The sequence below is a fragment of the Gobius niger genome, assembly GCF_951799975.1.
Source record: "Gobius niger genome assembly, chromosome: 10".
Taxonomy (NCBI): Eukaryota; Metazoa; Chordata; class Actinopteri; order Gobiiformes; family Gobiidae; genus Gobius; species Gobius niger.
In genome coordinates, this window is record NC_136861.1 from 18,660,986 (window position 1) to 18,795,025 (window position 134,040).

The window sequence follows — 134,040 nt, forward strand, 5'->3', positions numbered from 1 at the left end:
CAGGGGCCAATACAACTCTATGGGAGAAATACAGTTTTTGAAAGAAATCTCTACAATGAAAATTAAAGGAACAGGCCACCATTTTTCCATACTGTGATATGTTCTTACCTGAGCTTAGACGAGTTGATAAGCACCTGTCTGGTCTATGTGCGTGCCCGTGGAAGAGCGTGGTAGCTTCCAACTTCACCCCCGTTTGGAGCTATAGGAATACATTGGGAGAGGCCCAATGCTAACAACATCTTTGGTCTTTTTGCGTGACTGAGGGCACGCACAAAGACCAGACAGGTACGTATCAACTCGTCTAACCTCAGGTACAAACATATCTCAGTATGGAAAAATGGTGGCCTGTTCCTTTAACAAATGATTTTCCTCATCAGTATTTAACAGTGATTGGATTCACATCCTGACATATTATTTTTATGCCTGAAAGTCCTTTCTATTGGCGAAAAATCACGCTCATGTTTTCAAATACTGTCACCACTTTTGGACACCTTTCAGAGAAAATAATTGGACATTAGTTCATATGTGCTGATAGGAGACAATGAACTTTGAAACAGTTTTTGTTTCACATGGATTCTTCCAGTAATGATTGAAATGTTAGTTACCACAGTTACCATAGTTACCGTCAAATTTTCTGTTGTCCTCCGTCTCAATTTTAAACTATGGGCTAAAATGTGATGTCACGTGAACATTAACCTATTGCTGGGTTGCAGGTGACATCACAGCCTTCTAAAAGCCAATACTATTGTATGGAGGAAAGATGATTTTGTTTTTGAGGACATTTTTGGTCTTGTACAGAGAGATCATGGACCCAGCGAATGATAATATTGATCATTTTTGTAATTCGTACATTTTCTTATGAGCTATGACTTGTGAAAGTGTAGTGCTGTTAATAATAGGAAAAACTGCCTCCTGCCCCCCGCTGGGCCCGATTACATCATCACTTTCTAGAACCTACAACCCAGCAATTGTTATAGTCTGACAAAACAAACCTAAAAAGTGATAATTGTCTATAGTATTTCAACCAGATACATAAGGTTTTGGCAGGCTCAGCTCACCGATCCTTACATTTTTACAAAATGGGCACACCTTTAGGAATAAAATATACCACCGAACATTTAATTATTGCATGTATTGTTAAGTTGCATAATTCTGTATGGGAAATTAAAGCTTTTCAAACTTGTCAGACCTTGCCAATCCCTTCACTTTGCATGCTCTTGTCGACTGTATCTGAGCTCCCATAAAAACAACAGAAAAGTGCCCTAAATTGCCATGATAATTTTGTAAAACATTCTCATAATATTATTCAAGCCACACACTGATGTACTTTTCATTCTGCCTGCTTCCCGTTATTCCCATTGGTAAACAGCTGGAGTCTTGGGACCTTGATAGAACACCCTCTTGCTTATAATTTGTGCATGGTGGAAGCTTTTTCAAAACATGTCATGAGACGGCAGAAAGTTGGCCCTCAGACACTATTCGTCACTGTAGAATTTGGAAACATCTCACCCAAAGGTAAGGAATATGAAGTAGTCTTTTAGATTCGGGTTGCACATTAACAAAGATGTTTCAAGGATGCAGCCAAACTCCACAACAGAATACAAAAGCAGCTTATCCTCACTCGGGAGGCAATTTGCTCGTGTTTTTGTCCGTGAAAAAATATACAAAGAGGCTTTTAGCTACCCCTTTAGACACTGAATATTGCAGCAGTATGTCTGAAGAAAAAAGGCCATGGAACATACAGTATACAAGAGCTTTTATATCCACATGAATGTTTATAAGCACAAGCAGGTTGCATTGACATTCCTGAATTGGATGACTCACTTCGCTCCTGTGGTTTGTCTCCTCTCCATTGGTGCATGAGACTTACCACTGCTGTGTCGCCCACAAACTTGATGAAGAGAGTGAGTGAGCTATGCATTGGTGCGCAATCCGGAGGGAGCAGAGTGAACAGGAGGGGGCTTTGTACATGTCCTTGGGGGACCCCGTGTTTTGTGGGATGGCTCTTGAGGTGGTGCTGCTCACCTGTGCTTTTTATGTCTCCCAGTGTTTTTAAGTGTCTCAATAAGTTTAGGTTTAGGCAATACAATTGATCAACCGTATGAGCTATTAACAAATGACAACATATTCAACATATGGAGGTCACTCAGCTTGAAGTGTCTTGCCAGTATGTACAGTAGTTGTCTGTGGTGAGATACAACTGCTAATTGGTGAGGTAATAATGTACGCTGATGATACAGTGAACTTCACTTTTGGGGAAAACAAGTTGGGGGTTGCTGACAAATTGTCAAGATTTATGCAGAATGGTTACAGACATCCTGCCTGACCTTAAAGGGCCTATACAGAGTTTAAAAATGTCAAAATGATGTATTTTCCTCCCCCTACATTTTCCAACAATGTCCTAAGGTGTAGAATAAGCCCAGACCTGTTCACCACAACTGCCTCTAAAATCCTGCACTGTGACTCAAAAAGTTGTTAATTCGGGTCCGAAGTGAAGTCATACACGAGCTTAATATAGAAGGTGCAGTTATACGTATGGCCTGAGGTGGCAGTAGTGAGTATAAAATGGCTAACTTGCATCTAGCCCCCTTAAAGGGACTATACAGAGTTTAAAACATTTTAAATTATATATTTTCCTCCCCCTACCTGTTCCAGCAATGTCCTAATTTGTAGAATGAGCTCAGACCTGTTCACCACAACTGCCTCTAAACTCCTGCACTGTTGCTTGCCGTCATGCACAGGCTTAATATAGAACCTGCAGTTACGCGCAAGACCTGAGTTGGCAGTAGTGAGTATAAAAATGACCAACTTGCATCTAGTCCCTTTAAACGCTGATAAAACTGTCTCAATTATTTTTTTTTTTAAATAAACGGAAGGTTTCAACAAACTTAAGAAATTCAAGTAAATGGACAAATGTAAATTAAACTAAATATTTAGGTCTAATACTTGATTGACCTTGTTTTTAAAAGTCACATAAAAAACCTGAAATTGAAATTTAACTTGATGAACTATAAACATATCAGAAATGTATTGACTAGCCTCAAATACTTTCCTAAATACTAGGATTGTTCCCCATCTTCTGTATTACAAGTCTAGTTGGTCTCAGGTGTGTAAAAAAGCGTCGCCAGTACCGTCACTGTATGGTACAAAGTACATATAACTTTTTGAGTTTCAAAAACCTCATTAAGTATACTCAAATGTATGCTCTATTTAAAATAATCCATAATATTGCTGCTCCCCTGAGTAAACATGCCACACTGAATTCGGAGAGAATTTTTAGGGCTACGCTGTCGACAGTGGAGGGTGCAGCGTTCCAAGACAGAGCTGCATATGGTCAATAATCCTTATCTTATAAACTTTGGACACTCCTCCAAATGAAATTATTTTATGCACAAACTATAGTACATTTACACGCCTGACCAAACAGTGGTTATTATCAAAGCAAACCTGTCCCCACTGAATGACAGTGATATGAACGGTATGATGTGAGTGAAGTAATGCTTCAATGTATTATTCTGTATATATTTTATGAACTTCTGTAAGTATAACATTAACCTGTCCGGGTACTGCGGGTGGAAATTAGCATTCTCTTCTTTTTTAGACCAATGTTTTTTGTTCTCCAACAAGTCCTCCAAATCCATACGACGCAAGTGGTCGTTTGTGTTTTCCCTGAATTACGACCATATAAGACGTTTGCTAAAACAGCGCCCCCAAGCTCCCATTGACGGTATGTACATTACATTTAACCCAATTCAGAAACTACTTTATTTTATGTAGTATATCTGACCAACTTTGATGACAATTCCAAAAGTCACACGCAAAGAAATGAATCACAAACTTGCAAAATTAGCCCCAATTGTAATATATGTTCGGGCAAATAGCAGTCCCAGGTCTTCAGCCCTGCCGCACCTGTGGAGGAACTGAACGTCCAGCGGTGCCAAAGGCTCTCCAAGCGCGCACTGCGCCATTGCCCATCAGATCCCCAACTGCAGCAGCAGCCACAATTCACCGCTATATATGTGTGGGCTATAGGTTATCACCATTTTACTCACGACAACAGCAATACCAAAGCACAACTCACCATTGATGTCTTCGTGAGGCCTTCTTCTCCTCCATATGTGTCACTGCCAACTCCATATCTCTCCTGTCCACTTCCATCTCTGTCCTCAAACGTCCTCGTGTCTCAGACTCCGTGTCTCAAGTACGTCCGGTTGTTCGGTGACCGCGGCGAGCCTCGGATCCTGCGCCGGGTTCCAGAGTGTATGATGCGGGGAAACACCTCTCGTCATCCCGGCAAAGTCGGGCCTCGGCTCGCTGCTGTTCTCCACAAAGTCCTGCGTCTCTTTCAGAGTTCCTCTTGAGAACGCGGTGCCAAATGTCAGAGATTTCTATATTTTATTAAAACACACTTGACAGTATACAGTATATGATTTACATGATGGACGGCACATGTGACTGAGTGGTTAGTGCTCTGGCCTCACAGCAAGAGGGTCCAGGGTTTAATTCCCACCCCAACATAAGATAAGATAAACGCTATTTGCCCCAGAGGGGATTATTCTTGTGTTACAGTGCCGCTCATCTACACACACAGTACACACAATCAGACATGACAAAACATTCACACTGAACACAAAGTGCCACATCTGCAGTGTCTCTATTACATTTGTGTAAAACATAAAACATGTCCTCCTGCTGAATCCTCCAGCAGGTGATTCTGACCATCAGCCTGGCTCCACATCTGGAGATGGGTCCCCTACTACACGCTCCTGCCCACTGCTCTTGACGGGTCGCCCCATCGAAGGAGGGGCCAAATGCAGAGGACACATCTTGTAATGACACATAAATGATCTTAACCTTTAATCTGCACTTATGTGTTTAGCCCATTATGTCATGTATAAAAACACATATCGGTAGAATGATTATTATGACCAAGATATTTATTTTTAATAGAAAAATTATAAAATGTGTAACATTGTCCATATAAATCACAGGCATCAGAGGAAATGCTTTACAGCAGTTTATTTCAGTTTATTTATGATATAATGATGATAAGAAATACTACTGGATATGACATTATGACGTAGCTGACCCTTCAGCCAATCAGAGGCGCAGGCTCACCTGCCCAAACGCCCTCGAGCTGATTCACGTGTTTTCATTGGACGGAGCGAGTTTCCTAGTTAAAAAAAAAAAACGCGAGCTAAACACAGCTGTAATGTTTGATATGTTTTATCCTTAAATGACGAAACTGCGGAGAAATGAAATGAATGACATCAGTTTCATCAGGACATTTGGCACCATGTTCTCCAGAGGAACTCTGAAAGAGACGCAGGACTTTGTGGAGAACAGCAGCGGAGCTGAAGCCCGACTTTGCCGGGGTGACGAGAGGAGTTTACCCGCATCATACGCAATGGAACCCGGCGCGGATCCGAGACTCGCCGCGGTCACCGGACACCCGGACGTACGGGTGACACGGAGTCTGACAACACGAGGACGTTTGAGGACAGAGATGGAAGTGGACAGGAGAGATATGGAGTTGGCAGTGACGCATATGGAGGAGAAGAAGGCCTCACGAAGACATCAATGGTGAGTTGTGCTTTGGTATCGCTGTTGTTGTGAGTAAAATGGTGATAACCTATAGCCTACACATATAATACAACATAACATGAGAGCGGTAAATTGTGGCCGCTGCTGCGGTTGGGGAGGTGTGATGTGCAATGGCGCAGTGCGCGCTTGGAGAGCCTTTGGCACCGCTGGACGTTCAGTTCCTCCACAGGTGAGGCAGGGCTGAAGACCTGGGCCTGCTATTTGCCCGAACATATATAGCAATTGGGGCTAATTTTGCAAGTTTGTGATTCATTTCTTTGCGTTTCACTTTTGGAATTGTGTCAAAGTTGGTCAGATACGCTACGTAAAATAAAGTCGTTTCTGAATTGGGTTAAATGTAATGTAAATACCCTCAATGGGAGCTTGGGGGCGCTGTTTTGGTAGACGTCTTATATGGTCGTAATTCAGGGATAAGACAAACGACCACTTGTGTCGTTTTCTATTGGAGGACAGTCTCTTTTTTTTGCATTGTCCCTGATCAAATAAATTCAAAATTCATATTGAAGGGTATATTTGAGCCACTACTGCTTTGTGCTGTTTATTTATGAAAACAAGTGCAACAATCTCGAAACTACATAGATTCAGTTCTGGGTTGTTTTAATAGAATAAATGAACCAATGAAGAGCTGCTGTGCAGCTTTTCCCCATAACTTCTGCCAATCATAGTAGACACTCATGATTAGACAAAGTTTTACTCCTTTTAAATTTTGCTGAAGCGAAGCCCTTTCGGCTGGAGCCCTGAGGGACGCTTTATTATAGCATCAACTTTACATAAAACAGGCTTTTTGTCATTTTTCCTCTCCAACATCAATTAGAACAACAGCTTAATTTCCACCACAAGAAAACCTACGATGTCGAATTTAAACCTGAATATATTGTGTTTGTTGCAGTTATAAGGAAAAGTAATGTGCCACTGACATGCAGACTAATATGTTTAGACATATTTTATCTCCTTGATTTGACAGGTGACAGTAAAGTAAATGGACGCGCTGTAAATGTGTTGGGACAATAATGAGCAAAATGTCATTATACCCCAGGCATCGTTTTATACCTCAACAACCGGGGAAATTTACATTTAAATGCCTTTGGGCTGCAGCTATGACAGGAGAGTGAGTTAGTGATAGGCGGTTGTATGGACTGCTACTTGCATACTGATCGATATAGGCTTTGTTATTTTGGCCTATAGGGGGCACTAAATAATATTCAATGTAGCCGTCACATACAAAAGTATGTTTTTCCAGAGACATGATTGAGGTCTTTTTTTGAGGTACATTTTTCGACTCATTCAATATCCAATACACTGATCCAATGGCTGATACCATGGTAACAGATAGAAGTGACCTCTGTGAGAAATCACTCCGGTAGAACAACTTAGACACGAGCATTATGGAAACTTTTCTCATAACTCATAAAAATCCAACCTCAAAAGAACCACTTTAGAACTTCGATCACCAAGAAAGCACTCCACTGATATGAGCTTTTTAAGACATTGTCAAATATCGTTTTACACAGTGTGCCGGGTGAACGGGTGTGTGCAATGGATCTCTGTGAGCTGCCATCCATGTATGTTGGAATCTATATTAAAATCGACTCACCGCTCGGATAGCTTTGATCGGAATCTGGGAGAATGACAATTGTCTGGTGTGTTAATCTTGGTGTGTTTGCTTTGTCTGACGGCCTTAGATAAAAACGGGGGAAATGGCGAAGTAGAATCATGAAAGGAATTATGAAGTTAATAAGACCAGAATCTGAGAAAATACTTTGGTTGAATGATCATGAAGAGGAATAAGTGTGTTATTCTGCATTTGAACCATATCCTTCAACATCGGGACAGGGCAGGAGCTGTCGACAACCACAGTGCAGCAGTCGAGGATATGTTTTGTTTAAAAAGAAACAGGCCACCGTTTTTCCATACTGAGATATGTTCTTACCTGAGCTTAGACGAGTTGATGCAAATCTGTCTGGTCTTTGTGCGTGTGCTCAGTCACGCACAAAGACCAAAGATGGTGTTAGAATTTAGCCTCTAGACGCATTGAGTTGCCTTGTGTACGAAATGTGCGGTATAAATAAAGTTGCCTTGCCTTGCCTCTCATATTCCTATGGACCCAAAGCGACCAAGCTCTTCCACATTTTCCCTATTTAAATACAGAATAATTACACGATCCAAGTTACACAATTACAGAATTCTTTATGAGTGAAGATATTACTGCACAGATGTCGAAGTGCTCCTAAAGTGTTATTACGCCTGACAATAGTACCCCTTTTTATCCGCTTAGAAAATCGACATGTTGATTGGAGGGTCTTTCATTTCCCCCTGGTGTCTCTGGCCAGAAAACCATGTTTGCAACTTGACTGCCACCGGACCGGAGCAACTAATACACACTAATGGAATCACGAAGAAGAAGCTAACATGCTAAGGGGCAAAGCTAACTGCGGGCTAACGTCACTTTAAACAGTATTTACAGCTAAGTTTGAGTGAAAAAACTTATTTCCATTGTATAATTGGATGTACAATATCCCTCTCTCCATTCGCCTTTCCTGTCAGCGTAGTATTTACTCTCCAAGACAATTAAACAGTTAAGGGGCAAGAGAAACCTTGGAAGAGCTTTGTCGCTTTGGGTCCATAGGAATATGCTGAGAGAGGCTAAATGCTAACAACATCTTTGGTCTTTTTGCGTGACTGAGTGCAAGCACAAAGACCGGACAGGTAAGCGTCAACTCGTCTAAGCTCAGGTAAGAACATATCTCAGTATGGAAAAACGGGAATGGGGGAAACAAACACCCGGTCACAGAGAGATCATGCAAACACAGTCAGGGAATGTAACCAGCCTAACCAGCCACCATGATGTCACATATTGCTGTAAAAATTTTACATCACTTAAAGGTGCATTATGCTACTTTTATTTAAAAAAAAAAAAGTTGATATTAGTGCATTTTTGACCTTTAAGCCACCCATTGTCTGCTTGGATAGCATAGCGCCTTTACTTACTATCTCAGTGGTCCCTAAGACGCTCTAATCTAGGATCAATTGTTTTTTTAGGGTTCCACTGCTGATTGAACCGTCTCCATGGTTACGCATCATTATATCCAGGAAACCTACCAGAAACCCAAAAAAAAACTTAAATAAAATTGATCCGGAAGCGTCAAAGAGGCCACCGAGATGGAAAGGAAAGGCGCCAAGCTAACCACCCATATAAATAAACACACTTATATCAACTGCAGTAAAATGTTATATACGGCTTTCTTTTGATTTCGATACTAAGTCACATAGGTTTGGTTTGGTGTGAAAAGTTCCAGGCTCATATCACTTGGGAATATCTGCTCTTCCACTCGCCTTGGATCACTGGTCTTGTTGTTCGACACGGTTCAGCCCGGGAACCATCCCTTGCTCAGACTGTGAGCTGTCAGCCGCACTGACCCCAGCCGGACCCCGGACAATCCTGCTGTAGAAATCAAACGCCTCTTTCTGCTCTCTGTGGGGATCTGCCACTGCAGGCTTGCCCCGTCGCTTTGAACATTAGTCTGTGAAGCTTGACTGAGGGAGCGTTCTCGGGCCAAAAAAAAAAAGAAAAAAAGAGAAGCAGCAACAAACAGGCAAGCGCAAAAGTGAATGTGAGAGTACAGTGTGAGGAAAGCAGGAGCATTCAAAAATAGTGCACAACATTTCACATCATAAATATAATCAAATACATTTTATAGGTGTTTTCATTGGAGTGGCTCGTCTCTCCTCTGACCTGATTTGACTTTGCTGGGAGCGGGACAACACCAGCTTGTTTCCATGGAGATGTATCTGCTTTGCTTTGACTTCGCAGCCAGAAATGAGGTTAAGATACCATCCAAACCCTTTATTTTGATAAAAAAAAATAATAATAATAATAATAATGGTTGGTGTAGCAAAGCATTAGTAGCAGGTTTATGTTTCACAGTTTTATTTAGTTGCTCTTGTGACCAAGCAACATGTAACCTGGGATGTCCAGCAGTCTGGCTTTAAATATAATTTGTAAGCTTCCTTGTTACTGCAGCTTTCATCGCAAATTCAATCACATATCAAATCCAAATTGGCAATGACAGTGTGCTACAGTGAAGGATGAAACGTGCACCTCATGGACAATCATTCATTTCAACCAACGGAGCTGATTTAGTGTGTAGCCAGTTACAAATGACTTAAACTTTACTTTAAAGGGACTATACAGAGTTTAAAAAATGTTTAAAATCATGTATTTCCCTCCCCCTACATGTTCCAACCATGCCCAAATGTGTAGAATGAGCCCAGACCTGGTCTCTAAAATCCGGCACTGTCACTAAAAAAGTTGTTGCTTCTGGTATGAATTGCCGTCACTGCACGAGCTTTATATAGAAGGTGCAGTTACACGTATGACCTGAGGTGGCAGTAGTGAGTATGAAATGGCCAACTTGCATCTAGTCCCTTTAATCGAATAGGCCACCATTTGTAAATACTGAGATATGTTCTTCTTACCTTAGCTTGGACGAGTTGATGCGCCTATACTACTATATTGCAAGGTGTAGTAATATTACTACGCCTTGCAATATAGTTCCCCTTTTTATCCGCTTAGAAATTCAACATGTTTAATTTTGCATAACAGTACTTGGATCGTTTAAAGGCTCATATGACCATATTTAAATAGGGAAAACGTGGAAGAGCTTGGTCGCTTCTAACTTCACCTCCGTTTGGATCCATAGATAAGAAGAGGAGAGGCTAAATGCTAACACCATGTTAGCATTTAGCCTCTGTTTACGTGACTGAGCGCACACATAAAGACCAGACAGCTACGCATCAACTTGTCTAAGCTCAGGTAAAAACATTTCTCAGTTTTTAAAAACGGTGGCCTATTCCTTTAAGTGTATTCACATCTCGCTGCTACAGACCAGTTCATGTTGTTGACCTTTCGCAGCGGAGCACATACATATTCACTCTTTAGGCCTATCCAGATGCTCTAGCTCTTTGTCTCTGTCTTCGCTTCGCTCTTTTCCTTGAATCCTGACCCCCTTTCCTGCCTCCAAAATCAATGCGTATCGATTTGTCAGCTCAGTCTGGGGTGGATTCAAAAGGCCTTGAGTAACTGTACAGCATCACCAGAAACGGATACTTCTGCCACACAAGTAAAATCAATGAAGAGGAGAGACTGACACTTACAGTAAAGGAGAGCAGTGTTTCTCATGCTACGGTTCGTGGACGTATTGGTGGTACATCTGCTGTTCTCCTCAGTTCTAGAGCATTTCAAATTTCTATTCTGACAATTCAATGCAAAAACATACGTAGTCATTTAGTTTTGTTTTGAGTTCTACATCAGTTTACTTGCTGTTATATTACACATCATAACACATACATGGAGTGTTTCTCAGTGCGGATTTAATTAGTATAAATTTACATGCAGTCAAACCCCGAAAGCTTTCTTAGGTGGAAGCCAAGTTGGGGTGAGAATATTATAACCAAATATAGCCTATAGACTTTCATAAATTGAAATGGACATGAATTTGATGGAACCTATGCTATGATGAGAGGATAAAGACATTCATCTCACAAATGAAAGCCAGAATCAGCGGTAGGCCCACTTTTATACTGACATGCCTCCCATGTCTGGTTTTTTTTTACTGAACACTTGTGCATCACAGCAAGAAGGTCCCGAGTTCGATTCCCATCTGGACGGGGCCTTTCTGTGTGGAGTTTGTATGTTCCCCCCATGCCTGTTTCCTCCAGGTACTCTGGTTTCCCCTTGAAAAGAGATTCCTAATCTCAGAGGTACTTTCCTGGTTAAATAAAGGCCAAATAAACCATTTAAGATGAGCAGATCCGGGGGTGGCAGTGGCACAGATAGTAGAGCGGGTCGTCTAGTGCCTAGAGCCGGCGGTTTTAGATCCTATATGTGCATATTGTCAGTGTGTTCTTGGACAAGTCACTTCACCCACATTGGTGTATGAATGAGTGTGAATGGGTGAGTGGTTCTTTGATGTAAAGTGATTTAAGTGCCTAATTAAGGTGGAAAAGCTCTAAATAAATTGAGACCATTTTCCAAATCTCAATCAAATGTTAATATGTTAATATTCTTAAATCAAAGAATACAAATCCCATAAGGCTGCTATATAATACGGTGCCTATTAGATAAAAGCCTGTTTTTACATTAAATGAATTTGCTAATCTAAATTATGTGCATAGTTAAATGCTAGAATTTTATCCGATGGTCAAATAATGACACTATACATTCTGAAACCATTCCTATAATCTGTGATCTTAGAATTAAGGTACTATTTAAAAATAGTTTGAAGCGCCATGTATGTGTGTAGACTCAGATAAATGAGTTTGTAAGCTTCTAGAAGTGTTTTGAATTTGTACCATGACAATTAATAATGTACATTTTAAGACAAATATATACTTTTTTTTTAAGTCACATATATTCTGTATGAATTTGTAACTGGCTGTGTAGTTTTCAGCTTATTGGATCCATATACATAACCAAATATCGTATTATATTGTATTGTGTTACATTGTCTCATGAAGCTCGCTCATTTCAACGCAAAGACAAAGTAGAACGTATGTTGTACTACAGCTCCCTCTAGTGTTTATGAATGTTAACAACACACGCTGTATTTTCAACATTTTTAATAATGCTTTTCAATTTGCCTGGGTATTCCAACAAAGTACATTGTACACATTTGTTCTTTAGGAAACAAAAACTTTAAAAGTGCGTACATGACAAAGACAAAAAAAATAAATTAACATAAAAGCCCAGCGGTCTGATGTGTCCAAGCACAAATCAATAATTAAAAAAGAAATATAAAAAAGGCATGAAATTACACGATATAAAACTTTTAACAAACTTATAAACATAATGATTGCAAAACGAGTCCAAATAGGATCGGTGGCATTTGCAGTAAACGGTTTCAGCGTAAATGTCGCTCAAACGGCTGGAATGACATTCAAAGTAACAAAAAAAACAAACTGAAAGTGGTCCAGCTTTGAACATTATCATCATTGGAACTTGTTTTAACTTTATTCGATGCAACAACAGCAGTATCGTGTTCTTTCAGTGGTTCATTCTCACACAACGGTAACGCCGCCAATGATTAATAAACAAACAGGGTCAGCGAATAACCTCCTCCTAATCTTAATTAACTTTTGTCCTGGATTTGCACAACTTGTTTGGACATCAACGCTAATCCTCTGATAAACAGCATAAAATGAAGTTAATTATGAAGCAATGTCAAAGTTGTACAGTCATTTTCCCCACAGAGAATTAAAAAATATCTCGTTATTGCCATCGTTAAAACATTGAACTGCGGAGTAAACTAGAGACACGTATTTAAAACAGATGCAACATTGTTTGATTTGCTGTTTTTTTGTTTTTTTTTGTTTCACAGTACACACAAGAATGAGTAATGACACAGGATTATTGAGAGGAAGTTGACTTTGCTGGTGGACATAACTGTGGAAATAGCCTACCAGTTTGGCAGGAGCACCCAGAATGCACACTGAACGGCAATACAGGAAGAAAAGTCATTTAATATAGATTTCTGATAAAGGAGCTAGGAATAGTAGAAAGTTCAGTTTTTCGCTGTACAATTTCTTTTGCAATGGTGTGCAAATTAGGCATATAAGACTACACCTGTCATGCGGGCGTTAACTCTGTACATAGCTACGGGCTCTTGCATAGTTAATGAAAGACATGCATTAGCGTTTACATGCAACACTGCATCCCTCCAACGTTCTCCTCTGTACAATGGACACGTCGTCACAGAAACTAAGGGGTTTTATCTCACGTTTCTCTTTGCCCGTTTGACCTGGAACTTAAACCGATGTGGAAGATTTCATTCAGTGACATGAAAACATAAACTTTGAGATGAGAATGAAATTATTGCTAAATGCATTTTTACATTTTGTGGTTAAAGGCTCTGTACCTGATTTTTTTTTTTTTTTTTTTTTACTAGCACTAGACAGTCTTATAGAAGTTTCCCATCACAGTACTTGAAGAGAATTACCTTGTCCTAGATAAGTATATTGCAAAAGTCTGTACATCAGAATTTAGGCAGTTTTATCGATCATTAACTAACAGTTATTACGGTAAGTTATTGTTAGCATTGCTGTTGCTCAATGACAGTTAAAACTACGGGTGGGAACCTCTCGGTATCACACGATTCGACACGATACACGGCTTACGATAACCATTATCTCAAGAAACGGCGATACTGCGATTATCGATATATTGCACAAAAAAACCCTACATTACGATTTAAAAAAAACATGTAACTTTTAACCTTTATGTTAACTTACTACATAATATTCATCATTTACATTTCTTTTCATGAGCTTTGTACCCTTATTTTTTGTGTCTATAAATGATCTCTGACTTACAGACTGAAAATGGGTCATTGATCTGTCAGTGACTTCAGTTACATTTAAATAAACAAGAAACCAGTGTCCTATTTAGAAAGGAATAAATCAACCCCAATCTTATTTATAATTATTAAAACTATCACTAAAAGTAAGTTATTTGCGTGACAGTGTTTGGACCAATGGGCGAGGAACGCTCTTCTCTGCGGTCCTTATGTCGGGGAGCTGACATTGCTGTAATACCACCCTCTTGTGGCCAGGGGCGACTCCAAAAGACGCTTGGGAGCATTGATTCTAATGAGACTTCAAACGTCCCAAAAAAACGGCTTAAAAGCCTGGCTCCAAAGAGTTTTTCTTTCCCTAAAAATTTCTATGACCCATTTGACCACGCTAGGATGGGTGACATATTTTTAACCACGTTTTTGTTAATTAGCCTGAAATTCAGAAGCATTTTTAGCGTAGGTGGAGATAGAGCAGCCATTAAGGTTCACACACGACTCAGGACCCTATACAATGAATAGGGCTGAATGAAACCCTCTCATCTTTATTATATCTATACGAGCGACCGTTGTTATTGTTTACTTCCGCAATTTTCGCCGGATGTTTTGGTGAATGGTAGGCAACAGCTGATGCATCCAGGTCTCTAACTCAGTTTTATAAAATGATAGATCTGTTACAGCGCAAGAGAAGCAATGCCCTGTTTATGGACATTGTTTTTGCTGAACATAGGATTTTAATACATTTTTTATCAAATATGAAAACGTAAAGTGCCTACCACGGCCAACGGAAGTGACGACATTGCTATCGCTCGTATGGTTTGGACAAAGTACTTAAAACTGTAGTGCTGCCCCCTACTGTTATGGCTGACTTCTTGATCATTATTGGCCTCTATTGGCTGCGAAAACAGTGCAGCACTGCTGCCTCATTAATATGCATGACGTCGTCGAAAGTATCGATATCGAATTCAAAATATCAGTATCGTCTCGCAAAATATCGCGATATATCAGAAAATCAATATAGTGTCACACTCTTAGTTAAAACGTGCTTTTAAACATCTCTGTGAAGAATTTGAGTATGCGTTTGGAAAGTTAGGAATGAGCTTGGATCGCAACCAACACTTTAAACTTTACTCACTCCCTTTCATTATACTTATATATATATATTAAAAAAAGAATAAATCAGGTTCAGGGCCTTTAACTACAGAGAGGTAACGCTGTTCAGTTACAGCTCCTGGAGTGTAAACTGCAGCAGCGAGAAGCTATGATTGAGCACCATTATGACTGCTCTTTACAATACTAGGACAAAGAATACTGGTTCTATAGGCAATGTGGTGAATACCAACTTTTGGAAGTCCACTACAGGAAGTCTAACAAACTTTCACAGAAAAAGCCTGAATATATTTAGTCTGCTACATTTCATGACATGGGGACTATAATCTATTTCCTGGGCAGGGATAACAATCACTTGTGAGGGGCGGGGGAAGTGCATCATCATAAGATAAAGCACCGAATATGGCTAAAAGTCTGGATTAACAACCAAATATTATGTTTAATAGGTGGTGCATCAGAGGTCAATCACAAATGAGGTACCGGCAAAATGGCTGAAAGAAAGCAGGAATGCAGAATAGTGTTTTTTTTTTCCAAAGTGCCATGCTCTGATAAAGTCTGAAAACAGCAGCTACGGGACCTCGCCACACGCGTCATTCTGAGAAACTGCCACACTACGCCGACGACGTAAAGAGTGCGAGGTCCAAACCATCTGAGAGGAACGTAAACCTGGGAGCTACAATGATTCATAGATTGCAAAGACACTGCAATTGAAACATTCACTTGATGCTGGCATGTGATATACATGTATGGGTATTGCGTTCCATATACCGTATTTTCCAGACTATAAGTTGCGCCGGTTGTATAGTTGCACCAGCCAAAAAATGCATAATGAAGAAAAAAAATACATATATAAGTCGCTCCAGCCTTGTCAACTACCTGGGCCTGAAGGCGTAACTGCGCCGTTGACAAACAGTACGTTGTTCAAGCTCAGCCCGCGATTATCTTTTTTGTTTTCTTCATTCATTTCCTCTTTTAGTGGTACAGTAAGTACGTTTATTTGTCATTATACTACTGTACAGGAGTAGCAGATACTGGTACACAAGCCTAGAGTGCCCTCTAGCGGCCATCAATGTGAAAATAAAACTTTTGATATATAAGTCGCACCTGAGTACAAGTCTGCCAAACTATGAAAAAAAGTGTGACTTATAGTCTGGAAAATACGGTACTGTAATGAAAAAGCTAAGTTTTCTCAATGCATTGTCGAGCTGTGACAATGCATTCATGGTATAAAACGGCCTGTACATTAAATTACAAGCTTGATACAGGTCGGTAATGGAGATTGCATTGACTCGTGTGCAGCTGATGGGAAACAGAAGATAACATTAGGTCAAACTGTGAGATCTCTGTACTGGAATACATCTTTAGGCTCGACACTCTACTCCAAAGTGCAGAGAAAACCCTCTTAATACCGTAACATTACATCTGTATATCATTTTACCTGCTTGGTGAAAAACTACTATCACTACGAAAGTGCAAATAACATTTCTACTCATGATGCATACAGTCGTACTACTCTGTTTCCATGTTCGTACTTAAAGGCGCTTCGATAAGACGTGTATTTGACAGGAATTGATTATGTTACGTATATACTTTATATGTACACTTAAATATAGAATCACTGTCTGACATTTCAAAAGTGTCTCGTTCCAAAACCCAGCATCTTTTTGAGGAAAAAAGCTCATCCTTTAACAGGAGTTTAAGAAAAATACATTTCTATTGAAAATCTACATCTTAAAACAAAAAATAAAATAGTAAAATATCTTTCAAACCCTCAAATAGCAATCCTTTTCAGTTTTGTTTTGCTTGTTCTTGAACAGTTAGTGTATTGCTCCTCAGATATGAATAATCTATACTCTGATAAAATCCTCAGGCCACAGTGCACGACAAAGCTTTACAACACCTCTGTTATTGGACCATTTCACTAAACTGTAAAACTATTAGGTGTATGGATAAACGTTTGAAAACACCACTGTAAAACTATACTCAAAAGAACGTATCACTTTCAGAATAAAAGTCTTTGTGATTCTCAGAAAGCAACAGGGATTTGTTTGAGACATGTTTTGGAAAATACATTTGAAATTATTGAGGATATAGCACCATTATTTGCTCATACTTATTTTAGGAATTAACATTGGCACAAATATACTCCAAGGCTAATTTGCACTATGCATCAACGATATTAAGCTTTAAGTGTCCTGTCTGTTTTCTCCAGGAGTAAATTACAAATGGGGTAAAGCTGTGATTATCACCCGACACTGTGAAAGTACTTTGTCAATATCAAAGTCAGAGTTGACAAGGATTAAAGTTCAAAACATGTTTTAAATCCCTGTTGCTCTCGGTGAAACTTAGGCACAAAGAAAATAGCTGCTTTATGTTATTACCATGGGCTCATGTCGCGTCATTGAGGCTTTTGTGTTGTGCGAGCAGGAGATTGTACAGTTGATGCCAGCTTTCTGGAAGACGCCCTTTTCTCCAAAGGCTTCTTTCCGTTTGTGGGAGACTTGAGGCTGATTTCAGAAGTGGAAGACTTGGAGCGGCCCACATGCAGCAGGCTGCGGCTGAGGGAGCTCGTGGCTTTGGAAGACTCCTTTGTGTCAGATTTAGTGTCGGACTTCGTCTCTGCTGAGTGACTCTCAACAGATGTCTGTGAGGACAGCGTCTCTGCACTCTTCACATCCGAGCTCACTTCTTTGACTTGTCCGTTCTGCTTGCACGTCCTCTCAGAGGCCTTTTTAGCAAGAACGCTGCTTTTGCCCAAATCTGCCGACCGGCGGCTTTCCCTTTGCCTCAGGGCACTCTTAAAGAAGGACAGGCCCTTCTCCTCAGACTTGCTGCTGCGCGGCAGGTCCCTGGTGGACACACAGGGCGAGCGCAGGCTGGTGACGGAGGAGCTGCTGCTGGAGCTCCTCACAAACCTCCTCTCAGGACGACCGTCTGCCGTCTTCGAAGGGGATGCTCGCGCTGATGGGCTGTTGCGCACATTGTCCACCAAGGGGCTGGTGTGCATGGAGTCCCTGCTGTAGCTCCTCTCCACTAGCCTGTTGCGTGCGCTGGTGGTGGTCTTGTCATTGATGTTGGTGCTCTTCTTCGCAGTGGGAGATGGAGAGGCTGAGGACTGGAGTGGGGAGCGCAGGCAGGTCCTGTGCTGGGGTGTCAGCTCTGTGTTCTTAGCCACAGACTCTTTAGTCTTCACAGGGGTCCCGCTAGGGGTCGAGGTGCTTTTTTTAGAAGTGACACTCTTCTCTTTCGTACTGTTCACCTTCTTACCTTTGACTGGAGTGGCAGGAGGAGTCTCGGTAACACTTTTGTAAGTGGCACACAAGCGTTTTTTGGAAGTTTTCTCTGGTTCAGTCTTGGCATCTTTATTGCCTTTCGAGGAGCCTGAGCCTTCGGCCTTTGAGATGAAGCCTCCGAGGCTGCTCTTGCGTTTCTGCTCTTTAGCAGGAGGCGGCGGGGCAGGGAGGTGGTTTTGGTCTACAGCTGAAATCTGGTTGTTGTTTTCCACAGACTCATTTTTGGGCCCTTTCTTGTCCACGGGGGTTGGAGCTCTGCAATGCTTCAGGTCAAGAAACCGTTTGTTGTCCTGCTCACTGAAGTTGCTCTCTATCATAGACAGAGGACTCCTGTTGCCAAAGTAACGCTCGTGTCGACTGTAGCTGCCAAAACAGGAAGTGGACACTTTGTCGTCATAGGCCTCGCCGATCCTCTCCAGAGGAGGAGAGCAGCGCGAGTCGAGTGAGAAGCGCGAAGGGGAGTTAGACCTCATGTGGAGTTTGGCAGAAAGGGACCACGATGGTTTCACCCCACTGTCACTGAAGGCCAACGGGCTGGCAATGGACGAGCGCGACGACAGGCTCTGACGCTGGATACTCCGCACAAACGGCCGCACAGAGAAGCCCCCTGGACAAAGGAAATATCAATGTAAAATATGCCTCCAATATAGGAATAGTCTTGCTATAATTCTGTTTTACATCTAGTGGTACTAAAAAACTTCATATCTGGTGCTGGTGCTGTGAAAGCTAATCTGAGTACTGCGGTGTTTGTTTTACTGTGTGGCTGTGGGTCTCACCATCATCTTCATTCCTCTCTGCTGGAAACTCGACCGACTCCGCGAGCGAGGCCAGAGAGGTGCGTCTGGACGAGGCCCCGGAGGCGAGGCTGGCTGGTCGGCTCCCGGGCAGTCTGTTGATCCAGTGATCACACAGAGAGGAGCTGGTGGAGCCTTAACATAATCCATGAAAAAACAGGTCAGCATTCATCACTAAATTAAGTGCATTATAAGCTTAAACTGACGGACAGCATGAGGTCAATAATCAAGGCTGTCTAGATGATGTAAAAAATATTGTTCATGGCTCAAAGCACAAGCTAATAAAAAAAAAAAAAAAAAGGGGGAAGTGAGGCCCCTCCTGGAACCGCCACCTTAACGTGGTGGAGGGGTTTGAGTGCCCGAATGATCCTGGGAGCTCTGTTGTCGGGGGCTTTGTGCCCGTGGTAGGGTCTCCCATGGCAAACTAGTCCTCGGTGACGGGTCAGACACAGAGCGGTTCAGAAGCCCCTCATGAGAGACCAACAGGCCTGGCTAGACCCATGAGGCCATCCTTCTGTGGACCCACCACCTGCAGGAGGAGCCATAAGGGGCTGGTGCAATGTGATTTGGGCAACTCGATCGGTTGCCCCCATGACCCGGCAACGGACAAGTGGAAGAAAATGGATGGATGGATGGATGGAAGGGAAGGGGAGGGTGGGCAAGGCTTAACAGCAAGTACTGCCTCTACGCTCACACTTTTCCTTCTCCCATTAATATCATACAAAAAAGCCCCATTGACCGACCTGCCACAGAGCTGTTGGCCGACCAGGACGGGATGGCGGTCCGGCGCTGGTAAAACAGTATGTAGGCCGTCTGCTGACACACGTCATCGTCCGCCACAGGGGAAACCTCACTGTCATCAAAGCAGTACCACTGGCCGTCCACAGAGTTCTTACAATAAGCTGGAAAACAACACAAAACGAGGAAAAATCTCAGTCAGAAATCAGTCATTTTGAGATGCATTAAGTAGCTTCTCGCGATATAGATATTGCGTTGATGCGAATTGGGAAATATCCTGTGTAGCTTTAACAGGAAATGTATTTGGTTTCCTCACCAAACTGTGTCAAATAAACTTTAAGATCAAAACAATGTAAAATATGGATTAAATTAAAAAACAGACTGGATTCGGTCATTCATTTAAGACACTATGCAGCTTTGTTTAACCTCTTAACCCCCGCCTTCACCAAGTGCGCTTTCTCCAGTGCAGCTTTACCCAAATCCATAAGGTCACAGCCTGTTGGCCAGAGTAATGCCTTTTTCGAAAGCTAAGACCTACAAAAGTCATCTAAAACTGATCTTTTTCCTTGTGTTGTCACGTTTTTGACATTTTTTCTGTTACACTTTAGTGGCTTTTGTGGTCACTTTTTGGGCACATTTTTTCAGTTGTTTGGTCACGCTTTTGACATTCTTTTGTTGCTATTTTAAAGGAATAGGCCACCGTTTTTACATACTGAGATATGTTCTTACCTCACTTTAGCCGAGTTAATATATCCCTGTCTGGTCTTTGTCCGTGCGCTCTGCCAGGCAAACGGAGCACATACGCAGCCTCTCCCACATGTCACATAGCTCCAAAAAAGCTCACGATAGAAGCTACCAAGCTCTTCCACGTGTTCCCTATTTGAATAAAGTTACGTGAAGTGTTTCATGCAAAGTATATTTACACAGAAATGTAGCATGTCGATTTTATAAGCAGATAAAAAGGGGGACTATATTTTGAGGCGTAATGATACGAGGAGCAAAACGTCCGCGCAGTAACTCCTAAAGGTTATTGACGGAAGTGAGCGGGGGAAGTCTTTAGGAGTTACTGAGCTTCTATCGTGAGCTTTTTTGGAGCTATATGACATGTGGGAGAGGCTGCGTATGTGCTCCGTTTGCGTGACAGAGCGCACGGACAAAGACCAGACGGGGATATATTAACTCGGCTAAAGTGAGGTAAGAACATATCTCGGTATGTAAAAACGGTGGCCTATTCCTTTAATACTTTTTAGGTTTTAGATTTGGGTAATGACGAACTGGAGAAAATGTGCTTGGTTCAGGTGGGGGTAAAGAGGTTAAGACTCAAATCAAATGAAAGACGTGAGTGATACTGCAGTATTTTCTGGCCACTTGTGACATGACCAGTACTGTGCTGACCATAATTTAATAATAATACATCTCTGTGATTACCAGTGTAGTGGCCTCCGTGCATGCTCCCATGGTGATTGCACACAGCGTACAGGTCGTACAGGTAGTCGTCAGGGTTCCTCCCTAGGCCGTAGGGTCGTCTCCATGGTGACCAGTGAGACGGTAAACTCCAGCTGCTCTGACTCCTCTTCACCACATGGGGCGCCATGTCCATGCCGATGAGTGGGAACCGAACCATGTTCTGCATCTTCACCCTCCGGTCACCCTCCTGCATGAAATAACACATCTTAGATGAAATAGAGATTAATGTAAGAGGAAGTTAATGCACTGACACATCACATTACAGTATAAACGTCATTATTGTTTTAAGAGTTAAATTTAATGCTTTTTAATGCTTACATAGAAAAAAAGGATTTGAAAACATTAAATCTAACAAAGGGAAGAATTTTAGCAAAAGAAATTCAGCCAAAACTACAACTTTATATGTTTTAGACCAGGGGTCACCAACGTGGTGCCCGCGGGCACCCAGGGGCCCTTTGGGGCATGTCCAGTAGCCCTTGGGACTTTTTCTAAAGTGTAAAACACTTCATTTTCTTGAATCTAATTCTTAAAATTACAGTTATTTCGGTTCTTGTGACTCAGTATGAGTTTAATATAAAGCTATTTTAATATAATATGGGGTCAATATCCTATAAGTGAACAGTGTACGTTTAAGTCTTTGGGATTTGTTTTTAACTGGTAGCCCTCGAACAACTTAATGCTCTTAAAGTAGCCCTCAGCTGAAATAAGGTTGGTGACCCCTGTTTTAGACCATGATCTTGATATTGTAGATGAACATGTAGAGTAAAAATTGTTCGGAAACATAATTTTTCAATAAATTTCGATTTAATGGCAGTTTGAATCTAACTGAATGTTTTAACATGACATTTAAGGCCTGCATTTTGGCGCAGTTAATTTAATGACTTTTAATGCCCCACGGAAACCCCGTTCTAATACCAAAACATAACCCCATACCTGTCTGAACCTCTTGAGATGCAGGATGAGCACATCAGGTAGAGTCCAGAGACTGAGCTTGATGCGTCCCTGCTGCAGCTGTTTACAGTGGGGACAGCGCCAGGCGTCATCCGGGGCCAACTGAAACAGAGCAGGCCTCACTCAAACCGACCACACTCATTATGAAACCTCACGGGGAAAGTTCCTCCCATCCCACTCCACAGTAACGCAGAGCCAGGCCAACACAACCACACCATACTCGCCTGGCTTTTCTCAGAATTTATACGATTTCCAAACACAGAACCAGGAGAAAAATATACTCTAAAGCCACACAGATTGAGACGCACTTTTAATTAAACAGAATAATAAAACAACGGGCCCAAGTGAAAAGTGAAAATAAACATGTGTGGTCTGATTTACAAGAACACCTGCAGACAGATCTATAGATAAACATGTTGTCTATAAAACACGCTGATGGCGCCACAACAAAGTAATGAAGTGAAGTTTGCAGTAGAATCTCTCTGGTGTCACATTGCAGAGAAGATGCAGTGCTCAAGTCGCAAACTTGTGACTCGACTTCCCAAGTCATATCTGTGAGTGACTGAACTCAAACATGAGGATCCCAGACTTGCACGTGTCTGTGGGAAACTTGTCAGATTTCAGGACTTGGACTTGAATGAAATTTCAGAAAGATCTCAAGTCCTTGTCACTGAAAATCTATGTCGGCTTATATAAAAAGGGGTCTTAAATTATGGTTTTAATTTCAAATGTACTTTAAAGCAGTGAATGTTCACAGGAGGTTCTCCTGAGAGGACAAAGTTAGGAATGAATAAGAAAACTCTTCTTACATCTTGTGTGATTTGATTTTGGTACTTGCACATTGAGGACTTGAAGTGGACATATGATGCATATGGTGCTTAAAAATACACATGCAAACATTGCTTTGAGGGCCTCAGCATTGATGTTATTATGTTTTATAATTTGAAATTAAGTCTATGTAAGAATTAAATAGCAAAAATGAAATGCAGATGCTGGAACTGGTGAAGACTTTGACTGGGGCTCCTCCTGCTGCAGGATTACAAAAACAAAACTAAGTGTCTATTTAAATGTTGCAGCCTCATCTCACTCTTGCAGCGCAGAGCGGCTCCGAAACGAAACATTGTTGGATTACGGGCTTTAATCTTATGGAGGACAGTTTTCGATTTTAAAAATGATGCAATTGTATCCAGGAAGAACAGAACGAAGCGCTGACACCGTAGAAGAAACTGAAGAGCTTTGCCCCAGGATTACTCAAAGCTGCGTAAATGCAGTAAAATATAACAACAGATAACTCTTTGACGAGGGAACGTCATGACATGGTTTAAAGCAAAAAAAAAGATCAACTTTGCATGATACGTTTCACAGCCAAAAAAAAAACATTTAGCTATTTCAGGTATTGCAATCAGCTAAAGTATTAATTTCTTTGCTTTACTGAATTAACATGTCTGGGGGAAGTAGGTGTGGATTTCAAATGACTAACCACCACTTCATAGTAAATCTTTGGTCAGACTGTGATTACCTGCTCCTCTTTGGTGTAAAGCTGGAAGCACTGAGCGAGGCTGCAGGCCTGTGGCTGGTGGTGCTGCTCGCGGTGCAGATACACGCTCTCTGCATCGGGGATATACTCCTCCTCTGTGTGGCCAAACAAACTGTGGGAACATCAAGCACAAGCCTTCATTCAGAGCGAGTCATGTGACCGCCACAAGACCTGCCTGAACGTCTGTGCTGTGTCAGTGCAAGTCCAAGGGCATCTCTGTCTCAGTGATTACTTCTGCATGACGAGAAAAAACCCATCAGGAAAGAACATTTAGGCATGCTTCCCAAATGAAGGAAAAACAAACTCAGAAACCACAGCTTTTGTGTACAAGCATTCAGAGGCAACAGTAAAACACAAGTGTGGCTTGTGGCTTTTAAAATCTGCACAATCTCAGTTGATTTAAAGCAGTACAAAGTAACTCTTCCCCCTAGAGGCCATAAGCGCAACTGCAGGTGTAGTAGCAAGTTACGATTTTTTAATTTATTAATTGTCTTGGAGAGTAAATACTACGCTGACAGGAAAGGCGAAGGGAGAGAGGGTTACTGTGCATCCAATTATAAAATGGAAACATTTTTTTTCACTCAAACTTGGCTGTAAATACTGTTTAAAGTGACGTTAGCCCGCAGTTAGCTTTGCCCGTTAGCATGTTAGCTTCTTCTTCGTGATTACATTAGTGTGTATTGCTTTCTCCGCACCAGGGGCAGTCAAGTTGCAAACATGGTTTTCTGGCCAGAGACACCAGGGGGAGATGAAAGACCCTCCAATCATCCCATAAACACTTGTATTACCCCCACAGGGACTACGGAAAGGATTTATTAAGGTAAATAAGTTACTTAGTACTGCTTTAATTAATAGGAACTAACTTAAAAACCAAAATCCTCACCCCATCATCTCTATTCTCTTTCATTGAAACTCAGGATTTATTTGCCAGATTTAGTAGGTCCAGATTTGAGTTCAAGGGGCCGTGAAGTGAGTTTGGCTTGTCCCAATAAATATTTTATGTGCAATCATGTTACGACTTTTTGTCGTGTCTCTGCTCTTTGTTGTATATTTTATAAAAAAAAATTGGTACAAGCCTTTTTGTTAAGACTTTTTTTCTCTGGGCTCCCCAATGTTAACAAAGTCAAATCGGATGACAGAACAAGCATTTCTGAACATCTGATCTAGTTTCTCTTCATGCAAACTGACACAATAAGAGACTTGATAACAATAATCCCCACTCACTAGTCCTTGGTTTCTTTGTCCCACTCCACGACAATCTTCACATGTGGCGGTCCACCGTGCCCACAAGATTTATACGCTCTGCAAATCGAAGACAACAACAACAACATGAATTCACAGGACGTCACCATAAACAGATCTGTGGTTGGCTTTTTTATTGTTTTGGAAAGTAAAAGCCACAGCAGAAGTGTCGAGACTCGTTTTGGAGAACCAGAGTTGAGCCAGAGCATGTTAAACTGGCATTTCAACCAACAGCTCTGGTCACGTTTGGACACGTTTCCTTTTGACTGAGTAAAGAACAAAAGTGCGGCTGTTTAAAGGGAAGATTAAAGACGATGGTGATGTCATGAAGACCTCTCCTATGATGACGCAACAGACCTGCCTTTTACTGTATCCGACTTTACCTGCTCAACTTTCACTGTCGGACAACTGTCTACAGATATAACAAAAATACCCATAAGGCCACTGTAAATCCTACTCACACACTTACAATTTGACTATCTAATTTCAGCCTCAAGGATCAAATGCAACAAAAGAACTGCCTAGTGAGATATAAGATAGATCTACACCCAGTGTGTGCTCTTGTAACATAAAAAGGACGATTGTACAGAACAAATACTCGCAATTAGCAAAGTAAAGGTTGCAATTATATAGAAAATACAGCATAATGTATAATAGGGGTAATAGGGGTTTTACATGTATAAAACTTAACATCCTTGTAGTTACAGCACTGCAAACGTGTTCTGAAACACTGGTGATTCTTGCATTGGTTTAGCTATTCATATTTCTGTCTTTTCTTAAGTGTTAATGCTTCTGAACTAAAATGTGCACATAAGAGAAACTTGATTTGAATCGAATCGCTATGAGGAAGATGTAATTTAGGGTTAGGCTTTCTTAATCAGACAGCCCAAAAATTGGATAACCGTATTTTCCAGACTATAAGTCTCTTTTTTTCAGTTTGGCTGGGGGTGCGACGCATACTCAGGTGCGACTTATATATCAAAATATATAATTTCACATTTTTGTTGTTTTCACACTGGCAGCTGCTAGAGGGCGCTCTAGGCTTGTGTATCAGTATCTGCTACTCCTGTACCACTGAGAAAGTAGAGAACGGTAATGGAGCAGCTGGAAAAAAGTGTGGAGTGTGCGAGAAACTTTTAGTTCTAGTTTATTTTACTGCAATGAAGAAAACAAAAAAAAGCTAGAAGCTAAAAGCTAGATGACCAACGTACTGCCGGGAGAGGCTTGTCAATGGTGCAGGCCCTTCATGCTCTGCTAAAAAGGCTGTTTTTTTCCTTCTTCATTTTGCATTTTTTGGCTGGTGCGACTTATAGTCCAGAGTGACTTATAGTTTGGAAAATACGGTAAGTAAAATGATGTCACGTGTGAGTTCATATTATAATGTGCATTTTTAAGCAATACACATTTAGCGCTTGAACTTGCAAATCTTCTACATTTTGTGTATTTTGTTGTTGTTGCTACTGCCACCATGCAGCCGACATGGTTGATCATTATTTGTATATTTTTCAGAACTTTCTGGCAGAGACAGTGGAAACTTTTCAAACAGACCTATCCACAGTGGGGTGACACAGTGGCCGCTCGTCCTGAGGAAGGAGGTAGGTGATTCCGACAACGCCGACTACCCTGAGACTGAAAGGTCCCACCTGCAGCAGAAACACGTGCGATTTTAGGCCTGAAACCAGATCTTTTTTTTTTTTTTCACAGCCACAGATGAAGTGTTCCTCTTTCTACCTGAACATAAACCCCGGGTCTCAGAAGGTGTCGCATTTTCTCCAAGATCTCCTTCTGCAGAGTGTCCCAGGTCACAGTGCGCTCCAAGTACAGCACAAATGGCAAACCAAATCTGAAAGAAAATTAGACTTGTTTATATTACAGCCCGTACAAGTAAGCTGTTCTCCTAAATATGATAAAAAGCTGAATTTTTACAACAATAAAGCCATGCAATACCTTTTTCCTTGATGTCCACTGCAAGCTCGGTTACACACCAACAGGATCATTTTTTCTGGTGCCATGTTTTTGTTGGGCGATGCTGTCAGAGGGGTCAAGGTCCCCTGCATGAAAGATGGTGTCCTGGTCATTTCCGTCCCATACTTAAAGTTATTATGATTCAAGTTTGCCAGAAGACTTCCTGACAAAAAAAGTTCAGAAAAGAAGTTATTTGCAGATAAATTAAAGCACTTTTGCATTTCGGTGGGGACATGTTATTACCTCTTTTGTGACGTATATTTTCCAATTTGAATGTCTCTGGCGTTTCGAAAGCGAAGATGGAGTCACTTTCTTGAATGATGTTGAGGTCGTGTTCGTCGTCACAAAACGAGCGGTGGAAGCCATCATAGTACATCTCGGTTAAAACGAACTGGAAAACAGATTTAGGCAACGGGACAAGGACAAGTCAGCATTTCTAGGCAGCAGAGTGGCATCTACAAATAGTATTCATAGTCCTCCATTTAACCTCATGTCATTATGTTGATATCTGATACTAAAAGGAATTATTCCTAAACCTAGTAGTTGGAATAAAGGACAAATGAGGACTGCAGCTGGCCTGACCCGAGTGTGGGACAAAATCTACAGTAATGAGAGACGGGAATAGCACCTGGTCCAGGGGGATCTTGGTCTCACGTGACACGGCCTCTCGGAGCCGATAGACAGTGCTGTTGAGAGGAACGGCCACTCCGATCCTCATGCAGTGGGAGTACTTCCCCTGGTACACCACAGTCACATAGAGGGGGCTGAGAGAGAGGGGGGGAAAGGCATTTTAACATTCACCTTTATCTGAACAAAATCAATTAATTAATGTAAAAAGGTCATTTGAGATGGAAAGAATTTGTGCCATAATATAATTCAGTTCTCACATATGACAGTGCAGTAAAACTATGCAAAAAAACACAGAAGTGTGAATTAAAAGCGAGCAGTTAATAAATAAATAGGTGTTCATGCTATGGATAATAACATCTTCAGGAATTTGTTTACCAACACCTCGCACTACTGGTAATGGTTAAGTCTTGGGCATGTTCCAACCCGTGGGGAACTCATTGCGATCTCACGCCTGTAGAGCTGAGCAGAGCACTCACCGTGTGTGTGGCAGCGGGATGGGTAATGAGATGCACAGGAATGGGTCAAAGGTGTTGCTCTGCTTTTGACAGTGTGGGCACGTGAGAGAAGACCTGGTGGGAAAACAAATCCAAATCCAGGAATCAGATGTTGTTTTGCTAATGACAAGGCACAGAAGTCATAAAACGGGAGTCGTCTTACTTGTACTGGGCCTGAAACAGCTCCTGCACAAACGAGCCGGCAGAAAGGGGAGGGGACGGCCCCTCGACACTCGGGTCGTCCTCTTCTATGGGCGGCTGAAGAGGCAGAGGAAGAGTTTGAAAAATGCAAAAACAACCAGTTAGTCAGGCTTTAAAGACACCGTGCAACTAGTCACTTGTCTATCATTCTACCAAGGAAAGGAGAATCTCAAATGGAGGGTACAGAGGGCAAGGACTGTATATAGTGTAAATGGGATGTAAAAGAAAGAAATGTTTAACTGATCATTATTGTTAGTTAGATCCACAAAGTTGCCAAGTTAATTTCATGAGTCAAACATTGCCGGTATAAGATTCAACAGAAAACACCGCTTAACCTCTTAATATCCACCTGAACCGAGCACATTTTCTCCAGTTTGGCTTTTGAAAAGAGCGACAAAACAGTGACCAAACCAAGAAGAAAAGCAACAAAAATGTGGCAGAAAAGCAACACAAAAAAAAAGCAATGAAAAAGTAAGAAAAGCCACAAAAAAGCAACAAAAGTGACAATAAACAAAAGAGTTACAAACCGGTGACAAACGTGACAAAAGCAAAGGAGAAAAAAAAGCAATGGAAAAAAATATCAAAAACAGACAGAAAAACTATGAAATCACAACAAAAATGTGGCGACTAAAAAGCTACGATCAGTTCTGTAGGTCTTAGCTTTCAAATTAGGCTGTTGCTCTCCAGTCAAGAAGCTTTTAGATTTGGGTAAAGCCGAACTTGAGAAAATGCACTCGGTTAAGGCGGGGGATAAGAGGTTAATACTATTGTGAGAAAACAATTAAATCTCAGTTCCTTTATGCTGACAGAGAAGACAATAAGCTTTGTGTCAGTTTTCGACCACCATGAACGAGGTCTAAACCATCTATAATGTAACTGATAAAATACATAGACGTTTGAGGCGCTCTTTGCCTAAATATATCTCTATTGGCCTTTAACGTTGTTAGGATGTCCCAGCTTTTTTAGATCATTTCATTGCTCAAGTTGCTAGAATTTTTTTCTTCATATGATTTTTTTTTTTTTAAAGTGGCTAGATGCAATTTTATACTCATTACTGCCACCTCGGGTCATACATGTAACTGCACCTTCTATATTAAGCTCGTGCATGAAATTCGGACCGAAGTAATACCATTTGGATTTTAGCAGCAGTTGTGGTGAATAGATCTGGGCTCTACTATTCTACACATTAGGACATTGTTGGAACATGTAGGAGGAGGAAAATACATAATTTTAACATTTTTAAACTCCGTATAGTCCCTTTAAGTAGCTTTTGTTCCTAGCTTGTACCAAAAGTGTTCTTATAGTATTAACCAAGTCCAAACTTCAGCACGACTTTTTGTTAGTTTAAATGCTTTCCATCCTAAATCTAATCTAACCGGCCTGGGCTCTTCAGAAACTATGCTATCTGAGCAAAACCCATGTCACAAAGAGAAACAGGTTACCTTTATGGGCGGCCTGCATGTTGGGTTGGCAGGGTTGTTGAGGTCTTCGTGCACTCGGTCCAGCAGCCACAACAGAAACTCCTGGGCATCATGCTGTGCGTTACCTTTGAACTGAGTGGCGTTTTTTGACACCACGCTCTACAAAACACACAAAGTCACAGATTACGACAAATACACTAAAGACAAGCCGCACAATTTGTTGCAAAAATAAAAGAAATGTAAAATAATGGCATTGCACAACTTGAGCTACAGTTTCCTGATCATAATAGAGATTACTTATACAGGCTATGTACTAAATGGTAAAATGATGTAGATTCTCAGTCATCCAGGTTGATAATTGAAATAGCTAACATCAAAACTACACATTTGATTCAATTGTAAACAGGGCGGATATGATAATTACTATATCGACTCATCTAGGGCTGAAACAACTAATCGATTAATCGACAACTAATCGATTACTAAAATAGTTGTCAACTTTTCCAGTAGTCGATTAATCGTTTTCTAGTAAACACAGACTAAAATTGAGCAAAAAAGACATGACAATTATGTATTTTGGATGAAAACCTACTTTGTTTTTTAAAGTTAGGGTCTGCAGTGTTTTGTACATCGTAAATTTCATAAATATCTGTCTTTGTCTCATCCAATCAAAGCAGAATTAGCACAAAGAGCCTCCTACAAACGTTTACTTTAAGTTTACTCCATCCACGTGTCCTCAAGCGGCGCCAATTTAGCTTTATGTGATGTAAAAATTTAAAATAATACAATTTCCATGCACCTTTCACAGCCTAGCGATTAATCTATTAATCGTAAAAATAATCGGTCGATTAATCGATTACCAAAATAATCGTTAGTTGCAGCCCTAGACTCATCATTCAATAAACAACAGATAAACGATAAATTTTTGGGCTTGATATTCATCGTCGATATTTACTAGCCTTTCCCCCCCACAAAGAAAGTTTTTTTTCCTTTGTAAAACTTTGATTTCTAACTGAAGCAAATGTGATGATGCACTTTTTCTGCAATGCCTGAGAGTTGACAGTATCGTTAAGAGTCAATAACATCGTTTATCGCGATACTTTCCTGCCTCGATATATCGGACTTCAAATTTGTTAGGCCTGATTGTAAATATCACATTGCTCTCATTAAATGCAGCCTTGTTATTTGCCCGCGTCTACACAAAGTCCCCGGTGATGTAGAAAAGCACTGTGTAGACCATTCTGTGTATCTGCTAAATCAAATGACAGATCCGCCTGAATAATTAATGCCTCCACTTACCTTGAAGTCCCTGCTGTGCTGCGGGGTGTACTCAAACGTCCACAACGCCCTCACGAGCCCGGACAGCTGCTCGGTCACCTCCCCTTTAGCCAGCGGCCCCTTCCTCTGCAGAAGAACCCCGTTCGTCTTCGGTCTCTCCTCGCTTTGCCCCTCTTCTCCTTCTTCTTCTTCTTTGTAGTGCTCCAAAACCAAATACTCGGCGAAGAGATCCGTGTTGCTCAGGCACTGTAGTATTGCGTTCATGAAGCAGGTATTCCCGTGGTTTTTCAGCCCCGACACTCCCGGGATCTTGTCACCCGAAAAGAAAAGTTCCCCGTCCTCCATGGGGACATCCTTACTCCCAGGTTTGAAGGTGGAAAAGCCCCCATCGTCCTTGTCGTCCTCTGGTTGTAGCTCGGATCCGAAGTGTGATAACGCCGTGAGTGTCCGGAGAAATCGACTCATAAAACTGCCCACGGACCTCACCGAGCCTCGCCTGAACAGCTTCTTACTGAAGCTGGTCTTCTTGTCCTTGGTCGCGGCTTTGCAAGACATGTTGTTGACTTTTTTTGCAGACAGATGACACTTTTAGTCCACTTCACGTTTCTCCATGTCTAAAACAACACCCACCCTTTGCAGAAGTTGCTCTTGCTCCATCGCTTACATGTTTAGGTGAAGCGTCAAAGCCGAACGTGACTTTTCGATAACAGAGACTCGCGCGTACCTGTCAACTAACGTTAACGCACCCATCTTACTTAGCAACCTGGGCAAAAATGACCAAACGAGGCCCAAAATAGCACCAGAAAGTGAGCACTGAGGTCGTATCGTAACAACATCAACTTTCTCTGAAGTTACCTTGCTTTGTGGCTTCCCCCTACCCGCAGGAATGAATCAACACAGGCTGGTTTTGCCCCCAGGCGCAGACAGACAGACAGCGGCAGGGCGAGCTAATTTCACGCTAACGCTAGCTACAATAACAACCCGAACCGCAGACACGCAGACAGCAGTCCTTTGCCCGCGACGAGCCCGCCTCCCACAGACGATCAGAGTCCGCCATGGTTTTATTTCGTCTCAGTGCGTCGGGGCGGTCATATCAAGCTCGGATCCGTGCACCCGTACGCCTCCTGACATGTTTGGAGGCACATTTCAGGGCTAAAGCTACAGAAAAACCAACAGGAACAGGATCGGGGACGCATTCCTTCTTGTTTTGACGGGCTGAGTTGGCGGTCGGTCGTTTAGGCGCATTGCTGCCGCCTACCGGACTGGGGCGGGATCGCTTCACTGTGCGCACAAGAAGTGAAGGGAAACATTGCAAAGCAGCCATTCCCTAAATCGAGTCGAGGTCCCCTTATTAATCTGAAGAACCCCACAAGAAGCCCTAATAATGATTTGCTCTATTTCAAATAATTTGTATAGTATTAAATAACATATTAAATAACACATGGGAAGTCGACATAGTGATTTAAAGTAGTACATTCTAATGAATATACATGTTCTATTTTATTTCCTCTATTTGTTTTGTAAACAAGTTTGGGGGGCCCTGCAGTGCCCTGAGACCCACCAGGGGGAATTTGGGAACCACTGGTCTAAAGAAGTGTTCTCAATCTATTTCTATAATACAGCCTTTAATAGCAAATATAACCTAATAACCCATAGCTTACAAGAAATATGGCCTATTATACTATTAACTGTGCTTGAAATGTTGTAAAAGTTGTCTGCCCTATAATATGTGCTGCTCAATAGCTTGCCCCACTGAAAAGAAAGGGGGGGGGGGGGGTATAGCCTGTCTTTTTGTGTTATGAACGGGCTAGGCCTAATTAAGAATATTGCTCCCTTTAGGAATAACATAACTCTATCATTTTCCTCTCCTGCCAGAAGGAGGCACAGCCAGGCAGTTAGATCAAAACACAGTGCCCACTTTATGCATTGCTCTGCACAGTTCAATGCATGAGATTCTAGTGTATTTTTGTGAATGTTGGTATGAGGAGACTGTGGGAGCGCATCATAAAGCTGTTAACATTAATCAGCCTACGTCCTGAATGAGGAAGCTGAGCTATCCCCTCCCTGGCTTCCCTCCCTCTGCTTCCACCTGCACATACTCTGATCATCAAGGACACAAAACTATGGGTCAGTTCAGTCTCTTAACCAAATATAGCCTATTAGAACGAAAGTCAATCTGAATAAGAATATAATTTGGACCAAAAAACACAATTTAGTCAAAGTCCCAGGAGGGTTCCAGAAAATATTTTCAAATGTTTTGTGAAACATAATCAGCAAACAATTGTTCATTCTTATTTTGACTCTTTTAAAGGCAGTCCTTGCATGGTTTAAGTTGTAAATATTACCACTCCCTACGTTCCACAGCCAATTACTGTTCAGATTGATAAAATTACCTTTTCTGATTATGAATGTATTACATTATATGAATAACCAGGTGAAAACGTAATTCTATTGCTATTTCTTACTGCCTCAAATTACCTAAAATATGCTGTCCCAAATTCCAAAACATGGTTTGGTCATTTTTGGTAGTTAAAAAAGTGTCACAAGGAAAAACAAATATATACAGAATTTTGAAACAACATATCATTTGTTGCTCCATCCTTTTAATCAGTTAAATGTCATACCTCTAAGATTAAATCAGGCAGATGTCATTTCTCAGTCCCCATGTTTTTTGGGGTAAACTTCCTTTTCGATGCAGGCCACGCCTCTTACTTCATGTCACAGGCTAAACAAAAAATGAGCAAGAATTCAAGGCTATTGATTTTGGCTTACATTTTTTAGAACAGAAGTAATATGCCATTTGCTTATGTTGCCCCAAATTGCCTGATGTTCCAAATGACCTGAATTCACTCTATATTGTTTGAGAGTAATTTAATTTCATCTCTCATGTGGTGGAATTGAGTAAAGCAGACTTTGATCGCTCAACTCGTACAACTCCCTTAATGAGAGATGTTAATATTATAGTGAGACAATATCCTTTATATGACATGTTATCCAAGCTACTTCCTGTTCTGTGTCATGTCTTACATTGTAAAATAATAGGATGTGATCTCTGAGTGACAGCTGATAAGTGGTGCTCAGAGCACAGTGTTCCCTCTGATCAAGGGGACTGAACTGAATGCTACCGCTGCTGATGGCAAGCCACTTCAGCCTATAAATATGTTCGCAAGCCGCAAATATGTACCAAATGAAACAAATGCTACAGGCTTTAAAGACTTCATGGGCAAATTCTTAGTTCAAACTTGAAAAGATGATTTTAAGGATGCAATATAATGTAAAAGTATTGTTGCTTTGATGCAGTATTAACAAACAACCTGTCACAAAATTGTCGCACTCCCATCGGGAAGATTTGAAACAATGAGTTTCACTTCAATATATTCTGCTCTTGTGAAATTATGTGGGTTGTCATTGTTTCAATATTGATTAAGTTGGACCAATAATAAGATATAAAATTCAACCAGTAACCAAATGAACTTCTTTGTGAAAGTCCACATCCAGTGACACTACAGGCGTTTGCAACATTATCGAACTGTTCCTAACGCATGATGCTAATGTGTTGCAGCATCTGTGCCATGCCCAAGACTTGACTGTGTTTGATATGAGAGATAAAAGTGTGTTTTGTTTCGCAGCGGGGCTAAATGCTTCTCTTGTTATTCTCTGCAGACGCTCTAAGCAGTCGGAGCCAGATGGGGAAGTTCTCTAATGATGTGTCCATGGAAACAAGGCGAAGGGTCACATGTGTCTCCGCACTGTGCAGGAAAAGCCTCATGCTCTCCTTCTATCGCTCCAGATTTTAGGGACAGTGTCACAACTCATCACATCGATCTCACACCGCGGACAAATAGACTCTCCTGTACTCAATGAAGGAGGAAGCAGCATTCTTTTGAGGTGAATGTTTTTCTCTTTTTTGGCCTGCGAACCATGGAAGGTTTTACCTCTGTTGCCAATACCAAAAATGTATCATCACATAAAAATACTATGGAGACCAATAGTTGGAGTGAGATCAAGTTAGTTATTTTAATAATATTATTTTGCATCTACTCTATGGGAAAGTAATATCAGAATAATGCAGGACAACATCCTTAAACTATATGTATTACTATGTATAATGTATAGTCATATAAGATACATTGGGAAAACTGCTAAGATTTCTGAGATTCCTGGCATTCCGTAATAAACCACTGAGTGCAGTGACTCATCCACTGATGGAGCTTTTCATGACAATGTTCTCTTCTTTTCTAAGCTAATACAATATTAATCTGTGGACAATGCTCGCACTCCCCAACAAGGTTGACAAGCAGTAGTTTTTAGTGTCTCGGTGGCTCTTAAAATTATCAATTTTTCAATTATTCATTCATTATTCATGATTTACCAGTACATTGTAAACTCAGATAATTGTGGAATAAAACACTGTGTGTGCATTATAAAGTAATATTAATACTGCTTTTTTATCATGCCTGAATAATGCTCTATAACATGACTATTTTATTGCTTACACTGATTGTAGATTTGTACTTATCCTTTATTGTGTCTTACCTTATTATATTGCACTGACTTTGTGTTTTCTTTTTTCGGGAGACTCTTTACACCTGTCCACCTGAACAATTGCATTTACAATGTTTATTAATGTCCAGTGTTTAATAAATTAATAAAGCATTTGTATCAATTTCATGAACTTGCAGGCAAGTTTTGTAGCATTCCTGTAGCAGAGACCCTGAAAAGTGACTCTGTAAGCTGTGAATCATGCCTAAAAACTCATCCACTCATCTAGAAATGTGTTGGGAATAAGTTTGGGCCACGACTAATCATCTCATTTACTCGCTCCCTCTTCCATTGTTTGGAAATCAGATATAGAGCCTTTATTATAAGCCTTGGGTGAGTCTCCTGTGACCCTCCTCTGTTTCACAATTATGTATGTTTTGGTGCTTTGATGAAGACGCAAAGTTCAAAGACCAAAAGGCAATGAAAAATGCATTACCGCTTGGTCTTTGTACATGTCCCTCTTTGTTGCAACCTATAGTGGCTCCTTCCCCTCATTTCTGAAGTTTGATGTATGTAAATGTATTCGAGGCGAACACTAATGAAGCCTGTAATAATAGCCGGATGCTGAGGTGTTGCTGTGATGGAGGGTTTCTCTTGTAAATAAGTGACACAGACGTATCGGAGGAGGAGCGCGCGTGGCTGTGCTGCTGTAGAGATGTGTGAAATCATTTCTGAGCTTACGCGCACCTCTCCTCGACAGCCATATAATTAATGTCCCTGAGCCTATTTAAAGCCTGTGCACTGGTCTTCCTTCCACACGTGGCTTATTGTGCAAACCAGTGAGAAAATATCTGGTGAGCTGCATCACTGAGTCCCTGTGGTCGTAGTATGTTTACATTTGGAATGATTTTGTTCAACAGGTGCTTGCAAGAGTATCAGCACAATACAAAACTATATCTCACATTACTGTAACACATATACATCTGTAATATTGTGCACAGCAAGAAACAGCTGCTGATGTTTCCGTAGCCCACAGCAGATGGCAGTCTATAGCCAACATGATGTAGTAAAAGACCTCTTCTTTCATTTCAGCACAATACAAGTCTGCTCTGTCTTCCAGAGTATATTTGCATAAAGTCCAGATGCCCAAAGAGAAGCAAATCTCCTGAATCGCGGCTGGTTTCTGGCACAGTTATTGCACTGCATAGCTGTATGAATGTTACTCTGCATTGAGAAACTTGTCTGTCTGATATACATTCACAACAATCTTGGGTATCGCTTTAGATTAAGGTGTGCTCATTAAGTATTAATAAGCATTAGTAACCATTTTAGGGTTAGGGTAAGGGTTAATCACTTAACTGCCACCTTAGGGTTACGATTAGGGTAAACAATTATTTACATCCAAATCTCAAAGCATATTGACTGGAGCTCAGGTAAGAACATATCTCAGTATGGAAAAACGGTGGCCTGTTCCTTCAAGCAGTGTGTTAATACTTTACAACCATATTATTAATGCTTATTAATACCTTAGTAATACTTAATGAGCTCGCCTTAATATAAAGCGTTACTGGTATAAAAGTTACATTTCATGTGTTATTGTCTAAAGTTGGTCATGTAGGCTATAGGCCACACATACCCATTTTGGCCCGTGATGCTTCAACAGGTAGTTTGTTGTACAGTGCTCCAAAAAGTCATTGGAGACCGACTGTGAATTGGAGAAAGCCCAGAAAGTCCAAAGCGCGCGAGTGAAGGCTCGAATCAGCGCTGTGTAAAGTGCGTTAATGACAAAGTGATTGACAGCTCGGTCAGCTCTCCTGCGACGCACAGGATTTTTCTCCGCGACATCCCTCAGCAACAGCCAGGAGATATGTTCAGGTACAGTACGTAAATTACAAGTTTATTCCAGACACGTTACATGGCCATATTAACTGAATAAAAAGTTGTTTATTTTATCAGGCTGTGCACAGATGGTCACAGATCACTCTTGATGTTCCCATATGTGTTAAATCTGTACATATATAGTAAGTGGGCTTGATAAAATAAAAAAAATAAAATAAAACCTTTGCTGTTGCACCATAAAGTTTGTTTTTGCAACACAAACATTTTTTTTGTTTGTTTTTTTATTCGTTTATTACGGACATCACACGTACATTGGGCAAACCAGATGCAATGATTTTAGTGCGTGTGCAAAAGTGCTAATTTACAGCACCTGTCCATTAAAGCAGAAACAGTACATATTGAAACATGACATGCATGACACACAAGTCATGGCACAGAAGAAATCATACATGTTAACCATTTTTGTTATTTATGAGAACAATGTTGAGTGGGTTTTAAGTAGTGTTTTAATTTCATCTTAAATGTGGTATCGTTTGTTTTTAGTTTTATGTCTTTTGGTGAATTATTTCATCAACGCTGTATCTCCCTCATCACGCAAGTTTGGCAAATATCTTTCCATTTTTAAAAGACACAGCAGGCCTACCACAGTGCTGCCTTCCCCCACCCCGTGCCGGCACCCTGAAGCATCCGCGCACTTCCTATGTCCATATTTGGCGGAGCATCGGCGGCGGCGCGCGTGAGCAAGGGGGGGGGGAAGGCATTTTCGACAAGGGGCTAAAAATGATCTTAAGTCCGTCGCGCATCCTAAGAAAATCACAGGAAGCTTGTTTTGGCGCAAGTTCAGTCAGTGACGGGGAACCGCGCGCTTTGAGCCACAGCCGCGCTGACCACTGTTTCTGATCCGCTCCAACTCTGACCAGGCGCGCAAGCGATCACCGTCTACACTGGCAAACTGTGAGGGGCGCAGGTAAGTTGTTCTCTCGACACCAGGCAGCACCTTTACACATCACACTCGAGAATATGTGTGTTTGCCGATTACTGACCGGCTATTTCTTTTGGCAAATAGACACCTGTTGATTGGAATGTGCGTAAAAGTTAAGGTTGGCTGATTGTTATAGGCTACAATACAACGCAATCGATTTGTTTTATTCTTAGGCTGTTTTTTATTTACATTACATAATGCTAGTTATGTTCTCGATTCTTTCTTTTTTTTCTACACAGTTATAGGCTCTTAGTTAGATTGGCATAAGACAGGAGGATACAGACCTTTCCCCCTGTACAATCGGTCACATCCAGCCTATAGTTAGGTAGTCTTGTTACACTAATACATAAAAATGATGAGGCATATAGAGTGCATTCGTGGATAGTGGCTCCAAATGGGTCTCCAAATGCTTAATTGTGTCAGACATTTCATAAGCACGTCTGTAAACTGCTTATTGAGGTTGTTTTGTGGTGCTTTGGGGAGCTGTTTTCCTGCCTCTTGCTTCCTTTGATACAAATGAGCTGAAACAACAATTGCTCTTCAAGTCACTAATGAAAAGCACTTTTTTATCATAAAACAGTGCTTTCCTCTTTCTCTCTGTCCTCGACTGTTTGGCACAATGTCTCCACTCTTTGGCTTGAACTCATTAACAGTGCTGGTTAATTTGATGTTTTTGCTCATAATATACAATAGTAATTACCCCCAACGATTCGTCATAATCTGGGGCAAGCGTGTCTGGTTTATTTTCCACTGTAATTATGTCGGTGCTGTACAAAAAAAAGAGCACAAAGTTGTTGCGGTAATTACAGCGTGTACAGCCTCAGTAGTATTGTAAAGTATGGAGGAGGTGTTATTGTCTGCATCCGATTTCGATGGCCGCAATGTCTCATGGCAGGATCACAATGGACGTAATGTGGGCGATAAAAAGTCACTTCCCGGTGTTATTCTGTGTCATTGTTTCTGCACAATATGATTTCTCTGCTGTCGTCACACGCACAGTTTTTGGCTCGTTCAAAAATGATTCCCAAAAGTCAAGTACATCTGTCTGCATCTTGTGGGCAATTTGGGCTGTGAAGTTTTAGCATCTTAAAGACTCGGATCAGCATTGCCTTTGCAATTTAAATCGAACACGCGAGATTTATGTGCAGCTGATGGTCTAGTGGTTAGAGCTGCTGCACCTATGCTGGAACACCTGTCTGTCCTCAGCACTGTGGATTCCAGTCCTGGCTCTGACAATTTGTCGAATATCTCTCCCCACTCTGCACCCCATTTCGCCCTTTGCTCTAATGTCAGATAAAGCCTGTGGGAGGGGAACTCAAGAGTCACATTTTAAGCTAATTCTGAAGATTGAAGAGAAAGGTGTTAAACTACTCCAGCAACACATGCATTTCTCCACAGAGCACATTTTATATGTGTTAAATCCTAATGAACTAGGACAGGAATCTCCAGCCAGGAGCTACCAGTAGCTCTCCAACCCTTTGTTGATCACTCGCCAAAAGCTTCCTACATTTCTTCATGCGCTTGATAAGTCACATTTTAGAAATATTTCCTTTTTTTCTGTACTTGTGAACAGAATCACATAGGGCTGAAACAACTAATTTATTATTCGACAACTAATCGATTACTTAAATAGTTGATAACTATTTCAGTAAGCGATTTATCGTTTTCTAGTAAACATACAACAAAAATGACTTGAAAACTTTGTATTTTTAATGGAAACCTACTTTGTTTTTAAAGTTTTTAAAGCAAAAGAGCCTCCAAAAACACTCACTTTAAGTTTATTCCATCAACATGTCCTCAAGCGGCACCCCTTTAGCTTTATGTGGTTAAAAAAATGAAAAACCTTTCACAGCCAAGCGATTGATCGTAAAATTAATTGCTAGATTAATTGATTACCAAAATAATTGTTAGTTGCAGCCCTAGAATCAAACCAATTAGGTAAATAAGGTAAAGTATATAATTCCAGTCATTTTCTTAAAACATTTTTTTATCATTTTTTTTTTACAATTTTGCTGAAATATCTTGGCTACTAGCTCTCCAGGGTTTACTCTTCAAAGTCAAATGTTACACAAGCATCTCTGTAGTAGCTGTAGTTAAAAAAAAAAATCATATATATATATACCTGCATATCTATTTTAAAGAAACTCACTGTATAAAAAGGTTTGGAGACCCCTGAACTATAGGCGCATTATAGTGCCTGTGCAACCTTTGCAGTTTGCCTAATGCGACCACTAACAATGTAATTTTACGGCACAGCCCTTAAAGGGGCTAGATGCAAGTTCCTCATTTTATACTCACTACTGCCACCTCAGGTCTTATGTGTAACTGCAGCTTCTATATTAAGCTTGTGCATGACGGCACTTCGGACCCGAATTAACACCTTTTTGAGTGAGGATTTTAGAGGCAGTTGTGGTGAACAGGTCTGAGCTCATTCTACACATTAGGACATTGCTGGAACATGTAGGGGGAGGAAAATACATAATTTTATCATTTTTAAATGTATAGTATAGTCCCTTTAATAATGGCTAAAATCCATTGGGAATGGTGATGTGCTTTTCCTAGTAGGGCTGTCGAAGTAAACGCACTAAACCACGATTAATCAAACGACAATTACCAAATTAATCATGGATTCATTGCAAATTAATCGCTCGCATCATATGTTTTGACCTAACACTCCTGTATCGTGAAAGACAGAGCACCTGCATTGCCAAGTACAAATTGCAATCATGATTAATCAAATTTCAAAAGTGTGAGCTGAATAAAGAAATAAATTGATCGACTGCACCAGGGAACATTTTTAAATGACGTGTGCCGTAAAATCGATATGTACAACTCATTTTCATATAGCTTTCAGTCGTGCAGCCATTCAATAGAAAGTCATGTTTGTAGATTTGATTCTTTTGTAGATTTGAGTGACACACATGAAAGCGTTTACTTTGTATAAGCTTGTATCAGCCAAATAAATGCACCTCTTTAGTTTTGAGCCGAGAAAATACAGTAAGTAGGTGGTATTAACCAGGCATTCGGTCATATGTTAACTGACTATTTGCAGAAAACCCTTTGAGAGATTTTCCTCATTGGCACTCGGCAGCACTTGGGGAATTATGTGCATCCTCTATCACAGGGAGCGTATGGGAGTGGACAGCTGGAGTTTCTTTAGGGGCTAGATGCACGCTGGGATATGGATTACGTGTTATCTACAGAAAGCACAGAGTTCACACAGCGCCAACCTCCACACCAACCCACTGGAAACGCTCGGCAAAGATCTGAAATGGAAGTGGCACTTTTTGATTTATTGGTTTTCGCTGAAGCCTGGTCGTGTAACATTGATGAACGGTGAATTTCTCAAGTGATGAGGAGCTAGTTGTACTTAAACAAGCCATTGCTGATGGATAGGTCAGTGGAGTGTATATACTATAGTGATGGTACTCTGGATCCTCTGCCAGCGTATACTTGATTTATTTCAATTAGATGCAATTTCATATAAAAAGAATAGCATTTAAAGCAGAACAAAGTAACTCATGCCCCTAGATGCCATAAGCATCACTGTGTTTTTTTACTCCTTAATTGCCCATGAAAGCAAATACTACGCTGACAGAAAAGACAAAAGTAGAGAGGGATATTGTACATCCAATTACACAATGGAGATCATTTTTTTCACTCAAACTTGGCTGTGAATACTGTTTAAGTGGCGCTTGTCCGCAGTGCCCGTTAGCCTGTTAGCTTCTTCTTCGTGATTCCATTAGTGTGTGTTGCACCTCCGACCCGGTGCAGGGAAAGTTGCAAGCATGGTTTTCTGGCCAGAGACACCAGGGGGAGATGAAAGACCCCCCAATCATCCCATTAACACTACCGAAGGGATTTATTAACTAGTTACTTAGTACTGCTTTAAGATTAGGCTTATGCAGGTTTAGTTCTGGTTTATACAAAGTTAAGGAGTGATGCAATCCAGGCTTGCTTACATTTTAGACTAGTCTGGTCTGAAAATAGTTTGCTCTGGTGATACTTTGAAGATAAATATTTTATGATGTGGTACTTGGTGTGTGGAGTAGCTTCACATGTTCAGAACTATTCCATCCAAGGCCCTCCAGGCAGCCGTAGGGGAACCCTGAGGTCCAGTTTAGGCAACATTTTCTTATAGCAGTCAAAGCTCATACTTATAACTCATACAAAGCATGTAAATGAACAATGCTTTACTATATGGTTTTTCCTCATCTAAAATGGCTTATTAAGCATTGACGAGTGAAATATTGACTTGTACACAAAGGATATCCATTGTTTACTCACTAATAACCTTTCGTGTATGTCAAACAAATTGGTGTCCACCTTCCATAGTAAGCTGGGCCTTTGCTTTTAGCTTGACATGTGTTGGTCCAGACTAAAACAGTTGAAGGCACTGTACCTGCATTTTTTGTCCTCCTTTAGTATTTTGTAAAGTCATGAAAAACTGTCCATCTAATTAAACAAACACACTTTTCTACTGTTAGGTGTCAACTCAGGAACTGCTTCCACAATCAAAGGGCTCTTCCACCTGTCCTGACCTAGAACTAACTTTTGCCCTACCTGGCACCATCTAAAACACACCCACAAATGATAATAGTATAACACATCCCACTGTTTCTATCAACCGTATGTAAGGGTACAAAATGCTGTTTGTTGCCCACAAAACTACAATGCCGTGAATTCCAAAGCCCTCACATCATCCACAAAGATATGCCCAAAGGCATTGAACATTAAGAGCAATAAAAACTGTAGTAATGCACTGGTCACATATATTATCAATGCATTTTGTAGGCACATTTTTGAAAGCATGTGTGGCATACCTTTGAGTCTTGCCCGGATACCTCCTTTGTCCCTTCCTTGTTTCCTGTTGCTCCTCTTGTGATGCCTCCACTGTGCTGCAGGTGTGTGTGTGTTTGTGTGTGTGTAGTGGAGGGGGGGGGGGGGGGGGGGCTCTTCGTGCCTCTTCAGTGTTTCAGAAGAAGAAATTTGTAGGTAATCATGTTGTTTTACAATCTTCGCAAAATAAATAAATAAATAAAGGACTACACATTCCTGTTCAAACAGCGCATGATCTAAACAAATTAGGCAGGCCCCTAATTTGACAATACAGTAGTTAAAGGACTACATAGTTCAAACAATTACCTGTAGCGTCTTGAGCATCCTCTTGTCTACAGGGACCAAATTGAGGTTGTAACCCCACCCCTCTCTCCGAAGCTCCAGCATCCCTCCACGTTCACGCTCAAGCAGACACTTTGACAACAAAAGACTAATGACTTAGGAAGGATGTTATTGAGCGCCTCACAAACACTAATCTGGGGATAATGATGCTGTTTGTTTGAAGGCTCCTAATGTGGATCTGCCTCCTTTAAGCTGTTACTTCACTGACCCCTCATTTGCCAAACTGAAAAGTGAAAGTCAGATCAAATCTTTTCATTATACATTTTTATTTTTTTATTTTATTTTTTTGCAACCAAAGCAACCAAATTCACATTCATGAAACGCTAGGAAAAGTATAGTAATTGGGCTTCAATGTCAAGATTTGTTAAATTATCGTCATCGCAGTATTAGTTGACACATATCGCAAGAGGTCACGATATATCGCAAAATCACTGGGATTTAGTTTTTTGCAAACACAGCCTAAGAAATGTGCAAAAGTTCAGTTGTAGTCATTATTTTCATAATCTAGTTCTGTTTCAGTCTTATTTTGGTCCTGATTTAAAGCCACATCGCATAACATTTCACGCAATGAAAATAATCAAATACAAGCATTGTTTTATTACAGATAAAACAGTATTACAGTAAAAGAAAAATATTTACAAAATGGCCAAACAAACATCTTCAGTATCTTTGCCTTGAGCAGTTCACCTCTTCTAACCTCAACTTTACTGGTGACCGGGGACGACTCCTGATCGTCTCCATGGAGATGTTGATTGAAGGCAGCCAGATATAGAACTACCCACCACATTAATAGCGTCTGTGTCTATCCGATCATTAGAAACATGTTTTGATATAATCCAGAATATTACACAGTGGGCCTTATTTTGGCACCATTTGATTAATTTCCCCTATTTATTCATTTAAAGCAGAACTAAGTAACTTGTGCACTCTAGCGGCCATAAGCGCTACTGCAGGTGTAGTAGCATGTTGCGGTTTTTTACTTATTAATTGTCAGTGAGAGTAAATACTACGCTGACAGAAAAGACAAAGGGAGAGAGTGATATTGTACATCCAATTACACAATGGAGATAATTTTTTTCACTCAAACTTGGCTGTAATACTGTTTAAGTGGCGCTAGCCTGCAGTTAGCGTTGCCCGTTAGCCTGTTAGCTTCTTCTTCGTGATTGTATCCTCCGACCCGGTGGCAGTCAAGTTGCAATTGTGGTTTTCTGGCCAGAGACACCAAAGGGAGATAAAATACCCCCCAATCATCCCATTAACACTTGTATTACCCCCAGAGTGACTATGAAAAGGACATATTAAGGTATACAAGTTACTTAGTACTGCTTTAATAGATTGTACAATGTTGAAAGGATCTTGTAAGATGTTGTAATAATATGGATATCGCAATATTCATAATGATAATAATACATTTTATTTGTCATGCACTTTACATTTGACACAAAATCTCAAAGTGCTACACTGGACGGCAGAATTAAAACAGTACAACACAACGTATTCAAACACAGGACTAGAAACAAGCATTAGCTGTTAAAAAAAGCTTGTGTAAACAGGTAGCCCACCTTTAAAGGAGCTATCTTTGATATTTTAAAATTATGTTATTGGAATGAAATTTGTTTTGTCCTTTAGTATATGGTAAAAGCAGACATTTATCCAAAAAATGCTGGCTTTAAAGCCTTTTAAACAGTCATAAATTGTCAGGCTAGGCACTTTTACAGTGAAGTGACAGTTTTCCTCCCTGAAAGTTGTGAAACCTGGTTTAAACTCAGTCCCCGTGACAAATTTTGATGTTGTAAATGCCTTTGGAAAGTTTGAGATGAGTTTGGACCAGAAAATAGCAATTTGAAATTTGAGTGACCCAGGTTCTTTGCACAATCAGGTATAGCTCCTTTAAGTCTGTAACACTTGTTTTCGAGAATCATCATTTTTCCTCACACTCTTGTCTAGATAGTTCTTGTGAAAATACCATCATTAATTTTCTTGGGAAACTTGCCCTTTATCTGAGAAAGCATCGCTGCTTTATTGTTTTGACAGTTGGAGCTACGCAATTAGTTTGATTTGCAATTTAGGACAATATGGTATTTGCAGAGTAGTTAGTTTCTCTGTTTGAAAGTTGTTGCTCCGTTGACCAGAAAACGTTTTACATTTCCCAATGGAGTTTTTTCCAGACAAACACGTCAATTCAGCTTCCTCCCACCATCACGCATGAAGTACTCTACAACTGATGTAAACTCTCCCCGGGAACTGACGACTGTTGTTCAGGGTGCACCGCGCATAAAGGTCAGAGTTCTTGAAACAGTCCTTGCCAACAAAAAATTCGTCAAATAAGATTAATTATGCGTGTAAATGTTTGATATTCAGGGCATTTTCCAGATCATATCAACAGAGTCCTTTATTGATGTCAGTCCATCTCATGCATCCTTACAGTTTACAGTATATTTGAAATCGAGTATTGCTTAAGTTTTGACTTGATGTCATCATTTTGTGCCTGTCCGGGGAGTGGATCTATCTGTTTATGCCTCTGAAAGTTATCTTTTCCTCTGATAAATTCATTTTCCTTTCCTGAGGGTTTGAGAAATGTGTCTTTTGATTTGCTCAGATTTGGGAGATGGATTTGTTGAGAGTGGATTGGATTACTACTTCTTCTTCATTGTGTCATGATCCAATTGGATGAAACGATTTTTGAAAAATATCTTATGGCTTTGTAATATAATTCACATTCAGTTCCAAGTTCATGTTTTTAACACGTCCAGAGGAATTAGCATTTCATTAGCCTTCGAGCATAATTGCCCAAGTCATTTGAGATTTTGAACTATTTTGAATCCTTGTTAAGATGACTTGAAAGTGTTTCTTTGGAATTGGCTGCAGGTCTGCACCAAAAGATGCAGCAGTGTTTGTAGAGTAGATAAAACAAATCTGTCCAAAAAGTGACCAAAAAGGCATGTGGACAGAGCATTGTATTAAGCCACAGGGTTAGAAAGTTGTATAAATCTCTATAGAGAAATAGAAGGTCACATTTGCCAAGTGTTTGCTCATATGCAAAATGTGAATAGAGGCACAGTAATTTGTAGATTATTCACTCACGCAGCATTCTCTCAATTACATACAAGATTTGTGCATTTTCTCCAGTTTGGCTTTACACAAATCTAAAAGCAACAGTGTAATGCTTAATTTGAAAGCTAAAACTTACTCTTTCATTGCTTTTGTTTTCTTCATTTTGTGTCGTGTTTTCGCCACATTTTTGTTTTGTTTTCATCCATCGCTTTTGACTCTTTTATTTTATTTAAGTGTTTAGATTCGGGTAAAGCCAAAGTGGAGAAAATGTGCTCGGCTCAGCTGGGGGTTAGAGGTTAAAGGGGCTAGATGCAAGTTAGCCATTTTATACTCACTACTGCCACCTCAGGCCAAATATGTAATTTGGTATACTACATTAAGCTCGTGCATGACGGCACTTTGGACCCGAAGTGACACCTTTGTGAGTGACAGTGCAGGATTTTAGAGGCAGTTGTGGTGAACAGGTAGGTGGAACATGTAGGTGGGGGAAAATACATAATTTTAACATTTTTAAACTCCCTATAGTCCCTTTAAATCAGGTGCAACACGGCCACAAAATGGCATATTTTATTTTTCAGCACTTGCTATTCTGCCTCTATATATGACCCCCATACTGCATTCTGTTTTGTTTACTGAAGACCTTCTATACTATATTTTTCCAACTTACTCCCTGAATGATTGCAGCTGAAGTAAGCTCAACCATATCGCACAACGCCTTCCAAATGACACTGTTTCTCCATTGCTCTCCAGTTATGACAACCTCTTTTGGTCCAATTTCATTTACCTGTATTTACCAGCCCCTTCGTGTCTGCCGTTACCATAGAGACACTTCATCCCTAACAGCAAGGCTCCTTTTTTCCCTTCTTCTCAGCTTCCATTGGCCCTCTCTCTGGAGACAGCCACGCCGGTAAAGCTGCGTGTTTCCCTGGCATGACACTGTTACAGCGAGAACATCATTTACTTGGCTCGGACCACGTCTCCTCGGCATCTATCCCACAACCACTTTTTTGTCACTTAGATTTCTGACGGGCGTGACAGTGGATATCCAATTGGGAGAGATCCGCTGGGTGTAATTGAAATAGGGCTCCGTCTGGGCGACAGCCTGTCAACACAATGCCACCAGCAGTCAGGATTGTTTTTAACACTGTGTATAGTTAGGTGTTGGTCGGAGGGGACATGGCTAGCTTTCTACAGGGGGTGATATTACAGGTGCCTATAAGGGTCTAGTAAGATGGAGTGGCTGGGAATGAGTGTCTCACCTTGACCTGCATATATAGTCAAGTTCGGAATGCGAAAACGGCAGTGGCACAGTGAGTCACTTCCGAAACGTTGGAGTTCAAGCAATGCACACAATTATAGGCAGAATGAACACTATGTGCACCAATACCAAAGAAAACATTTCATTGTAATGGTAGAAGAAAGTGCTACAAGATGTGAAGAAGGGAAATTATGAAGGATATTATTGCAGTATTTTATGGAACCGTTTAACCTCTTTATCTCCTCTCCAGTTTGGCTTTACCCAGAAGCTTCTTGACCGGACTTTACAGCCTATAGGCCAGTGTCACGCCTCATTTGAAAGCTAAGACCTACAGAACTGATCAAAACCGGTCTTTTTCCTTGTTTCCGTGTTGTCGTCACTTTTGAGTTCTTTTCTTTTCATTGCTCTTTAGTTGAGTTTTCATTCAGGGTGTTTACAGGCAGGAGTAAATCAGGTGCATTGCTTTTTAATGCAATTTTTATGCTACATAACACTGCCAAAAACGAGCTAAAAAATTACTGCATGTTTAATTTCTTGAGACCTGCAAACATTTAAACAAACAGAGAGAAGAGATTTGGACAAAACAGGAAACTTCATAGCAAAAGATTTGGTCAATTTCCCCATAATTTTGGTCATTTCAATCAACTTTTATAGTAAAACTCAATTATGACATTGCGCAATGTCATAATTAGTCAATAAAGTTAGATTTAATGCCAATTTGAATCCAATTTTTCAACACTTTGACCTTTTTTTCCAATAAGCTTTTATATAGGAGACAATGTTAGGTTAAATGTTCTTACCTGAGCTTAGACGAGTTGATGTGTACCTGTCTTGTCTTTACACTCATTCACACACAAAGACCAAAGATGTTGTTAGCATTTAGCCTCTCTTCCTCTCCTACTGGGGCCAAATGGGGGTGAAGTTAGAAGCGACGCAGCTCTTCCACGTTTTCCCTTTTTAAATTCAACAAAAGCACTTCAACATTCACACAGTAAAATCTTCACTCTACTGTGCGGGCATCGAAGTCCTCCTAAGGTGTTATTTTTGGTCTTTTGATGTTGTTTAAGGCCATGATTTAGTTTTTTGTCACTTTTCCAACACTTTGACCTTTTTTTCCAATAAGCTTTTATATTTGGGTATTGCCAAACATTGTCTCAATGTGCTCGGTTAAGGTGGGGGAGAAGAGATTAAACATGGTACATCCCAGAAAAATGTTATGCAGTGTTTTGTATCTTTTGTTTTTGTTTTGGACTGCTAATTATTGTGCAGCCTTAGCAGAGGGATATTGCGAACTGTGCCATTTAAACTACACACTTACTATCACCTTAATATTGATGATTTGACTGACAGCTAGTCATACTAAGTGAAGCCGCAAACCATAAAGCGGAAAATACTTTGAGCACCTGGTTTAGTGTTGATTTTTTTTTTCTTTCTCTTTCTTCGCCGATAAGAGATTGTTACGAGAGGAGCATTAGCCGCTGATTGACAGACAAGTTTTCTTTGCCAGCCGTCAGACAGTCTTTTCAAACAGTGACTAGTCTACGGGAGAAAAAAAAAAAGTAACTATTGTGTGATGGGGCTGAGCGCAGACTTTTCACCAACAAAAGACACAATAGTCACTGTCAATAAGTGTTCATAATGAAAGACAATTAGCTCTTTGTGCTGGTGGAAAGAGATTCTGAGCTTATGTTACTACTTTTTAGACCAGACAATGTTTTAGAGAACAATAGTTGCAAAAATATGCGCTTCCTAAAATTATTTTTATTAGTGCAAAGCCTCGAGCCTTGTACCATGTACAAAGAATTTGTTTCTTTTGAAAGTGACATAATCAGGGTGAAAAACACTGAATTGTTAAAGACCTAATAAAGACTGTTTTTTTCGATCATGTTATCGATTCGTTGAATTGTTGTGTCAATGGGCAACACATCTTGCCTATGTTGGTATAGATCCATGTGTTGCGTTATAAGAGACATGAGATAATTGTACATCATTTTGTGGAAAAATGGATCTTGCTTTATTGCTGTATTTTGGTGAGATAAGATAAGATAAGATAAGATAAGATAAGATAAGATAAAATAAGATAAGATAAGATAAGATAAGATAAGATAAGATAAGATAAGATAAGATAAGATAAGATAAGATAAACCTTTATTGATCTCACAAAGGAGAAATTCACTCACTCTGTTTTGTGTGTAATATCCACTCCATTCAGATGAAGTGGATATTACACACAAAACAGTTTTGAAAGGAAGCGTGAAGTAAAACATAATTGGAGCAAGTCTAAAGTAGTGGTGGGACTCGATTATAATCTTTAATCAAGTTAATCATGGCCTTTGTAATTGCACTCAAAGTGCTTTACATCAAGGATCAACTCAACCATTCACTCTCTCATTCACACACCAATGTACACAGACACTAGAGGCAAGGTGGGTGAAGTGTCTTGCCCAAGGACACGACAGTGTGCACCTGCGGTTTATTTTTTAGAGGTATGTTTTAGATGCTTCTTTGTATTTTTCTACATTTTAACTTATTTTGAGTGGATTTTGAGATGTGAAGCCTATTCCAAACACTTTGTTTGGGAGAATGATCTTTTAATGTTGTTTTTGGCTTTGTTTTGGCTTTCTGTCCCTAAGCAACATCTTGCAGGAAAAAGGAAAGTGAAAAAGTGTCTGTGCCCCTAAAGTAAAGTGTGATTCATTTTGATTAATGTTTTTTTTATCACATTAAACCTTTAGTTAGACCATAGTCTAAAGTCTTAAAGCAGTACTAAGTAACTCGCTTTGCCTGTTAGCATGTTAGCTTCTTCTACGTGATGCTATTAGTATGTAATGCGTCTCTGACCCGGAGGCAGGAAACTTGCAATTGTTGTTTTCTGGCCAGAGACACCAGGGGGAGATGAAAGACCCCCCAATCATCCCATCAACACTTGTATTACCCCCAGAGGGACTATAGGATTTATTAAGGTAAACAAGTTACTTAGTACTGCTCTAACCTTCTTTACCAAGTTTTTGCTTAATGCACTTTTTCTCTCTTGATAACATGGCCTAAACACTGTTTTCTTGAGTAGATCTTTACCACTGAGCTCTACACACACTGAGCAGATATAGCACCCTGCTCAGCAAAACACATTCAAAGCGTTTTCACATGAAATGGCAAACAAAGATGTGTTTTGCATGGTCTTTGTGAATGTGCAACTGTGTTCAAAAGAGTGAAAAGAGAGACTGTGAAAACCATGAATTGTGTTCAAGGTTTTTGCTGAACCAGTTGGTGGCTTGGGGCAAAGGCATTTAGGATCCTGCCATTGAGAAGAAATGTGTAAAATGTGACAATAATGACCACATATTAACCTTCAGACTTTGCTGCTTTTACTTTGACACACATCAGTTGTATCAATTGTGTGGATTTTTAACGGAAAAATATCGGCTTTGATGGTACTTGCGACATCTCTGGCTGAGAATCTGGGACAACGGGGCATCGATCGAGCAGCGGACATCTGTTACCTGCTCTTTACTCTATTAGACTCAAGTGTCCATTCTTCTTTCCTGCCACGAACGACAATGACAAGTTCATAGTGCTCCAGGGCTAAAGTGCGAAAAAATCCTCCACTTCAGATAAGAAGAAAAAGTGGCTTCATCCCACCATCCAATCTGTGTAAGAGTGGAATGTAAATTGCCTCAAAAGTGAATGAGTGCAGGAGTGAATGGTTCTTATTATGGTCGAATGGATGATCCCACGACTGGCCTATTGTTGCTGCAATAAAGTAAAGCTTCCCCTTTGCCCAAGAGCAGAGCTTTCAATTCAATACTATTGGCATTTTGTACTTGGGTCAGTAAGTTTGTTAGCTGCCCATATGAGAACAGTTTGTGTCCATTATTGGAAAGCTTTAAAGTGGACAACACTTTTTTGGGTAAATCAGCTCAGATATTATATGTATGTGCAGTGTAAGGAGGGAGTTGCTTTATTTGTACCCGTAGGTAAACTTGTGTTGCATTTCTGAGAAAAACTAGTCAAACATTGAAACATATGATACAAAGATAAATATCACATACATATTTAAAGCAGTACTATGTAACGTGTTTACCTTAATAAATCCTTTTTGTAGTCCCTGTGGGGGTAATACAAGTGTTTATGGGATGATTGGAGGGTCTCTGGACAGAAAACCATGTTTGCAACTTGACTGCCATCGGTCCGGAGAAAGCAATACACACTAATGGAATCATGAAGAAGAAGCTAATATGCTAACGGGCAAAGCTAACTGCGGGCTAACGTCACTTTAAACAGTATTTACAGCCAAGTTTGAGTGAAAAAAAATATTTCCATTGTATAAGTGGATGCACAATATCCCTCTCTCCCTTCGCCTTTCCTGTCAGCGTAGTATTTACTCCCCAAGACAATTAATAAGTTAAAAAATCGTAACTTGCTACGACACCTGCAGTTGCGCTTATGGCCTCTAGGGGGAAGAGTTACTTAGTACTGCTTTAAATAAAAAGCTTGAAGTGAAGTAAGACTTCAGGATTGTTTTGACTAAGGGAAAGTGTTACATGAACATACAAATTCCTATAAATAAAAATGTTTTATGAAAAATGGGTTGCTTTTTAACTAAACCTACCACCAACACCATTCTGTATAGTCACGTACACAAAAAAAGGGGATGTCATTGATTGAAAAGGAACCCAAGTGTCCATTCTTCTTACTTGTCACACATCATCTATTGCACATGTGTCAAGGTCAGGGCCTGAGATGATTTAATGTGGCCCTTTGAGGAGCATGAATTCCTGAGCATGTCAAAAAAAAGTGTGTCTCTAGCCCATTCCTGTGCAGAGTCATGGATTTTTAAAGGAATAGCCAGAATGTTCACTCCTGCCACTAGGGGCAACTTAAATTAAAAACAGGAAAGAATTCCACACGTGTCCAGCAGAGGGCATTGACATAATAAGAGATCAAGATATAAACAGCATATTATAGCCACGTGGTAAATGGTCAGTCTGTCCCAGGTCGGCTGTGACTAAAATACTAACTTGAATGAATAATGACTTCATGCATCACTTTCACAAACATGTGACACATGGTTGATAAGGCGTAATAAGTGTAAGCTGTCCTTTACAGTGTTATTATATATCATATGTGGCCTGCGATCCGCCATAGGGGCTGAATTTCGGCCCTCGACCCAAACGAGTTCGACACCCCTGATCTATCATGTTCTGATTCAAAGTGCTTTAGGGAAAAAGTGAACGTACTTCTCCACTATAGATCAACCCAAAAACAACAAGCTGTTACATTTTCATACTCCATGCTTTCCCCTGTGATGGCAAGTTTTTTCTTCCCTTTTTTTGAATGTCACCACTGAAACAGAAGACTTGAGAAAGCCCCCTTTCATGTCTGCAGGGATCGTGACTTGTTCTCCCTCTGCTGTCAATCACGGATTGAAAAAGCACGGAATAATGTTGTAAATGTGGCGAGAGGGAAGTGAACGTTTTTTTTTTTGCCATAGCTACATTAGAGTCAGTACAAGAACACGTCTATGAGCAAGCCAATTAGATACAATGCTTCTTTGATAATGCTTGCAGTAAATTACCCTTTGCATCACTTGTCATCAGGTCACTTGTGATAGATTGTAATCGCTACAGACTTATTTTCCCCCTTTCTCTCTTTCTTGTTATGGAGTCAAGCAGCCCTGATTTTAAGCTGTGTGGGGGGGCTAATAAAACAAACGCACTGGCCAAGTCCATGTTAGCAGATGGCTTTCTTTTTTATTGTTCTGCTATTTTGCAACCCTACATGGCGGCTCACGCACTATCGGCACATTTCTAACTTCCCGATTGTTTCATGAGCCCCCTTTGCGTCTAAAAAGCCAAAATGCCAAAAACAATTCATTTAGCTCCAAGCGCTCCACATACTTTAACAATAGACGCCTGAAAATATGTTTATTGCTTATAACAGTAATTGTGGTGTTTTTCCTCTATCTTTGAGCCCAAGTAAATCCTGTGGGCTGTAAACAAAAGTGTAACATTTGCACAGCTTTGACAAGAAAAAAAAGTATCTTTCAAAAACTCTTTTCATTTTTCCACTCTACTGTGTGTATGTAATGAAAATGGTTATTCAGACATTTATATTCTCATGATATACAGCCACTATGTCCTGCATCTCTTTTCTCCTGAAAGCTTGTTTATAACCTTTTTTGGCTTGCCATTAAATTAATTCCCATTTTACTCCAAATAGAAAGCCCTCCTGAAAAAGGTTGCAGCCAATATGCATCATGTTCCATTGAGGATTGTTTCCGACTTTGATATTGAACTGTGTGTATTTATAGGCCTCCAACCTTCTGTTCAGATTACAGGGATCAACTCTTCATAAAGGTAGACCTATTGCACATATGTGAGGAGTGCGGACATCTAGCACATATGGAATTATATATATATATTTGTTAAACTTTCATTTTGGGTTTAGTGGTTTTGGTGTTGTTTTTTTCTTATGCTTTTTCCTGTTCGGGTTTTGATGGATTTGAGCCATGATGGACGTAAAGTGTGACCATAAGTCTTTCAGTCGAGTTTGAAATGTTAGTATCTTTATCTATCACTTTGAATTAAAAATGCTGAATTAATAATATTGAGTTGAGGGCAGCACGAAGCCTTTCTGTGTGGAGTTTGCATGTTCTCCCTGTGTCTGTGTAGGTTTCCTCCAGGTACTCCGGTTTCCCCTACCACCAAAAACATGCACAATAGGCCAGAATGAATGAGTGTGTTTGAGTGTGCGAGTGTGGGACAACAGATGCAAATTAGCCCATGAATACAAACTGGTGTGGTGTGTGTTCATTAACATACACTGTCCCAGCTAAATAAACCAATAAATAAAAGAAATATACACTACCGTTCCAAAATTTGGGGTCACTTAAAATGTCCTTATTTTTAAATGAAAAGCACTGCTGTTTTTTAATGAGGATAACATAAAATTAATCAGAAATACAGTATGGACATTGTTAATTGTTAATGTTAATGTTCTGAATGCCTATTCTAGCTGGAAAAGGGTGATTTTTAACGGAATACCTACATAGGTGGGCAGAGGCGCATTTCTAGCAACCATTGCTGCAGTGTTCTAATGGTACATTGGGTAAGACTTTATTTTATACTACCCCTGATACATTGTACCCCCATCCATCCATCCATCCATCCATCCATCCATCCATCCATACATCCATACATCCATACATCCATACATCCATACATCCATACATTCCAACCACATTTTCTTCCACTTGTCCATTTCCGGGTCGCGGGGGCAGCTGTTGGAGCTGCCCAAATCACATTGCACCAGCCCTTCATGGCTCCTCCTGCAGGTGGTGGGTCCACGGAAGGTCGGCCTCACGATTCTAACCGGGCCTGTCTCTCATAAGGGGCTTCTGAACCACTCTTTGTCTGACCCGTCACCCAGGACCTGTTTGCCATGGGAGACCCTACCAGGGGCACATTGTACCTACCAAATTTAATACAATGCAATGTGCTATGCAACAATGTGTAATAACTTGTGCCTATGGGTCACATACACAGTGGAATAATATGTATTTGTAGTTTGGAGGTACATAATGAAAAAAGACAGAAGACACTAACACTAACCCTCACCTAAAGCCCTAACCCCAAGGGTCTTATGTCTTATTGCGTAAATAATGTGCCTTCAAACTACAAATACACATTATTCCATTGTGTATTTGTAATAACTTGTACCTACTACATAGGTACAAGTTATTACAGGTTGTTACAAAGCAGATAACTATGTACTAAATTCAGTTAGGTACAATGTATCAAGGTAGTGTAAAAGAAAGTGTTACCATTATCATGTATATGGTGTTAAAGGGTAATTGATGATTAGAAAACCTGTGTGTAGTTATGCTAGCACTGCTGAAAACTGTCGTGCTGATTAGAGAAGCTTTAGAACTGGCTTAGGTGACCCCAAACTTTGGAACAGATGTGTATATTATTATCATTTGAACTTGTATGCCCCTATTCTTACATTTGTCTTACAAAAACCTGCGTACATGGAGCAATTACATCCAGTAAGTAGGGTGGTCATGGACAACACAGAGACCAAACCGATCTTAAACTTTGACACCCATTAAAGCCTTCTTCTAAAAGTTGTCTGTTTCTAATGACTCCGAGACTGTCCTCCCAAGGGCTGCTGCGGCACACTTTTAAATCAGCTCATTTTCCCTAATACTTTGAAGAGACTGTACACTCTGGAGTGGTCACTCACTGGAAAAAAAGACATCACTTGTGACTTGTCTGTCTGTGTGAATTGCTATAGCAACACAGTGCCCATCCTTTGAGGTTTGAGAGACCGGTGCTTTGCAGAACTCCTATGTTTGTACGTATACCTTTCTAAAGAATTTGTGATAGCTGTATAATATTAGATAATGCATGTATATTGCTGCTTTTCATTATTTCAATAGAGTTGAGGTCTTATTTTTCAGTTGATAGGACACATTCATGACACATGGTATAAACCTGACATATACCAAGCCTAAGGACTGATCAGCATCTCGATCAGCAGCAAAGCAAAATACATATGAGCAACATCAGGTTCTGGACTGGTTCAACTCTAACCCAGGTCCCTAAACTTGGACTTAATAGTTTTTAAATGGACTAAAAATGCTGTAACCACAACTGAACGTCTATAAGCAGTTTTGTTTACTGAAATTACCAATATCACAATGTCAACTTTGTGCTATTGTTCAAGACGATTTTGTATTAGACCTGGCTTTGTCACTCTGTTCTGCCCCAATTACATATTTTATAGCTCTTCCAGAAATAAAAGCTGGTTCGACCCCAGTGGCCAAACATGAAGTCTGGGGATAAATAGTGAGTCAGACAGAAATAGCACACACCTTCTTCAGTGGAGGAAGACTGTAATTATGTTAAGAGTCAGGGGGGATCATTATGCGGCTGATTATTCCAAAAGAGTCCCTCAAATTTAATGTATTCCCCGCCTTCATAAATATGATCCCGCGGCTACCCTCAGACAGTCCAGCTCACCTCTGTCAGGATTGAAGTCATTCATTTGCACGCTACTATCCAAAAACAGTAGAACAAAGTACTACACATTGATTATGACATTGTGTGGCTTTTTAAATGCTATACACCAAAGATAAGGATTACAGAAAGTACAAAGCTGGATGCTTGTTTGGAATTTTACCTGTTTCTACTTTTCAGCTGCAGATTGGTGGTTGTGTTACTCGATCAGTCTCTCTTGAACTTGTTAGATGCAGCAGCACTCATGTTAGGGTTAGGATTGGATAATTGGCTTGAGAACACAACCATGTTATTAGTATAATCAATATTTACTTTGAAAATGGACCCTTACTTTGACCACGTGGCTGTTTTACAGGCCAACACCATGACGACGCTGCTGGACCTGAAGAGCAGTGTGCTGCGACAGGTGCAGAGGAGCCAATCCCTCAGGAGCCGACGGGACCCACCCACCCCCAGCAGCCCGCACACACACCACCCCGAGCCTCTACCACGCAGGTATGTTTCCACTCCTTTACCAACCAGGTATGTCCCGCCCCTTACCACACAGGTATGTCCGCCACTTTAACATGCAGGTATGTCCCGCCCTTTTACCACGCAGGTATGTCCGTCCCTTTAACATGCAGGTATGTCCCGCCCTTTTACCACGCAGGTATGTCCGCCCCTTTAACATGCAGGTATGTCCCGCCCTTTTACCACGCAGGTATGTCTGCCCCTTTAACATGCAGGTGTGTCCCGCCCCTTTCCACACAGGTATGTCCCGCCCCTTTACCACGCTGGTATGCCCCGTCCCTTTACCACACACATACAGTGGGGAAAAAAAGTATTTGGTCAGTTTCACATAGACATTCTATTGGATTTTGGCCAAATACTTTTTTTCCCCCACTGTATGTCCTGCCCCTTTACCACACAGGTATGTCCTGCCCCTTTACCACACAGGTATGTCCTGCCCCTTTACCACACAGGTATGTCCCGCCCCTTTACCACACGGGTATGTCCTGCCCCTTTACCACACATGCCCCTTTACATTATGAGAAAAATATTTCATATTGACTATCGTGTTAAATATTACAATATAATTGCAATTGAAGATTTGGACAAAAAAATAAAACAAGAATATTTATTAACAAGCTGTCAATATGTCAGTAAGACTAACCACGGACAAAACAAGGATAATTTGAATTTTATTAAGCTTCACATTTAAAGGGGTTGTTTTTCTTTTGTACATTTTTTTTTCTGTTAAGCTCTGTTAAGGGAAAAAGATGATACTGAACTCTATTTACTTGGAACATCAACGTTGTGTTAGCTGAACGATAATTTGGGGAAGTATTATGCTGCCCCATGTATGCAGTGTAATTGTCATTACAGTTCAAATGCTACTTTCTTGTATCTAGCTGACGATCAACAAAGCTAAGGAAGTAATCATTGAATTGCAAGTGCGTGAAATTATATGAGTCATCAATTCATTTGTTTCGGTTTACTTCTAAATAAACAAGCCCAAAAGGCAATATAAGACACCCTCACTATTTACAAAACATTCTTTACTTGCTGCTTCATATAGTACTGAATTTTGAACCCCAACCCTTTTAAACTAGGGGCCATCAACATAACTTAAAATAACAATGTACTGCTCTTTTCAGAAGGGGTTGCATAATATGTCTACACAGTTAATGGGGCTGTTCTTGATTTTCTATTTGTGAAAACCTTTCTCCTCCCTTTTCTGCTCCTGTAAGGTAGCAACAAGTGAGGTACTGTGGGTTAAATTGGCTTCTAATTTCTTTTTTTTTTCTATCCATGTATTATTTTGAAGCCTCATCTAAAGCTAAAAGTAATTGTAGGAACCTGTGGTTTCTATAGCAACCTAAACACGGCTGCTGATGCAAACATATACTCTCAATGACGGTGCCAGCTATTTTTAACATAGATAACCTCAGATGCGATCAGAGTTTCGGAGTCAAAAGTGTTGTGCCACGAGTTCAGTCTTGCTTCACTTTGTTTATGCGCACGCCAGTCAAGCCCCTCGCTGTAGATCTTTAGGCAGTATTATTTTGGAATTAAAGTATTGCATTTGCAGGTAGATTTGTGATGAAGGTTTTTAAATCCACATAGATTAAGTTCATGCTGTGACCACCAGCCTTTATATCTTTTTTGCTTTGGTTTTGCACAGATAGCTTTATGTCAATTCTACCACATGTAAAGCCCATACAGAAACTTATGTAAATGTAAACAGATACAGATACTGTATGTCCATGTCACGAACAGATTTCACAATGAATGCCTGATGCGTTAATCGCTCAATCTGTCAGAAGTCATAATGAAACCGGTTACTTTCTAATCAAACACCCTTTGCATTCGCTTCATTAACACCAGAGTAGCACCTTTTTTTTTTTCCTCCTCTATTTCCGAACCCCCCCGGCGCCTCGCAGAGTTCCCGCCGCGCTGTAGCCGTGGTTGTGACGCTCACCGTGGCATTCCCATTAGACGCTTGCCTGTTGATCTTTGTTATTCGTTGTGACTGCCGCTGACCCACCTGCACTTTGCCTCTAATTGAGAATTTGCAAATGAGGCCGAGTGGATTTAGGCTGCCACGTCCGCAGTCTTCAACCTGCGCCGGGGTCTCGGAGCAGGGGCAGCGTGCGCCCACCGGGGGGTCAGCTTCTTAATGCAGTCCGATGATTATACTGGAAACATCCGCACATGACCTGCCTATATGAGAATCAGAAAGTCATTTGTTCTATAGCAGAGTCGCCATCTTGGATAAACTGTAGCCGATTTCGCGCCTTTGTTTCTGGACGGGCTCTCCTCATTAATTGATGTGACTCCGGCGCGTCGTTTAAGTCATGACTTTTAATTAAGAGCGGAATTACACACTCTCATTTGCATACAATGATTAGAAAGGATGATGCATATTCAGATATAGCCTTTAGTGTGTTTCTCTCCGAATTTATGGAAATGAACCAAAACAAGCTTTGCTATAAATAATCACCATAAATAATCAACGCTTTTATCTAGGACAGTCGTTTCTCAGACTTATTACACCTTGGGAAAGTGAGCTCTTTCAGTACCACCAGAACAAAACTAACCCAGATCTGCATTAGGTAAAATCAGGTGAAGATGGGACTAAACCATGATTAAAGGGTTTCTGGAACAAGGACAAGCCTAATAGGACAAAAACAAAAATAGGATCCTAAAACCAATTATTGTGCATGTTTGTAGATGTTACTGTGCAGACCTTCGGGGAGAGAAGGCAAACAATAACATGGTTTTATATAAAAATCAGGTGGAATTTGTTGCATAACTAGAGAAACAATGCTTTAGTTGGGCTCTTATAAAAGAACGCCAAAGACATTAAAAGCATGCTTTGGTGAACTGGACCATTTCTAGATTTCGTCGTGTCTCTATCCTGTTTGGAGAGTCTGACTATATGAATGATTCACAATCTATTTAACTTCAGGAAGAACAAGAAATAATATAAAAACAATCAATTAATTACAGATTCTCAATTTTGGGATCCCGCTTTGGGCCCTCCATGTGTACGGCTAGAAACGGCCCCTCGAGTGAATCCAAATGTCAAAGTAAATGATGTGAACACAGAAGGAAACATTTTTTTAACGAAAGAGACACTCCTCTTAGCCATGATTCTTGACATTCTGACCCTTGACCTCATCATCACACATAAATGCCATTTCTGTTCCCAGAGACCTTCGAGCACAGTCCCCATGATGACAGCACAGAGACGCTTTTAATGAGATCTGCCCATTCCACTTCTGTCATTCTCAGGCAGCACACCCTACTTTAATTAAATACAGTACGGCTGCACAGTTAAAGAGAGCTAGCAAGTACTAATAATCTAATTACTCCAACGTATGATGTGTCGGTTTGTTCTACTAACACTACATTTTCATAGGTTTTAATGGATTAAATGATTAAATGAGAGTATGTTCTTTCAATGTTTTTCATAAATATATGAGAATAAAAACATGACATTTTTCATGCACAGAACATTTTACCTCTATATTTCAAACGCTTCCCCTTTCACCACAGAAGTAGGAGCAGGTTTAGCACCCTCTGCTGGCACTTTGTATAACTACATTATATAACCTCTGAAATACTATCAGCAGTGTCTTGGACATCATCTCGACCAGGTGTCTCCAGCCTTTTTTTCCTGACGAGCTACTTTTGTCACAAAAAACAAATATGTCAAGGATTTTTAAGAGGGGAGGATTTCACCTTGGAGAAGTATAGCCAAGATGGTATTTAAACATAATTGAAGAACATTAATACAATTAAATTCAAGTTTATTTATATAGCACGTTTAAAAACAAGTACTGTTGACCTTTCCGGAGATGCTAATTACAACAGCAAACGGTAAGACGCACACATTTACACTTCACACTTACACAATAGTTAAACCAAGACATTGTGCCTCACTAGTTTTTGAAGGTCTGGCGAAAGAGGTAGGTTTTCAGTCTTGTGCTAAAAGACTGACCTGACAGACACAGGGAGGCCGTTCCACAGTGTGGGCGCTGCTACAGAAAAGGCTTTGTCTCATTTAGATTTGAGACTTGTTTCAGGCACAGCGTATTCCCTCCTTATCCTTGACTTTATTTACCTACGTAAATGCAGATTCTGATTGTTTGTTTGTTTGTTGTTGTTGTTGTTGTTGTTTTTAACCTTTGTTTCTAAAGTCTCACTGTGATTAAGCGTCTCATTTCCAGGGGAGTCCTGGCCCCAGAGGGAAACCTGTTTTACAAATTTTTAGTTGTGGGGGATCTACACAGACTCGAGGGAGAAACCTACGTGGACACGGGGGAGAACATTAAAGTGTCTCTAAAATGTGACCTGTAAAGTGTGTAAGAAAATTTAGAAATAATGTATGTGCCAGATTAGGAATCTCCAACCAGTAGCTCTCACGCCACTGGCAGCTCCCGACTGGTTGGAGATCCCTGATCTAGGCACATACATTATTTCAGCTTTACTTTGTCCCTTTTGGACCGTTACATATGAATATGTCGATACACAATTTCTCTACTATGATACTGCTATGTTAATTGTCAACTTAAAAAGAGATTAACTACCTTGATTGTTACAATCACTGATTATAGGATGTTTAAATAGAAGGTTGTCACGAGGCCTTCACGTCACCTCCACTCTCCCTCAATTCATTTATTTAAACACTAAATAAGCGATTTGATGACATCTTGCATTTGTTTACTTCATAGTTGGAGATTATGAAAGGCAACATTTAAACTCATCTCAGCAAATAATTTCGGGCAAAATCGCCTGTAAAAAATAGACTTGTTCCCTAGCAACATCAAACCAGTTTGTTATTACGTGTGTGCGTGCTGAAGGCCGGAAAGTACAAAGGTACAGAGATAATCAGTTTGGAGATGAAGTGCAGATCGCTGCGCGGCTGAGTTGTTGTGGGTCAGACTTTATTCCTGCCCATGAACACAGCGTTCCCCAAATCCCCAAACAAAAGACAGCAGAATGTCCGTACAAATCCGCAAGCTGTTTGAGTGACAGAAGAAGAGGCACATCGTGAGAAAATACAAGAAGACGGAAAAAATGAGAGAAAGAGATCTCAAGTTCTTGCAATCCAGCTTATTGATCTAATTCACACTCATGAGTCACACAGTGAGTGAAACAATAAGCCAGCCAAGTCACGTCAGAGCTGGCTTTTGGAACATAACTCCAACACAAATCTAACTTTACTGTTGTTGCTCAAAAATACACCAATAACCACAAAATGTACAAAAGCATTATGCAACAATATTGGGGAGCAGCCCCTTCTGCTGTCAGTGAATGAGACAGCTCATTAAGGAAAATGGACCAGGATCAACCAAGCACTTAGTGAGTCTTGTCAGCTTCATGTAAGAGGCTGAACTCTCTCCTTCTCTCCTCTGCTGTCCTTTATTGTGTGTGTGCCTGTTTTCCTTATTTTGTTTTGTTTTTGGCTGCACAAGGGTTTGAGTAACACAATTTCGATGTTCTAGATGTGCTTTGCATATAGAGGGAATTTGCATGATGTCACAGCATAGCAACAGCATGGCAACAGAAGCCAAATGAGGGTCCAGTGTGCATGTGCCAGCGCAGGTTTCCCCTACCACTAAAAATATGTACAGTAGGTTCTCCTTTGGGGCCAGGACAGAAATTCATGATCTATGTGGGACTTTTTTGACACTCAGTCCGAAATATTGAGAATTCTGTGCACAAGGCCGTGGGAACCCAGGGTGCTGAGGGGGCTGCATCACCCCCTGGTGGATAGTTTGGGAACAGCAGGCAATATTAATAAATAGGAAATATGTGCAGAAAAAGCGTTTTGGGGGTAAATTTTGTCCCTCAGTACCCCCTAGCTAAAATATCTTCCCACGGCTCTGTCGATCCAGCTTTTTTGCTACCGATACTGGGGTTTGAGTATCTAACCGATATTTACTGATGCCAAGAGACTTTCTTAAAAGTGGCTTTCTCTGAGTGAAAAATGTAATTGACTCTTCTCCATTGTAATATCAATAAAGTCATATTTCATTGTCATGTTACCGATCAGTTATCAATTATATCTATTGATAAACTCTTGGAACATTTAACAAGGATGACTTCTACACTAAATATCCTTGGGTATATGACAGGCTTTAGGTTACACATGAATATAAACATGAAGTGATCTGATCATACAAATAATAATAAAATTAATTCAGTTATTTCTTTAGGTATTTCTATCATAGTTTCTGACCCAGCCTTGATTAGTTTTCGTTAGCATTAGCATCTTTAGCATGCTATTCCTAACCGCAGAATTTTGTGCGGCGATCAATAATACATTTGCGGAGGTTAAAACTAACTCTTTACGATGCCCGATATCGTATTTTTTACAGCATCGACTCTGATATCTGATACCAGTATCGGATCGATGCATCCCTAATATTCTCAGAGAATCCGCCCCAAAAAAGACAGGAGGATGTGGGTGCCCAAGGCTAACGCTAACACTGGAATCTGAGGAATACAACCATAAGCATTCCTGAAATTGAAGTGTTGGATTTGTCGATTGAAATTTTGTTTCACTGTGTTTTGCTTTAAGGCCACATGTGATGCAGAATGACTAAGCCCTGAATGCAACTGTTGTCATTTAATTGTTTTAATTGGCTTCCACTCAATCAGCATCTATTCCATGAGACACCCAAGACCTTCTAAAACAATTAAGATTGGAACACCTGCCGAGCTGTGCCAGTAACTTAATTTGTTTACATGGGATTGGCATTTAGCTAAAGAAAACAAAACACAGGGGAGATTGCAAGAGTTCATTCAGGTCTAAAGTCTCCATTACCATATAATTGAATATACCTGGCCTTTCATAATAAATGCTCTCATTGACATGTTTTGGGATCATGCTTTTTTTCTCTTTTTTTTTTTTTTTTGCAATTCCTCGGATCAAAGTAAAAACACAAAAACAGGCTGAACACATCTCTGTAATAATATGCCCGTCTACAAAGTGAATCCCAGTACCCATTTGCTCGAGTGCGGAGTTAAATTAGCAGCCACTAGATCCAGTGACGTTTTTTTCACCATTAGTCACGGTCAATACCTCAGGGGTCTGCCAGACGCCCTCCCACAGTGCCCGGAGTTTAGGGGCTCACTAAAAGCAATACCCACTGTTATCTACACTGACGCTAATAAAGGCAGTGGACTCTGCCCCTTTTGCATAATGTGATGGGAGTTAAGGCGGAGCGGGGCAGGCGCCTGGTCGAGGGAGACAGACAGTTTGGCAGATCCTGGAGGGTCAGCTACAGGCCTGACCGCTCATCTACATACAGTCTGCTGGAGATACCCCACAGAGAGAGAAAGAGACATAGTGGGTTTTCAAAAATGAGGGGTTGGGGCTGCGTTACGTAACGTGCCTCTTTGAAGGCTTCGTGGCACACTTACTTGACGGGTTTTATACCTCTGAAATATTTAGTAATAAGTTGCAAGTTTTTCAAGGTGCTCAAAATATCAGATGTAGGATGGGGTAATTACGGCACAGCAGGCGCACTCGTTTTGAAAGAAATGTCCAAAAGTTGCTCTTGATTCACCATCTTAATCCAGTGGCTTATAAACTTTGTTAAGAAGCAAGTTAACTTTGTGCTAGTTTTATCCTTATTCAAACAATCGCAGATATTTTCACTAATAAACAATGCCGGTGGGCTCTGACCTCACGTAACTGTTGTACCGAAACTGCCCTCTTAAAGTGCATGTGACACATTAGACACAATTTTTGTTAAAACATAGTTCACACAATTATATTTAAGATTTTGCTAAAGATTGTACCCAGCTTTTTTTAGTTTGGCCATATTTGTGATTTATAGTTCCACTTCCTTATTGGACACTAACAGGAAGTGACATTGATGAAGGCAAACAATTTTAAACTGTTGCCATGCCGACCATGTTATGTCAATGTCATTGTTTTACTGACAAACTATGAGTATCTAATAGTGCTGTCTACATATCCTGGTCATATTTTTGAATTTAGTGCAAATAAGTAAAATAGATAAACTTTCTGCCTAAAAACCTCAGTATGGCGCCTCTACAGGCGAAATGTCTGTACTGCATTTGATTTTTTAATTTGACGCCACTATTGGAGTAGGTGTAAATTCTGACGTCACTGGGGAATTCTGATGTCACTTGCCCTGCAGCACAAATGCTCCAATGAAACGCTCCCGCACATGGCCCTGGCCCAGTGAGGGGGGAGCGGGGGAGGTAGAGGGCCGTTTACCTGTAAGGTGACTCAGGCCTGTCAATCACAGACCCATACCCCCGACATCCCTCCCCCCACCCACATGCTCCTTAGTCCTCCAGGAACACCTCTTTCTCCTGCTTTTTTTTTTTTTTTTTTTTTATCTCAAGCTCTCAGGCTGAGAGCCACAAGCTCTCTCTGGGAGGAGGGTTAAATTTCCCTTTAAAATAAAAATAACTCTTCTGCCCAACATTTCTTCATTAAATTGCTGTTTCAATCATTCTGGTCAGTGACTGAAGCACCTAGTCCATGATCATTTAGAAAAGAAAAGAAAAGAAAAGAAAAGAAAAGAAAAGAAAAGAAAAGAAAAGAAAAGAATAGAATAGAATAGAATAGAATAGAATAGAATAGAATAGAATAGAATAGAATAGAATAGAATAGAATAGATTTTTATTGTCTACCGAGGTAGAAATTCATCTTTGGCTCACCGACACACAGAAATACAAGACTGTGGACAATGCAAACATGCCCAATAGGAAAAATAAAAGTAAATAAAGCAAAAACACATATATAAGAACAGTTCATTTCTGTGGCAATTGTATTCAGGTCGCTGCTTCACAACAAACTGTCCCTATTGGGTTTATTTTCATATTTCATTTATCAGCTTAGATCATCTTATTGAATATATTGTTAAATAAATGTTGGTGCAATATCAATATCCACATTGCTTGTAAACACTGTATCACTGAGGTCTTCCATCTGACTGAGATTTGAATTTTTTTTCTAACGCAGCCTAAAGGCTCATTCATACTTCTTGTGGAGCATGAATTTTTTAAAACAAAAACACATGGTTACATGGCAAGTAAAAGTTCAGTTCACTTTTGTCGTGTTTTCCCTAACATTGTTCCATTTCGCCATGTTTGTCGTTTTTTAAGTCTTGTTTTGACAAAGCTGAAAGAAAACACTAATGGCTTGTGATTATTGTTACATTTAATTGAATGTTCTGTGTTGAAATGGTTTAGTAAAATATACAAATATCTACAATATTCAGTAAAGTGATCAAATATTGTGTTTTTTCTTAAACTGTGCCGACCCTTTCCAACCCCTTAATCCCCGTGGATTAGATCAATAGAAAACGGGTGTGCGGTGGTATTTGGTGGACGGGGGGTTTGCCTGAGGTATCCATCCAGTTAGTCCCCGCTGCCGTCTCCATGACAACTGTAGTCGACGGGAGGCTGGGGGATTCACTCACACCTGAAAGGAGCAAGAAGCCTCATTCTGCATAAACCCTTCTAATCAGAGGAGAGCAGAGAGGGACATGATGAGCCGCAAATTACGCATTGTTCACATTGCTACCAAAGAGTTGGAGCTATCGTGCTCACTGGCAGATGCTCCTCCGACGTGTCTGCAAACAGCACACAGTTTTGTCAAAGCATTCTCATATTGTTGTCCCTAATAAGATCTCACTGTGATACTTGCTTTTCTGTTATTTTCCGAGTGTTATTCCGGGGCCTGTTTTATCTGCCTTCTCTCCTTGGCAGGGTTTCAGAAGAGAGCGCTGAATTCTTTGAACATGTCAATGGCATCATGCAGAAGCAGGAGAACATGCAGCGCGCCGCCCAGGCCGAGGTAACCCTTTCATCAAGCGAACTACCGCTTTCCGCCCGTCTGTTCCCCTTCACCGCGGGCTCGTCGGAGAGATACTTTTAGCAGGGGTTGAGGCAGCCGTATTTGTCGGCGTGACGTGTCTAAGGCAGAAGGGTCGGGTTGTGCGGGGCAGGCGGCAGGCGGCAGGCTCAGCTGTGACAAGCGGCTGTCCGCGGCTAACTCGTTCTTTCCCTGCTGCCAGGCCTGTCTGCAGTGACCGCGCTGGGTTACACATTTGGATCAGAGCTGATATGATATACCCAGTGTTGGGGAGAATACTTTGAAATTGTAATTAGTTACTGAATACTGAGTACTTGCCGTAAAATGTATTTTGTAATGTATTCCACAACTTTGTACTGTATTCTGAACACTTTTAGAATACTTTCACATTTTCCCATGATTGTCATTATATTTATGAATAAATATGGCGTAGAATTACAAAGATGAAGACTACGACTGTTGGAACACCTGTTATAAACTCTCTTACCATTAATTAGGAACTCTTTATCTCTTTTGGCAAATGCACAGGAGCAGCAGATACAGCATCATGTAACACATTGACAGTGTTTGTGTGAACTGTTGCATTAGGCGTTTTAATCTTTAATGTATTTTAGGAGGAAAAACAGGCCAACATTAAAGGGACTGCACGGAGTTTAAAAATGTTAATATTATGTATTTTCCTCCCCCTACATGTTCCAGCCATGTCCTAATGTGTAGAATGAGCTCAGACCTGTTCACCACAACTGCTTCTAAAATCCTGCACTGTCACTCAAAAACATGTCCATTCGGGTCTGAAGTGCCGTCATGCACGAGCTTAATATAGAAGCTGCAGCTACACGTATGACCTGAGGTGGCAGTAGTGAGTATATAATGGCCAACTTGCATCTAGCCCCTTTAAAGGTTCTTTCTTAATAATGTGCAATGTAATGATTGAGGACTGGGATGTATTCCTTTGATATTTGGAAAGTAACAATATTCTAAATACTCTCAAATGAAAGGGTAACTTTACCAGAATACAGTTCAAAATGAGTTTTCTAAATACATGTATTTAGTTACTTCCCAACACTGGATATACCATATTATCAGGATTCAGCAATACTAGAAAGAAACATCTAACAATGCTTTTCATTATGACTTGAAATGCAAGTTCAAGCCCATTTCAAAACATCCAGGAGCGTTAGTGTTTGTGTGGAAATTGTAAGATTGAATGTGTCACAGGTATTGGAGGACAACTCATGTACTCACTTGTTTCTCATATGTGAGGTGTTGTTTTCAGGCTAAAACACCTATTCAAGTCCAATTCTTTTCAGACCCTTTTTTCTTGATTTAGTCCTGATTGGATCTTGAACTTCAAGGGGTCAAATGTTTTATGTGTGAAAAGTATAAAAAACATCGATTTGATTATCTAATGTTTCTCAACAATATACTCGTTACTTGAGCAAAGATTTTTATTTGTTGCATAAAACTAATTCCTAGTTCCACACAGACGAATATGTTTAAGTTGTTTCCAGAGGCTTCTCCTGTTCTGTCTTTGATAATGAAGCTGGTTATGAGCAATTGTCCAAAGCGGAAGAGTCTGATCTGCCACAGACCCATGCTGTTTACACTAAGTCTGTCTCACACACTATTGTTCTGAGCCAGCGTAAAACAAAAGGTCATTGGCAAATAGTTTGGAGTTTATTATCTTTGACCCCCTACTACTTTCTTTCACTCTAACACACACACACACAAGAAATTATATTCATGTAAATCACACAACTCATGCAATGATTACAGTGTGCTGGTTATGCAGAACACATTGTTTGGTGCTTTGATGAGGCCAAACCACAATGCCCTGGTTTACTATAGCAATTACAGTACAAGAGAAAGAGAGAAGCAGATACATGAACTAACCAATGCTTTTACCTTAAAACCGTCTCATACCGAAAGGTTTTGTACTTCAACTTTTCTTTTGAATACAAGTGCCTCTCGGGGTAAATGCCACAGTAAATAAGTCTTGAGTAGTTTCTCCTTTGTGCGTTTTCCACTTATTGATTGTCCACTTCAATACTTGCCGTGAGCTGAACTTTTCACCACATCCGACCCACACAGCAGCATATTTCTAATGGTATTTTATGTGTTTTTTCGTCCAGAGTGAGAGAGGACTGTGCACGGTGCCTCCGCCTCATGAACACGTGGACCAGGCCATCATCCCGGAGCGCATCAGCCGCACAGAGGTGATTCATGAGTTTGATTTGCACCAGCCTAAATGATATTACATACTCCAGCCGTGCTGGGCCAGTCGAAATCGCAATCTCAACTTTGATCAAACTCTACTATCTATGGGGTTTGTTTTTCACCGTTGAGTAAAATCTATTCTTGTTGGTAAAAGGAAAAGAATATAATGGAATCTTTTGCTTGTTGTCCCCGTGTCTGGTTGGATTTCCTCTGAGCGCTCTGGTTTCCCCCATCAACTCAAACATGCACAATAGGTGCCAGCCAGGTTCTTCTGAACATTAGCCTTGTGGGTGGCGCTGCACATCAAAGGATGGGTTAACTGCAGAAGACACATTTTTCTATGGCAGTGGTTCTCAACCTTTGTGAGCCGCGACCCCCATTATAACAGTTAAAGAGGCTTGTGACCCCCGCTCGGGTCACACTGTGAGAAATAGTAACATTAGCCTACATAATTCATAAAAGCAAAGAAAAAAACAAATGGATAAAATGAAATTCATGAAAACTACGAACACATAATGGCAAACACATGTTACAATAAAATATTAGATTATATGCTAATGAAAATATGGTTATTTTATCTAAATGATCTGGCGACCCCCCCAAATTTGTCTCCCGACCCCCAGGTTGAGAACCACTGTTCTATGGGAATAATCGAATACCTCAATTAAGATTTGACAAGCCTAGGTGTGTTATTTGTTATGGTTCTGCTGCTAAACAATGGATCAATAAAACTAATAATGCAAACCTTATACTATAGCGCTTTTCCAGAGCCTATAAAATCACCTAATAATTCGATTCTTCATTCACACTGCACACTGGTAAGAAAGCACTGTATACGCAGCTGCCCTGGGAAAGACTCGCGGAAGCATGGCTAATAATCTGCTGACATTTTGTTCAGTGGGAAAATGCACAGTGATGTTCAATAGTGATGTTAAAGGCACTGAGACAACGGTTCTAAAGATGAAGATGAATGAATGAAAAAAGGTCCAATAAGTGAGTCACAATAAAGTGATTTCTTAAATTGGTCTCTCTAATCCTCCAAGCTGTGATTGTTTGCACTGTACTGCAGCTAATGTGTTGTTGTTGAATGAATGTTGTAAAGTAACATGTTTCTGTGCAGTTGGACCTGCTTTACGAGGAGGTGGTGTACACGGTAGTGAACAGGGTCGGCGTGGCTCCTCCAGAGCACGTGAAGAGTGACGAGGAGCTGTTTGCGTATCTGCTGAAGGTAGAGTCTGCCTCACTGACTCTGATACTGACACTGTTTGCGCGGCGATATTGGGTGGGCTGTTTGTTTTGACGGCACCGAGAGGATTAAATATTGGAGTCACACTTCTGTATTAATATTCAGCTGTGCTACATCAGTGCAGAGACAGCCACCGTCCCGCTGTTGGGAAACAACTCGGGGGAGGCCTGTTTTTGCACTTGTTTGTGAGTTGAATGAAAATTAAATTTTAACAACTTGTGTTGTGCAAAAAAAAACAGGTGTTTGACATGGGGGAAGAGGAGCATGAGATCATTCTACAAAAAGTCCAGGAATCAAAGGTAAGATATGTTGTCAATACATCCATATTATCTGCTCATTCAGGCTGCTCTAATGCAGTGGTTCCCAAAGTGGGGCCCCCTGGGAGTCCTCAGAGGTACTGCAGGGTGTTCATACAACAGGCACTTTGAGTTTGAAATGACTTTGGGTGTAATGTTAGAACTGATTTCCATACAGTGCAGTTATTTGTAAAAGTATGTTCAAACTTAAGCAGTAAGTTATTATTATTGGGGCCCCCGAGGAATCTTCAGATCAATAAAGGAGCTGCAACGCTTTGACGGCTTGAATGTAATGCAATGAAATGTTCCCACTGAAACTGGATCATTCAACTGACTTTTGTAACTAAAATAAAGATCTTCATATCTTGAATAGAGCTCAAAAATGACTTGAGGTAATAAAAAACTGTTGGTAAAGTGTGATTCAATGATACTGGACCAAAAGGTGAGTCACCAGAATTTACCAAAACCTTTAAATCTGGAATGAACATATTAACATGAGCATATTAAACAGCAAATGCACATTTCTGCATTATTTTTTATGTCAGTTCATATGATGGAGACGCTAGACATTGGTAAGTATCTGGCTTGCATTTTATATGAAAAACGCTCACAAATAGGCCATTTAAGGAGTGCAGTTTTAGCTGCATAATTGAGTTCCTTTCGGCTCAAATGTCCCACTGTGATATTAACTGTTGTTTTTCAGATGTACTTCCCGAATTGCAGTAAAAGGGTTATTTTGTGAAGTCGTGACATTGCGGTATTGTGTGGTAATGCTCTTGTGAGGGGCTCAGCACAGCTGGGGCCTGAGTGCAGCCTCTGACAGTTTTTCCAGAGCTCTGCCGGAGTAATAAAGTCAAAGTGGGGCCTGCAGAGCTACAGTCTGAGACCGCTGATCTCCAAATGCATTTCTTCAAATTCTGATCGGTCAGTTTTTAAGTTCACCTCAGAATTTAACACAAAACATTCTTTCGGTCAATAAACCAGATCTCATGACCATAGGTGAGGGTAGGAACTTAGGTCGACCGGTAAATATATGACGTGAAGATATGATTTTGACTCACCTCATTTCTTTCACATTTCTTTTACAGCGCGCCAACTTCTCTCTGCGAGCGTCTGTTGTGAAAGCGAAGAATCTCATGGCCAAAGACGCCAATGGTGAGAGCTTTTAAATGCTCAAGAAACGTTTTTCCAATTGAATGAAAACAAATACAGTCCATACAAATATCTACGACCTTTTCAAATACTTAACCTTTTTTAGCATATACAATTGACACCCTACTTGTCTGTCTAGGGTACAGTGACCCCTATTGCATGCTGGGAATTCTGGAGGGTCAAAGCCCACATGACGCTGAGGAAAAAAAAGAAAGAAAGTTCAGCTTCAGGAAAAGGAAGGAGAAACTGGAGAAGCGCTTGAGCACAAAGGAGGCACTTCCCGCACGGTGCATTCAGGTGACTGCGGTCAAACCGGAAACACTCAACCCTGTGTGGGACGAGCACTTTGTCTTGTGAGTATGAGCACATTTAAAGGGCCTCTTTTTGAGATTGTAACCATGTCACAACGTCACAGCCATGAACACCTATACCGATACCTGGAGATGTGTTGTGTTGAGTTATTCACCACATCCATTTCACATCCAGTTCATACTCTTCTCTTCAGCTCAAAACGCTTGCCCCGCCCTTGCTGATGACAAAAAGTCTTGCTCCTCAGGTTTTTAAAAGTCCTGACAGCTTTAGTGAGTTCACACTCAAATTGCAAAAACCAAAACAATGAAGGAGAGACTGCATACTATTTAAAGCAGAACTAAGTAACTCATGCCCCTAGAGGCCATAAGCGCCACTGCATGTAGCATATTTGTAGCATATTTGTAGCGTTTTTTTAACTCATTAATTGTCAGTGAGAGTACATATTACGCTGACAGAAAAGACAAAGGGAGAGAGGGATATTGTACATTGTGCCACAACTCATATTTGCACAATGGAGATAATTTTTTTCAGTCAAACTTGGTTGTAAATACTGTTTAAAGGGACTATACGGAGTTTAAAAATGTTAAAACTATGTATTTTCCTCCCCCTACATGTTCCTGCTATGTCCTAATGTGTATTCACCACAACTGCCTCTAAAATCCTGCACTGTCACTCAAGAAGTTGTTACTTCGGGTCCGAGTCACAGTTACACGTATGACCTGAGGTGGCAGTAGTGAGTATAAGGCGCATTGAGTTGCCTTGTGTACGAAATGCACGGTATAAATAAAGTTGCCTTGCCTTGCCTATAAAATGGCCAACTTGCATCTAGCCCCTTTAAGTGGCGCTAACCTACAGCTTTGCCTGTTAGCCTGTTAGCTTCTTCGTCTTGATTCTATTAGTGTGTATTGCGCCTCAGACCCAGAGGCAGGAAAGTTGTAAGGGTGGTTCTCTGACCAGAGACACCAGAGGGAGATGAAAAACCCCCAATCATTCCATTAACACTTGTATTACCCCCAGTGGGACTACAAAAAGAATTTAATAAGGTAAACAAGTTACTTAGTTCTTCTTTAAATTGTTTGTTGTGTCTAACTTTCCCAACACATTTCATCACTATAAAATAACAAATAAATAAAACATTCCACTACTTGGGGAAAAAACCCAACAGGTACAGGGTCATATAAAATACCATTCCTGAGGTGTCCAGACGTATTGTACAAAACCTGAGTAAAGCACAATAAAGAATCTTTATCCATGTATCCATCCATCTTCTTCCACTTTATCCGGAGTCGAGTCGCATCTCTGCAGACGCTGCACTGTTCAACCCGTCAATCACTCACTCCATCCGTCCCTCACTCGTGAACAAGACCCAGAGACGCTTGAACTCCTCCACTCGAGACAAGGGCTCTCCACCGACCTGGAGAGGGCAAGCGTTTAGAGGTGCTGATTCTCAAACGCTTCACTCTCAGTTGCAAACTGAAGGTCCTGATTTGATAAAACCAACAGAACATCTTTACTAGACCTAAAATACACCACCATTTGACTCTCCGGTAACAGAGGCTCCTACCTCTTTTTCAGTCTGCCTGCTTAAGCTCTCATAACTGGTAGATAAATGACAGCGTCCCTCTATTCACGATTCCTCCTCTGCACATGTCCAAACCATTTCAGTTTGGCCTCATTGACACTCTTGAGCTGTTCCTACGATGTACTCCTGCGTCTGCCTCCTCCGTCCCTGCCAACTGTTGTCGCCTCTAATCTTGTTGACGTGACTTAATATCAGTCATTTAAAATACAATCTTGTTTTTCTGCTTTTCAGTGAAATTGATGACGTCCACAACGACCTTCTACATCTGGACATATGGTACGATGACTGTGCTGCATGCCAAACACCAACTGTCTTCAATACCAACATCACAGCGAAATGAAAAAACATTTCGCGGCATGTTTTTGTTTGTGTTCATTTGATTGCAAAGAGCTCTCAAAAAGCCTGTTTTACAAACAATGGAAATGTCTTGTATGCAATGTTGGCTAAGGCGAGACACTGCAGGTGAATAGGGATTTTTTTTTTATAATTGAAAGATATCAATTTGAAACTTCTGCTGTAGATTACTGACATGTATATGAGAAGAAAATATATTGGAAGTTTTCAGTCATTTTATGTTTTCATAGAAGAATAAGATCTTTTGTGCCTAAAATGCCACAATCCTCCCAAAATTTTGGCGATTGAGCTTTTTTCAAATTTATGATTCTATTATGTTGACATATTATTTACAGGAGGTGTTTGGATATCTTGTTTAGTTTTAAAATAAAGTGTTTTTAGTGAAAAGAATCTGTAAACAAAAAATTTGATTTCGCCTTGTTTTTTGATGTTCAAAACTCAATAAATCAGGCTAGGGATTGAACGTTAAGAAATTATCCCTCTGAAAAAATCTTCAAAATATTGTTCAGTTCAAGGCCGTAGGACAATGAGAGAAAAACATTTTTGGGGAAAAATGGCCCTTGAAATGACTATTTCCTGTTTAAATCTATGGAGAAACATTGAACATTGGCATTAGTTTTTTTTTTTTTTTTTTCATGTGAAAGATTATACTGTATGTTTAGAGACCAATTTGGCCCCAAAACTTGAAAACTGAAAACATTTAGTCTTTCCTGTAGTGTCTCCCCTTAAAGGGGCTAGATGCAAGTTCGCCATTTTATACTCACTACTGCCACCTCAGGTCATATGTGTAACTGCACCTTCTATATTAAGCTTGTGCATGACGGCGCTTCGGACCCGAATTAACACCATTTTAAGTGACAGAGCAGGATTTTAGAGGCAGTTGTGGTGTATAGATCTGAGCTCATTCTACACCTTAGGACATTGTTGGAATATGTAGGGGGAGGAAAATACTCTGTATAGTCTCTTTAAGTATTCATTAATGCTTATATTTTATTATTTCAGTTGTTTGATACTAAATGTGATGTTATCGTTCGTAAAGAAAGCTAAAATACTGAAAGATGTTTTGAGTCGTTCAGGAAGTGTCTGTTGTTGCAGAAGTTATTTAATATTATAATCCTTGATCATAATAGGGGGCATGACTTTAAAATGTACAAGTAAAGAATTAAAGATAATGTGAGCTTTATCAGAGTCAGAATGCCACTTAATACAATGGGAATTAACATGTAAATACTTTGAGTTATGGAGCCGTTCCTATAGTTTTACCCTCTCTTCTGAAGGGACCATGACGACGATGTCTCTGTGGCCGAAGCCTGCAAAAAGCTCAATGAAGTGAGTGGTCTTCGAGGAATGGGCAGGTACGTTTAGGTCTATCCTCAGTGCACACAGGCCTGTCACAGTAGAAAATGTTGAAGTAAAACGTTGCTGCAGAAATATGGTAAATGTAATTTTAAAACAAAACAAAAAAGATTCAAAGCTATTCATTCTATGACCCTAAAGCATACGATCCGGTGTTATGGTTTCTGTGGGATTGTATTGTGAAACTTTCCTTTTTCTGCAGCACTTTGGAAACTATTTAGAATTTTTATTACATAAACACATAACATGGAAGTAGTAGTGAAAGCAGTTGTATCATTACTATTTTTTGTAAGAATCAAACCGTGGTGTTTCCATTCACTTATATTTGCCTAATTTTGTAATTTGCAATACAAGAACTTTGCGTGGAATGTACATTATGCCAATAGTCTGGTCCAATTAAGCGAGGAGCTGCGCGAGAGAAGCACGGAGATGCTGTTTACATAATGTCGTTTTTTGTGACAGGTATTTTAAGCAGATTGCAAAGTCGGTGCGCGCCAACGGCTCAGCTTCTTCAGGATCTGAGGAGAACGCGGACGACTTTCTCGGCTGCATCAACCTCCCTTTGAATGTGAGTGAGAAAAATACTCTCTCAAATGTGCCAGCCAGCAGTGACGGCAGCTCCAAAACATATCCAAACAAGCTGTCTGCAGGAGATTAATTTTTTTTTTTACATTGGTTTTGGTTTTATATTGGCCTGTTGTGTGTGCAGGAGATGCCGGTGTCCGGATATGACACCTGGTTCAAGCTGGAGCCACGTTCGAGTGCGTCCAAAGTTCAGGGAGAGTGTCTTCTGATCTTGAAGCTCTTCACCAGTCAGGTCAGTTGCTGTAAAATAACTTTTTTTTTCAACCAATGAGATGTGTCCTTTGACTATGGAAGAAATATGAAGACGTTTTTCTTCCGTAGAGAGATTCCACTCTGTCGAAGAAAGACTCCAATGTCTCCATTCACAGAAAGTTACTGAGTCAGATAGTGGAGTACGAACACGCTCACATCAAGGTCTGTTGCTTCAAACTATTTCAGAAGTGGGATATTTTTCATCCCACACACATTAAACTGTGTACAGTACTGTGCCATGGAAAGATGTTTGAAATGAATAGCTGCCTTGTTTATTGATTCTGTTGTAACTTCAGAACTATTTCGAACATATCCATTTATTTCTGTATGTAATTTTTTCTAGCGGGAGCCGTACAACTGGACGGGGCAGGTGTGTCCGCCGGCTTGGACAGTGCTGACTCACCACGCAGTGCAAACGGACCTGTCTCCTGTGCAGCAGGCCATTATGTGAGTGCTCATCCACACAACATTGATCTGATCCTGCCATTAACATTAAGTGAAAGGGCTGTTTGTTTGGTGCAGCCGTTGGCAATGCTACAGCAGCCACCACCGTGCGCAGAGGGTGTGCTACTCCCTGCTGCTGCGCCTCCTGAGGACCATCGATGCAGAGTGGGACGCCCCCACTGTGCGGGGTGACCTGGTAGGTTCTGCTCATCCAGTTACACTATTTTCCCGTTCATCATCAGGAAGCACCTCTCATTAGCCCGCCACTGACATTCATGAAGGTTTTTGGTTAATCCAAAAATGTGCTGAGCCAGTGCAGAAGCTCTAACAGGCCTCCTGTGTCCAGGAGAGGCAGCTGTCAGACAGCTTCAGGCTGTACACAGAGCACTGTCTGTGTCTGATGAAGAACATGAGGCAAGTGTTCCCCTGCTCCAGCGCCGCCGCCATCACACGCTACGAGCTCATGCTCAGGTAAAGATCCTCCATAATCACCGCTTCAGCTCATAGAGAACTGCTCTCACCTGCACTTACTGGGAGAAGACAGGCAGCTAAGCACTCTTCAAATGAACATCTTCACTCATCAGCCATGGCTCAGCGATTAAAGGCAAACTGTGGAGCTTTTAATCAGAAATTCAAACAGTCCACACTCCAAAGAAATGCATGAACACACATGTCTCAGTTAGACATTTTACTACAGTTTCATTTGAATTTCACACTTTCACAATTAGACGCTGTTATAGTATAATATTATTCATCTTATAATACAGCACTGCACTTACATTACACAAGTCTGGGAAATACAGTTTGACAGAATGCATATATTTTGTGCTTATTTTGAGAGTGGACTCGCACAAACACCTCAACTCCTTCAACGTTTAATACTTAAACATACACATTAGGCTTAAAGTAAAGTATAACACAATATATAAAACTATTTTGCAGGATTTTAAGCTTAACATTTAGATACCTAGCACATCACAATAAAATAATCCTCTACAGAACAGCCAATAAAGAATGTAGTCAGTCTAAAGGAACAGACTTTTTAAACAGACATTGTGTTGTTCTGTCACGTTGATAGAAACGCCAAATCTGCCAACGCCCTCCAAAGATCATACAAGATTTTTTCCTTGATATGAGATTGAACTGGATACCACAAAGTGTGTGGGAAGCTGCAGAAGTTAGTTTAAGTAGCCTGTTTCAAATGAATGTCACGACGCAAAATGAGCTAATTACAAAAGTTCACGTATGCCAGATTCATTTATACGATGGTGTTTTTTCTCCCTGGTGAGTTAAATCTAGCTCTGCCTCAAATGTGGAAGTACAAATCCCCTCACGCACTGAAGAGCAGCCTTTGAGTCTGTACGACCATTTGTATCTGTATGCTAATGTTCTTGTCCTTGTAATCGTGGGTGCCAGGGGGATTGGTTACATGCAGAACATGCGGGCCTTTAAGACGGTGTGCCCTCTTCGAAATGAGCTCCATCTGGACATCACTACAGCAATTAAGGTAAAGCACAAGAAGGATTCTGTTGGCTTTAATGACCTGTTGAACATGAGTGTATGCTAATGCTACAGCAATATCAGCAACATTTGTTTTACTCACATACTTTTTGATCATTAAGTAATACTTTCATGGAGTAGCATCCGGTGTGCACCACGTGGAGGTGGTGTTGGGTTCTACACAATGGTTCTTGAAACACTGTAGGCAAACCCTGAAGCCTATTAGCAGCCCCAGTAAGTTTTTTTCCCGCAGGCGAGGCCACTCCAACATCTTTTGGCTAGGTCCTGCTGTAACCAATTATTGCTCCTTGATCGGGGCGCTCCCCTCCTTTTGGGCTATCTGCCTGGAAGCTGTCGCCTGTGGCCCACCATCTTAATTGGCCAGAGTAAGCAAACAACATCCTGCTCAAGTCAACTGCGAGGCACAGCTTTTTTTCTATCTGGGATTCCCTGTGCTAGGAAACTCCAAAAAGTAGTTGTATTAGTGGATAAAATCAATGTGGTTTCCACCCTAAAAGGTCCACAGTAAAAGGAATAGACCGTTTTCCATACTGAGGTATGTTCTTACCTGAGCTTAGACGAGTTGATGTGTACCTGGTCCTTCTTGTGTTCGCTCAGTCACACAAAAAGACCAAAGATGTTAGCATTTAGCCTCTCCTCCTCTCCTCTATGGGACCAAACGAGCCTGGTTTTACCATTCCCTCGTACGCATTTCATTTCGTACAAGGGTCTGGACCTTCACAATTGAGCTCCGTTATCAGGTGGGCGGGGTGAACTTCTTTGAAATGATTGGATCTGATTTTCCCTGGCGTTTGGTCGTGACGTATGTAATGCGCCCGAGTGATTGAAGCAAGTTATTATAGCTCTTGGGGCATTCCTTTGCACGTTCAATTTTAATATCTGGATATTTGGGAGCCGAGCCAGATTGATGAGCTTCCCTTACTTTCGAATCTGCCGCCATTGCCAAACTACAACCAGCAAATGCTTGATGTCACGCACAACACCCGCCTCCCCCGCTCGCTGAATGGTACGTTGAAATTAATGCAGCCACTGAGATTACGAATGGCTGAGGCCGGGCTAGAAGCAACCAAGCTCTTCCACGTTCCACGTCCAACTATAGTCACACAAAACTAAATTTAATTTAACTAATAGTCAATTTTCTAAGCGGATAAAAAGGGGTACTATATTGTAAGGCGTAATAACACTTTTGAAGCACTTCGACATCCGTGCAGTAAAGTGAAGATATTACTAAACAAAAAGAGGTAATGGATGTAGTCTAAGCCTTTTATTGAAGTTCTTGACTGGGTGAATAAGGCACTTAGCGATAATACATTCCCCTCAAGGTTGGAAGCCGAAGAAACCATTGTAGAGTTGAGTACATGGCATGATAAGTACTTCAATTACTGTAAGTACTTCACAAGTACACTATTAACAGAAACTTCCTTAACTACTAATCATTTTGTTCAGTAAATCAGGTTCAGTTTGACATTTCCAGAGCAGTGATAACAAAACAAGTTCAATCTAACAGACTGAGGAAAACCAAAGAGACAATTTGTTTTCTTTAAAATGTTATTACGAAGCCTTAAATTGAAACCACCAGGTTTTGGTGTAAGACGCCACATTTTAGTTGCTTTTCATTTCTTCATAGACCCGTTGTTGTGCCCTTTCAGGACAGTAATACGCCTTAATGAAACACCCACAATGACTCTTTAGACTTATTAAGTCTGTTCACTCCACTGCCTCCGCTCTCAACAAAAGCGAGGCTAAGATCACCGGGAAAAGACCAAGAATCAATGCATGGGTCTCTTCTAATTTGTGCAATTATTTCTACAGAAAGGAACAGCCGAGTGGTACGAGAGCCTAATCACGCGACACAAGCCTGAAGACGGGGTGAGCGTGTTAAAAAAATGTTATCATAGCGTGCACATTTTTGTTAAGTTTGATATTTGTTGCTGTTTTGGAATCTAGACCCTGGAGGAGCAGCTGAAGAAGTTGATACAAGTTGTCGATGCTGTGTGCATTGATGTACAAAGAGCGCAAAATATCTACAACAAACTTTTCTACAGGTAAGATGAAAGCAATGATACAAGAAGCTGAACTGTATTGATGTGTTTTTTTTTCCTAATTAACATGTTTTCACTTTCTCATAGTGCAGTCAAAGTGGATTTCTTCAGCATCACCTACAGACAGCTGGAGAAACTGGTGCGTCATTAAACATGTGTGCCCAGTCTTTAAGCTAGCCATGAGCTTCACACTATGGCTAAGTCTTTATTTATTGACCCTATACCTATATGAGAGTATAGACCTCTGAGCTGTAATTGTACAACAAGCCTCTACAATCTTTATGAAGCTGGTCAATAATGTTTTATCTAGTGTGACAGGTAGCTATCACAAAAGAAGATGGAGACACAAAGACTTTATGGAAGGTACATTAGAAAGAGTGAGAGGAAGAGACAGGAAGAGAAGGAAAATGGTCACATGCTCTAGTATTTTATTGGAACGCCTTTAGCTCATTCACTGTGGCTTTGTTTTAATAAGCTTCTGCGATGTCAAAAGATCTGGTGTAATTTGTCACCAAGCGCTTGTCTTGAGTCTTGATGATGGGAGAGTGTGACCACTGTGCAAAGCCTTCTCCAGCACATCCCAAAGATTCTCATTGGGGCTTAACCTATTAACCCCCGCCTCAACCGAGTGCATTTTCTCCAGTTCAGCTTTACCCATATCACTGAGATCACAGCCTATGGGCCTGTGTAACGCCTCATTTGAAAGCTAAGATCTACAAAACTCATCTCAGTGGACCTTTTTTTCTCGAGTTGTCGTCACTTTTCTGACATTTTGTTTCCCATCATTTTTTGGGTTGGATTTGGGTAAAGTCAAAGTGGAGAAGATGTGCTCAGTTCACGTTGGGGTTTAAGAGGTTAAAGCTTAGGAGGTTAAAGATCTGGACTCTGTGGTGGCCAATCCACGTGGGAAAATGATGCCTCATGCTCCCTGGACTACTCTTACACAACGTGAGCCCGATGAAGGTCATCTTGGAATACACCCGTGCCATCAGGGAAGAAGAACTCCATTGATGGAATGACCTGCACATTCAGGATGTTCAGCTGATCTCATTCTTTGGGCACATAGTGTTGCTGAACCTAGACCTGACCAACTGCAGCGACCCCAGATCATAAAAGTTAGTTCAATCCAGGTGGCGACTTTTATTTTGGTGGTCAGGCAGATTGTTATGAAATAGACTGGCTTAAACAAACTTAACCTCTTAACGCCCGCCGTAACCAAGTGCATTTTCTCCAGTTCAGCTTTGCCTAAATCTAAAAGATGCAACCTATAGGCCAGAGTAAGGCCTCAATTGGAAGCTAAGTGAAAACTGATCTAAATGGATCTTTTTCCCCACATTGTTGCCGCGTCGTTTTTGTTGTTGACATTTTTTTCCCATTTTTGTTGCTTTTTTTGTCACATTTGTGTTTTGGTTTCGTCACAATTTTTCCTCATTCTTTTGTCACTTTTTCATCATGTATTTGTCCCTTTTTTGTCACACTTTTTCAAGGAGCCTTTAGATTTGGTTGAAGTCGAACTGGAGAAAATGTGCTCAGTTCAGGTGGGGGTTAAGAGGTTAATGTGTGTGCACTGAATGATGGATCGACACCGTCCAAATCCATCAGCATCAAATGAAAGAAGACTCAGAATAGGCAATAGAATAAAACATCTAGCTACTGTATGTACTGCCCACTGAGAAATATTCCTATGAGGAGCTTACCTTAGATAGAATAAGTTACAATCATGTCTTAACATTATGCAAAGTCTTTTATGACATTGTACTTACATAACAGCATTCTTTAAGTGTTTTTTTCTGTGTCGTCCTCCATGTGCAGGTAGCAGACGATGTGAACGTTGCCATGGAGCGTGTGTGCGGGACCCTCGAGCAGGAGAGCACCAGGCTGACGCAGTCCATGGGGGAGACTATTTTCGAGCTCTTCATGTCCCTGAAAATCCTCAAAGGCTTCCGCGAGTTCCTGCCTCTCAAGTTGGTTTATCTGCTCGCCTCTAATCACCCCGCGTTCTAAAAGTCACCTGCAGTCGTTGTTATTTGTGAAATGCCAGACAGGATATGAGGATTTCATTTTCCTGTCCTCTGAAGATTGTGAAGGTTTATTGAAAAGTGCGATGTCCTCTTTTTTGAAAAAAAAAACAGGGATGCAAAGATGCTGGCGCTGACGGGGTTTCACAACTGGTTCAAGTCCTCCATTCACAAGTGGCTGCAGATAGTTCACGACAGGTCATGTGATAGGATCTGCAAAGCTGTGGAGAATGACAAGGTGAGGGCCGCCGCAGACAATACAACACTGCCTTGCCAATCATATACGCATGTTTCATTTTTCACAATACAGTACCAGGAAAACGTGATATTTTTGGAATGGTTGTGCAGTGGTTAGCAACGCAAGAAGAGAACATCAACCAATCACAATCAGGTTGTGTTTTGTTTCAGCTGGATGTCTGGTTAAAAGCTCTAGCGCCACACCTGTTGATTTGGCAGAAGTCCACACGCTTTTTTTCAGTCCTCTGTGTGCTGTGTGCCTTTTCCAACATTTCTCCCTCCGCGTGTCAGCTGCCATGTTTGTTATTCATATGGCGCGATACGGGTCATGAATCTCTCTGTTTTGTTATTTCAGCTGGAGATGGTGGGGCACGCCAAGCACAGCTCTTCGGCTTTGGAGGTGGCTGCCTGCTTCAGTCAGGTCAGAGAGATGTGGCAGCAGCTGTCCTGGCCCGACTCGGCAGGGGCCTTCATCTTCATCACCCGGCTGACAGACGTGAGTGTGCTCCCAGTGTGCTCGTCCTGATCACAGCAATATTATACCGCGAATCTACTGCCAACTCTGCCACAGACAAATGCCCTTTGACTTCAGTTGTTACATAGATAATATAAAGCCAGGGCTGAACTTTCCTTTTGTAAACACATGCTTCATTGGTGGGTGAAAGCAATGGTTACACTGAAGCCGGTTATCACAAACAAGATAGCTGCAATAGTGTTTCATTCAGCTGTCGCTTTTTGTTAAATCCTGTGACAGTGAATCACTTCCACAGAGCTTTGGCAGATTTGTAAACCTGATGCTCTTCTCTCTTGTAACCAGACATTTGACTGGACAATGTGCATAAATTGTTTCATCATTCGTCTATGCACTCTAAAGGTGTCTTTCCACATGCAGGTGCGTTTCAGTCCAAAGGCTGTTTCACCCACTTTGGTGAGCTTTTCCATAACAAAAGCCAGTGCCAAACCGGTCTGACCAGGTGTAGGGTTTGGGACCGATCTCTGGCTGTTGCCAAAGCACGCTAGGCCATGTCAGATGTGACGTGAACAGACTGCTGACCCCTGATTGGCAATGAGAGAGTGGACAGCCCTCACTATTGGGATTTAATGTTAGTAGCATTTAGCCGCTGTAGCTTACCTTCATAGTTGTATTCAGCGGTTTTCTTCTGTTTCAATACAGCTTGGCACTTGTAATGACGATCTGGTTAGAACGCTCCAGTGAACAAAATTACCAATGCAACTTTTTCCGGAAAAGTTACAGAGTACATTTTAAACCTTTAGAGTAAATTAGCATAATGTTTATTCAATAACTGTAAATAATGACTTCAGCCCCATGGTAGTGCTTAAGCTTTTCCTCCAACATTTAGTCCATTCCACGAGCTGGAAGCACGGTAAGCAAGTGGAGCAAGTCTCATTCCTTCCTTCTGGAGGTCCGTAAATACTAGTTTCCAAACAAGAAGAAAAGTGAGTCTCCTGGATGTGAGCCAAAACAACATCCCAGTCCAAGTTACTATTTTAGAGAGGGATATTGGGGGATATTGTGCATCCAATTACACAATGGAGAGAATTGGTTTCACTCAAACTTGGCTGTAAATACTGTTTAAGTGGTGCTAGCCCACAGTTAGCTTTGCCCGTTAGCCTGTTAGCTTCTTCTTCGTGATTCTATTAGTGTGTATTGCGCCTCCGGGTCAGATCTGGGAAAGTTGCAAGGGTCGTGTTCAGAGAAGAGACACCAGGGGGACCCCCCAATCATCCCATTAACACTTGTATTACCCCCAGAGGGACTACGAAAAGGATTTATTAAAGGTAAACAAGTTATTCAGCACTGCTTTAATTTACTTTCCATTGAAATCAGTATAGATACTATGCATATTCCCCCACTTTTTGTTTTTAGACCATTTCATATAAACCCTGCCAGACACATCTTATTTACACCATAATTACACAAGGAAAAGCAAAAAGATTTCATAACGCTATGACTGTTTTGTTTTGACAGAACTTCTGCAGTGAAGCCGTGTGCTACTCCGAGATGATCACTCGCAAGATTGAAAGAAACCAGCCGGGCCGAGACCACAAGAGCTTCACAGTGCAGGTAACGCCTGTAGCTAACGCGACCGAGGGCAGTGGGGGAGTGAACATGATGACGCGCAAACTAAAATGTCAGCAAGTGTCCTCCCAGGCAACACAGCGGCCACAGCAGGAGATGGGCAAGCTGATAGGTGCAAACAAACACAAACAAAACAGAAACAGCGCTCATTAGCGCATAGGAAGAGGAGGAGGAGAGGTGCCATAATATTTAAAAAGGAAATCAGGCAAAGTCATCGTAAAAGCTAGTGTGTGACTAATGTACTAATCAGGAATAATTCAGTTTAATGTAAAGCAGAGAGGACATGTGTAAAGTCTGTGCAGTTGTATATACTGTATATAGATAATATATAGATAATCATGCAAGTCACCCCTAGTTGCAGGAATTGGCTGCATCCACCTTGAAAAATGTGTATCATGAACAGATCCGTACCTACTAGGGTCACCCCAAATTACATCAGTAGATTGAAAAATAGGCTTATCACTACAATAGTTATATGTGGAGGAATGGGAAAGTAGCATAACTTGTTAAAACCAAGAAACCAATACCCATTTACTCGGATGTGTGCATGCACTCACACGCTCATGTTCGCACTGAGCTGCCCAAGATAACCACAGAGGAGACACATCCCACACCACATATGTATGTATAAGTAGCCGGGTTGATCGACTGATGTACATATATCTTCAGCTGATTCAAAACAAAATTGTGAGAGCTCAACACTTGCTTCGCCTGTTGTATGCTATGTACATTTATATCAACAGTCATGATCATGCCATATTTATCCAGTGATTAACTAATTTGATGTGTGTCTGTATTAAGTATAACACTGTACATCACTGTATGCTTCTAGCCCTGCTGCTTTTCCTTTCCCACATCTCCACCTTCTTTTCTTCTGCCTTTGTTTCTGTGGCTGCTCCTGGCATTTTTGCTCAGCTCTGCATCGCGCTGAACAGCATGGAGCACGTGCGGGTGTTCCTGGGCCTCCTGCCGCGGGACCTGGACTGGTGCGGCGTGGAGCAGGCCATGGAGGAGTCGTGTGGGTCAGAGGGGAAGGAGCAGGTCTACAAAGCTCTGAACGGACAACTCTACAACATGGATATGGACCTGCAGAGAGAGGCCAAACGGCTCATCGCTGTGCTCACGGACAAGGCAAACCAAACTAGTTTCTTTTATTTTTGAGATATTTGTTTTCATTCTTAGATATATTTAAATGACTGTACATGCATATTAATTGTAGATTCAAAATTGATTCAAATCTCTGTTCAGATGCTGCCTGAGCTGAAGAGGTACATCCAGCACATCAGCCTTTCCCCGGACTCCATCAACAACGACGAGGTGCCGCACGGCTCCCGAGAGCACTCATGTTTTTATCTTATTTAAATCAATGTGTGTGGTCAGTGTTTTGACATGAGGTAAATGATTTTCCCAGGCCGTGTCCCCTCTGATGAAGTATCTACAGGACACTATGAGCATCCTGACGGCCAACCTGGTCAAGGAGAATCTGACCAGGTGAATCTTTGCAATCATTACACACTTAACAAATTATAAATACGAGATGCAGAAAGGTCAGATCTGTGCAGCCAGAACTTCCTAAAGAGCATTCACACAGGGACTATGGATGCAAACTAGCTATTTAGCGATAAGCTGGAGCTGTACGCATCAGTCACTATGAGCTTAAAGGAACAGGCCACCATTTTTCCATACCGAGATATGTTCTTGCTTGAGCTTAGATGAGTTGATACCTGTCTGGTCTGGACCAAAGATGTTGTTAGCATTGGTCTCCCAGCATATTCCTATAGCTCCAAATGGGGTGAAGTTAGAAGTGACCAAGCTCTTCTACAGGCAGGCACATATACCAGACAGGTATGTATAAACTTGTCTAAGCTCAGGTAAGAACATATCACAGAACATTGTCCCTTAAAGATTCAACTAAACTTAACTAAACAAGCTATTTGGATGAACCAGGCCTCTATTGTTCTGCCTCTATTGTTCTGCATTCACTGCAAATGTGTGAACAAAACAATTCAAAAAATCCTTCCTCACCACCTTTTCAAAGTTTCATGGTCTGTTACATTCTTTCAGACTCGGATATTGATCTAGCCTTTGTGTCCTACTTATTCAGCCACTTTCACAATATGCTTATTATTCCTATTGCAGGTTGTTTGCAAGTCAGTATTTAACCTATGGCCTATTTGTTATTATATATTTAAAATTAAAAAATCTTTATATTTTAATGAGAATGAGAGGTAGAGTGATTGGTTATTAATCATTATCCTGGTGGGGTCTTTGCTTTGATAGGGCTGTGTGTGTCTCTCTGGACTTTGGGAATGGCAAGCAAAGTGCCATTGCTTGCACATTTCTCTTAACGTAGCAGTTTTTCATTACCAGATCTATTCCAGTGCCATAGAAATATAAAGTCACTTGTTCTTTGTCAAATTTGCACAACTTTAGTTTCACAAGTGTCACAATCTGTAGAGTACAGTCACAAATATCCAAAACTATTCTGAAAACAATTCAAAACGGAGACTTTTATATACACGCTAAGGCATTCTATGCAGTTGCAAGACACAGTAAGACTGAACGTTTCTTTTGAATGTTACCCTCATTATTTTCTCACAGGGTGCTTCAAGGCATGTGGGAGCTGCTGCTGAGGATGATCCTCGAAGCAGTCACTGAAAACAGAGGTGTCCAAGTGGAGTTTTACAACCGCTTTCAGTACACCGTGGAGGTTAGAAATAGTTTGAAATCCCATCTTTTTCCTCTGTGGTTGTCAAGTGGTGCCGTTTGTTTTGAAAGGATACTTGTCAAGCCATCATCACCGTTGTTGCCGTCACCTTTAATTAGCACCGAATGGGCTGTGGCTGCCTCGCAGGTCGTTAGCATGCATCAGATTTTCATGAAGCCTTGGGGAAGAAAGACCATGAAAGACAATTTACTATAATGGTCTGTTGTATATGCTATGCTAAGTGCACCAGCTGGACAAAAACGAGACAGATTTTTAGGTAAAGAATTCACGCCATGATAAACTTGTGGGCTCAGTTTTGAAAGCTACTGCCAGACAGGCATGGGGTCATGCTGTTTGTGACAGAATGTATTGAATTGATTTCTCTCACACACACACTCTCACTCTCTCTCCGGTCTATTCTCTCTATCTCTGTCTTTCTCTCTCTCTTTCACTCTGTCGTTCTTCTCTCTCTCGCACTTCTCTCTCTCTCTCCTCTTTGTCTCTTTCTCTCTCTCTCCCTCTCTGTCTCATTCTCTCCCTCTTTGTCTCTTTCTCTCTCTCTATTTGTCTCTTTCTCTCTCTCTCCCTCTCTGTCTCGTTCTCTCCCTCTTTGTCTCTTTCTCTCTCTCTCTCCCTCTTTGTCTCTCTCTCTCTCTCTATTTGTTTCTTTCTCTCTCTCTCCCTCTCCCTCTCTGTCTCATTCTCTCCCTCTTTGTCTCTTTCTCGCTCTCTTTCTTCCTCTCGTTCTTCTCTCTCACTCTTCTCTCGCTCCCTCTTTGTCTTTCTCTCTCTCTTTGTCTCTCTCTCTGTCTCTTTGTCTCTCTCTCTCTCTCCCTCTTTGTCTCGCTCTCTCCCTCTTTGTCTCTTTCTCTCTCTCTCTCTCTCCCTTTTTGCCTCTTTTTCTATCTCCCTCTTTGTCTCTCTCTCTCCCTCTTTGTCTCTTTCTCTCTCTCTCTCTCTCTCTCTCTCTCCCTTTTTGTCTCTTTTTCTATCTCCCTCTTTGTCTCTCTCCCTCTTTGTCTCTCTCTTTCCCTTTCTTTCTCTCTCGTTCTCTTTCTCTCTCTATTTCACTCTCTATCTTCTCTCGCTCTTCTCTCTCTGTCTTTCTCACTCTCTCTCTCACTTCTCTCTCTATTTCACTCTCTCTTCTCTCTTCTCTCTCTCTGTCTTTCTCCTCTCTCGCTTCTCTCTCGTTCTTCTCTCTCGTTCCTCTCTCTCTCCTCTATCTATTTCTTTCTCCCTTTCTCTCTCTCTCATCTCTCCCTTTTTTTTCACTGGGGAACTTAGACGCTGCTGCAGTTCTTCCACACTGATGGTGAAGGCCTTACAGTGGATGATATGAAGAGCGGAGACTTCAAGGTACGATAATAACCTATGGGCCTGTTATATAAGCTGTCATAGCAACTGTGTGTCTCTAACATAGCAGCCATATCATTATGACATTATGACATTTGTAGTGGAATAGACAGGACTTGACATTTACACTTGTTGCCAAATGTGTGGATTTCACTCACAGTGTGGTCTCGTTGCCCAGTTGGATTTTGCTTTATTTCTAGCCCATGAGCAGTACGTGTACACTGGCTTCTTCAGGTGGTTCTCGGGCCATCTGCTATTTTAGACTTTATTTATTTTTAATAAGAGATCATTCCATTTATACTTCAGTTTTATATTTCAATTATGATATATTCTTCCGGTTTAGAAATAGTTCACTCAGTTTAGACCTTATTTAGCCAATTTTACACCCTTTTAGACCCTGTTTAATTGTTATTTGATCTTGATTTAGGCACCGGTCTTCATGAACAAAGGGGCTTGAAATGTTTGTAAAGGACAGAATAAAAACGTGAAAACCCTACATAGACAACACTTCATTTTGTGTTGTTTTTTACTTGATGTAATAGACTTATTTTCTCCATACGAGCCTTCAAAGTGTTAAAAGCAGGAAATAACATGAAAATCATGTGGAGTACTGGGTTAGTGTCTTTCTAAAGCTGCTTGTTAAGTGTTCCCCTCCTGCAGTGGCCAGTACATGTCACAAAGAGAGAGAAGGTTGTGAATCTGCGACTGATGGCGCACATGATGGCCTTGTCGTGTATAATGCTGTTTCAGATGCTTATGTAAAGTCGCTTTACAATGAAGTATTATCAGCCGCTATTAGGATATTTTCAATATCGGGCAAAATCGGCCGATTAAAAGGCCGATATCTCCGGGACCGAAAGTGATAGAGACTTCCCGAGCTCAGTTAGAGCTTTAAAATGAGCCCTCCCACAACCACCACCACCTAGGCCTCAGGGGAGCGGAGAAACATCGCGGTGAAAATTGTTTGTCCACCTATTTTACATATTTCAGTTTATAAACTAAGCGCATAATATCAGAATCATAAAAGATAGAGACTCTTTTTGTTTTGGACTTTTGTCTTTCAAACAAGCTCCCTCTGAAGTAGCTACTAAACATAATTATACAGCGCCCCCTGCTGTCACAGTTCACAGCTTCATACACAGGATTATAGACAGTTCTAAAATTTGTGGTGCCAAAAATATCAGTGGTGCATATCGGCATCGGCCAATCAAAATACCCGATAATTGTTTCGTTTACTGAAAGGACAGTGTGCAGTTAAAAAGATGGCTGCACCAGATTTAGCACTCTGTTAATTTCCATCTGTAGTCCCCACATCGGTCGGCCAATATTTCAATATATTTCTATGATAGAAACCTTTACTATAATAATAAATGCTTTACTTTAGGCTATTTGAGAGATTTTAAAAAACGACAACATCAAACTAAATTACTTAAAATATCGGCCTTTATATCGGCTAGCGGCCATGCTTCATATTGGTATGGGTATCGGACCCCGAAAATCCATATCAGTTGGGCCCTACAATGAAGTACATTATTTATTCTCTTTACATACTTGGTGTCACTCACACTAGAGTCATACAGATGAGGATCTTTTACGGCTGCAAAAAAAGATTTGATGTTTGGGTTATTTTGTGGTAACTTGTGTTATTTATTCTGTATTCATTGAGTCACCTAATATTGCGATATATTGTGCAGCCCTAATGTCTGTACTGAATACTACCTAATGCCTAATTAATTTAAGTTTTTCTACCACATAATAAGCAGAGTCTTTATTGGATCCCTACTAGTCATTTAAGTGATAAACACGTAAGGCTTGAATCCACAATGTTTAAAAACAAGAAGAGCAGCTGTTCATTACGGTACGCCTGATTTGTGTCGTTGCATTTGACGTTTCCTTTTTCGGTTTTAGGCGCTGGAAGAGGAGCTGAAGCTGAACAAGTGCTCCTCCTTCGAGCTGATCGAACAGTACTACCAAGAGAAGATTTCCCATCAGGTGAGGTTTGGGTCGACAGCCGATTATTGATCCGGCCACATCTGTTGTCTTCTCTTCCCACTAATGCTGCCTGGACAAGTCAATGCTCCGACAGATTCATTCCAGCACTCCAAAGGAATGACTCGCCGCAACTAACATGTTATTTTTCCTCCCCAAAATGTGACGTTAAAAGGTTCCGGCAAACAGAGCAAATATAATCAGAGGACAGCTTGGGCAATGACTCATCTGTAAAACAAGAGTTGTAAATATTACATCTCTCTACAAGCAGAGAGTCCATTAGTGCGTCAGTGTTAATATGCTCTGGCTCAGAGGTCAGAGGTTGTGTTTCATTATTGTAAACAAGTTCTCGAGTCTGTTCTAATAATCTGACTCTACTGGCTGTGGGCTCGTTTTATTGATGTGGGTCATTTGAACCAGTATATTTTGTTGCAGAAAACCCTTAAACACACTCGCTTTGGTCGAATCAGTGTCAAGTGCTACTATGACGCTCCCGAGCAGAGGCTAACTGTGGAAATCCTGCATGCAGCGGATATCCTCGCACTGGACGCCAATGGTGAAAAAGTTAAAGAACTTAGTGCATTGTTTCATATACTGCGCCTTTGTATATTTATTTATTTTGTTGTTGTTCAGGTTTGAGCGACCCCTTCGTCATAGTGGAGCTCTGCCCTCACCATCTGTTCCCATTGGCCAAGAGTCAGCGCACTCAAGTCAAACTCAAAACTCTGCACCCTGTTTTTGATGAGCTGTTTTACTTGTAAGTCCTGCATTTGAACTTCCTCCTGTTCAGTGCATTCAGTGAGTTGTTTCTACCGGCGCTTTCTCTTTCCACAGTCACGTGAGCCCGGAGCAGTACCGGCACAGATTTGCCTGTTTGACCTTCACTGTGATGGACTATGACTGGCTGTCCACTAACGATTTTGCCGGCGAGGCTGTGGCTCCTCTCAGTGACTTCTGCTGGCCGGGGAGACCCAACGCTTCAGCGCAGGGGAAGAGCGTGCAGCCCTTCATTCTTCATCTGTCCCGCAGTAAACCCAGCGGTACATAAGATAACATGGAACTTCACTGACAGCTCTTAATAATACACAGTAAATAGCAGCAGATAGCAGGGAAGACGTGCATTAGGGTGGGTCACAAAGTTAACTAGGGTCAGATTTTGCCTTGTTCCAATTGATATTCTAAACACTAAAACTGGAGTCAAGAGCAGCACATTTAGGGGTGGCACACTTTTTCACAATTATGACATTGTTAACGATAGGCCTGTCGTGATAATTACTATATAAACTCTATAAGTAAAATGAAGGATGTTCTTCAATACAAAAGAATGCACGCTGAGACAGCTGATCATCCATCTGCCAGTCTTTGTCGTCTCCCTGTGCGTAAAACCAGACCCACAAAGAGAGTTTTTAAGTAAAACTTCCATCTTTAGCCTCGTCACTCGCCGCTCAATCCACTCTGTTGGAGGTTTTACTGAAGGCCAAATTAATGGCATGAGTATAACCCTGATAATGTGAGGTCCATTCTCACAGATGACAATCTAAAAAGTGAATTTCTTGAAGGTCATCAATGACAGCACAGAGAGAGCGTTGCCCTTATTAAATGCTCTCAACAATCTGTACGAAATGAAGAACAAAAGCAACTTTTGCTCCGCATTGTGCAAATAGAGAGAGATAAAGGATCAAAGAGAACAAAGTTATCATTCATCGAATATAGTTTTGTAACTGTTCTTATGTTGTGCAGGGAGACTGGGGAAATTATTAATGACCATAAAAATCTTTGCATCGTTCAAGTTTCTGTTTCCCACAAACGTTTTCTTAATAAGTGTGCCAAATAAAATAAAAAATAAACTCTATATAAAATTAAGTCACACTAAAATGTGGAGGAAGAAAATTAATGCTAATTCTGAAATTTCAAACATGTCAAGTTTAGAGAAGTTGATCAAATCTACTCACATTGAGGTGACCGTGGCACTGGTGGTCGAGCACTTTCCTTACAGCCAAAAGGTTGTTAGTTTGATCCCAGTTACAGTATGACCTGTGTCACAGTGTCATTGTGTCCAAATATGCCTGTGTGACTAGGTGTGTAAGTGACTTAAGATGAGGATTGGGAGGCTATACACCGAATGCACACTTTCCAGAAGCCTGTCAATTAATATTCTTATTTACGTGAAACTTAAAATATATTTAAAAGTTCAGTTCATTTCGGTTTATAGTTAGAATAGGGCAAAACAGAGGTTGGCATTCAGAACAGCAACACAGTATTCATTGACTCGGTGGTCGTAAGCTGTTATTGAAGCCACTATTGGGGCAAACTGACCATTTACAACGTAGCTGTAATGTGTTGTTCATGTCCTGCTCTTTTGTTTTATCAGTGCCCTATGCTGGACGAATGTGAAAATATTTCCTTTTAAGATGCCTCCAAGTGGCTGGAATCCACACAGGAATGGGCTAGAGACTTACTCTTTTTTTTCTACATACTCTGGAATTTATGCTCTACAAGGCAGGGGCCGGATTAAAACATCTCGTGGGCCGGATCTGTCCCGCGGGCCGCATGTTTGACACCCCTGGTCTATATGGCAATTATCGTGACAGCCCTACCTACTACTATTCCTATAATCTTGGACTGAATCACAAAGCCCTCTCAAGGCAAATCAAGCAAATTGTCTGGAAAATCTAGTTTTAATCCCAAGTTATGAGAATAGAATTGAAAACGGTGCTCCATGCTCAAACACAGTGGAAGTCGTCATTCTCCATCTGTCTCTCATTAACCCCTGTGGTACATATCACCACCCTGAGCTGTATCGTATTGTGTTTCTTCTTTTTCAATATCGTCTCGGAATACCACAGGGCATATAGATCTCAGTCTTCAACCCCCCCCCCTTTTATTGCAACCGAGACAGCCTTTCAATCGCGTTTTGTTTGTGTCAGGTGCTGTGACTGGTCCCATCTGTTTGCTTTCCCCTCCAGAGAAGCCAATCATGAGGATGCTGGACGCGCGCATCGGGGACAGGGAGGCGCAGGAGTTTGTCCGTCGGCTGAAGGAGATCGAGAAATCAATGGAGAATGAAGAGTGAGGAGCTGCCACGGCGTTTCTGTGATCCGTCTCACGACATGTGCTTTTGTACTGGTACTCTGTTTACAGTATACACTTTTTCTATGTAGGGCTGCACGATTCGAGTGGGGGGGGGGAGAAAAAAACAAAATTTTACGACTACTTTTACCATTGTAACTAGATTAGTGTTTGATTCAGTCACATCACTTCAGAAGCATTTACATTTGAGGAAAGACTGACATATGCACTGCTGAATTAGCAAAAGAGTAACATGGATACAGACCACGCATGTTTGCAGTGGTCTGGACTCCAAAGTTAGCTGATGGTAAATCCTTTTTTAGACACTCATATGACCTAATATAATGGCAGTTTGTGATTGTGACCATTAGCATTGTGATTGTGATTCGATTGTGATTAATTGTGCAGCCCTATTTTAACGTTGTTTGTTCAGTAACTATACCAAAATGAAAATATAGAACGCTTTTTATCCTACGACATGTTATAGGAAAAAGCTCTCTGTCTTTTCCACATCCACATCCACTGTGCAAACCGTCTCACCATATTTTACAGGTTTACAGATTATCCTAAATGTAATCAGTCTATATTTTTTGTAAAAGTAACAAATGTCTCTGTTGTATAATCTTTGATATGATAGACCTATTTTGTGAAAGTAGCGTAAACCGACCAGTATCATTTTAGACTCGATACCTCAGACTAGTTTCAGGAGGGATGTTTTGTGAAGTCAGTGCATGAAAAAGTCTTATCTGTGGCGCTTGACACCACACATATAAACTTCACCAGGAAAATCCAAAAGACAACACAAAGATGTCTCCTGAGAGGCGCACCGTGAGAAAGTTGGTGTTTTTAATATCAGTGAGACGGAGGGGTACCGCTCCCTCCCCCGAGGCGGAGCACACGAGCAGGTTCATTCAGCTGCTCAGATTGTGCCGCGCTCGGCTCAACAGGTCGCTCGGTAAAGGCCAAAACTGTGAGAGCAGTTCTCTTACCACCATTCTATTCTTTGTTGTGAGTTGTTGAGTTGTTGGAAAAAAAACATGGGCTTTACACCCAAAAGTGTCACACACCCCAAAACCCTTAGACTATTATATCAGTTTTGTCTATTGAACACACATATTGCATAGATGATGAAGAAACCGTGAGTGAGGTTCTATTTTAGTTGTTACTGTGTCTTGCTTGGTGGGATTTCTAATTATGGCCAGACTTTGAAACCTTTATTTAGAGAAACCCATTTGATTGCAGCAAATGAGCGTGTGCAGTAAGAGAAGTTTTTAAACACCGTCTTAATGCCATGTGATTAGGCAAACAGGGCTAATGAGAGGTCCACTGTCTATCGTTATAGATATGTTAGATCTATCTAACTTTAAACATTAATATAAACCAAGTGTAGCTTCATTCTCTTACAGCGCAGTCTTGAACACAAAATGCACACATTGCTGGGTTGCAGGTTCTTGAATGATGATGTCAAAGAACCCAGTGGGGCACAAGTCATATCTAAAAAGAAAATGATCATTAATATCAGTCACTGGGTCCATGATCTCTCTGTACAAGACCAAAAATGTCCTCAAAAACAAAATAATTGTTCCTCTTTACAATATTATATGCCTTTAGAACGCTGCTATGTCACCTAAAACCCAGCAATTAGATATTTTTTCTCACCATTTCCACAATAGCGTGTTGTCATAAATGTATAATAACAATATAATAATTTTAAAAAATATAATTGGAAAATGGAAAATATAATTTTGTAATTCTATTTATGAGATGATGTGAAAGACTGAACACTGAGTGCCTGTTCTTCAAATGATTCTACTCTGTATTTGGCCACACATTAAAAAACTCAAGCTTAGCTTTTACGTCAGGTTTACTATTGTGGATTGTCATCGCTTGTTTATGAAGTCTTAATTATTTAAGTATTGACTATGGAATAGCTATATCTATAAACAAAAAGCATTTATAAGATGGGATTTACATCCTGCCTGCGCCGACTTGGCAAATACTTTGTAATGAGACCACGCAATAGTCTCAGATGTGTGAAGGGACAACATTGTAGCAAGTGCAGAGATTTCTACTTAGCACCAAATTGTCACCGACAGCATTTTGACATTGATGTATATTTACTGTAGCTGCTTGTGCTGTGTTTGTCATTATTACTGTGTGAAGTTGTGAGGAAAACACACTCAACAAACATATCTTTGCCTGAGGAGCCGGCTGCATCAGGGTGAGTTCAGGGCCAGTCACAGGTGTCCATTTAAACCACATTAATATATAGTTTTCACTGGTTTCATTGCAGGAAAATCAAAGGTTATTCCAGTAGTTTCAGTTCAACATATTTCATGGATTTGGGAAGTGGATTTACACCGGATACAGCCTTCCCCAGTTAAAGGGCATTATGTCCCACTGTTATGCATTAAGTATTACATACAGTAAATGTGATGATTATCTTGAAAATGTAATATCTTGCAAAACATAGCTAATTCACATTTTATTGTTTTTTTCCCTACATTATTTTTTATTTTATTATAAATTTGCAAAGAGTTAAAAACACCCAGTTTGATGCTAATTTGATTTGACAGCAAAATTCTGAATAAGCCTATTGAGGTGAAGTTACGGAATAGTATTATACTGCATTGTAAAACACAAAATCAAGTTCAAAAGGAACAGACTGAAATACGATGCCTACATCAGTATAACACAGAAACAGAATACAGTGCAGACTTTGTATTGTTTGATATAATGTCCAAATTAAGGCAATGCTGGCTAGTATTAAGTAGCTTTAGGTGTTAAAAAACACTCAATTTGTTATCGTACCAGTAAAATATTGTCTGATTGTACTGTTGTGCTGCTGTTTATTATATGGATTATATATTTGAGAGATGTCTATTACCTTGAATAAAGATTTACTCACATTTGAGTCTTTTGCTTTCATTTGATGCTGTTTTCATGTTTACATAAGTCAAGATGCAGACTTGACTTGATATTTCTGCGTATTTGACCTTTCAGAGACCCAGCGTCTCTACAACGCTCCAGGATCCATTGTTTTGTAGATTTCCTGGTGAGAGGGTCCGTCAGGAGTGGAAACCTTCTAACCAGGCCAACCATGATTGAAAGTAAAGGTGCCGTGCCAACCCCCCAAGCAGCCGCTGGGTCACTGAAGGGTCAAACACGCAGACATTTTTCACATAAAAAGTTCCATAATGCACCTTTAAGACATTCACAGGATGTTCAGATTTCAGAATCTCTAGTCAGAGGGTTGGCCCTTTGTTGCAGGGAAACTGGGGAACTTTCAGGGCATAAGAGGAACATCAAAAACAGTTTTTACGGGACTCAAATCCAGGATCTTCTTGCATCATGTTGTGTCAACAGAGGTGGGTAACCAAAATACTTTACTTAATAATAATAATTTTACTCAAGTACAAGTCAAAATAGAGGCCCAAATATCTACTCAAACAAAATACTTGGAGAAAATGTTACTTGAGTACTGTGAGCACTGAGTAAATGTTTGATTGTTTCAGCCGTGACATAAAAAAGAGAAACAAAACATGAAATAGTGTGGAAAATTAAGACACAAAACACAAAATACGTCTATTCTAAATGTCAAAATGTGTCATGAGTTACTTTTTCTTGAGAAAAAACCTACTTTGTTTTTATAGTTAGGGTCTGTAGTGTTTTGTACATTATATATTTCATGAATATCTGTCCTCGTCTCATCCAATTAGAAGCAGAATTAGCGCCAAGAGCTTCCAACAAACACTCACTTTAAATTTACTCCATCGACATGTCCACAATTTTCACGTCATTTTTGCTCTATTTGAGTCTGTATGAACCAGAAACGATCAATCGATTACTAAAATAGTTGTCGACAATTTCAATAATTGATTAGTTGTTTCAGCCCTAAGACAGAGCTATTTAAAAATGGTGGCCTATTCCTTTAATATAACGCAAGTAGAAGTAAAAAGACTACTGTATGAAAAAAAAGCATGTCAAGAACTTACTTAAGTACATGTACCCGAGTAAAGGTAACAGTACTATCCACCTGTTGACCGACTGCTTGAGCGGCTTATGTAATTTATCAGGCTATTTTAGTAATTTGTCATCACAGCTAAACCTGTTTTTTGAAAGTTTTTATTATTATTGTTGTTATTATTATTTTTAACATTATTATTATTATTAAAATTGTTATTATTATTATTATTATTATTTTTAACATTATTATTTTTAACATTATTGTTATTATTATTATTATTATTATTATTATTATTATTATTATTATTATTATTATTAAAGAAGCAAATACAAACAAATCAGGTAGCCTACAGTAAAAATCTCACACGGGGGACTGCGCATCTGATAAAATGAATACATAAAAAGAACAAATGAACATTGTTGTTGTTCGAAAGTAAATCCCCCATGTTTTAAAGACCACTCGTGCAGAGGTTCGTGAGCTGTAGGTGCTGAGGCTCAGGTGTGGAGTCGCAGTCCTATGGCGCAAACACGGTGCCCTCGAGTCACACTGTGAGCACCGCATCTGTCCACACACACCATCTTTGATCTGCCCTGAAGCCCCCACGGGTGAGACCAAACTGTGTCCCTCGTTAGTGGCGCTGGATGTTGTTCTCCAAACAGAAATGGTGGGGGTTTAAGATTCGCAGTATCGTTTGGCCACTAGATGTCCCCATAGAGTCACAAATCCACTATAGGTCTTTGGCAAAATTACAGCAATTCCTCGAGATACAAAGATACAGCATAGTCCGTCTTTATTGGCTGCTTGTTAAATGTCTTTATTATTTTTGACACTATTACGTTGAACCATCCATTTGATTAGAATTTGCAAATTTAGTTTCATTAGATGATCAGTTTGTACAATTCTTTTTCATGATGCGATATTTACAAATAAAAGATTTGCTTTTATTGAAACTTCCAGTAAGGTAAACTCAGATTAGTTGGCATAAAGTCAGTGTTGCATCATATAGTTACGGTTTGTTCTCTGTTCTATTTTCAGCCTACGCACACGTGGGAGGGAATTGTCTGTTTATTTTGTGAGCGATGCGTAACTTCGAAGAAACAGGTATTTTTGGACTTCAGTTGGGACTAATTAATATAATAACATCTATAAAAGTGAGTGTGTTGGCTGTTGGGTCCCATTAGCCCTTGACTATAGGGGATATAGTCAAAGGCTCCTATTTCACTATAAATGTGGTGGAGTTGTGCAGAGAAAAAAAGAGGTAGTTTTGCAGCCTTTTCGTTTCTTCTTTTTGTATAAAAAGACATAAGAAAACAATGAAACATGACACGAAGCTTTGTTTGGATCACAGTTCTCATGTAGTTCATTCCTTTTTTTTTTCATCCTGGAGATGTGTCACCACCATTTATACAGTGTGCCTTTTATTTAAATCAGTACTAAGTAGCTCATGCCCCTAGAGGCCAAAAGCGCCACTGCAGGTGTCGTAGCATGTTGCGTTTTTTTACTCACTAATTGTCCGTGAGAGTAAATACTACGCTGACAGAAAAGACAAAGGGAGAGAGGGATATTGTACATCCAATTACACAATGAAGATATTGTTTTTCACTCAAACTTTTAGTCAATTAGTCTGTTAGCTTCTTCTTCGTGATTCCATTGGTTCTTCGGGTCAGAGCAGGGAAAGCTGTAAGCATGGTTTTCTGGCCAGAGACCCCCCAATCATCCCATTTACACTTGTATTACCCCCAGAGGGACTACGAAAAGGATTTATAAAGGTAAACAAGTTAGTACTGCTTTAATAAGCCCATATAAAAGTGCGTGGCTCTATCAGTTTCGATATGCAGCCCTCGATGAAGAGAGCTTTCGTCCTCACATACAGAATAATGAGTGGTTTTCTGCTGCTGCTGTCTCGTTCGGCCTTGGGCCTGGCACTTACATTTAGCAGCACTATGATCATGTAGCTCCGTCTTATCACTCCTCAGACAAGTCTAATCCCTGCAAAACAAAATGTTACCTCCCCACACGTTAGGCCGGTGGAGCGGGTAAGAGAAACAGGGGGGTGCACTTTTCTGCTTTCATCTCAGCCAGATTTCAGATTACACACCTGCACAGCGCCTGACACAGCACCTGATTCACTCCCATCGAAGAACGACCAGGGGGGCTGCATGTGCACACTTGTCTCTGAAGATGTTGTGTTGCTGAATTTGCGGTTAAGCTGCTTCATATTTTCAAAGAGAGGGTTTTTTTTTCACACTAGCATTCAGAAAGCGCACAAAGCATATAGTGAAAATGGCTAAAAGAAATTAATAGTAATTTATTCTCTGTGATGTTTGGGAGGATAATTACTTAGTCTTTGAGAAAAAAAATGCCTCAGATTAAATGATGCACCTTGTAATAAATATGCGCTCCTGCCAAAGGGGTTTCCAGACGTTTTCACTCAGACTTCAGACACCTGTTGAGTGCAGGTGCATGCTCTGTAATGAGGTCCACGTGAGGCCTGCAGCTCCAGGGGCCCGGGCAAGGAGGGGCCGACACAGCGGGCCCTTTGTGGCTCCGGGGCCCTCCGACAGAGCGAGAGCAGATAGCACTGGACAGCTCGCCCCGAGGAATGCATTTGGGACGCTTCATGGTCCGGAGCCAGTGATTTCTTTCAGGTTTTTAACATAAAGTCATAACTTCATCATCTCAGGGCAGCGTCGGCTCAGGGCCCGCAGCTAACCCCTCGCACACTTCCACTCTATAATTAGTCCACTGAGCCAAAAGTTCAGCTGTCAGATTTATGAAAACCTTTTCAACCACAGGCCTGTTGTAAACCTATGGAGAGAATTTAAAACTTTTCAAAATTGCAATCATCAGTCAAGCAGCACCACAGTTAGCTTCTATAAACTAATAAAGGCATGTCCTACACTGCTAGTGGAAGCTATAGATTCAAGTGACGAGGATAAAAGCTGCACGAATCATAAAACTCATTCACCAATGACCTGATTTAATTGATTTATACCAGTACCCCACAATGTGCCTCGAGCGTGCACTTTCTCCTTGTGTCACTGTCCGAATACACAGACTGTGCTGTGTTTTCTGTGATTTATTTCAATATGAAGTTATAGCCCAGAGAACGCTTGGTCTGGACTTATGGTTTCCTGATCGCATGAGAAGCAGCTGACTTGTATACAGATTGAGGTGTCTGCTTCACTGTCGCATTTATCAATAATTAAAGCATTCATCTTTCACCAACAACCAAGAAATTCATGCAAAGAAAAGTGGATGTAGTGAATTGCCCAAGGACACAACATGCAAAGCTGCCTACAATTATCTATAGGAGCAACTTCGAGAATAATGTCAATCTTTGAGTTACTCCTTGGAGCCACTGTTGAACATTTGTCACATATTTGCGCAGACAGATCTTATCTGTCTATGTTTTGCTTGTTTTTGTGGCTGCCAGATATCACCCAGTTCTCACCCAAGCTGAGGGAGTGTAGTCTTTCTTGGCGTCATATACTTTACATGACGGTTAGTCTGACCTGAATATCAACTTATGCTTATACCATGCATTTATCCTCACTCTTTGTGTGGTTTGGCATAAAAACACTTTAACCTTGACAATGTTGTGTAGAACTGTAATGCAGACTTGTGTGCTGCTCTGCTGCTCTCCGTGTGCACATGTGAAACAAATAACGCACTCTTGATTCAGACTTCAACACTCTTTATTTTATGATATACTAGGTAGACTTGTCCAGATTGAACAAGTTTCTGATTCAAGGCTTTATGTGCACGCTACAGAACATGAAGACCATGTCAGTGAGAGATTAGCTGATAGTCAATCTGCACATAATGTGAAATAGAGATAAAGTAGCCACAAACAACTGAAAGTTGAAAAAGAGCCGAGTCATAACAATTGGTGCCGTGACCCGGAGCATAGCTGATAAGCCACGCCATGTAGACTAGTCTAGAAGTGATTGACTTTCTTCGAAATCAACAGGGACTTTGTATGGAAAGATGTTAGATATCTGTGACTAGTTCTGAAGCATCTCTTTAATGACCTGATCATGGTTTGCTGGCTTCATAATGGTTTCCTTAATTGGGAAACTGGGAATAATTAATCCATTGAACCTTGTGCTGGCACCACAGATGTTCTTCAATAGATTTCACCTCTAACGTCAACATTATACTTTCCAATCTACCCACACACAAAACAATTTCCGGGGTTACAATGGATGTAGGACTGAACGATTCTGGAAAAAAAAAAAAATCAGAGCTGTTGCTTTTGGATTTTTTTTTTCTATGTAATGAAGTCAGAATTCAGTACAGTCCTCATTTTCTAACATGTTCTGGACAATTAAGGTCAACATTGATGCAAAAATGGGAGGGATTTCTAATGCCTAATCATACGTGACATTGTAGAGACCAAACGCACCATAAGCTGTGGCCAGACCTACAACTATTTTTCTTATCTTTTTTGAAACGGCCAGACAGCGTCCACTGTAATTGCACATAAAGGTCAGGGAAGGGGAAGGATATGAGAAGGTAAATCTTCATTCTCATCGCCATGTCACGGCCTCTGTGACATTAAAGGTGTGACATTTTGACCAAAACTATTTACTCCAGGGGTTATTTGTCCAAACAAACTTCTTCAAAGCAGCAGCGGAAAACTTGCCAGTGGAGCCAGCCAAAGTCAGCCTAATTGAATCAGCAGGACTACGACTATCTCCTCTTCTTCTACAAAGGTTAATGCTCGTGTATGTCTGGCTTTTTATTCCCTGACTGATTGTTGCTGGACTAATCTTCTGTTCATTCCCTATTAACGCTGATCACAAGGAGTACGTCCAAGGGTCAAGTGGTCAGTTCGGAAAGCCAAAGTTTTCACAAGAAACCTCTTTGAAGTCTTTGAAGACCACTCGCAAACAAAGAGCACTGTATCCATGGCCACTGGTGCTACAGGGGGGAGAATGTGACTGCAGATAGTCATCTTTGGTTCATTCGGAGGTCAGCAGACTTTTCACACTTGAACATTCAAACTGGACTGGAAACACTAACAGTCTTATGATTTGGACAAGAAATCAAGGAAGCAAAATGTTTCCTCTTCCTCTCATTGTCAAGAGTTCGAGGCAACTTTGTGAGGAAGAGATAGTTGCACTAACTTTGAATTTTACATTTGGGTGATTTCTGAAACAAATGGCATTGTGAGATGAGTACACATGTTTTTCAAAAGACTAATCAGTGGCGCATTGAGTTGCCTTGCCATTCAGATGTGGTCAATTATATTATGAGGAGTCTCGGATGGATTTAATCTGTGTTATATAATTCCTTTCGGCTTTCGCTTATTAAAAATGGGCCTTGTGAGGGAACCGAAATACATTTGAAGAAATAGATGTTCATAGCATGGCCTTAGAGCAGCCCTTTTGTCCAGCCCTTGACTCCATAATTCATATAATTTTTTGAGCATTTTCCACACTGCAGTTACCATCAAGCAAGTTACAGATATGATTTAACTCCATTCAGGGTACTCATGTGGCCCCTGCCAAGCCTTAGAGCTTCCACATTGTGCTTTATTGTCCGCTTTATCCGGGGCCGGGTCGCAGAGGCAGCAGTCTCAGCAGAGATGCCCAGACTTCCCGATCCACACACACCTCCTCCAGCTGTTCTGGGGGGACCCCGAGACGACACCAGGCCAGCTCGGAGACATAGTCCCACCAGCATGCCCTGGGTCTTCCACGAGGCCTTGTCCCAATTGAACATGCCTGGAACACCTCCCGAGGGAAGTGACCATGGCATCCGAAACAGATGCCCTAGCCACCTCAGCTGGATCCTTTCGATGTGAAGGAGCAGTGACTCTACTCCGAGCTCCTCCCAGGTAACTGAGCTCCTCAACCGATCTTGAAGGGTCTGCCCAGCCACCCTGTGAAGGAAACCCATTTTAGTTGCTTGTATCCGCAATCTTGTCCTTACCCAGATCTCATGCCCATATACTCACTTTCATCATTCAGACCATTTCTGCACTTAAATTACCTTCAGTAAAGCATCATGTAATTTGAACCCATGATGCTCTTGAGTTTTTTCAACATGTTTCCCTCCAATGCCAAAATGGATTGAGCAACCCAAAAGTACACATAACATTTTTTAAGTTATAAAATCTAAAATTGGACGTCACATCCATTAAAAGGTCCCGTGAAAGGTCTCTCAGAGTCAGGATCCGGCGGGTGGGCACTCCAGCTGTCTTTGTGTGTCCCGACTGGACTCTCACATGAAGGCTGTGGGAATGATCTGTGACCGGTGTCCCAAAGGGGAATGAGAGTGAGAAACACAAATCTAAAGAAAGCCGTTGTGGCGACTGGGGCCACGGGCACTGCATCACTCTCCCATGCCCTCGGACCTTCTCATAACACGAGCTCTGTTCATCCAGAAACTGCAATACACTCAAGTACTCTGCAAGGACTTCATGTTTGGAGGCAGGGGGGTGGTCGTAAAGAGGTGTTGGTACTTTCAAGTCATGTTTGTTCAGGACGGGGGCAGCTGTGAAAATGTTATAATGATGCTGTCCGTAACACTGGGTCATAACAACTGTCCCAGCTGTCCCACGTCCGGAAAACCGCAGGACATGTGTGAGCTTGGCTTTGACTTTGATGAGAACCCAGTCAACTTCAGTGAAGGTATAAAGGAACCAAACTTTATACCTAAGGACACAGTTACAGTTATCCACCAGCTGCTCCACTGTCATCTGTTGGACGTTTGAACATTACATTTGCTTGTCTTCCTCACTGTTGGATATTTGTCTCAGTGTTGATGATGGAAAGCACTGGGACATTGGGCTTAACAAAAATGAATTGATTGATTGAGAACATACACAATTAGATTTTGCGAAGATCCAGTGTTGCACTACCAGGATCTTGTATTGATCATGGGAGAGTGTGACCACTGCGCAAAACCTTCTCCAGCACATCTCAAAGATTCTCAATGGCGTTAAGATCTGGAGTCTGTGGTGGCCTGCCCATGTGTGGAAATGATGTCTCATGCTCCCTGAACTGCTCTTTCACAACGTGAGCCCAATGGATCCTGGCATTGTCACCTTGGAATATGCCCGTGCCATCAGGGAAGAAGAAGAAATGCTTTGATGGAATAACTTGGTCATTCAGGATGTTCAGGTCATCAGCTGATCTTCATTCTCTAGATCTAGGCCAATATATTCACTTTATATAATATATTGACCCTTTTTCCACAGGAACTAAATCTGTTTTGTTCACTTGTTTGAATAATCCTGTTTTTGTCTGATGTCATAAGGTGCCCTCCCCTTTTTGCAGGACGTGATCTGTTTTTAAGTCCACACATCGTCACCGGATCATTTCACATTGTCCTCACAGTAAAAAAAAAAAAAAAAAGCAGGCTTACCTAACAGCACTATTGCATCTGTTGATTTCTAACCCTATTTAAACTACCTAATTCCTATCCACGTTCCCTGTGCAGGTAACTTCTCTGCTTTGTGCTTCATGGTTGTTTTGTTTTCCATACGTTATTAACCCCCACCCCCAAATAATGTCTGCTCACTAACCACTGCAATGTCTAAGCACAAGTTTCCACTGTGCCTTTGAGCTGAGCCCGTCCTTTCTGCTTGAGTACTTCTTTTAACAGTGGACCGTGACCCGTACCGACCTATCCTGTACTGTACCCCTCTCATGAAAAGAGAGAAGCAAAAAAAAAGCTAACTGCGCTGGACTGTTGAGAACTTTCTTCGAGCGTCTTGTAGCTACATCTAAGAAAAGATAATGTTGTTTTGATTACTTTGGCCAGGCGTGTCTTGAATTTTCCTTGAGGGGGAATGCAAACTGTTTTAGGTTTACTAAAATAGTGCACATTCCTGAGCTTGATCTTGCAAATATGGATCAACATTTTAAGAAGATAAAACACAAAGCTACACGGCGGAGCACTCACGATGGTTTCTAAGCAAAGGTCAAACTGAAAAAAATAATTAAAACATGGCAACTATTTCTTAGTAAACAGCAACTGACAATGTTATTCTGGATATCGAAATGAAGAGTTTGCAGCAACTTCTCCGTGGACACGAGCTGGTGATGTCCCGCCCTCTACAAAGTCACATCTGTCTAGCACAAAGTTGCACTTATTTTTCAAACTGCCTGATACTTTTGTCCCACTGCAGAAGTTGATTTTAAGCATCAGCAGAACTGAGACATCGCATCGGGGGGAAGGCAAACAAACGGAAGGTGACAGTTTCCTGTAAAGTGAAATAAATGAGCCTCGATATGTTTAAATCCTCTACACTTAGTCAGGGTTTAGCTCCAAATCCCATATTCAGCCTTTTTAAAGCGTTATAAGCTTGATGGATGTCCCTCTTGAGCTGCACAGACCACCATGTCAGCCTCCAAAGCTCGAACATCCGACTCTGTAAAGTCTTCGTTCATTGTGGGACGTCCCAATAGTGTTTTTGTATCACGTGGACATCATGCGGTGAACTCTTCAAAGGAACCTGCCATCCTGTATAACAGCACTACAGTAGCACGCTCAGAGACACCTCCCTTTTTTTTTGGGAATGCATCCAAGAGTTAATGCTTGTTATGTCCGGCCCGAAAGAAAAGTGACGTCTCAATGAGTAGCAATTCTCTTCAGAAATGCTTAAGTTTTCTAAGTGTAACTGTATTTATGTGTACAATTTAGAAAACTGAGACCAAGATTTTGTGTTTTCAATGCAGATGCAGGACACATTTCCTTATGGGGACAACAAAGTATACCTTCACCTTAACCTTAATTTCCCCCCAAAGTCTTGTATTGATGATGGGAGATGGGAACTTTACCCTCCTCATCAACAGCCACAGTGTCACCCTTTCTCCCTCTGTACGAATCTATCTTAAAGGGCATGTATCATGCAAAATCGACTTTTTGGAGCTTTTAACCATGTTGTACTGCTATTTCCTTATCAAAAACACCCCCAGAATGTTTTTTTGGCTTCATTCACGTAGTTCTCAGCAGCTGCTCCGGCCTCTCCTGGTAAACGACTGACTTGTGACACTCTGACGTCATGTCAAGCCAGAAGTGCCCTGACGTCTGTCTGGGTAAATCAAAACACGTGTTAAGGCCAGCACACACTACACGACTTTTATGCCCGATTTTGCTCTAATTCTCAATCACGCACAGAGTCGGGTCGCGTAATGTGGGGGGTCACGACTGGACTCGCGTTCGTATCGTGTAGTGTCGGCATCAGAAGGACACGACTAGACTCCAGTCATAGGAAATCAAACATGTCTGATTTTAAAGCCCGATTTTCTTGGACGCACGGGAGATGCGTGGATGATTTTACCGTTTCAAATGTGAACACACAGACAGCAGCGGCCAATGACAGAGTGAAACACAGCCGCGCCTCCCTTTTCATTTCTCTGTCAAACCAGCGGCACAAGCAACTCATTTCATGGCCACAGCACCACACGAAACAGCACAACTTTGTCATTTCACAAGACCCACCTTTTACATTTCAACCGCGAGCAAAGTTTAGCGCCACTTACTGAGTTTGGAGACGGACCGTGAACCCCCAGATGTTCTATAATCGCACTGAATCCAGTCGTATAGTGTGGACCCCCCCCATTCTATATAAAATCGTTTAAGACTAGAAAAGTCGTGTAGTGTGTGCTGACCATTAGCTTGTGTGTTTGCCATTTATGAAGCTGTGTTGCAAATGTTGACTCCTTTTAACTGCATTGTGAAGCGACTTCACTTATTGCTGCGATATTTATATTTCTACTACTGCTAAAGTCGCATAAGTGGAGAGATGGGGCGAAGTTAACTAAATCAAAGCGTCTTGTCTTCCAGGTTTGAAAAATACCCCCCAAAATACTTATATTTCTCACAAAAATGAGAACTCCATGGTGGTACAATATATCAGATAAATGCCTATACTTTACTTTGGAATGGCTAAAACAGCATGATACAGATCCATTAATGGACTCCACCCTCTCATACCAAACTCACATTAACAGTATGAGCCATCCTTCTTCCACCCACACGACATTGCTCGCCTTCATCCCCCTCCCTTACTCAGTCAACAGCTGAAATCCTCATCCACGCATTCATCACTTCCAGACTCGACTACTGTAACAGCCTCCTCTGTGGACTTCTCACCTCTCATCTACAAACACTGCAGTACATCCACAGCTCTGCTACACGCCTCCTCACACATCACCCCTGTCCTCCAACAGCTCCACTGGCTCCCCGTTCAATACCGCATCCAACACAAGCTCCTCCCTCCTCACCTCCAAGTCCCTCCATAACCTGGCCCCTCGCTACCTCACAGAGCTCCTGCAACAACACCTCCCCTCTTCGTAATTATATTGGTCAAACACAGAAAGTAGATGTCAAAGTTAGCACACTCCGGATTAACTAAGCTGTTTACACATAACCATCTGTCCCAAATCCATCCGACAAATTGTTTGTTTTGAGCTGCAAATCCTGCCCACAAACTCTAAATTACAAGTTTCAACCCAAGCACTCCCCCCCCCCCTGAAGCTAACCGAACGGGACAGGCTGTGCGTTGATCAATCATTGCTTCTATGCATAATAAATGAAGCCTCGCCTGCCTTAACCGCAGTGCTCTGAGGAAGCGCGCTGCTCTCCCCGCGGGACGTTATTAAAACTGGCCCTCTGACAAAGAGCGCATGAAATGGGCGCATGTGTAAGGGCTATACCCCTCTGCTTCTAATCAGTGTTGTGTTGCTTGTTTGGCCGGGAACATCTGCTCAGGCCAGGGCCCCAGCGGGTGAAACAGAATCCAGATGCCAGGCCTTTTGGAAAAGCCCGCAAACGTCCCGGGACCTTCCCTCACTCTTTCTCTTTGCATGTCTGACCCCTATTCCACCTAAACATGGGTCATCCTGAACATGCAGCGCAGGCTGTCACACATACAATAACCTGACTATTGAGACTTCATTGGGTAATTGATTGTATGCTCTAAATGTAAATACATGGGCTCAATGAATTTCAAATGTCACTTCAGTCAGGAGATAAGTGCTAAAGTGGCTGATGACAAGCATGTGCTTTACCAACAAGAAACACACAACAGGATGTCTCTCGCAACGAGTTTTTGACATGTTTAAAAGATCAATGTTTCAGTTTTTTCGCGCTCTCTACTTCCTGTTTTTCTCTGAAATCTGAAAAAGACCCAGGTCTGACTAAATTCATGGTTCATTTCTTTTTATAACTTGAAAACTAACCATGGCAAGTTGATGAAACTCACATTTTATTGGTGAATAATTGTGCTGAGTGATGATATATGTGTTTGTTTTGGAGGACGTAGTGAAATATGTGAAATTACAACATGAAAAAGGCAGGCACCATATTTGATCATATGCCCACTTAAGCCTGAAGTCAATTAGTATTGTCCATTTTTGGGCATGCCCGTCGCACCTATTATTCATACTTACAGTATTATTTTTTTATGACGAAAGAACCAATAAACCCTAGGACTATGTTTTCATGTTGCCAAAGGCTGTTTTTAGTCAAATAATGTTGGAGGTGACTGACTCCCCCAATCACATTATAAAAACTCTTTTACCATTTTAGGGCAATTAAGTCAATATGGTAACTTTGCTCACATGGATTATCTGCATGATATTGAAAAAATGTGAAAATGCTACAACAGAACTAAACTTGTGTTTTGTCCCCCCAAAAAACACTCTTAAGTTGAAATTATTTATTTCAAAGTATTTCGGTGAGTGCCCTATAAAGGGTTGACCAGGTGAAAAAAAAAAACAATCTTCAGCACAAAACCTGGACATACTGTAGTTGGTGCTGTATAATCTAGTGGCATGTAATGTGCCAGCTGCAAGCTGTAGTGTCTGTCTATGTGTTTATTTAATCGAGGCAACAAAGATATCATTCACTAAACTTTTCTGCTCCACAGCAGGGCCCAAAAAGCCGGAAAAATTTGACACTTTGTTCAGGTAAGTCTAGTGTTGGTACAACTCGCACGAGCTTTTTACAGCTAATGCACAAGGAGATGTCGAAAGTTTGATCCTGTACATGTAAATGAATCTATGGAAATTACAGTATGAAGGTTGGCCTGCAATTTATGGTAATACTGGTGGTTTAAAGCCATTATCCCAAGTCATTTTGCTATTCAAAGTTGAGTAGATCTTGCCTTTGACTAAAAGCTCCTAAAACACTGTGGATATCATCAGAGCACTGTATCAGATCAAGTGCACTCATGACGCCCCCGCAGCCGCGCCGCCGCCTCCCTTTTTTTTACTTCAAATCCTCGAAACCTCTTTGGTCGGTTACACAACAGGCAAATCCTGCAGTCCGGCCCCAGAATGCACCGCTCTCTTTGAAGTGGGAGAGAGATGTGGTGCAGCGTCTCTGAAGGGAAGGACCCCCACTGCACCGTCCCGCTGAGTGTTCCTACGTTTTCATCTACCTTCAACCCATTCTCTTTCCTCTAAAACACAAAATGTTTATTTCAAACAGAGTCATGCAGATGTCACAACAAGTGTCTGTGGCATACCGTTATCAGAAGTATGCATGCCGGCTGGCAAAGAAAACATTTTATATTCAGGGGAGGAAACGATTGCAAACTTTGGAATCTACCTTTCGGTGACTTTTGTCTAATAAAGAAACATGGCTAATTTTTCTCTGTCCACTTTCTATACCCCGGCATGCACACTCTTTCAGATAATGAGCTGACTTTCAACCGTACATTTTGTTCATGATCCATAACCTTTCAAAGCATGTTCCCATAGCGACCGTGCTTTTTAGCTGCAGCCAAACCATGCATCGCAGTAGTGCCTTTGTTGAATAACTGAATTGTCCTTGTTTTATTCCCTAGAAATAAAATCACTTTGGTGTTCCATGATGAATGCTCAGTAGGGTGAGAGCATTTTATTACAGGTTTATGTAAACTGTGCTGCTCAGTTCTTTTGGAAGCTGAAGAATCCCATTAACCTCGATGCAGAATTATGTTGCTCAAAAGTATTAACCCCGTGACCCTCGCCTGAACCGAGCACATTCTCTCCAGTTTGGCTCCAGTCTAAAAACTTCTTGAACAAAGCGTCTAAGCAGCGACAAAAACAAAGAAAACGAGCATGAAAAAGCAAAAAAGTGTCAAAAAGTGACAAAATAAAGCCACAAAACAGCAACAAAAAAGCGGTGACAGTGCAGCAGAAAAACTGAGAGGAACTCAACAAAAAACATATTTTGTTTTCAAAAGTTTTGACATGTTTTGACATTTTGGGAAAAGTTTGGGGGGGAAAAATAATTTATTTGTACTTTTTATTTTATTATTTTTAAGTTATTGAGTCACAAATACGTCCAATACAATAAAAAAAAAAGTCAAAAAGATGACAAAAAAATGTTTTTGGGAAAAGTTTGGAATATGCTGAACATTTTTTGGAAAAGTTTGGGTAAAATTGTATTAATTTTTTGATATTTTTTGGAAAAAGTTTGGAACAGTTTTGACAAGTTATCTCTTCACAAATAGATGTAATACAATAAAAAAAAATCCACAAAAAAGTGACAAAAATGAGTTGAAAAAAAGTGACGACAACAGTGCTCTGCTTGCCTGGCCTTAGCCATGTAGGGAAATTATAATTGACCGGAGTTAACGAATGGTAAACTCCGGTCAATTATAATTTCCCTACATGTACGTCTGGGTCTGATCTCAGTGACCATGTTCAATGGTTGAATTTCAACCAACCATTCAGCGAAGTTTCCAGAAATTAAAATTGATGCCTTGGATTGTGCAAGGAATGCCCCCAAGAGTTATGATGATGATAGCTGCTTCACTCACTTGGGCACATTACATACGTCACGACTAAACGCTAGCAAAAATCAGATCCAATCGTTTCAAAGGAGTTCACGCCTCCCACCTGATAACGGAGCTCGATTGTGAAGGTCCAGACCCTCTGTACGAAACGCAATGACGAGAGGGTGTGGTAAAACCAGGCTATAGTTCTGTAGGTCTTAGCTTTCAAATGAGGCATTACACTGGCCTAAGGCTGTAAGCTGCAGTCGAGCTTTTAGATTTGGGTAAAGCTGAACTAGAAAATGTGCTCCTTTCGGCGAGGATTAAGAGGCTAAGGAAACAAAAAGTTCCTTTAATTCTTTTGAGCCTGTCGTTTTGTATTTTCATACAAGCAGATTATTGATAGTGAAAAGTCACGTTGAAACTTGTCTGTCTTGCCTTGTTACGTCTAGTTTGTTTTATTGAGGACATGATAAAACACAACACAGTATTTCAGCGTCCTCGTATGTTATACAGAAACATAAATCAAGCACTTGGGGAAACAGATGAGTGCAGGTGCTAGAAAATATTATCTATGGGCCGCCGCAGCATAAATCACATTTGTTTGTGTCACTGGGTTATAATTATGAAGCTTTGAATTGTGCATAACTGGCTGTACCTACGAGAAATGTCCCAGAGGCTTCCCAATGTAATCACATAGCTTTGCATGTGTCAGCGCTGAGAGTTGACTCTTTTAATAACTGCGGTGAAAAGTGACAGATCAAGTACAGCGGGTTGAGGAAAAGCTATTGAATGAAATGATGCCTGAAACTTTATTCCCTGGTGTTTGTTGCGTTGCTTTACCGTTTGAAGGAGTTTTTACACATTCATGAATTAAAAAGGCTAAGTTCAGTTGACACTGATGATCATTGGTTTAAAACTCATTAGCTGATGCAACTTATTTATTTTTCTAGATCTAGACATTACAGCATAACTACCTAAACTATAATCATACATACATAATACTAATAAATAACAAACGTAAGGGCCGACCAACAAGATACTGCTCTATAATCGATCAGGTTTCATGAATAAGCCTTGAGACCAACATTGTTTTGTTTGTGTTTTTTCGGAAATGCATCTTCTGCTGCCCCAAATTGCATAAAACACTAGGCCAGCTCCATTCATCGTCAGTTGGAATATCTGTGGTCCAAAACCAAACATGCTTATAACCTCTTACTGTGCAGCTTTAACTTTCGCTTTGATTCCAATCTGCAGCTTATCTCGCAGGCCGATCCGTCTCTGTTTTCTCTGTATCTGATGCCTTTCCTGCCCAGTCCAGCTGATGCAAACCATAATCACTTTATCTTTCTCTTTCAGCCCATTAGGTGCAAGTCACTAAAGGGCTTTCTATCTAATAAACAACCGACTGCATCCCATAGGTTTGTGCAAGGCCGGAGGAAAAACAGCAGCAGATATGGCGCACAAAGCGGGCTTGTGTGTTGCAAAAGAATGCCCAGAGAAGTCTTTGCATGCTTCCTGGACTTATCTGATTGAAAGCCAAGGGAGGCCCACACATTTATTCATTTCATGTTTTTCTTCTCATACAACCTGCAGCTTGTTCCAGATGAACTTCGGAGTCCATCAGTCTCAGTGCTTTGTGACATACTGTAGTTGACTGTCTTTGTTCACACTTTGCTCTGGTGTTTTGGGGTGTGAAGGAGCTGTGGCTGATGTAAGAAAAACGTAGTAATGACACCCTTGTGGCTCCCAAGGTCCTGCATGTGTGGGGTAAAAACACACCTCTGTGTGGCCTCACTGTCCTCGTGCAGAAATGAGGTTTTCTCACAACGTGTAGAATGACAGTGTGTAGGCATTATGTTATTTCAAGGCTGCAATAAGAGCTTTGAAGATTGTTTTAGTTTTTTAGGTTTTTTTTAAAGGGAGTTTTACGTAACAACAATGATAGAGAGTTACCCTATTTTGGTGGAGTTAACCCTGGACAGTAAGTAGCCAGGACGATATTTCAACTAAACTACAGAAAATGACATACTGCCTTTCCCAAAATCCGGGACATCACATAGCAGCCCCCCAATAATAATATACTTTGTACTTTGTATTATTATTTTACAGCTAAAATGACATAAAAAAAGAAAAGAAACGTAGGGCAAATACTAGTTTAAAGTAGCATAATCTAGTGTTAAGGTCCCATAACGTCCCGCTCCACTCTTACCGTGAAATACCTGAAAGGATCGGCAGAGACACAAGTTCTCATTGGTACATTTATTGAATAAGAAGTGTTAGCAAGTAATGCATTGCAGTCTTACACAGAGGACTTCAACAGGGAATATTTATCATAAGCTTGTTAGGTGTTCAAACAGGAATGATGGGAGGACCTGGAACACTGTGACCCTGGGTCTTATCTATAGGCACCTGCTCTCAGATACAACCAGTATGTGTGTCCGTGAAAATATATCCCTTAAAATATCCCTTTAAGGAGCTACTTGGAAAGAGCTGCTAAAACTGGACGTCTATATGAACAAATTAGTAGTTCCAACTTTGTTATTGCAAAGTCCCCCAAGACTGCAATTATCCCGCCGGAACCAAGTGCATTTTCTTCAGTTCAGCTTTACCCAAATCTAAAAGGTTACAGCCTATAGGCCAGGGAAGCACCACATTTGTAAGTTAAGACCTCGCGTTGTCACTTTTCCCCAAATTTTTTACGCTTTTCATCACTTCTTTGTCACTCTTTTGTTGGATTTTCATCCTATTTTTTGTCTCATTTTGTCTCAGTTCAGGTGAGGGTTAAGTGGTTAAATGATTTTCCATGACTGTTATCTAACTTCACTTACTGACTTATTATCTATTTCGCCTTTCGTTCTCCGTTGAATGACTTCTTGAACTGCAACACTGCGGCAGAAACTTAATTTCAGCCTGATGCGGGAGTCTTGTTTTAGTCTATACAGTGTGTCTCCTCTGTGGTAAAGCCTCCCCTCCCATAAACCAAGCCTGCCAGACAAGGGAGGCCACCTCAGCTCTATACCTCTGCGCACAAATATCCCACAATGCACTAAAAAAGACCAATAAACAGGCCCTGCTGGCGGGTGAGTGGAGACTGTCCCAAGAGTGAAGACTGCAGGGTGATAGCTAAGCAGACATGGGGAGATTTGTAAGCCTATTAGGCCTGTGTAATGTTATGGTCGATATAGTGCAGGGAGCATAGGTAGAGGGAAAACCATTGGGGGATATTTATAAAGTTGGTTGGCTGATAAGAGAAGGACAAAGCGCAGAATACAGGAACAATGGGAGTTGGAGGGCTCTGAAGGGGAATGGGGCCCAGCGCAGGGGCAGCTCAAAGCCACAGTTTTGAAGGAGGCATAGAAAGAGAGAGAGAGTATGGAGTCCAACCTACAGGGCAACATTCACTGCAGCCACTGTTTTGTTGTATTCATTTATGCATTTTACAGAAGACAGTAGAGCTTTGAGAAAGGCTGCAAAGAAGTATTCAAAATCTACCAAACAAGCAGATACTTCTAACTTCTTTGGGGAACAACTGATACAATGATTTGCTATCTAAAGGCTTCTGGGAGCAGCTCACAGCCTTATTGTTGTGTTTTGGTCACTTTTTCGTTGCATGTGTATCACTTTTTGCCATTTTTCCCCACGGCTTTCTTGTTGGTTTCTTGCTGCTTTTTCATCACTCTTTAATCATGTTTTAGCTACTTTTTTTTGCCTTACTGCTTTCCAGCATGTCTCTTTTGCCGTGTTCTTGTCACATTTTGGAATTGTTTTTGTTGTTTTCTCGTCTTTTTAATCGCCTTTTTTCATGTCTTTAGAGTTTTTTGTTTCTGTTTTGTTGTGAATTCGTCACTTTTTCATCATCTGCGTTTTCATGCCCCAAAAAAAAAGCTGCTCAGTTCATGTGGGGGTTGAAGCCGTTCTAAGTAACTCATGCCCCTAGAGGCCATAAGCGCCACTGCAGGTGTCGTAGCATGTTGCTGTTTTCTACTGATTAATTGTCCATGAGAGTAAATTCTACGCTGAGAGAAAAGACAAAGGGAGAGAGGGATATTGTACATCCAATTATACAATGGAGATTTTTTTTTCCACTCAAACCTGGCCATAAAAACTGTTTAAGTGGTGCTAGCCCACAGATTGCTTGTCCGTTAGCCTGTTCTTCTTCTTCTTGATGCCATTAGTGTGTATTGCGCCTCTGGGTTGGTAAAGGGAAAGCTGCAAGCATGGTTTTCTGACACCATGGGGAGATGAAAGACCCCTAATCATCCCATCAACACTTGTATTACCCCCAAAGGGACTACGAAAAGGATTTATTAAGGTAAACAAGTTACTTAGTTCTGCTTTAAGAGTTTAAAAGTAAAGCCTACATTGTGCTGCAACTAAAACTGAGGGTGCAAACATTTTAGAATAAGATTCGTAATGCATCTCTTTTGCACCCCTGTAGAACCGGGCCTGAGCTATTGTCGGGGAGGCAATAAATCAGCATTTCTGAAGTACTTTGACAAGTGTTTATATCATTCATTTGTTTATTTTTCAACAAATCATCTTAGGGGCCAGATAATGCCCTTGTGGGCCAGATTCGGCACTCGGGCCCGACATTGCCTGCCCTTTACGCTATCCAGTGTTTCGCAGAGGTCTACTTTGTGTTCGCGTGGAATCAATTTGGGAGTATTCTGTGGCCGGCGTGTGCTAACAGACGACAATAATACACACTTTATCTGACCCGCTGAGAAACCATGATTTGATCTATTGCCGTTTATTCACGTTTGGAAGCCGACATACTACGAGGCTGTGAGACATGTGGTCCTATTCTGCGCCTGGTTGGATCTCCTACTGGCTGCCATTTGGTTCACCACAAGGGCGCACAAAGATAAATCTTGGAGAAAATGCGGTTTGGGGTAATGGGGCGGCACAGCTAACATGCGTGCATTTAACCACAACAGAAAGGTATGGCATTTTCACGGTACAATACATATGTGCCAGAAATGAACTACAAATAGGGCGATTAAATATTCTTATGTTAAACAAAGTGGTATCAACAGGGGACAAGTTGAAGTGAGGGTGACACTGTAATGAGGCGAACTTATAAAACACATACAGGTTAATCATGAACTAAACTACTTATAAACTACTTATTATAATAGATGTTTGCAATAAAAGTAAAGCTGTATGTCAGTTTTAAACCTTTGCGTTTCACAAGACCATAATTATTATGTTACATTGTAAACATTGATTCATAATTAGTTTAAGGCCATACCGTGTACAATTTTACCCAATAGACAAAAATGAAATAGAAGCATTGATTTTATGACAGATATTTTCATAATAGATAAACACCTCATAAATGTACAAATAAATATGTGCCTTTGCTGTGAGCAGCTCAGCTCTCCTAAGACCTGACTGTAGCTTTACAGGGAGTGGGTAGGTCTCTAGTCACATCTCCATGGAGACGAGCTCAAGTCAGCAGAATTTGAGATTTAAACAGGTTACGTTCTCATCCATATCCATTTTTGATCACCCACTGCAGAAATAACATTTTCTGTGTCGAGCTGCTCATTGGGAGCATGTTTTGTATTGATGGCAACAGTATAGTTCAAAATGTTACGCAGTGTGCCTTTAATGTGAGCTTATTATTAGTTCAGGATTAACGTGTGTTTGTAAATGCATTAGTAGCAACAGATTGAATACCATTCATGGTTTTGTGACCCAAAGCAAAGGGAAATGACCCTTGAACTAAAAACAATCCTCAAGCCACAGTGGTAAAGGTCAGAGTATTCACAACTTTACCCCAAGTCAGCTTTATATTGGATTTGAGTCTCTTCTTGTTCTTTTCATCATCTTCTTCGATCACGTAAAGTCTGAGCCCAGATATGGCCACTACACCACTGCAAGATTAGACTTGTCTGAGATTAGAGCAATTTATACATGCATTTCATATACTTTAAAAAAAAGACTTCAGAGCAGTGGTATAAGAAGATGCTTTTCTCGACGCACAGCAGACACTTATCCGACGGCAGGAGCAGAGTTAAAAGAGAGGTGGAGGAGACAAACCGCAGAGGCACATCATTAAGAGACTGAACTCACAAGTGTTTTCAGAAGATGCAAATTGTCTGTCAAGTCTCCTTCCCCGTTATCACAAAGTAAAACCAATAACAAACAACATAAGCCGTTGCTTATCATGAACATAGAACTAAAGGGGTGCCTCACGGATTATGTCTCGCAATTTAAACTGTTCTAGTATATACAGTAATATGCAAATGCAATCAATTCTGTAGGTTCAAGTGTTAATCACAAGGTTGATGAACAGAAAGTGTCAAAACAGTTTATTAACAGTCATTTTTTACAGCGGCTTAGAATAAGATCTTGCCACGCACTTCCCGACCCACCAGTTGAGAACCACAAATCAAGATTCACAGCTACCTTTATATCTTTTGAATTCATATCCTTGAAGAACACAAAGACACTCGAGCAATAAACAGCATGGTTCTTCAAGGCACTGTGGATCTACACTCAACTTCTGAAATGACAGAGTTATTCATTCATTGAAAGTGGAAAAAAAAAATGATACCAAAATGGAGAAAAACAACAGATTCTATTGTTAAGGTACTGCTGACCCCAGGACTCTTTTCTGGTTCCACTTTAGTTGAACATATAAGTTGTGCCAACACACTATGACTGCATTGCTTAAAGGATCTGTATCATGCTATTTTAGCCATTCCAAAGTTAAGTATAGGCATTTATATGATATATTGTACCTCTACCATTATGGAGCAAGTGTTTTCTGGAGGTATTTTTATAAACCCGGAAGACAAAACGCTTCGATTCAGTTAACTCCTCCCCCTCTCTCCGCTCATACAACTTTACTGTAAAATAAATAAAGCTCAAGCTAACACGCGTTTGGATTGACTCACCGCTCTGCTCCATCGCTGTTTACATTATGGGACTCGCGTTGGTTATAAAAGTTAATCCACTTTGATTCTGGTGAAGGTTAACCAAACATCCATCAGAGACAGTCACCGAAAAACACTATTTTGCTGATAGTCGCCGATTCCCGGAGAAAAAAACAACTTCTGACAAGTGGGGTCTTTAGAAAGGTTGAATACACACTCGTCCTCGTAGCCAAATGCGCTTCTTTTTCTCCGTCCATGACATTATCGTTAGGTAAGAATAAAGAACAGGTGTGTCCAGAATAAGTTGCAACGAGCTCCATCTTCACAGCTGCAGCGCAAACATGACTGATCTGTTCAGACGCTCAGGGGATGTGTTTGTTTTGGCCTCAGCTGACCTGGAAGCACCTCGGGCACATTCTTTTTTTTTCTTTTTTTTCTTTCTTTTTTTTCTCTTTGTTTCTTTCTTACGACAGAAATAATGAAAAAGCTGTTTTACAAATTAAAATCAGGCCGTAAGCATAGAATTAAGACATTACATTACAAACGTCGAGCACTTCCGTTCCGCTGTTACGACACAACTGAGCAGGTCAGTCGTTCACGAGGAGAGGGCGGCGAGCAGGATTCAGAAGGAGCGCTGAGAACTGCGTGAATGAAGCCACAAACCACTCTGGGGGTGTTTTTGATAAGGAAATAGCATTGCAACATGGCTAAAAGCTCTAAAAAGTCGATTTTGCATGATATAGGCCCTTTAAAGACAAATATTGCTTGTTTTCCCGATAGGACTCGGACATTTTGACATCAGCCTGACCTGGTGTCACTGTCTCAGATTCCCAATGTTACTAAATCACTCCATAAGGTCATGAGCGTCCATCAGAACTAAGATATATGTCCCGTTTATTGGCCATAAAGATCATTAGCATTTCCCCCTGCTGCTCTCTGTCCCCCTGTGCAAACATCCACACAGCATTTCGATTCGCCACAGTCAGATGGCCCGGACTCCCACTGTTGCAGACTAACTTCATGGTTATGGGTCCGTGGTGTCTTTGTTCTGATTTGCTAACATTTCCCCACTCTCCATCCTCTGTGGTTTCCTCTATCTGCTTGAGTTGTCCTGAAAATAGCTTTATATGCACCAGGCATCTCCCTTCAGGCTTCACACAAACAATAAAAAGAACCTATTGTTTCAGAATAATACATCCATGGAGTGTGCTGTGATGTGTTCTTTTTTTGTTTGTTGAAAAATACTTCTTTGTGGTTGCCTGTTTGCATAAAAATCATGTTTAGAATGAATGTAAAAGTTGCCCTGCAGCTGTCCTCATGAGTCACGGACAATTAGTGGTGAGAGCTTGCTTCAACATGGAGTAGAAATAATGTTATTAACTTAAGACTGTTTTGCAGTACTTTCGCATCCGTGCTAAGTTTGAGCGTATCCACCTCTGACGGGGAGATATACAATATAGATGAGTTTGCTGCATTAGCAATATTCTCTTTATAATTTCACGTTTTTGCCTACAGCTGAATTTCAAATAAGATTCTGCATTGCATTAAGCTGCTGCTGCAGCAGTTCTTACACAAGAGATTTCTGATCATGTGGAGCTGAGGTAAAAGTTTTAAAAGGCCTAACAGCTTCTGCACAGCATCATCAGTGCAGCACAGGTCCATCAGCTGACAGAGTCATGGCAGTTTTCAACACCATAAATCACACTCTAAGTGTGAATTTGATTAAAGATGATGGCTCTCATTTAAAGTTATGAGCATGTTCTGTTGGCGCTCTGCCTCTCCGGTAATGAGCATATGACCTGCCTCAGAGTAATGTATGCTGTAAGATGCTGAATGGAGCCGAAAAACATCAGCTGACTGTAGGCGAGCAGTTGGCTCTGATCCAAGGACATTTTTACTCTTACAAGTCCAGATAGTGCTGCACACCTCGGGTGCATATGCAATTGAGATGGTGAAGGTTCTTTCGACAATGGCATAGATACTGTAGTGTTGCTGAACTGCAAGGTTAATCTAATCCAGGTACGCACTTATTGTCCCAGTGGTTGAAAGCTTTTGGCAAATACAGATCACACCAAAATGTATTTTCCCCTCATGATATTGGCACAAAGTAGTATTTTGCCCTTAACAAAATGAAAACAAATAATAACTGTCTGTTGGCATTTATAATCTATTGTACTGTTCATATCTCATCTCCTCAATCTGCTGAAGTACAGTATGTGATTGTGGAGTTTGTGCATTGCTTGTGTACACACGCACATTAAGGAACATTGACTACATCCACTCAGGCCATTCCTGCAGACCACAGGGTGTGGGCAGAGAGCCAGTCAGTCAGAGTGAGGCCTGCAGTAACCACTTTGAAACAGGCGCTTTAGAGGACAGCCAAAACCACGACATCAAACACAGGCAGTGACAGAGAAGAGACACCCAATCCAAACAGTTGTTAGCATTGTTGTGTGCGTAAAAAGGTCTTCGAGGAAAAGCGTTTAGAGAGACAGCGATTTCCACTTTACAATTTACTGAGGAACGGTTTGGTGGGAAGTGTTTTTCGAAAGAGTGGGGAAAACAAAGAGCAAAAAGAAAAAAGAGAGCGAATGAAAGAAAGCCATGGCCACATCTTCTGATCTTTGTTGTTGCTGAAGTAGATTGTGTTTCTGTTACAGTATTTTATGGCTCAGAGGAAGGCATTGATTGGCAGACAAAAGACATTGAAGAAGGGATGTACCGCACACAGTGACTCAACCAAAGAAAGCTCACTTTGTAGTTCAGACATGAGAAGGTTTGATATGCAACACAGTGCAGGATACATAGTCAAATTGCAAGGGTAAAATTGAGCCACACAATAGTTTCACTGTAGTATCATATGGTATCAGTTAGTAGCAGCAACTTTGCAAGTAGTTTATCATTACAATTCACGAATGGAGCAGTATGCATAGTTTGTTTCCAGCCAACTACCTTCAAACTATCTGCAAAAAAGGTTTGTGGACAGTCCCTCCAACACTGATAAACCCGGAGCAAAAAAGGAAACCATCTGCCTTCTTCTTTTTCTTTTTTCTTGCATGATACATTTTTCGGCTGACATTTTCCAGCGAGGGTCTGCCTATCAGGATTGTTTTGTGTAAACAGAGAGTGTCACCATGAACAGTGGCTGCTATGGCGACCCGAAACACGATCACGCTCAAAGACATAAACAGTGCAGCTGGCAGCTTCACCTGCACAGGCAATTATCTACACCAGCAAGGACAACTGAGAGGGTGGATTCAGAGAGTCTCTCAGGAACAGCAGGAGAAGCAAGGGATTATTAGCACTAAAAAATGAGCTCAGAGGAATTATTTAGCGCACCGGAACAGAGCACCTGATAAGATTATGGGAGCTATATCAATTAATGAATATGGAATTGAAAGCATCAAGTCTAAATCATTACTTTTGTCTAGTTCAATGAAAAACTCATTTAATTAGACTGTCATTAGTTGCTGGTATTTTGCAGTAATCGAAATACCTTTGTCTGGAATAGTGTTTTAATAGATGTACGGACAGTAACCATCAGCTCATTTGTGCAACATTCACAGTCACAAAAACATTGTTATTCAATCTAAAGTAAACTCTGACCCTGGAGACAGAATGGGTGATGTGCCCAAGGACAAGATGACCACATTCAACAGTCAGAGCCGGATATAAACTGCAAACCTTTGGATAAGTGGGTAAACACTCATCCACTGGGCCACCCACCGCACTTTATTCCAACACGGTCTCCAATCTGCACATTGATCAGTATTATAGTAATGTATTCTGTTACTTTGTTTAATCAGAGTACTGTATTCTGAATACTTACAATGCTTAGGCTACACTTGTTACTCGCCAATTACAAACGTGTTCACCAGTAATTTGGAATGCAAAAAAAAAAAAGTCAATCTCTTTGTAAATGCCCACAGCTCAGAAGGACAGAGCTAAACTGCTGTTTTGATAGAAAACTGAAATTTAAAGCAGTAACTTGTTTACCTTAACAAATCCTTTTCGTATTCCCTCTGGAGATATTACGTAAGGGATGATTGGGGGGTCTTTCATCTCCCCTTGGCCAGGAAACCACAATTGCAGTTTTCCTGCACTGGGTTGGAAGCCCCAATACACACTAATGGAATCACAAAGAAGAAGCTAGCAGGCTAATGGGCAAAGCTAACTGTGGGCTAGCGCCACATAAACCGAATTTACAGCCAAGTTTGGGTGAAAAAAAATAAATATCCATTGTGTAATTGGATGTGCAATATCCCTCTCTCCCTTTGTCTTTTCTGTCAGTGTAGTATTTACTCTCACGGACAATTAATGGGTAAAAAAAACGTAACATGCTATGACACCTGCAGTGGCACTTATGGCCTCTAGGGGCATGAGTTACTTAGTACTGCTTTAAAGGGACAAAACAGAGTTTAAAAATGTGAAAATTATGTATTGTGCTCCCCCAACATGCTCAAGCAATGTCCTAATGTGTAGAATGAGCCCAGATCTATTTACCACAACTGCCACTAAAATCCTGCACTGTCAGAAACTGCAGTTACATGTAAAACCTGAGGTGGCAGTAGCGAGTATAAGAATGTCAACTTATCTAGTCCCTTTAATGAGGGACTAGATAGAGTAATGAAATGTATTCCTTTGCTTTTAAGAAGATAACTATATTCGAAATCCTCAAATGTACCTGAATGTTTGGTGGCGTCTGCTTTTTATTTTTATTTTTTTTGTATTTGTCATTCTAAAAAGTCAAACCTATTGCATCAAACCTGTTGCTGTTGTTGGATGTGATTGTATTTGTGGCCGGAAAATGTCCAAATTCTTGTGTATTCCCCCGTTCCTGGGGTCAGTGTCCGTCGCCGGAGCCGAGCCAAAGGCCAGAGCATTACGAAACACACAAACTCACAGCTGTGCGTGTACAGCCACCCACCACTCTCTCTATCCTCCAAAACAGGCCCTAATCCCTCAGATCTGCTCTCAGGCCACACCGTGCTGCCCAGTGCCACTGCTGCCTCTGCCCCCGGCCGTCTAACGAATAATCTGAGAGGCTTACGGAGAACAGAGCAGGGGCCCGTGGACCTGCAGCGACGGGGGCCTCGCTGATCCACTGCTACAAACAAACAAACCATTATTTTTCATTTTATTGTGTCCGCTAGGCCTCGAACTTTTGAGACTTGCTTTCTCAGTCGTTCAAGTTTCACAAAGCGCTGCAGTGGTGGTGAGCTATAACTGCCCAAGAGCTGACAACTCACACACCACATTCAGGACACTTAGGGTGAAGCGTCTTGCTCAAGAACGCAAAGTGTGTATGGGCTTTATTTTTGACAATTCGCAAGTTCAGAACCAATGTCATCACAGTATAGGCCTTTTCATGGCTGAGTTGAGAGATTTAGTTAATGTTTTATCAGCGTGCCTTGAACCAGAACTGACTAACTCACGCCGCCATCTCATTTTCGGGACTACTGAGGACTTTCCCCCTCAACGTTTCAAAACTTCATTCCTATAAAACATGGACACTAAGCAGAATTCTTACTGGCTCCACAAAGGTTTTATCCCCTGTAAATTCTTAACTAGATTAGGTACAAGAGGATTTGCATTGCCTCCCCTGACGAGACTGCAGTAACAGAAAACAGCTGAGCGAGAGCTGGCTTTCATTTGATACTGTGCATGTATGGATTTTAATCCATTTACAAAGGACAATTGTAAAGACAAAACATCTTGTTCCCAAATGCTGCAATGGAACAAACTCTGTCAAGGAGAAATTACACATGATCTTGATATATTTAATTACTTTGACTCTGAAAATGTCAAGTTTTTTTTTAGGCTTTGTTTTTCTTGAAACCTGATTTGGAATCCAACTTTGTGCAGAAGGGCAAGTGATAAATTTCCCCCGAGAGACAGAGAAAATCTAAGGAACGTGCCATAAAACTACTGTTTAAGCGTACGGCCGAGGTGGATGTTATTGGAAAGGATATATTACAGGGTTGAGCCGAGGTCGGGACGCTCTCTTTCACCCGGGACAGGCCCAGAGCGGGACACCGGGTGGAAAGGCTGCGTGTTTTTAGTGCACCACCTCGGTTACACAACACAGCATCACCCCCGTTCGCAAAACACACCCATTTTGAAAACATGAACTGTCTTTCTCATTTAGTGGGAGATTCCTGAGATTTCACAGACTTTGTCCGTCGGTATCACTGGCTTTGCATCTGCTCTTGTCTTAATGATGCTGCGATTGAGCTGGGGCCAAGAAGAATCCCATATGACGATTCAGCATTTATCACTGCACATTTGACTTTGATACGCTCCATCTGTTGGTGCAGCAATAGCCACCATGGTACTTAAATGGGTACTTCAAACAAAAATGACAAATCATATTCATAACCACTCTGTACGTGCACTGCAACCAGAAAGCACAGAGAAGACTTTTGAAAAACTACGAAAGACAATCCTTTTTTTCATGAGTCTAAGTGTAAATTAATGATGAATTCAGTACCGAGCTGCTCCTATGGAAACAGGCCAGTGTTGCCTTTAGGGGTTTTAAGGCATTCTAATTTATACATTTATACATTTTGCTATATTTGCACAAAAGTCTCAACACTAAACAGTTTGTGGACTTTCTTAAATCCAGTGAACCTTATAAACAACGTGGGGCCTAAAATGGTTACTTGAGGGATACTCTTCATCGCCAAAATACTTAATTGGGTGTTCTGCTAATCACATTTTTGAGTACAAGGCATTTAATCTCTGATTTGTGTAAAGTCCTTTCTCAAAATCATCTTGAGGGACAGACAGGTGGGCCTTGACGTTGCCACTGCTCTATAGCTTGCAGCCAACCTGCTTTACTGCTTTCATTATAAGGCTCTGTATTGTCTTTAAAAAACAACAACAAATAGATACAAAATACAGGTGGGCTTGCCTGGCCTGCCAAGCTACATGCTTTTTCATAGATATTTCAAAGACATATAGTCTGGGAGCAAGCATGATCTCAACAATTTCCCTGTGGATGTGATTGACAGACGACATCAACCAATCAGAGCAACGCTAGATACGTCGCAGCAACATGCGGCAAGAAGCCTTTCCAAATACATCCTTATTTACGAGGAACGCTTCCAACGCTGTTTCTTGCTCCGGTTTCAGGGATTTTTTTATTTGTTTTAAATGATTTAAAACAGACAAAAGTGTCACACCTCCCTCTGTGGCTGAGTTTTCCTCCCTCCGAGTGTGTGTGTGCATGGGCGGAGTTTTCTGGATAGCACCTGCGAAAGATCTGCAATCAAGCTGATTCAAAGACCATGCTCTCCAGCAAGACTCTGCCAGATTGTTCCGTCCTGTGAGATGGTGATTTTTGATTGGCTACTTTAAGATATTCTGAATACTTACCTGTTAAGAGATACTTACCTTCGTTTCTTGTTTTTTAGTTCACCACCTGCTTCGCACTGAAGACTCCAGTCCAGCTTTAAATAAATCAGTTGCATTTTTGAGCTCTTGTGTCTATTTTTTGGGTTCTCCATTTTGAGCCGTAACAGAAAGAGCAGAAGAAATCGTATCACTCGCCGTGCACGCCATGTCTATTGTTTTGGTAGAGTGTGGTGACGGCTTCCGCCTCTTGGGGGAATAAAGTCCCGCCTCTTGGTGTGTGATTGGACCAATGTGGGTAAAATTGTGAAATGATAGGCTGCGAGGAGCTGTCCAGACGGTTCTTGTTTTGAACAGAGAGGAGGAGTGTCTGGCAGGCCAGGCAACAGGTGGGCCATATCGCATCGCATATCATTATCGTGATACAGTACAGGCCAAAAGTTTGGAAATGCTTTTTTTATGTATTTGTTTTTCTTTTCATTTCAAAACTGTTCCTATGGTAGATTCTCACTGAAGCCATTCATTTATGAATCAACACATATGGAGTTGTGTTTTAAACAAAAAAAATGTTGACACGAATTCTTCCAAATCGGCGCCTGCCGCTTTGATTACTACTTTACACTTTTAACATTTGCTCAGTCAGCTTCACGATGTCGTCACAGAAATGGTTTCTTCTCTAACATGTTGAAAACTACCTCAGCAGACGACCTTATGAATCTCATGGAGAAAACACCAAGAATTAAGGGCGGCAATTTTGAAGAATTTAAAATATAAAACATATCTTTAGTTTTTATTTTACCTGTTTTTGTTTCCTTCATAATCCCATGTGTTCATTCATAGTTTAACGCCTTCAATGAGAATTGTAGTGTGTTAATAATCTTGAAGAAAAAAAAGAAAAGCCAAGACGTTAAAAGTGTGTCCAATTTTTGGCCTGTACTGTATAATTTTTTCCGATATCGTAGACTGTAGAACACAGGGACAGGTGCTCAACAAGTAAAATGAAATGAAGGATGTAAACTGCTATTAGTATGATGTTTACTGTAATGTAAAGCTGGGATTTTGAAGTTATTTGTCCATTGTCAATTATATTGTCAAATATAGCCTATCTTTGATATTTCTTTCTTATATTGTGACATAGATTTTAGGTCATATCGCCCTGCCCTAATACAAATACATATATTGCAAATTCATGGTTTATTTTTTGACATGTATTTGTTTCAAGAGGAATAGTTTGAGGTAGGGATTAAGCCCAGCTGTATTTGATATGATTCAGCACAGCAAACAGAACAGAGGGCAAGTGTCTGACCGAAACACTACTGATCAAACAGCATTTCACAAAAACATGCTTGGATTAAAATAAATGATTTGGTGTTCAGTTGTTCAGTTGTTCCTTGGTTCGGTGGTTTCCACAGGGGACAGCCGTTTCCAGGAAGGGCTTTGACAGGATGACAGAGCAGATCACAAACAACATCACGCTGAAGGCATCACTGTCACTGTAGATTATTAACTGGCCCTGTCACAATGGTTTGTGTCTCCGTGCTATTTATACAGAGCAACGCAAATGTGGAAGTTCAGCAGCATTTTAAATAGTCTGTGATAGCTTTCTCGGAACATAGTATAGTTTGCTTCTCTATTTTTTACTTCCCCTGTTCTCTGTGAATGGAAACAGGATCATATGAGCTTATAGTGCACGCAGGTGAGGCTTACTTATAGACGTCCCTTATTTCACATTTTTGAAAAAATTCTTTTACTCCCCAACTGGAAAAGGACACAAGATGTGAGATTAAAATAAGAGGAAAAAAATCCCAAATTACCACAAATATATGGAAGAGGGATAATTTTGTCTTTCTAATATAGAACTCTGTTTTCCTATATCTAAACATAGAACAAATCCAGCTTTTTTTTCTACTTTTACTGTTACTATTACTATTACTTTTTACTATTTACTACTATTACTGGCATTATCCAATAATAAAAACAAACTTTGCATGTATGTAGGGCTGCCACAATAATCACTATATCGATTAAATACAACTACAACAAATACAATTGCTATGCATCAAAAACTGTCATGGATGAAAGTCAAGGACAGATTGGACTGTAGCTCTGTGTTGTCTTTGCATAAAATCTGGACCTTACACAAACCCTTTACCCTGTTCTGTAAACTGCAGCCCACTTGTAACAGACATGGCTTTAGCACAAGACAAGCCTCTATTACTAATTTTACTTTGCCTCGGCCAAAATCTAATGCACTAAAAAGTACATTTATATACCGAGCCACCTCGCACTGGAATATGCTACCTCAGGAAATTAAGAGACTAAAAAATCATCTTTCTTTTAAAATAAATCTAAAGAAACATGTAATCAGTCCAATACAAATAAATAACCTGACTTAAAGTTGCTTTGGGTATTGTAATACACCTTGTTTTGTTTTTCTCTTACCTCAATTATTTGAATGAGGAAATCTGTATTGTCGATGTGTGTTGTATAAATTACCCTTTGACTGTATAAGGTCTTTTGAATGAGAATGGACCCCAGGAAGAGTAGTCTTTGCGTTGGTAAAGACTAATGGGGATCCTTAAATAAAGAAATAAAGAAGATTTATCGTTCAATAAATCACAGAGAAACGATATATTTCTGATTTTTGGGCTCCTCTGTTAATTTATTAGCATTTCCCCCTATTCTTTCTGTTTAAAACGTAGATTTCTAACTGAAGCAAATTGAGTTTCATTATATTTCATGTTTATTGCAGCTTGTGTGGTATTTTAGGATATGATGATGCACTTTTAGAACAAAGGTTTACTGTTTTCTTATGCCTGAGAGTTGACAGTATTTAGAATCGTTAGATCGTGTACACTGCGTTCCAAATTATTATGCAAATTGTACTTTTGTGTCAAAAAGGTAAAAAAAATAATAATAATAATGAAACTCATGGATGGTATTGTGTCTCGGGGCTTTATGAATCACTGACATTAATCTCAGAGACCTGGGATGATTAGTTGTCAGGTTAAGCCCAGTTAAGGGAAAAACTTCTGAAAAAGGGTGTTCCACTTTATTATGCAGATCATCATTTTCAAGCAATATGGGAAAGAAAAAGGGTCTCTCTGCTGATGAAAAGCATGAAATAGTTGAATGCCTTGGTCTAGGTATGAAAACTTTCGATATTTCATGAAAGATTAAGCGTAATCATCGAACTGATAAGAGATTTGTGGATGATTCAGAGCACACTCCGGTTTGTGCAGATAATGGCACAATATGGACGGTTTCTGCCAGACAAACACATCAGATTATGAAAACAGATGCTACAAAGCAGCAAACAGGTATTTGAAGCTGCTGGTGCCTCTGGAGTCCCCCGAACATCAAGGTGTAGGACCCTCCAGAGGCTGCAGTTGTGCATAAACCTTCTATCCGGGCCTCCCCTAAACGGTTAATTGAATGCTGATGAACAGAAACGGCTGCAACGGGCTCAGAAATACATGAGGACTCATTTTCAAACAGTCTTGTTCACTGATGAGTGCCGTGTAACCCTGGATGGTCAAATCAATGGAGTAGTGAATGGTTGGTGAATGGCCACAATGTCCCAACAAGGCTGTGACGTCAGTAAAGAGGTGGCGGAGTCATGTTTTGGGCCAGAATCATGAGGAGAGAGCTGGTCGGCCCCATTAGGCCCTTTTAGGCTCCCTGAAGGTGTGAAAATGACCTTTGAAAAATATGTGGAGTTTCTGACTGACCACTGTCTTCTATGCTACAAAATGAAGAGCCGTGCTTTCCCGAACAAAATCCTCTTCATGCATGACAACGCACCATGTCATACTGTAAAGAATACCTCTGCATCACTGGCTGCTATGGGCAAAAAAGGAGAGAAACTCATGATGTGGACCCCATCCTCCCCTGACCTCAACCCTATTGCGAACCTTTGGAGCCTCAACAAAAAAAAACTTCTATGAGGGTGGGAGGCAGTTTTCATCCAAACAGCAGCTCTGGGAGGTTATTCTGACATCCTGAAAAGAAATCCAAGTAGAAACTGTCCAAAACTCACAATTTTAATGGATTATAGAATTTTGAAGCTGCTATCACACAAGGGCTCCTTTGGTAAAATATAACTTGACCTGTTAATATTTTTTGATTGAAATAGCTTTTGATTTCAGTAAGTATGACCTCCTAATGCTACAAATACAACAAATGACCATTTTCAGTTAATTACAAGCTTTAAAATGTATTGAAACGATAAGTTGCATAATAATTTGGAACAGTGGATTTTGAGGTTTTTACTATATTTATTTTTGAAAAAAATACTGTTATCACTGGGAGATTTTTTCCACCACATTTAAATGATCCTCTTCCAGTTAAAGACTTGAAAATTATGCTGACTCTCATTTGAGTTGACAATTTAGAAAATCTTAGAAAAATGTCATTTGCATAATAATTTGGAACGCAGTGTATATTGTTTATCGCGATACTTTCCTGTCTCAATATATCGAACTTCAAATTTGTTACTGTGACAGGCCTACATGCACTTTAAGACAGTATTCCTTTTGATGCAAGTCAAGGCAAGTTTATTTGTAGAGCACAATTCATACACAAGGCAATTCAAAGTGCTTCACAATTGCATAAAATTACAAGAAAACTGATAAAATTACAAGAAAACGTCAACATAAAAGTCATTAATTACAGTAAAAGGCAAGAGTGCAGATCAAATACTTTCAGTTGTCATATGCACGGGCAAAAAGAACTGTTTTCAGCCTGGAATTGAATATTGTCAGAGTTGAGTCCTGTCTCACATCCTCGTGAAGACTGTTCCAGATTTTAGCTGCATGAAACTGAAACGCAGCCTCCCCGTGTTTAGTCCTGACTCTGGGAACCACCAGGAGACCCCTCCCTGAAGCTCTCTGGGCCCGAGATGGTTCATGTGGCTCTAACATGTCAGTGATGTACTTCGGCGCTAAACCATGAAAAGACTTGTACACAAGCAGAGCTATTTTAAATTCTATTCTCTGACAGGAAGCCAGTGCAGAGACCGGAGCACTGGACTAATATGGTTGTATTTCCTGGTCCTTATCAGGACTCGAGCAGCAGCGTTCTAGACGTCTCTGACAACTCGTTTAGAGAGGCCAGTGAGCAGGCTGTTACAGTAGTCTAACCTGCTGGAGACAAATGCATGGATAAGTCGCTCTAAGTCCGGTTTTGACGCTATCCCTCTGATCTTAGCAATGTTTTTCAGATGGTAAAAAGCTGCTGATGTTATTGCTTTGATAAGGATTGTTTTACGAAATGTAGTCATCTGCTTCATCTGTTTTTGTTTTTCGTGTTTTCAAATTGCTACTGCGACTACTGTTAAGGGGGGTAATGTCTCATTTTAACATACATAACACAATTACTCTCTTGTAGTGTAATGTCTCTCTCCTGTGGCTGTTACTTCCTGTGTGCAGTGTATGTAAATGAGCAGGCGTCTCAGTGACCGCAGGCTCTGGCTGGACGCAGTAATCCCCAGCACAAACCTAATAAGCTTAATGTCCACCTCTGAGCTCAAAAACATGTGCCCGAGACAGAGCCACACCTTGCCCTTTATTAGCCACATTTGTGTCTGCCACGCTCACTCCACACACTCTACTCTATATCATTATGTTATAGACTGACGTATACGTGATTAAATGATTATTAAGTTCCCCCCAAGAACACACATGGGGGTTCATCATTATCGTCAAACTAGCATTATGTGGCCATCTGGTGCTATGTATCCCGAGCTCGGGCATAGACTTTCATTTATAAACAAACCATATGCCGTCACGCTGTCTTTTAAGTCTTTGGGGAACAGTCAATGCGAGCGGTGCAACGGCAGTGCTGAGGGCTTCCAAGAATAGGCTCAGATTTGACAGCCTGATTGGGGATAAAGTGTGATTTAGTCCTAAGTCCCACAGCCCCCTTTGGCCCCAAACACTTTCACTTAAGCTTAAAAAGTAGAAGAACTTGATGTAGTCATGCAAACTGGTGGCGGCGGAAAAACTATTTTGAAGAGAGGGTATATATATATATATATGCACAGAACTCTCAGCGTTTTGTACTCACTGGTACAATCAGACAAAACTTTTGGATTCTGTTGTCATGTTGTAGCTACAATGTGACATCACTCATGTTCCCTCATTGAATCCTCAGTCAGTTGATCCATTAAAAATGCCTCATTTCCATCGTGACTAGTGATATTATTAAATGTTTTGGCTTTGTTCCACTTCCATCCTCAAAATAACAAATTTAGGATGTCATTAGAAACGCAAGTATGACCTCAACCATATAACCTACTATTAATCTTATAAATTATTGTAATTTATAAATCTCTATTATTTCTCACACAAGGCTGAAAAAGTCCAGAATTTCACAGTTGATTTGTTGAATAATAATAGTATTATCTTATTAGTGTAGCCTACGATTCACTTGTTTGGAAAAACATTTAATGTTTATGAAAGGGGGGGCAAAAAAAAACATGTTTTCTTTTTCTCATGAATGCCTCTTTGTTTGAAACATCATTTAGACGAGTAAATTGTCATCAGATAAGTAAGCACAGTGCACATTGATTAGTGGAAGACTTCCTTCCTATCTGTCTGCAGGGCAATGCTTTTACAAGAAGCAGACATGAGAATGCAGAGACAAGGGCACAAATCAATGGTGCAAAGCCAAAAGAGGAGATCCTCCTCAGACATCTTTACTCCAGTAACAACAAATGTATTATAACCAAAGCGGGCAGGACTCGTTACATTTATTCATATACAATACAAGAAATTGAGTCACTTTGAAGAAACTGTACTGATCAGAGTTGCTATATCGCTATTGCTATAGACATACTGTATATACTTTTTCTACTTGAGTTATATTGATGACATACAGTATATATCCCTTTAAAGGGGCTAGATGCAAGTTCGCCATTTTATACTCACTATTGCCACCTCAGGTCATACGTGTAACTGCAGCTTCTATATTAAGCTTGTGCATGACGGCAATTCGGACCCGAAGTAACGCCGTTTTGAGTGACAGTGCAGGATTTTAGAGGCAGTTGTGGTGAATAGATCTGGGCTCATTCTACACATTAGGACATGGCTGGAACATGTAGGGGGAGGAAAATACATCATTTTTAAACTCCTTATCATCCCTTTAAGATGTTTAACCAGTTAATTCATAGGCTAAAACTATCCTCTCTGAAGCCCTGCCCCAAAATGTTCTTAGTCTTTGCAAACACCATTAGGATATTGGGCGTTGCTGTTTTGCCTTCAATTAGGTCCCAGATGCAAAACAGGAAATTGATGATGGATGTGTAGTGGGCTAATGAACACCTTTTGTTCCCTGGCTGCATGTGTCAAGATTAACAAGTCGACAAAGCCGTACCACTTAGATCTATTTACTGAGACTTTTGCAGGACAATAAACAGTTTATCAAAGGCAAACTCGTGGGGCGGTGCAGAGGAAATCACCACGAACAACACGTCACTGATGTTGAGTCTCCTGTCGACAATATCCTAAGTCTTTGAATCAATCCAGTCCCCAGGTTGGAACAGACCAAGAAGAAGAACTCGTTTAGATAATCCTTAACCTCTTTAGCAGATTGCTCTATTGAATGGAAAACAAAGACCGTCTGTTAAGTTGTTTAAATGCAGCACTAGTGACGTATTTAGGCTTCATCTTGCGGTTGCATCAGTTTGTTTTGGTTACTATACGCTTCAAAATTTGATCAGGACACACAATGGCAGTGAATGAATAATGGCCCACCTGTGTGAAAAAGTTAATACAATTTTCTCAAGGTAAGACAATCCCACGAGTGCACTGGTTGAAAACAGTGCCGGCACCAGAGCAAACAGACTCCGGCAAACAGAGATTCTTGAGGCAACTATAAACCTGAGGGTGCAAAGAATTTAAAATTGATTGATATGCTTTTTGTGCATCTGTAGAATTGGGTTTGGTTGAAAATCACCAGTTCCTCTGTCATGGGACAAGTTAGGCTTCATTAAAAAAAAAAAAAAAAAAAAAAAAAATGGTGAAAATCCCAAGT

The 134,040-nt window shown here is 40.8% G+C and overlaps 2 protein-coding genes across 2 annotated transcripts; one reads left to right on the top strand and one right to left on the bottom strand.

The window, feature by feature from the left end:
• Window positions 1-16,022: 16,022 nt before the first annotated feature.
• Window positions 16,023-32,267, bottom strand: usp31 (ubiquitin specific peptidase 31). The gene is made up of 16 exons (XM_079564367.1): window positions 31,092-32,267; window positions 29,814-29,951; window positions 28,334-28,428; window positions 28,153-28,245; window positions 27,675-27,810; window positions 27,290-27,437; window positions 27,029-27,209; window positions 26,813-26,924; window positions 26,630-26,724; window positions 25,064-25,141; window positions 23,822-23,951; window positions 22,285-22,404; window positions 21,313-21,538; window positions 19,890-20,048; window positions 19,129-19,281; window positions 16,023-18,959 (listed from the first exon to the last, which is right to left on the bottom strand). Exons 1-16 carry the CDS (start codon window positions 31,623-31,625, stop codon window positions 17,458-17,460), a joined length of 3,900 nt encoding a protein of 1,299 aa, XP_079420493.1. The 5' UTR covers window positions 31,626-32,267; the 3' UTR covers window positions 16,023-17,457.
• A 5,852-nt stretch (window positions 32,268-38,119) lies between these two features.
• On the top strand, window positions 38,120-95,399 carry baiap3 (BAI1 associated protein 3). The gene is made up of 34 exons (XM_079564369.1): window positions 38,120-38,358; window positions 57,242-57,381; window positions 67,132-67,219; window positions 69,370-69,453; window positions 70,575-70,682; window positions 70,940-70,999; window positions 72,085-72,151; window positions 72,288-72,501; window positions 74,274-74,318; window positions 75,674-75,751; window positions 76,215-76,320; window positions 76,462-76,569; window positions 76,659-76,751; window positions 76,933-77,036; window positions 77,112-77,229; window positions 77,380-77,504; window positions 78,450-78,540; window positions 80,367-80,423; window positions 80,502-80,599; window positions 80,684-80,735; window positions 82,409-82,560; window positions 82,729-82,852; window positions 83,207-83,347; window positions 84,842-84,937; window positions 85,868-86,083; window positions 86,201-86,269; window positions 86,364-86,443; window positions 87,554-87,662; window positions 88,947-89,018; window positions 90,924-91,007; window positions 91,440-91,560; window positions 91,638-91,761; window positions 91,839-92,044; window positions 93,971-95,399. The coding sequence occupies exons 2-34, from the start codon at window positions 57,251-57,253 to the stop codon at window positions 94,075-94,077; spliced, it is 3,528 nt and encodes a 1,175-aa protein (XP_079420495.1). The 5' UTR covers window positions 38,120-38,358; window positions 57,242-57,250; the 3' UTR covers window positions 94,078-95,399.
• Window positions 95,400-134,040: the final 38,641 nt, after the last annotated feature.

Coding starts and splice junctions, on each gene's coding strand:
- usp31 (XM_079564367.1), bottom strand. CDS start 31,625: ATGTCTTGCAAAGCCGCGACCAAGGACAAGAAGACCAGCTTCAGTAAG. Junction 29,952..31,091: donor AGCACAGCAGGGACTTCAAG/GTAAGTGGAGGC, acceptor TGTGTTTTGTAG/AGCGTGGTGTCAAAAAACGC. Junction 27,811..28,152: donor ATCCCGCTGCCACACACACG/GTGAGTGCTCTG, acceptor CCTCTCTCTCAG/CCCCCTCTATGTGACTGTGG.
- baiap3 (XM_079564369.1), top strand. CDS start 57,251: ATGACGACGCTGCTGGACCTGAAGAGCAGTGTGCTGCGACAGGTGCAG. Junction 70,683..70,939: donor TGTTTGCGTATCTGCTGAAG/GTAGAGTCTGCC, acceptor AAAAAAAAACAG/GTGTTTGACATGGGGGAAGA. Junction 82,853..83,206: donor AAGCTGTGGAGAATGACAAG/GTGAGGGCCGCC, acceptor TTGTTATTTCAG/CTGGAGATGGTGGGGCACGC.